The 144,179-nt window shown below is 35.1% G+C and overlaps 7 protein-coding genes across 10 annotated transcripts; 3 read left to right on the top strand and 4 right to left on the bottom strand.

Moving 5' to 3' along the window:
• Positions 1-3,164: 3,164 nt before the first annotated feature.
• On the bottom strand, positions 3,165-9,712 carry LOC140780007 (glutamate-1-semialdehyde 2,1-aminomutase, chloroplastic-like). Its single transcript, XM_073125348.1, has 3 exons — positions 9,447-9,712; positions 6,232-6,405; positions 3,165-4,412 (listed from the first exon to the last, which is right to left on the bottom strand). Exons 1-3 carry the CDS (start codon positions 9,612-9,614, stop codon positions 3,345-3,347), a joined length of 1,410 nt encoding a protein of 469 aa, XP_072981449.1. The 5' UTR covers positions 9,615-9,712; the 3' UTR covers positions 3,165-3,344.
• Positions 9,713-15,971: 6,259 nt separating this feature from the next.
• On the bottom strand, positions 15,972-16,485 carry LOC140780023 (agamous-like MADS-box protein AGL61). Its single transcript, XM_073125349.1, has one exon. The coding sequence runs from the start codon at positions 16,467-16,469 to the stop codon at positions 15,972-15,974; it is 498 nt and encodes a 165-aa protein (XP_072981450.1). The 5' UTR covers positions 16,470-16,485.
• Positions 16,486-29,078: 12,593 nt separating this feature from the next.
• Positions 29,079-50,902, top strand: LOC140758037 (serine carboxypeptidase 1-like). Its single transcript, XM_073094013.1, has 14 exons — positions 29,079-29,270; positions 29,387-29,532; positions 29,810-29,886; positions 29,966-30,088; positions 30,306-30,408; positions 30,488-30,525; positions 30,644-30,745; positions 30,990-31,070; positions 31,152-31,400; positions 38,554-38,619; positions 38,719-38,837; positions 42,696-42,809; positions 43,139-43,184; positions 50,593-50,902. The coding sequence occupies exons 1-14, from the start codon at positions 29,143-29,145 to the stop codon at positions 50,674-50,676; spliced, it is 1,476 nt and encodes a 491-aa protein (XP_072950114.1). The 5' UTR covers positions 29,079-29,142; the 3' UTR covers positions 50,677-50,902.
• An 8,357-nt stretch (positions 50,903-59,259) lies between these two features.
• Positions 59,260-71,180, top strand: LOC140780248 (serine carboxypeptidase 1-like). The gene is made up of 14 exons (XM_073125664.1): positions 59,260-59,475; positions 59,562-59,707; positions 59,972-60,048; positions 60,142-60,264; positions 60,449-60,551; positions 60,631-60,668; positions 60,781-60,882; positions 61,155-61,235; positions 61,320-61,568; positions 65,495-65,560; positions 65,660-65,778; positions 69,881-69,994; positions 70,172-70,217; positions 70,866-71,180. The coding sequence occupies exons 1-14, from the start codon at positions 59,345-59,347 to the stop codon at positions 70,947-70,949; spliced, it is 1,479 nt and encodes a 492-aa protein (XP_072981765.1). The 5' UTR covers positions 59,260-59,344; the 3' UTR covers positions 70,950-71,180.
• A 2,057-nt stretch (positions 71,181-73,237) lies between these two features.
• Positions 73,238-84,394, bottom strand: LOC140778948 (probable protein phosphatase 2C 33). Its single transcript, XM_073123863.1, has 5 exons — positions 83,448-84,394; positions 81,467-81,832; positions 81,215-81,332; positions 74,215-74,438; positions 73,238-74,032 (listed from the first exon to the last, which is right to left on the bottom strand). The coding sequence occupies exons 1-5, from the start codon at positions 83,700-83,702 to the stop codon at positions 73,547-73,549; spliced, it is 1,449 nt and encodes a 482-aa protein (XP_072979964.1). The 5' UTR covers positions 83,703-84,394; the 3' UTR covers positions 73,238-73,546.
• A 22,680-nt stretch (positions 84,395-107,074) lies between these two features.
• Positions 107,075-116,322, top strand: LOC140779134 (uncharacterized). The gene is made up of 8 exons (XM_073124119.1): positions 107,075-107,256; positions 107,741-107,764; positions 110,338-110,443; positions 110,818-110,886; positions 111,234-111,727; positions 112,089-112,350; positions 114,057-114,265; positions 115,974-116,322. Exons 1-8 carry the CDS (start codon positions 107,252-107,254, stop codon positions 116,038-116,040), a joined length of 1,236 nt encoding a protein of 411 aa, XP_072980220.1. The 5' UTR covers positions 107,075-107,251; the 3' UTR covers positions 116,041-116,322.
• A 2,038-nt stretch (positions 116,323-118,360) lies between these two features.
• On the bottom strand, positions 118,361-131,557 carry LOC140780209 (monocopper oxidase-like protein SKU5). 4 transcript variants are annotated; one of them, XM_073125619.1, is made up of 10 exons: positions 131,189-131,328; positions 129,281-129,390; positions 129,134-129,204; positions 128,934-129,056; positions 128,715-128,850; positions 127,230-127,593; positions 126,698-127,063; positions 126,538-126,616; positions 119,079-119,278; positions 118,361-118,952 (listed from the first exon to the last, which is right to left on the bottom strand). In XM_073125619.1, exons 2-10 carry the CDS (start codon positions 129,300-129,302, stop codon positions 118,847-118,849), a joined length of 1,467 nt encoding a protein of 488 aa, XP_072981720.1. In that variant the 5' UTR covers positions 129,303-129,390; positions 131,189-131,328; the 3' UTR covers positions 118,361-118,846. The 4 variants fall into 4 exon arrangements, with proteins under 4 accessions (XP_072981720.1, XP_072981721.1, XP_072981718.1 ...); XM_073125620.1 differs by having other exon boundaries at positions 129,281-129,395; positions 131,189-131,322; XM_073125617.1 differs by having other exon boundaries at positions 128,934-129,204; positions 131,189-131,553.
• Between the last annotated feature and the right edge of the window lie 12,622 nt (positions 131,558-144,179).

Here is a 144,179-nt window from a genome sequence, read left to right as displayed (position 1 = left end):
TTCATTTCCACCTCATTTCTGAGGCATAATAATATTACCCTAGAGCCTCTTGATGAACCTCTGCTTATAGCTACCCAATGGGTTATTCTTTGGAAATTTTCTGAGTTTATAGAATGAAATGTACTATTGTTATATTTACATTATCTTTAGACTATTGTAGATTGCACTTGCTGGGCGTTTACTTTTCACCTTTTGGTAGAATATATTGCAATTCTAGATAAGGGCCGCAAATTTATCTTGGAGTAGTTGTTGTAGTTTAATTCTTAGTTGTTTATGTTTACAATATTAGTATTCTTGCACCATGTACTTACCATTTGTAAGTCTATTTAGCTTGACTGGATGCAATTTGTTGAAAAGATATACACAATTGAAACATATATGAATGCATGGGGACCTGAGCTTACACCATTTAGCGATCAAGGTTATTGGCTCAAGTTGTGTCTAGAGCTATCACTGGTAGCACAGATTATAGATGGCCAGAGTTGTGTCTAGAGCTTTTAACAGTTACGCCACTTCAAACTGCTAAGCGAAGTTCATCGATCCAGATGCAGATGCAGTGGTTACATGACACATTTGTTACGCTACCCACAGATGCTAATGATCAAACTGTATAGAGATGCTCGGGCTTATATTTTATCACTTTTGGATGACTAGATTTTGGTTGACAAGTCAGGAGCTCTGGTGTAGTTGATTTATTTACCTCTACTATGGGACTTGTAGTACACCAGTACCATTAGCTGCGACAATGCAGTAGTAGCAGTACTTTATCGAGAGTTATGTTGAGCTTCTCACCTCAATACGTCAAAGATAGCTGGGCACCTCATTTTATTACATGTATAATCTCTTCTATTTGTTTTATCTGCTCTATATATATTGGTAAATTTGGTTTGGGCATAGGAACGTCTACACGTTGGACAATCAAATAGGCTCCCATCTCCTATCGAAGCAGTTGGTGATCATATTGAACAGCATGAGACCCAGGGTGACCAGCCATCCATAGTACCACCCCCACCTATAGAACCACTTGGTACAAAATGGCGGTGCCGCTGACTTTTCAGCACAATCCGGCACCATATGCATTGCGATACTATAGAGATCAGTTAGATCAATAGAGAGATGATCAGGTAGTAAATAGTTAATGATATAAAGTACACCTCCTTTTTTTTACAATTGGACACCACATGTATTTTTCACTAATTATTTTGCTATAATGCAAATGATATGAGAGCCATAAACTGAGGATGTTATGGCTACTTTATCTACCATATGTACATCATATAATCACATATGGAGGACTAAAGCTCCACTAATATGCTTTGATGTCGTGGAATGGCATTTTCTTGATCGTGTTATGCGATACTTTGGTCGCATACAACAGATCCTAATAGCAAGTAATACAGATGATACAGTTTATGAGGTCAATAAGCATGGAAAAAGCAGTTATCACTGGCAGACGCATCATACAACATACTGGATTTATGAGATTTGCACACCCCTATATGGAGTGGTATCGAACAATCACCCGACAACTTATTTCTCATTTATCTTATCGACCCCCCCATGCGATTTCATCTATGTGGTAGCACCATCGAGACTATGGTATGCAGTTTTATAAAAATAAATTTATTATTTGTATTATAATGTATATTTGACTTGCAATTTTCTCATAGGTTCATATTTTGACGGATATTCATACTAGAGATACGAATGCACTATAGATATGGAGTAGTAATAGGGGTATCTTATGATGACAAAGATGTGTGAGATATGTGTTACAACATTAAATAAGATTGATGAGTCATGACGTCTTGCTGCACATTTAGCTCACGAGGGCGTTGTAGTTCTAGCTCATGAGGACTTTGTAGCTCTAGCTCATAAGGATTCTATAGCTCTAGCTCACGAGGACATTACACCACCTGAGAGCTAACGCAAGGGTCATCTACATGAGAGAGAGAATGTGGTAGACGAGGATGGGGACGAGAATGGGGATGTAGAGAAAGAGAAACGAATGGAGTCTTCTAGACCAGTAGACGAGGGATTAGAGGTCCCTTCTAGATTGAGGTCCCCCGACAGGTAGAGGCTCCTGAGATAGAGGTCCCCACATCCCAGTTGACGCAAGAGCCATCTACATGAAGAATTATTGTTTACAAGAGAAATAAATCATCACACCTTAATTTCTATGTACTAGGAGGATGGTCGATACTTATTTTTAGTTTTTAGTTTTATTCTATTCTTGTAAATATTTGGGGAGTTATGATATATTCTGATTTTTAAATTGTTTTGCTATATATTATTTGGGTTTTATGGCAAGTTTTATATATTGTTAAGTTCTGAATTTTTATTGGTAGGTGTGTTGTTAGTTGACTCACATTGTGAAGTTGCAAATTGACTCATTTTGTTTGAATTCAAATTTAATTTTTAAGTTATAATTTTTGGTATGTGACTCAATTTTTTGTACAAGTTTCATTGCAAGTTTTGGCGTGCATTATTCATCAGGAACACTTTCTAAGAAGGCGATTATTAAGTTGCTTTCCTTACACGACTCATGTTGCTCAGAGCACAATGATTATTAAGTTACTTTCTCAATTACTTAGATATGGGACTTAGCTGATTACAAGAATGATAATCGCCGTCCGAGAACAGTATTCTAGTTTGGGAAATAAATTTTACTGTAACAATATTTTGATTAAAAACTCGTTAATGGAGCACATCCTCTTTAAATGCAACTGCACTATCTCCATATCTCTTCAAAGTTGTCGATCCAATTTGGGCCGGCTTCATGGGTTCTTTTTTAATTTAGCTAGCGAGATGCATTCCGCCCAGATCGCACAAAGTTGTGGGTATGCTCCCCGCCATCTCCAGGTAGAAAATTTAGTGGGAGCACAATACCAGAAATTTTCACTTCAAGACCCAATCCACATAAGTTTTCTCTGGGATCTTTCTACCCTTCGGCAAAAATGGGAGTATTTCTACCCGAGAAATTGTAGCCTTCTTTGTTGTAGAGTTCTCGGCCAGTCATGCAATTTAATCAATTTGTTAGTAACAATAAATTCTTTTGATACATAGCATATATATTTATTTATATTCTATCACTCAGAACAACAGCAACAATCAAACACCTACAACAAAACCCTTCAAATTACACATTTGAAGGGGCTAAGGAATATGTGAATCATAGACCATTTTATTGCTTCATAAAACCTGACAAAGGATACAAAAGTCTCCTACACAAAATCAAGCAACTCTCATGCATACAAAATCAGCTACAGGAATCGAAAAATAAATTACAAGGGATTAAACAGAAGAAAAAGGACCTGGAACACTCAGCAGCTAGGTAATCTATCCTATATCCGGCGAAGTACCTTCTCAGCCGCCGCAACAGTTTGCTCAATATCTTTAGAAGTATGTGCTAAGCTAGTGAACCCTGCTTCATACTGCGAGGGAGCTAGATACACACCTTCCTCCAACATTCCCCTATGAAATTTTGCAAATTTGGAAGTATCACTCTTCTTTGCATCCTCAAAATTATTAACTGGGCCATTGGTGAAGAAGAACCCAAACATTCCACGAATGTGCCCACCACAAATTTCATGCCCTGATCTCTTACCAGCATCTAAGATTCCATGAATAAGCTCACCTGTGATTTTGTCCAAGTAGTCATAAGAACCAGGTTCCATCAAACGTCTAAGAGTGTGGATTCCTGCCGTCATCGCTAGTGGATTGCCACTAAGGGTTCCTGCTTGGTACATTGGCCCAGCTGGAGCTACCATTTCCATGATCTCCCTCCTCCCACCATAAGCACCTACAGGAAGGCCACCACCTATAATCTTTCCCAATGTCGTCAGATCAGGGGTCATGCCAAAGTACTCTTGTGCCCCACCATAAGCCAGACGAAACCCAGTCATCACCTCGTCAAAAATTAAGAGAGCACCATTTTGTTTAGTTATCTCTCGAACTGCAGTTAGGAACTCAGGTTTTGGTATGATGAATCCTGAATTTCCAACAACTGGTTCAAGAATGATAGCAGCAATCTCGCCTTTGTGGGCATCAAACAAATTCTTCACAGTTTCAATGTCATTATACGGTGATGTTAGAGTATCAGAAGTAGCTGCTTTAGGCACACCAGGGGAATCAGGAAGGCCTAGGGTGGCAACACCACTGCCAGCTTTAACAAGGAAGGAATCAGCATGCCCATGGTAACAGCCTTCAAATTTGATGATCTTTTGCCGGCCAGTGAAGGCACGGGCGAGTCGGAGTGCTCCCATGCATGCCTCGGTTCCTGAATTAACAAAGCGGACCATCTCAATACTTGGCACAGCTGAGATCACCATCTCAGCCAGTACATTCTCCAGCAAACATGGAGCACCAAAACTAGTGCCTTTCTTCAGTGTTTCAATCAAGGCAGCATTCACCTGCAATCAATAGAAAAGTAATATTATTCGCAGGAAGCAAATTACTGTACCTTTGTGTAAATACATACTATGACTAATAGGAAGTAATTGGTGCATATCCTAAACAAATATATATTGCTCTCATGCACGAGCACATATGTGCATTCCATAATGTAATATTGTTGTTCAAAGTTCATTTTAAAAGGTAGGTTTCAATGACTTACATAAGTAATATGCAGCTAGGTAGTTGTTCATATTGCACATATGTAAATTCCATATTGTAATATTGTTGTTCAAAGTTCATTTTAAAAGGTAGGTTTCAATGACTTACATAAGTAATATGCAAATAGGTAGTTGTTCATATTCCCATATAAACATTTTGAAACAATCGAATAAAAGCAATGATTTTCTCTTACACCTTAGATAGTGTTTATGTTATAGTATGCTTTTTTTTTATGGTGTCTTTCATTTGAGTTGCATGGCCATTATATTATTATCATTTGTCAAGAAGTTCTTGACACAGTCCGTGCAAACAAGCTGCCAGCATGGGCTGTACCTGCGGCATTTGAATCCTTGGAAAAACTTGTAATAAAAAACGTTAGTAAAAAAGAGGGGGATCTACAATACATGGTGTTGGCTCCTTTTTCCATCAATATAGTATTTTATATCAATTGATAGTGGAACTTTTTATGTGAGCCCTAAGTGGCGAACATTTCATCTCTTCTGAGATTTAGCAAATAAAAAAAAAGTAAAGTACACGTGAATCACTGGGGATAATTCATTAAGTTTCGATTAGCATTTTGGAATCATAATCTTTCTATAGTTAGTATATTACCTGGTATTTATTTGTTTGGTACAGAAGATTCTTTGGATAAGTCAAGATTCTCCATGATCAAGAATTATCAGATGATTAAGATCCTCAAAGGTTCAAGTTTTGATTTCTGAAGTTCATTTGTTTGACATCTCTGAATTTTAAAATATTTTCTGCACTTCTAGTTTGAAACCTACCTTTTCGTTATTTCAAAATTGAACCCTATGTTACCCTAAAAATTGTTCAAACAACACCCTGGCTTGTTTATTTAAACTGTAACTTTAACCCTTGGTTAACTTTACTCTACCTTCGAAACTACAAAAATATCCAACTTAATTTGATAGGAATCAAATATATATGGACCCAACAGAACTCGGCTAATTTAAATCAACCTTGACAAAAGCCAAACATGCAATAATCATTTGAAGGAAAAAGATGACGTAATGGCTCAATTTCAGAGAAGAAGAAAAGGGAAATTTTGACCTACAAACTTTTCAATTCAAAATAAATGGAATATTCCCTTTTCAGTACACTTCCCTTAGGACACGTTATGTTAAAGTTGACACACGGAGTTAATTTAACATTTATAGAGAAATACAGGGTCTCATTTAGCTAAAGTGAAAAAGGCAGGTTTGAATCATATCAATTCAATACAAAAGGGCAAACTTTTCTAAAATCAATTATAACATGAATCTCAATGGCAACAAGAGAAGGAAATATCTGTTTGTCTAGTATTTAACATTTTCCTATTCCAAAATCTTATAATGATGTCTTTAATGAAGTTCATTTAACTTGTCTCAATAACATAGGATATTTCTGAAGTTCAGAAATTTTTATTCCAAGATGCTTGATTTAAAGAACCGTGCAGGTGATCTTGTTCAGCACATTATATGAGGAAACTAACCAACATCTTAGTTTTATAAGTAAATTGCCATTTAACAGAGTGCCATAAGCACTGTCAATAGTGCAATTTCAATAAGAAATTTCTGCAACCTGTCAAAATTGTGAAATAAAACAAGGAAGGTTCACCTTATCATCAGCATGACCAATAATAGCAGGTCCCCATGAACCAACATAATCAATGTACTCATTACCATCAACATCCCACATCCGAGATCCCTTTACAGAATCAAAAACTATAGGCTGTCCACCAACTGATTTGAAGGCACGAACAGGCGAATTAACACCACCAGGCATCAGTTCCTAAACCAACAAGTGCTTCGATCAGCAAAAGTATGAGAAACATATTTGACAGTCAATATTTCAAAAAGAACTCATTATATCTCTAAGAATGGTACATGTATCATTAACATCAGACTGAAGCTTTAACAAGACAAAACAAGACAGTATTACAAACTAACTTTATAATAAATAGACTGAACAAATTGAATGACTTGTTTCTCAAGAACTGATTTAAATCTTCTGCTTCTGCCAACTAATTGGTGAAAGTGGTAGTTACTGCATAATTTATGGATGTCGTGTTAGCCACTAAACTCTAAAGGTACTCTCTTTCAAAACAAGAAATCTCCAAATATAGTCAGAAATCCTGTTATTTATCACCATCAGCAGGTACCACTATAAACTTGTTATGGTTTACAGAAGATTAATGTTTTTTCTTGGAGAACTGACTGAATTTACTTCTTGTGAAAACTGATTGGTGAAAGTACTAGCTAGTCCGTAATTGTTGAATTTCTTCAAGCTTCTAAAGGATCTCATATTATCAAATTATAATGTTCAAATATGATCAAAGTTCTTATTTATCACTAATCAGTATGGGTGTAATCGAATCGAGCTTGACCAAGCCTAGCTCTGATCAAGCTTGAATTGAAATTACTTCAATTCGGGCCAATTTCGAGCTTGAGCCTAAAGGAACAGATCAATAAGCAATTTCAAGCATTAATCAATTCAAGCCAAATTCAAGCCTGTTCAAGCTTGATTTAGAGTTGAATCAAGCTTAAAATAAGTCTTAATTCAAAAATATAAATTTAATAGAATTATCTGTGTACTTAGAAAAGATATAATAGGATCAGAATTCAGAACTAAACTCTATAAGATTAGAATACATAAAAATCTACTTAAGTAAATTTTAAAATATAACATAAGTATAGTATAGTATAGAAAGTATTATGTATATATATTTCAAGCCTTATCGAGTTTACTTGATCGAGTCGGCTCATGATCAAGCTTGCTCGTAATTATTTTCAAGCCTATTTTGAAGATCAGGTACCACTATAAATTTGTTATTGTTGACAAAATATTATATCTATTTAGTTTTCATCTAAAATAAGGAGCGAATGTTGAAATAGTCTCAGATAGACAAGCACCCAAAAATGTAAGCAAATGAAGTAAATAAAACATGCTATGAAACCCTAAAGAAACAATGGCACACCAATACACAAAATGCAAGTTAGCATACATCCACTACGAGAGGGTGTAAGGTTGAAGGACTAATTAGTAGGATGCAGAGCTCTCTTATGAAAATATCTCATTCTCATAGAAATTTATTCTGGAGAAAGTGAAAAAAAACACAAAAGCTGAAATCTGACGTCCTATTATATTCTTTCTTCAAACCATAATAAATAGTAAAAGGTGCACATTGGAGTCCGATGCCAAAATTTTTGCAAACAGATAAACAAACACAAGCCATGATGCTTTGTACTCATGGTTTAGTGATAAAAGTCCACAAAGGCTCTACTGAAGTTGTATGGTGAATAAAGATCTGAATTATCTAATCTATTTCATGCTATGAAATAATCACGCACGAAGACCACAAATAACATTACTGTAGAGAAGATGTTTTACAATTAGTATGAAGATAGACATGAATGATAGGATTGGACAATTGGTTTAGGGTCTTTGGGCTTCACTGGAGGATCTATGCTTGATAACTTAGAAGAAGAAAACCAGTTGACGATGTGGGAAGTTTGTGTTGGAAGAAGGATAAATAGAGTCTCCCAGAAAGCAAAACAAATTGGCAAAGTTTAAGGCCTTTAGGCTGTTGAGATTAACTATATAGTAGTAGTGAAATAGATGAAAGAAAGAAATAAAGAAAGGAAGGTTCATAGAGGGAGTTTAAAGATACACCAATCCAGAATAAAAAGAATATGAAAACATCCAGCTAAACATTGTTCTAAGGAAATTACTTTAGATGCCTCACAAGTCACACCTTCGTCCTGTGTAAGATGAGAAAAAGAAAAGATCAAGAAAGGGTTTGATTAGACAAAAGTATATCAAAATAGGCCATCTGTCCAAGGGGAGTACCAAGTACTAACACCACCCAAATAGTTTCTTCAATCTCTCCCTTTCCCTACCTTTTTACCACATATCAACCATGTTTACTTCCACAATGTAAACCCTTCCATCCTTCCTGTCTTATCCCCTTACATCTCGCCTGCAACCTCCATCTGAACCATACCTCCCTCTCCCGAAATTTGTCTTATATATCCTACATTCCAGAAAACTAGACAATAGGTGATCCCTTCTCTTTACAAATTATTTATATTTCCCAAGCAATAGACCCTTTGGATGCTTTCAGTGGAATTGTCAGGTATCCTTGCTTTTCTGCCAAATGTCGCTAAGTTAGAACAGAGATGACAAAAAAATTAATACAACCTCATCTCAGAATAATAGTTCCACCAAATGCTGGAACTGGGTTACTCCTGCAGCCATCTCATTGTATCGAGAAAAAGTAAATAATATCATCATTTTATCTGTTCACAAAAGCTATTGATGTATTGATGTGCAAAATGAAGCTTTTTCAAGTTATTAACCTGGATTTTGAACTTTATGGTCAATTGGTAGCTCCTTAACCTAAAAATAAATGTCTCGAGCAAGGGAAATATAGATCTGACTCATGACATCCAATTTCAATTAACCAACTGCAATCCCAAAGAATCACCAGACATTATATCCAAAAATACCATACTACAAAACTATACTGCCGAATGAACAACGAAAAATGATACTTTCTTTGATTTATTCCAACCATGTAGAACTCCAAGAAACTGAAGAAGACTAATACGAACATCCGCATAGAAAGATGAAACATTTGAGCCAAACCAGAAAGACCGACATCTTAATTCAGCTTAAAAATCTTATTTTACAAAAACCCGACGAAATTATGATCAAACAAAAGCAATTTCCCAACAAAAGAGCTGATCAGGAAGAGAACCCCACAAAAGAAGAAGCTAAGAAATGATAGATAATAACAAATAACTAATATCAGAGTCAGACGGTATTGGGACCTTAGCGGCGTTGAAGATTTCTTCAGACTTCTCCAACGTGAAGGCCTTCTTCTCCACGGAAATCGCATTCCTCACCATGGTGGAGACGCGGCGTGTCGAGAGGCGAGATGGTTTCGAGGAGAAGGAGAGGAGAGAGAGGCTCGAACTAACGCCGGAGATGCTCGCCATATCTCTTTGGTTTCTCTCAGGAGAAGGTTTTGGTGACGAGATATAGAAGAGATAAGAGATCGCTTGGTCTTATTAGGATTGTAGATTTCTCTGTCGGAAGAAAGATGACTCCCACTTACCACCCTACCCCTATTTGGACTTTTGGGATGTGGAAATGGGTCGGATTTGGGCCACTAAACGGGTTAAAAGTTGAAACCCAACTGATCCGCTAACCCAACGGATCATCCGAAACTGGATTACCGGATTAGATATTTGATCCGCTAGTTCATTAATCGGTGATGGTGGTAATTTGAAGGGGCTTGGACTTAATATGACTGGTTCCGGTCATAAACCGGGTTCACATGTCAATTCCGAGTACCTATTTATAATATAAATAAATTGATTTATAATTTAGATAAATCAGTTTATCAATTTAGATAAATTAGTTTATAACTTTAAAAACTTATTTAAATTTGAATAAGTTTCAAATTATAATTTCGAGACATTAAAATTATAATGTAGGAATCTAATCATAACTATTTATATAATGGAATGTAAATGATAATGAAAATAAAATGTAGGTTTTTCTGACAGAATTTTGGGCAATTTGCATGAAAGAACTTTTTATTTATGGTAGTGGCAGTTTTGGGCTCTTCAATTTTCAAATAATATTTTCGGACCATTTTACTCATTTAGTCCTAACAAAATAAAACTAAAAATGATGGTCTGGATCCTAAAACTATATACAAAGATTATATATAAAAAAAACACTTCAATTTTACTAAGTATGCATCCAAATCTAGTTAAAAAAAAAGATATGTATTAACTATGCAAATTATAACACCTCTTAAAAAAAAGAATTTAGCGCACATGACTAGCACGTGCACTATGGCTTAGGGCATGCACGTGCAACGTGTGCCTCTTTTCTCTTTCCTTCCCTCTCTCTTTTGTTCTTCTCTCTCCTTTGTTTTTCTTTTTGTCTTTCCTTCTCCCTGCTCACAACTCATTTTTCCCCCTTCTTCTTCCCACCGTGCTGAAGTGCCACCAGAATCGCTGACCTCTTGGATCAAAGCGTCGGAGCTCCCTTATTCTCCAAGTAAGTCTAATTTACAATTCGTTAATTATTTGAGTTTTCCTCCAGTTTTTCCTTCTCTCGGTTTCATCGAAAATTCAGCTAGCTGGCAGCCTCGTGCCTCGCCGTGCAAGACCCATAGCTCCCCCTCACCCTCTTCTTTTTGGTGGCTCCTTTTGTGGGCCATTCCGGCCCCCGGTGGAGGCTACACATGGTAGCCTCCCCTCATCGAGTTTTAGGCGATTTTCGACCACTGTTGCGATCGGTGAGGCTACCCAACCAGCCGGTTAGCTTCTTCTTTGGGAGGAGATGCTATTGATCTCGACATTTGAGCCCTCATGGTCGGATCTGCCAAGCAACCCCTCGCCTTGGTCGCCAACCTTAGCAGGGATGATCCTCAATGTCGATTGCCTTTGGAGGTTAGGTTTCCCCTCGACTAGCTTAATAAAGGAGGTATGAGATGATACTACTTAAAACTTAAAATACATGAGACATTTATCTAAACAATCGAGGAAAGAGGAGCAGGAATTAGTGTCATTGATTGAGACTAGTGGTATTCAGGTGTCCAACGAGATTGATACTTTGAAGTGATGGTTTACTAGCAATGGCATATACACTATCAAATTTCTATATCGATTTTCAGATAATGGGGGAGTTATTCCTAGAAGATTAATCAATGATTTGGAGGTTAAAGATACCTCTAAAAGTCAGAGTTTTTCTGTAGCTAATGTGTTATAATAGAATTCTGACTAAGGATAATCTACAAAGACCAAGCTAGACTAGTGAAAAGGATTTTTTTAAGGGATCAGAAAGGTCACTATAACAAACAATCCTAAACATGTGATAAATTGGTTTTGGGAGAAGAAATTTCTTAAAAACAAGGATGATACTAAGTGGTTCTTAATTTGGATTGCAGCTTTTTATTATTATTTTTTAAGATAATATTTGGTTGAAGCTTTGATTTGGAGTATATGGTTTGAAAAAAATAACAAAAATTATTAATAATTGCTCAAAGTCGTAGGTGGCCTTCCATCACAGAATAACATCCTTGTTCTTATGCTAGGCAAAAGAATAGGGAGAAAAAGCTTCTAAAAGGGCAAAGCAATCAACTATCAAGGTGATGGTGAACCTAGAAAATTAAGATTGAGAAGATGGCAGCAATGGTTCCTAGTCAAGCAATGGCTATTGCACTGGACTTATAAATTTACTTGGTTGGTGATGTTAAAACTGATGGTGGTATTAAAATTTTTCTTAGTGGTCTTAAAACTTATATTGTTGGTGTGTTTGTTTTGTAGTAATGTTTCAAAATTACCCTTGGTTTTTTTATTTTGGCAATTATGTTTATTGTTTCAATGAAATATGACTTGGCCTTTTGTCAAAAATAAATTATTACTTTAAATTAGATTGTTCAAATTATTACATGCATAAATATAATTTTACCCTTGATTTTAATTGAAGTTATTTTAAAAATCGTCCCTCCTCTCTCTTTTAGTATTCAATAATCTCATCTCACAAACCAAAATTTATCTCTCCATTTTTTTCACCCAATTTTACAACAATTTATCTTCTCTCCTATCACCGATCTATCTCGTTACAAATATGTATTATATACCTACAGTAAATGAAAACATTTTAACTTATATAGAATACTTAAATCAAAGCTATTTGGGTCAATTTTCACTTCTCATTTTTATGTTACATGAAAAATAATTATTATATCACTATTCTAATTTACAAAAAATTTACCATACTCTAGACTAGAGGTATCATTTTATGAGTAAGAATCTAAACTAGATATCCTAGATTTTTCCCTTAATCTCAAGCAAACGAAGCAGTGTTAAGCTATCACTATAGTTTAATTACTTGGTCATACAATTTTATGATGAGCGTCAATAAGTTCTATATAAGTGTAATTTGGACTCGTTTTGTTCCGTTCTTAAGAGGGTTAAGTTCACTTAGACTTTTTAAACTATTGTTTATTTTTATATACACCCAATTAAATTTGTTTTTTGGTAAATAAACTATTGGAAACTTCTGACTCTCTAACACTATTAGCAAAATAAACGGAGAGAAAGAAATACCCCTCTACTTATTTATATAAAATATAATTTGTTTTGTTAATTTCCTATTAGCTCCTCTCCTCACAACAGAGTAAAACAAAGCCGACCATCTTGGGTTTCACCACCATTCTTTTAATTTTTTCTGTCCTCTCGTCACCTTCCCCATTTGTCTTTCCAAGCTCTCAACTTAGGAGTTGGGTGCTTAATTCCAGGGGATTTACCAAGTCTGTTGTTTACTTGGTCATGCATCTCAGTTTTGTTCAAATAAATCCTTGATCTCTAGAAATTAATTTAGCAACTGTTTTCAATTCAAATGCACACACTATGTGCTATTTTTTAGATTGTATATTTTGTATGGCTATTTAACGCCAAACTATTTCGATAATGGATAAGTCATTGAAGCAAAAAAAAAATGTTACTTCTATATTCATTCTTAGATTCTACACTTGGTATCAGAACTAGATTAGGCCTGAGAAAAAGAAAGTTATAGCTTTCTTGAGTGATGCACAAAGAGATATGTGAAGAGAAGATGAAGCTTCCTCACTTTGATGGTCATTATGACCACCGGAGTGAACTAGTGGAGAACCTTCCGAGAGCAAAAGGATTGTGGAGCCTGATACACAGAGGACACAATTTGAAGATGCAAGGATTAAATATCACAAAGTAAAACATTATTTTTATCTAGTAATTGATAGGGTGACATTTGAGCAAATCTTAGGTGCACGACAAAAATTGTGTGAGATTCCATGAAAAAGAAATTTGGAGGAAATGATCATGTCAAAAGGTCACTCCTAAAAAACTAAGGAGAGATTTTGAAGTACCGAAAATGAAGGAGAATGAGAATGTCTTTGAGTACTTTGTCAAAGTCATGTCAATAACCAATCAGATGAGAAACGATGGAGAGGAAATGCTAGATTTTCAAAGGTGGTTGAAAAGATTCTAAGAACCCTCACAGGAAGGTTCACTTATGTTGTGATATTTATAGAAGAATCCAATTGTGACAATCTCAATTGATGAACTGCAAAGCTCCCTTATAGTTCATGAGCATAAATTTAAAGACATGATCAAGAAGAAGATCAAGCTCTAAAAGTGAGCCATATGAAGAATTCTATGAGATTGCAGAAAGACAATTATGATAGGAAGATGATCAGGTTGGGATAGAAGCTTCTTCAATAAGGCAACCATAAAATGTTATAGTGTCAAAGTTTGGACATTTTCAATATGAATGCCCAAAGTGGAACAAGGAAGTCAACTAAGTTTGATAAAGATGAAGAGCTTTTTTTAATGAAATTGGTGGAGGAATGATGTCTGGTTCTTGGATTTTGGTTACTCTAATCACATGTGTGGAGATAAAGGTATGTTCTCAAGCTTAAATGAAAATGTCAAATATTCAATTAAGCTTGAAAATAACACTAGAATGGAAGTGGCTGGAAAAGGGAATGTCAAATTGGTATTCAATATGATGCTTATGTGATTAGTGATGTGTATGATATTTTCGAGCTCAAGAGCAACCTCTTAAGTGTAGGACAACTCCAAGAGAAAAAATTAACAGTCCTGATTCAAAAAGAAATATGTCAAATCTTTCATCCAATAATAGGGTTAACTGTTCAAACAAAATGAGTTCAAATAGGATGTTCATGGTGGTAGCTCAAGCTCATTCATCTCCAAAAGCACAATCTGTAAACTATTTGCACACAAGCTCTATGGATCTATCTCAACTTTGACATGAAATATATGGTCACCTAAGTTATAAAGGTCTGAAGACATTGCAAGACAAGAAAATAGTACGAGGTTTGCCAAAGTTTGAAGCATCAAATAACATCCTCATAAATTGCATGGCTAACAAGCAACATAGGAATGCGATTCCCAAGCAAAGTACTTGGAGAGCAAAAGAAGCCTTGGATCTCATACACTATAACATCTATTATCGAATTAGTCCTACATCCAATAGAGGTAAAAGGTACACTCTATGCTTTATAGATGATTTTAGTCATAAGACATGGGTGGATTTGTTTGTTACAAAATCTGCGTCCTTTAACTGCTTCAAGTTGTTTAAAAAATTAGTCGAGAAAGAAATAGGAAAGTTGATCAAGAGCTTAAGGGCAGATCGAGGAGATGAATTCACTTCCCATGAATTCAATGACTATTTCAAGGAGCTTGGAGTTTAGAAACAATTAACAACTTCCTATATGCCATAACAAAATGATGTAGCTAAGCACAAGGATAGGACTGTAATGAACATGGATGGTGAGATCCATGCTATCTGCAAAGAAGATTCCAAAGACCTTTTGGCTAGAAGATGTAATATGGACCTTCTATGTCCTCAACAAATGCCTTACACCGGCAATCAAGAATATCACACCACAAGAGGCTTGGAGTGGAGTTAAGCCCTCGGTGGAATATTTTTGAGTTTGGCAATGCAGTGCTCATGTGTTGAGATAATTAGGATTAGTGTCTTACTTTATCATAATTATCTCTCCACTATTTCTAATTAATTTATTATTTTATTAATTAAAAAGTGAATAAATAGACTTATATAGAAAAGAAAAAGAATGATTAAAGGATAGAAGAAGTAAAAGAAGCATAAACAAAAAAATAAAAATAAGAATAAGAAAATATGTTAAACAACTTTCACACATATAATAACAACTTTCATTATTTTTTCTATACACTTTCCGTACACTACAGAATTTATAAATTTTACCATTAATATTTACATAAAAATAATAATAATCACGTAGAGTTTATGTTTTTAGTTATTTAACTAATTCTAATTATATTATAACTATCTCTAATTAATATATTATTTTTATTAATTAAAAAGCGATTAGAGAAACTTGTATAGAAAAAAAGTATTAAGAGATGGAAAAAGGATAAGCGGAAGAAGAAGAATTACTAGGAACATATGAAGTAGAATAAGAAAAGCAAAAAGAAGAAGAAGAAAAAGAAAAGAAAAAGACGATGATAATGATGAAAAATACGGGATCATTTCTCTTTCTTATAGTGTCCCGTAAATATTTAATGAAGCAAGAGAAATCGAAAAAGTTCTTGCCTCGCCAAATTGAAAACCAAGTGGATTTTCGGTGCAAAGAATCCATAGAAAAATAATTTAGAGTATGAAATTATTTCTTAACAGAAATATTAACAAATGTTTGAAAATTCACAAGAAATTTAATTTAATTATTCCAAACTATAAGGATAATATTTATTTATTTATTTATTTTTGTTGAAAGAAGAAAATACATCTCACTCACACACTCTACTAACTAAATTGGCCTTGAGCTCTTCGAGCGCTCTCTCCAATTCCATCAGCTCGTCCATCCCTAGACCGTCCAAATCCGCCTCCCACCAAAACTTCTCCTCCACCGCATCTCTTTTCTCCCTCTCCTCATCCTCTGCCTTCATCTCCGCTACCGCGCCGTCGTCGTCGTGCACTTCACCACCGCCCTCACCGCCGCCGAGGAACCGGTCGATGACGGCGCCGACGGAGGGAACTCCGAAGAAGGAGGGTTTCCCGGACGGGGTGAAGACCACGACGCAGACGTCGACGCCGCAGAGCGTACTGATCTCGCTCGCCTTCCTAAAGAGACCCTTGCGGCGTTTGGAGAAACACACGTGTCGGGAGCCGTAGTCTTCTATCCGCTTCATCTCAATCTTCCGACGACCCTTCGTCTTCTTCACCATAGTCGTTGCCATCGCAGAGGATTCGACAGTCGAGAGTCGTACCAAGGAGGAGCGGGTCATCTTGTTAATGTAAGAGTGGCGGTGAGAAATCCTAATTCCAATTCTAATTCTTGCTCTAATTCAAGTCGGAGGACGATTTATTTAGCCTCCAATCCGGTCTTAGGTTGAAATCGATTTTGACTTCTTTATGATTGCGCAGGGTCGGCGAGGAGGATTCGCCTAAGGAAAGGCAATCTAAGAGTCATCGTCTACGGCGACTTGGTAAGATTACATCCATTATTAGTAGCCTAATTGAAGTGCGAATCTTTTTTATTAGTGCTTATGGTTTTGAATATTTTGGTTAGTATACAACCTGGATATTTAAATCATCCTTTTTGCACAAGATTATGTTTGATTGACTGAGCTTGTATTCGTTTTGACATTTGGAGCTTAGCATAATAATTTGGAAAGTGGATTTGGAAAAAATAAATTTGATGGCTATTGCTTCTGATAATTCTTTTGGATCTTAGAAGAAAGTTAGATCTGACTTCAGAGGGAGCATATAACTTCCTTATACAGCTTAACTGAGTGTATCGAGTGAAATTCTTGAACATTGAGTAATCATAATGGTAAGAAATTATGTAAAAAAATTCAAATCCCAAAGGGACTAGTTATCCTCCTTGCTCCTTTTGTGCTGGCCTCCAATTAGGCAAGCGCTCTTGATCTTTGTGTTTTAAATAAGGTGCCTGAGGTATTACTCTCCAAATACGTATGTATGTACATACTTTTATATTTTAATTTTGTTAATAAATTTTTTACAAAGGCTTTAAAGGGGTTTGCGTTTAATATAATTGGGTTCTGGTCATAAATGAGAAATCTTATTTTATTTCCTTGTAGTTTTTCCAAAATTTAAGTGCCCCCTACTCATTCATTTGCGGCACTTTGATCTTTGTAGTTTTGACTTATATAAACCCACTAGTTTGCCCGTCTAACTATAATGGTATGATTAATCTTCTGTTAAAATTATCAAGTATTTGACATTTTTGTTACTTATTTTTTTCTTCACCTTTTGTGATGTTTGTAATCTCCCAAATTTAGAAATAAGTGATATTTTAGGGTGACAGAAGTGTAAAATGCATAGATTTTTTATAATAACATGTGTGTTTGAAATTATAAGCATACGTACATGAGCATTGGGACCAATAACAAGTATGACTAGCTAGTTAAACCAATTCACCCCTAATTGTGCTCTAGATAATATATTTCAATGAAAAGTGTTATCATTTGGTATAGGATTCGTCATTTTATGACTCTCTGCTTACCTTGAAATGCTTTAAATGATTTAAAGATAGACTCTTTAAAATTGGTATTCAGTGGACTACAGATGTAACATGTGTGTTTTGGATACGGAAATTGTTGAGCATATTTTTATTGATTGTGAGATTACACGACATTTTTGGGATCTCTCTATGATTCTCTTGGGATTTTGGTTCTCCTTTAATGGGGATTGGCTTATAAGATATATGATTAAGGAAAAAGATACTCAAGATAGCACGTAAAATGATTTTATTTTTGCTACCATTGCAAATTTCCCATGACAATTATGAAAAATCCATAATGCTTATTTGTTTAAAGAATTAAATCATTTTTTTAATCAGTTTTGGAGAAATATATTAATGATGACAGTTGATTATTTTCATAATCTGGATAAAACAAAGTCTATGTCTGCTAATAGTTCTAACGAAAGTAGATGGCACTCTGATCAATTACGATTAATATTGATGGTGCTTTTGATCTTAGAACCAAGAAAAGTGGTAGGGGCTGGATTATCAGAGATTCTAATACTTATGTTTTGACTGTAGATGGAGGACCTTGTGCTGGCACTGAAGCACTATTTCAAAACCTTGGGCGGCTGAGAGAAACCATGGTAAGAGCTAAGGAGATTGGTTTACAAGATGTAGTGTTCAAAACTGACTCTCAGATGTTGGTTTATCTGTTTAAACAGAAGATTTGTTCATGGAGACTTAAAAGTGTTATGGATGATTGTTACAAACTGAGCTTTACCTTCATAAAATTTAAAATTCATCATCTCTATCGGGCTGCAAACAATGCACCTCATTAGTTAGCATGCTTTCGTAAATGTATAGATTTTACATTTTGTTGGGACGGCTAAGGGATGCTTGAGTTCTACGACATTTTGAATAGTGACGCACTTGTGATGGGTATTTTCCGGTGCTATTATGGTGTATTTTGAGCCTCTCGTTTTCCTAATGAAATCTCTCTTTTTTCAAAAATAAAAGGTGACCAATCTAAAGAACATCATCTGAAAGGGTCAAACCCTATTAGAACACTAATCGAAATTCTCTTTTTCTGACCCTTCTATAGTTTCTCTAGCAAATGATATCAATCCACACTTGATTATCAGTAGCCAGCAGTTTCCACCACCATTGGGGATTTGGGAAAGCACTCTTCTAAAAATATCGACTTCTCAACTAGCTATACTTTTAAACCTCAGGTGTCGCAAAAATGGACAGATAATGCATTGGAATGGAGCTGAAGTTAATCACCCTCCCAAAGAAAGAAGCTTTCTTTTCCACTCAGCTAGCTTCTTATTACCTTTTCTATAACAGGAAGCCAGTCCTATTTTCTACGGGAGCTGTTATGTAAAGGTAAGGTAAGATAAGATATTTCACTAGCAATTTCTCCAATTCCCAAATAAATCAAGGACTTCCCAAATAAATGAAGGAGCTTTTACTGAAATCTATCTTTAACCCTAAAATATTTTCAAAACAATAAATGGGAAAAATTCAAAATAGCCGCTTCCTTATCACCAACTTTAAGAAAAACCAATGTATCATTAGCATATTGCATGTTAATTGCAAATTAATGATCCGTCCATTAATGATATTGATCCTTATACCAAATATCAAACTATTTAGTTTTGCCTGCTGTAATATTCACGCCCTCTGCAATAATGAACTATCAACTTCAAAATACACTTGTTCCTCATGTGGGAAGTACCCATGTGGTGCTCATTCGACTTAGTGGTTAATATTTCCACAAAGTATTAAAGTTATAAATGTTTTACCAAAATATAAGTTTAATAACCAACACAAAATATATACCACAGCAAGCATCTAGAACTATACATCCATACAACCAAAAATATTAAGCCCACGCAAGCAATTATTCATCTAAACAAAGTAAATATAAACAACTAATAATTAAAATACAGTAGCTATTCCATGATAAACTTGTGATCCTCCTTTATTTGTAATATATTTCATCAAAATATGGTGAGTGTAATGCCTATCAAGTGTTATCTTTAATTGCCTAAAGATAATATAAACATAGTAATATTACATTTCATGCTAAAGAAATATGACAGTAAAGTATAATCTAACTAAATGGTAGCCAAACTTCATATATCATTTATTGATGATTTATCAGATATGCAATAATCATATCACATTCTACTATACAATTATATGTCATAATATAGGCTCACACAAAGCCTAAACCACTTCTTATCCATCATATCATAAGCTCACAAAGAACGATCATATAACATATCACAAGCTTACACAGAAACAAACACACAACAAGGAGAAAAGAATATAGTGATGACATCATACCTAGCAACACTATATATAATTGGTTGTTTGTGGCTATTAGACAGAGAACCGTAGTCATAACCTATAAACCCGATATCAATTATCATCGTACACAGCGAAATCAACGCAACTCAATATTATTACATGCAACGAAATAAGGCGCATATAGCTCAAATTATCGCACGTAGTGAAATAAAGAGCACATAACTCAAAATGACACCCTAATTCTACATTATCAAATACTGGTATGTCTATAATCTCATCGTCACATACATAAATTCATCATCTTTGTCATGCCATGTATATGGTAATTATTAGGACACATCATTTATAATAATATGGATCTAACTCATTAATTTATAGCAAGCACATAAAGTAAAAACATATGAATTTAAGTAATAATATACAAGCCACAAAATATAGCACTATAATAATATTCATAATATCATGCTAAAGTTTATATTATTCCTAGATTATATAAAATTCACTTGCTCGGAAAATATATCAAAACTACGATACGCTCTCCTCAAATGTTAATATCTTCCTATGTCTCGAGATTCTTCTATGGTAATAGATGTACCACGTAATAAATATAATTGAACATAAGCGGAAAAAGCAGCAATCAATAGGATTTCCCTAATCCTCCCTTTCCGAAAACATATCTACCAACATTGAACTAATTGTTTAGGCTACGAGTTGCCACTAATAGTTTGGTAGGTCCAATTGAGTTTTTTTTTATATAGTTATTTGTTTGTCTTAATAAATAATACTATTCCGCATCATTATCATGGGTAATAGTTAAAATATAGTTTCTTTAATAGTTATATTAATTAAAGTGTCACTGTAATAATTTTTGTAAATAACATACACTACAATTTCCTAGTAATTAATAATTAGAGATTCCTTTTTCCCTGAATAATTACTATTTTTCATAATGACTTTCTAAACTATTTTTTATTACACAATAACACTCTGAACTATGAAATACCTCATCTCTTTACGTGGTAGGCAAAATTGAAGAATTGATCAAATTGCCCCTCTACTTATAATGGCTAGATAGTTGTGACTTAGTAAATATAAATATTTTGATTTTTTTAGAAATTCCTTCATTGCCCTCTTGCCCTAATTTCCCTTTCTTATTTATTGATTTGACATCTCCTCTCTTCCTCTTCTCTCTCTCCCGAGCACATGCCACCTTGAGCTCTCCTCCTCTCTCATCTCCGTTATTCTGAAAAACATTCCCATCCCATGCTGTCCTCGATCCTCTCCTCTTCTCCTCCTCTCTCCTCTCTTTTTTTTTTTTTATCCCGAGCACATCCCCACCCTTACCTCTCCTCCTCTCTTGTCTCCACTACTCGAGCAACATCCCTACCCCCACGCTGTCCTCTTCTTCTCTCTTCTCTCTCTACCCCAAACTCTAATCCTCTCTCGTGTACATCTCCACCCAAGCCACTCTCGGGATAGTAAGGACATAGTTGCTCCTGACTATTTGTAGGGGATATTAAGGAGAATAGACAATAAAGGGTGTCAGGTAGATGTTATCTTGCTTGAAACCCTTACTTTCTTTTATATTCTTTCTAGGGCATGAGTTTTTTTTGTCATGGTGCCCAACTATGCACAAGTGTGTAACTTTAAATTTGTGTTAGGGATCCGTTGCCCTCAAACTAGGGGTGTTAATCGGATCAGGTCAAAGTAGTACTGACATGAACACGACCTGTTTAATAAATAGGTCAATTTTTCTAAACACAAACACGACCCATTCAATAAACGAATTATATTTTATACAACCCGTTTAATAAACACATTATATTTTCAACCCGTTTAACCCATCTATACAACCCGTTTAACTAATTTACATCCATTTAACACAACACTCATTTAACAAAAATATCACATATTTACACAAATCTATTAGATTTGCAATATTATGGGAATCTTTAGTAAAAATAAATTCAAATAGGCTTAGCAGCTTCCGACGGGGGAGGCATCATTGGAGTTGGCAAAGTGGAGGCGGTGGAGGTAAGGCTCCAAGAGTTGGTCCCATGACGACGAGCTTCGGACCCGCTGAGGAAGACAATGTGGGAGAGGTGAGAGACAGCCGGTGCGGCCGGAGATGGAGAGGTGGTTGATGCAATCAGAGACGGAGAGGCGATGGCAGGCGGAGACAAGGACGGAGGCACTGTGGCAGACAGTCATGACAAGCGGAGACGGGGAGTGGAGATAAGGCAGTAGGTGGAGACAAAGACGTGGTGGAAGGTGGAGATGGAGACGTGATGGTAGGCGAAGATGGAGACGTGCAAGGCGGTAGACGGAGATGCCTGAGGTGATAGGTGGAGACACGGTGGTAGGCGCAGGAGGCGGTAGGTGCGGTGACACTGGAGAGAGACGAGGCAAATTTTTTTCTTTTGAAATGCTGAGGCAGCTAGAAATAAGGAAGTGGAGAGATTGAGATTTGAGAGAGAGGGTTAGGTTAGGGTTTATATATATATAAACGGGTTGGCGGGTTGACCTGACCTGACCCATATACTTAAACGAGTCAAATGGGTCAAAACGAGTCAATTGTGCAAACCCGAACACGACCCGTTTATTAAATAGGTTAGGCGGGTTGACCCGTTTACGATTCGAACTCGATTATATTAAACCCAAACCCAATTATATAATGCTCCCCCCCAGCATGGGCACGTGCACGCCCACACGCCCACATGGCATGTGCAATGCACGCGAGAGGACAGGTGAGGCCCGCCACACACAAATACACCCCTGTGCTTATATAATCCATTACAAAATAAATCATACTATCAACTAAATAAACTTATTAACATATGAATATTTAAGTCTACAATAATATACATTAGACCACTAAATAATCTAGTAGAACCCACATAGGTCATGACAAACCATCAATATACAACTTATAACTAATAAAATATGAGTATAATATAATCGACATTTATTTATACAACGTCTAATATAATGGAGTATAAATATCAAATAATAGTACAACTTAATTTCTATATAAACTATTATCTATACTGTCTCGCATTTATAGCTCACCTCATCATTGCTCTAAATATCTTCTTAGGATATCTTAAGTCATTATCACGTATCACATATCTAAGTGAGGGTTAGAAATGAAATAAAGATAGTCATAAACTAAATACTTAGTAAATAGACTTTACCCTGAATTAGTGATATCAAATAAAGAGTAAATCATGTACTGAATAATATGAATCATATAGGAGCATTATGTCATGAATAAGTATAAAAATGTATCCTCAATAATATATAAATAGATGGTAGATATCATGTCATAACTGATCAAAGTATATAATCCTCGACAATGTATAAACAAATCTCTATGTCATATTATTATGATATTTTCTCTTAAATATGATACATATGAGGCATGTCGATTATAACCATGCTATGATATCAAATGCAACCACATATGATGCATATTGATCACTCGATAATCAAGTATATCAGATGATAATAAAATTATATGTATTTCTTATGACAATCATCATCGGTATCTCGGTATAATATCATCATACTAGACCACTATGCATAGTCAAGACTCGGTACTCGATCTCAACATTATGCACGAAGGCCTAGAGCATACTTTGTTATGCACAAAGAGTATCTCAAACATAATCATACCCCGCCATACACTAAGGGTATCAACATCCATCTAGATTAGACACCCTTCTAGCTGATATAAATGTGTGAGAATAACTCGCCACATATGTCTTGACGAACAACATGTGTTTGAATGTTTGCTACGCATTGAAATTAATAATCTTAGACATAAGGCCATAGGATTGCGACTATGTCGAGCGATCAATCATCCACCAAGCGCGTCCTAACCCTTACGCCCATTCGGGTATTCTCATGCTTTCTATCAACTATTATGTTAATCAAATTTCATACTTTTCTTCTAAATGATAGATTATATGTATTTTATTTAATATTATAACAAGTCATGCATATCAAGAATTTAGGTGGAAGAGAAGTTAAAAGAAATATATGATACGATGAAATGTCCAATGGTATATGTATCACATACCTATTCATACTAGTCTATCACATATATATTCATGCTATAGATCATCTCGACATAAAGTCATAATAGTATAGTCATCTCTAACCATCTCTATATATCATCTGCATACTCATATCCAAGATCAGTCTAATCACATGAATGATAAAATATGCTCGATTGAAATCATATTTAGATAAGATCATATAATCATGTTGGAGGCCAAAAAATATATATATAATTATATAATATATCCTAATTTGATAAAGACGTCTAGGGGATAAGACTACTCACTATTTAATCAGAAGACCCAAAACATGTATCCTTCATGTCTATCAATCAACCACCGTTCATCGTTAGTAAGGTCCCCAAGATCTCAAATAAGAGGTTTGGGATATTGAAATATTTAAGTAGTACAACATTAGTTATTTATTCGATCATAATTTATTCGAGTAAAAATATGATAATTTATTAGGTTTAAAAATTAATTAGATTCATAGGATAAATTTAATTGTGATAATATTAATATGCTAATACCATAATTTATATTTATTATTAAGAATTCTAATTTACTAAATATAGAGTAAGTAATATAGTAATTTATCTCTTTTTGTATATAATTAATGACAACCATATATATGATTTATAAAATTATAATTATAAATATACTCCTATTAATAATTGTCTTCTGATACTTACTCTTATTTAATTAATCATAAATTATATGGCAAATAGCCATTATCCTATTATACAAAAAATAATATGCAAAGCTTATTATTTCATTTTATACAAAGTAGTAGGCAATAATAAGATGCTAAAAATAGTTATATAAAATATAAATACAAATATAATAATATTATTAATAAGGCTAAATGTGTTAATCTAATAAATAATAACTAAACCATAAATAAAATTTATATGCAAATATTTATAATTATAATTAATAAATTAATTATACTAAAAATACTTAGCTAAAAATTATACTAGTGAGTGTAAATTACCAAAATAATTAATTATCTAAATAAAACTAATTTACCTAACATTAGAAAATAAGTTATATAATTAACAGAAGCAAACATCCTCTTTGCTATAGTGCTACGTCGAGCCCAGCATTGTTGCTGCAAGAAGAGGAGGAATCGAGAAGGAAGAAGAAGAAAGGAAGAAGAAAAAGAAAGAAAGAAGAGAGAAAGGAAGGAAGAAGAAAAAAAGAAGAGAGAGAAGAGGGGAGGGAGGGAAAGCTGGGCCGGCGAGGAGGGGCTCAGTAGCTGCTGGCTGGCCTCTCATCGGCGGCTTGGGTTCAGCGGACCGGAGACCACTAGAGAGAGTGATAGAGAGAGAGAGGAAGAGAAAAGAAACAAGGAGAGGGGCTCACCTTGGTGACGACGACCGCGGTAGGCTGATGTCGGCAAGAAGGGGAAAGAGAGAGAGAGAGTGAGAGAGGGAGAGAGCGACAGGAGAGCATTTTAGAGAGAGAGAGAAATAAAAAGGAAGGAAGAAAGAGAGGCGGGGGGGGGGGGGGGGGGGGGGGAGGTCAGTGGTGGAGGTAGGGTGGGGCCTACCATGACTAGCTGGCCAGGCTTGTGACACATGGCGCCCCCATGCAGCGTCAAGCTTCTTGGGTGTCCCTACATGGGCACGAGGCTGGCCACATTGTGGCCAACCATGTCATGCCCAAATTTTAATTTTTAATTTTTTTGGGTTATTATAGATTAAGAGCCAGTTATCATGTCAGATTATTGGGTTCGGTCAAATTTTGCCACCGCTACCGCAAACCCTAGCATTGTGGTCCTTTACAGCAATGTATCCCATGTTATACTATAGCTTTAGTTTATGCTCCTGTTTGGCTGATAGATGTTCTAATCCATATGTTATATGGTTACATGTAATGTAACCACCGCTACCACAAACCTTGGCATTGTGGTCCTTTATAGCAATGTATCCCATGTAATACTATAGCTTTAGTTTATGCTCCATTTTGGTTGATAGATGTTCTAATCCATATGTTATATGGTTACATGTAATGTAATTCAGATAGTTTATTTTGTTATTATTTGCATGGTAGATGGCTAATTGTAGGCGGGGGGACTTGAGATTATTTTATGGGGTATAAGATGTTGCATGATCCTAAGAAATACTACTTGGGTGGGGAGATATCTTATTCTTCTGTGGACCTAGATAAAATGTATGTTATTGAATTTTTAGATATAGCATATCAATTTAGTTGGCCATTTATTTGTAGAATATATTATCTAATGCTTTGGACATCATTGGATGAAGGTTTAGTGAATAAAGATGTTCTTCATATGTTAGTACAACTACAGATTCACAAACTATTGATATATACTTTGTTAATAGTGCTATTAACATAGAAGAGCCCTTAACTCGAACTATTACAACTTTAGTTGCTCGTGATGAAGAAGATATTCATGCCACTATATATGATGAGTCTTTTAACTTAAGAATTATAATGTCATAATTACTTGGCTTTCAAATAGATATTTGGACAAATTAACTCGGGATGAAATGCTAGGTCTATTAAGAGGACAATTATTAGGGATTGGATGTTGGATCTTTATGCTAAACATGCATGTAGGGCTAGTAGAAAGGCATTAAAGTTATTGAAAGAGATCATTCTATAAATATATGAGATTGAGATATTATTGTGAAATAATAAGATCAAAGAATCTAGGGAGTGTTGCTATATTGAAGGTTGAAGGTGTATCTTGAAAAATATCACTATGTTCTAGAGATTGTTTGTATTATTTGTTGCACAAATAAATAATTTTATTAATGGTTGTAGGCCCATAATAGGTATTAATGCATGTCATGTAAAAGAACCTTATGATAGTCCATCTTCTTTATGCAGTTGGTGGAGATGGAAATAATATTTCTTATTACAGTGTAGTCATTGAGGCAGACTATTAAGATAATTAGACTTGATTTTTAGAGAATCTAATCTCGCTAATCGAAAAATCTAAAAAGAAAGGGTGGTGTTTTATTAGTGATAGACAAAAGCTATATATTCACTCTTTATTATTCACTATTATAAGTTTACTATTGTAAGTACTTTGTTTAGAACTATGATATATAGTTTGCTGTTATGGTTTGTTTAGGTTACAAGTTTATTATTTGTGTTTACTATTTATGTTTATGTTATATTTTTAGGTGTATGTTATTGTATAGGTGTTACGGACTAGATCTGGAATGATTCGTCCATAGAATGATTATGAAAATTTAAGTGGAGGTAGCCTGAGCTAGGGTTTTAATGGCCCTAGTTTCACATAAATCGGAGGTTGGGATGAAAAGATAAAAATAAAATAATGGAGATATGTTAGGGAGGGCAGAACGATAATTTCTAATGTTGTGGCGGTCGTTGGAAGGTGATGGACGGCTAAGGGTGGTAATTAACGACCGTGTAGTAGGGTGGCTGCTGGAGGTAGGAGGTGGCTAGGGTTTGGATGCTTATAAGGGATCTACGGTTATGATCTACTCCTATGAAAATAAAGATAATATAATGACTACGATAAAAATATAAAGACAAAAATAATAACTGGCTAAACTTAGATTTCTCTCAATGATTGAATGCTTGGATTATTTGATTCTTGGATTCTTTGATGAATAACAAATAAGCCTACAATGAGTCCTACTCGGACTTAGCCCTAAAGGCTAACCCGACTCAAATTATAACTTGCCTTAAAGGCTTACATGACTTAATTGGACTTGCCTTAAAGGCTTACTTGACTTAATTAGACTTGCCTTAAGGGCTATCTTGACTTATTTGGACTTACCTTAACTAGACTTGCCTTAAGGGCTATCATAACTTATTTCGACTTGCCTTAATGGCTCACATAACTAAATTAGACTTGCCTAAAAAGCTTACATCCTGAAATAATTAAAAAATAAATAGATTCAACTCGACTCGACTTAACCCACGTGGTCGGATCGTAACAATAGGTGAAGGTTCAAGTTATTGTTTATCGTTAGGGTTAGGTTTTAGGTTACAAGCAATCTGAAAAATACAATTACATGTTTACTTTATGTCAAATGTTTATCTTTAGGTTTATGTTATTATTTAAGTTGAAGGTTTAGATTACTATTATATTTATGTTTAGGTTTATATTACTAGTTAGGTTTACTATTACTGTTTAGGTTAGATGCAAGTTTATTCCGAAACTTAAATATAAAGTTAGGTGTGTTTGGAAACGATTAACCTAGTCAACGACTTCAAATATAAGTCGTTGGTTGGTTGGGTCAGCAACTTAAATAGAAATTTTAAATTTTATAAACACATTGCCTAGATGTGTAAGAGAAATTTCTACATAAGTAGTTGATCTAACAAGTAACTTATATTTGAAAGTCACCGTATCGAAAAGATATTTATATATAAATTTCTCTTTAAAGTTAATATTTTAAAGGATTTAAAATTTTCATACAAGTTCTTGAATATTTGGAAGTCATGGACTAAATCAATAGTTTAAAAACACAAACAGTTTCATATATAAAATTAAAAATATATTAAACATGTGAATAAAAATATTTAGGAGCAATAGTTTGATCGAAAAAAAGAAGTTAAATATATTTTACTCTCATTTACCTCAAAAAGTCTCAAACTAGACAACTAAAGTGATACTATTAGATTTTCTGTCTAAATTAATATGGTGCACTCAAATAATTTCAAAAATTGAACGGCGGGCTCACTTCTCTCATTTTCTAATTTTTTATCAACAAAAATGCCCTTCGCATCTTATATAATCCTTTCTTTTTATTTTTTTGATACCTAATTCTTTTCTCTTACTTTCTTTTCTATATATCTCTCTTCCCATTCTCAAAAACTCTAAGTTAGGGAGACGATAAAGTTGCCTAAAAATTAAAACCCTATTAATTTTGAGTAACAAATCGGACAGAGTATTTTAATTATTTGGCTGCACGTCGTTAATTTAGACGGAGAATCAAAACGGTATCGTGACTGATTTGAAAATTTTAAAATTACATTGTGAAAATGATTTCAGGCATAAACTAATTAAAATAGTCAAAAGCTCTGCTTTCTGCCTGCTGTCCTGTCTCCAACTCTCCGCTCGAGACTTCAATTCCAAACCCAACAATGGCCAGTCTCATCATCGTCTCTCTACTTCTCTTCACTGTTCCGGCAACCTTAGCTGCTCCCCAGGATGCTTTAGTCACCCATCTTCCTGGGTTTGATGGGATATTCCCATCCAAGCACTATGCTGGGTAAAGATCTCTTTTTTTTTTCCCCCCAACTATGTTGCTTTTGCTCATCTTTTGATCTTGGTAAGTATGTTCTTTTGATATTGGTAAGTATTCTTTTTGCGGTTTTGTTGGTACAGGTACATTACGGTGGATGAGGACCGTGGGAGAAATCTCTTCTACTACTTCGTGGAATCGGAGACTAACCCAGAAACAGACCCTGTTGTCCTTTGGTTGAATGGGGGCCCTGGCTGTTCAAGCTTTGATGGCTTTGTTTACGAGCATGGTAATGGTTGAGGATAGATTTTCTGAATTGGGTTTTCATTGGAACATTTTGGCTTTAATTTTTAGAAAGGTAAAATTTTGGCTTTTACCACCATTTATTAGTTGTTTGGATGTATGTATTTGATCCTGTTCTGGTGTTTTCCTTTCCACATTCTATATTCTAACGATATGAACTTACAAATATAGTTACCTAATTTTAAGCTTAATATTGACAAAATCTAGTACTGAAGAACGTGAATCTCACGAATTTCTGAGCGTTTGTTTATACCATATACTAGGTCCATTCAATTTTGAATCTGGAGGAAAACCTGGAAGCCTACCACTGCTGCATCTCAATCCATATAGCTGGTCTAAGGTAATCTTTCTCGCAGTGTTTACCGCTAGCTACTGATTGCATTTGCATACCAAGTACATTGACAATCACACCAATTCAGGTTTCTAATATGATCTATTTGGATTCTCCCGCTGGTGTTGGATTATCATACTCAGATAATGTATCAGATTACAAGACTGGAGATTTCAAGACTGCCTCTGATTCACATACCTTTCTTCTGAAGGTATTTCCTCAAAATTTATAAGTGGTTTGAGACAAGTAAAATGCCAATCTTGTACAAGCTAGTTTGTTTTGTTTGTTTTGCTTATTTTACCAGTAATTTATTATGTAAATGATCTGCGTTTTTTACTTTGATTGCTATATTATTGTCTCTCTCTTTTTTTGTCTTTTGCTTTTTTGTTTTGTTTTTTTGTTTTTTTGTTTTTTTTTTGCTTAAGCAGTGGTTTGAGCAGTACCCAGAATTCCTTAGGAACCCCTTTTATATTTCTGGGGAGTCATATGCTGGCATATATATTCCAACCCTTGCATATGCAGTTGTTGAAGGTATGAACATCCGAATAATATATACCTAGCCTTCATCTGTGTGTTATTCAGATATTTGTTCATTAATTATGTTCTACAGGGATCCAAGGTGGAACGAAACCTACTCTTAATTTCAAGGTTACATTCTATTGATACATATTTTTATTTCCAAATTTTGATGGACATGGAATAGTTATACTATTCATAGGGAATTTATTTTTCTAATGTGTTGTTTACAATTTTTCATCCTAATCAGGGCTATATGGTTGGAAATGGAGCCACAGATATAGGGTTCGACGGTGGTTCATATGTGCCATTTGCTCATGGAATGGGTCTAATATCAAATGATTTGTTTCAGGTATGATATGTGATTGAGCAGTCATATGAATTCTGCAAATGCATGAGTTAATTTGTTTGCTGTCGTAGAAATAGTAGAAACAACATTCAGCAATACCATCTTAGCATCTGTCTAGTGATTTAGAGTTGCCTGATTCTCTCCTTGCTACAGTAATGCAATATTCCTTTTGAAAGCAATTAATGGATTGAAAAAGTCTGGGATCTTCTCAGCCCTTTCTGACATGAATCTATGCTATCAATTTTAGGAGGTTAACACTGCCTGCCAAGGAAGCTTCTGGAATCCAGTAAATGATAGCTGTCTTATGATGCTAAACAAAGTTGACTGGGTAAGATTTTCTTTTTATCCCATCATATTCTATTAACGAGTAAACTTTTTCTTTGATATCTGAAGTTTTATGCATATTCAGGCACTTGATAATCTAAATATTTATGACATCCTCGAGCCCTGCTACCATAGTCCAAAGGTCAGAGAAGTTGTGTCTGATGACTCTGATAATAGTAGGTTACCTTCAAGCTTCAGAAGACTAGGTGAAACTGACAGGCCTCTACCTGTCCGGAAAAGAATGTTTGGGCATTCTTGGCCTTTGAGGGCTCCAGTAAGAGATGGACGGGTACCAACATGGCCAGAACTTGGTAGTAGTGGACTTCCATGTATGGTATGTACATAATTCTCTCCTTATTTTCTTCTTTAGTTTTTACTTTTTAACGGAGTTCGTATTTACAATTTAGTTAAAAGTGCAGAGAGTTATAGTGATACAAAATAAAGTTCAGGAGGACAAAGTGATTTTGGTCTAATGTATAGCGGGTATATCTATTTAACCCTTTATAATTTGTCCATTGAGATGCATGAATCCTCAAAAGTATAACTAAATAGACAAGGCATACAAAGATAGGGTATAGACATGCTAGAAATTAGATTAGATAGGGTAAAAGTTGTTGCAGAACAAATGAAACTAGGTGACAGATCATTTGTCCTTTTGCGTTAATTATGCCTCAAACATGAAGGACGATTCCCTAAAATCAAAATTTCTCATTTTCTCTGACATCTAACTTCTTGACCATCAAATGGCCTTGATTTATGGCAAATTCTTCTGAGGTCTAATTATGCTTTGGCTGGTAATTTGGCATGATTTTGAGAGGGTTGATAATTGATATTAACTTTGTAGTCAGTTGTAAAATTGTCGATTCTTTTGAAGCTTTCTCATCTTTTAGCTGTCCTCTACTTCTATTGAGCTCATACAGCTAGAAAACGGGTTAGATGATAAGTCAAGAAAGTATAAAGACAACAAGGATGCTTGATAACTGTAGAAATATTTCAAACCATTATATCGAAAAAAAAGATGGATATGTAAAGTTGCATAAGTTAGCAAGGCAACGGACTTACTACTTTACATGCTTTACAATGAAAGAAAACAATTGAATTAAGGTGAGACTCTAAAATAGTTGTATCTGAAAATCAATTTGGTAGAATCATAATAATCCACCATGCTTTCGATACCTTGTCCTCAAGGTGACTAGTACGCGAGTTGCATATTCTGGCTCTGTTGTACTTGTAGGCCGACCGGTCTATATGTAGGTCCGGCTCAGTCAGTTGATGTGGATCCACCGGATTGTTTCACTAGTCATCCTTAGGCTCGCACTCAGGCCACAAGTCATGCGTATTGGTTCCCAACTAGTTCGCACAAGTTAGTCAAATTGAATTGCAAAAATTCAGCACGCCTTAAGATACGTGCACTTCATCTTCTACTCAATATCTAAAAACCCCAACCCTTAGGGCTGAAATTATTTTTCAGCCTGGGGGCTTCGCTGTGGGTTGCATGGGCGTCGGAGGTTGCTGGGTTAGGTAGTGGGCCACAGGCAATCGACCTTTAGGTGGTCCTTGCTGTGGTGGACCGGCGGTGGAAGCCAATTATCGAGCTCGGGCTCAAGTTGCAGTAGTGGCGGCCATTATGGCTTCGTCGGCGGGCCTAGTGGCCCTCGGTGGCGGTGGTTGGTAGTCGTGGCCCAACTGCAGTGGAGTAGAGACGGTGAAGACCCCCGACGAAGCCACCCCGACGCAGCTTGGCTCGAGCGATATCGCCAGAAGTGTAGTCATCGGGTTAGGCCATGGGGCGGTCTCCAACGGCTGCGGTGGCCATCATGAGCTTGTAGTCGGCTAGTGGAAGCTGATCATGGCCGTTGGTGGTCATTGGAATGTCGGACCTGTGGCCACGAGCTGCGGTTTCATTGCAGCAAGAATGGACATAGACGATGATCTTCTAGTTGTTTTGTGCTTGTCATCGACTTGGCTCAGGTGCGAGGGTCCTATGGAAGGGATTGGACGTGGCCGTTTGGGCTGGGAGCGTCTAGATTGCCACTGGTAGAAAGCTAGGATTTTTGACCCTAGCTTCCACCACGGGTGGGGAAGACGACGTCATGGCCATTGTTGGGGGCTTTTCTAGCTTCGCGTCGGTGGCTAGGAGGGTTTGCAAAGGTGGATGAAGCTCCATAGCGGCCAGTGGAAGTTTGGTTATGGCGGTCTGAAGCTCTTCTCCATCTCCTTCACGGGTAGAACCATCTAGTCATGGCTGGGCTGATTGAAGGGCGACTAGTAGGACCTTAGTCAAGGCCTAGATCGAGTCCTTGATGGTGGTTGGATCTTCTTCAAGTTCTTCTTCAATTCGGTCAAAGATTCTTTAAATATTACCTTTGCCCATGCCAATGACATGTCATCAATCGTGGTTGTTGCTGGTGGAGTTAGAGAAGACCCAGTTGATATGAAGATGAGTTCTTAGTCTTTTTAAGCAGCGATCTCCATTGGATTTGTCTTGGATTGTGTCTTCACCAATGGTCAAGGAACGATGGCTCTAATACCAATATTATATTTGGACTGATCTAAAAGTAAGAAATTTGTGATATTTTGATGGGTGGTAGCATCGTGAATTAGGGTCCTAATGGCTCTGATTTCACGTGAATTAGTGATTGTGATGAAAAGTTAAAAATAAAATTGTGGAGGAAGGTCGAAACATGGTAGAATAGTAATTATTTAACGTTGCGGGGGTCGTTGGAGGGTGGTGGACGGCCAAAGGGTAGTGGTGGATGGCCGTATAGTAGGGTGGCTTGTGGTTGAAGATGGTGACTAGAGTTTGGAAACTTATACGATTGAGATATATTCCTATGAAGATAAAGGCAATTTGTCATGATCCGAAATCAAAATCATGATCGGCCATGCACCTCAATACGCTTGAGATACACGAAGCCTTACTAATACTTCCTAAGTGTATAATGACAGGAATAAATAAACAAAGAGAATTTGATTTATTAAATTTAAACTAATTGCAATGAAAATAAACAATGTTATTATTATTGTGTCTTTAAACAGAATTAAATTAACAATTAATCTAAAACATAAGATCAAAAGAGTGAAAAGGTAAATAGGCAGGTCCTAAGTGGAGGAGGGTTCCGGTGCATCTCACTCAATCGCCACACTGACTATTACCTGAGATAATAAAAAAGAGAAAAAGAAATCCATGAGTCAGCAACTATAACTCAGTGAGTGGAATCCATTCGAAAACTAAATAAATTCTAAAATTTTATAGTTTTAAATAAAATCGAAGTTCCACAATATAAATAATAATAATTTTTTAACAGACATGCTCTTAAAATAATGACAATGATAACAATAGAGAGTCATGACCTGTAGCCTTGCTCAGTTTCAACATATTAATATTTTTTTAATGTTTATAATATCGTTTGTTTTAGTTGGTTTATAGTGGGATCCACATCAACTAAAAGTCACCTCGAGATGACGCTCAGGATTTTTCCTTATAGTTGATCCGGTTATGGTCATCAGATGGTGTCACTATGTGATCAATACATCTTGTCTTTTCTACTAACCATTGAGTGGCTAGAGTCACCTTAGGAAATTTCTGATTCATCCTAGGATTGTTTCTTAACTCCGTCAAAGTCACCTAAGAAAGTCACCACAGTGATTTGAAATAGGATTTTACCTTGGACTTCTATATAGACTTGAGTCACTACGGAAAGCAGTAAGTGATCTATACCAGGACTATTCTCTAAGTCATACCAATACTAGTTTTATTTTTCTTTTTACTAAAATTTGTAATTTGCACAAGGTATGACGATATACGAAGTATAATGATTAAATACACACAAAAATGTAACAAATAAATTTGCACATAAGAATGAAATAAATAAATTTGCACACAATAAATTACATGGTCTGGCAAAGGTACAAAGTATAATATAAATAAATATGTGAGTGAATCCACTCGCCTAAGTCTAGGCAAGACAACTGAAATCTCTAATCTTTAGCTCACGTGCTAAAAATCACCACCTTTAATAATAAATAAGAAGAAAATTTTTAAATTAAATAATATTAAGATTTTCTATAATTTAACTAAAAAAGTCAATTTGGGCCAAAACAAGCCCAATCGGTTGGGCTGGGCTGCAGTTGGCCCGCAGCCCACCTAACCATATACTTAAATGGATTGGGCCTTTAATTAAGTTAATGGAACTGGGTTGGGTCCCTTGGATTCTGATCCAACTCGACCCAAATCCAACACTTCAGGGAAGAAGGCCAGACTCGGGTTGCTCGAGTTTGGCTTCTTCAACTTGAAGGGAGATCGACGAGGGCGAGAGAGAAAAAGAGAAGAAGAGAGAGACGTCGGTGACCACTGTTGGCGACGGTCCGTCGGCCGCGCCCTAAGCTCCTCGACATCCTTGTGATGCTGTCATTCTCACGAGGTGGAGAAACCATAGAAGACAATCGACTCTATGGCTGATGGCGACAGGAGCCACGAGGGCTCCAAAGGCGAATGTCCACAGTACGAGGCCAACGACAAGAGGCTTTTAGTGGTGGAACGGCAGCGACCCGAAGCCGTCAACCGGCGTGATTTGCTAAGGAAGCCAAAATCTCACAAATTAGGTATTTCTATTTTAACCTATTAAACTGAAATTAAACTTGAGGAACGGGAGAGGGCTTACCGAGGAGGAGCGTGATGGTCCCTTATTACTCCGCGATGCTCCGGCGGTCCGAACCCATGTGACTCCGACGGCAAGAAAAAGGAAAATGAAGGAGAAGAAGAAGAAGAGGGAAAGGAGGCTGGTAAAGAAGAGAGAGAATTAGGGTTTAATTTATAGGGTTAAAATCTAAATCTAAATTAGATTTGGATTTCGCGAGATCTCTGCGGCTGCTTCGTTGCATGCTGGAGAGGGAGAGGGGAGGGGGTTGCACGTGCACACTCTTCTCTCTCAAAATTTTTTTTTTCAGTTCTTACAACTACCAACAAAAAGAAATTTCATTCTCGAAGTTAAAATTAGTGTAATAAAAGGATAAAGCAATACTGTAATAGTCACTATGAAGACTAAGGAAATAGCTCAAGATGCTTCTTCCTCATTTTATCTTCACGCTTCCAAGTTGCTTCTTCCGTCTTGTGGTTTTGCCATAAAATCTTCACGAAAGAGATCACTATATTGCAAAGAGTTCTTTGCTAAGTCTCTAGAATTTCTACAAGTTGCTTTTCATAAGATAGATTTTCTTGGATCTTCAAAGGCTCAAAATCGATCATATGGTCTGCACTAGGCACATACTTTTTCAACATAGACACAAAAAAGAAGAAAATGAAGGATAAGAAGAAGAAAATAGAAAGGAGGCTGGGTAAATAATAGAGAGAAAGAATTAGGGTTTAATTTATAGGGTAAAAACCAAATCTAAATTAGATTTGGACTTGGTATGATCTCTGCGGCTGCCTCGTCGCATGCCGAAGAGGGAGAGGGGAGGGGGTTGCATGTGCAGCGCACGTCCACCCTCGTCTCTCTTAATATTTTTTCTCAGTTCTTACACAATCTAACGACTACGATAAAAAATAAAAACGAGATAATTAAAATAACTTACTCAAATAATCATTCCATGATAATAATCAACTCCTATTTATAGAAGTAAAGTACTAGGAGTCGAATCCACATGTGGATTATTCATTTTATTTGAAATTTAAAACAATAAAATAAAACTAATTAACTAACTTAATTTGACTCGACTTGACTAACTTGATCCCCTATGGTTGGATCATAACAATTTAATGGTCTGAATATCTTAAAATCATATTGTGATATGCTAGAGGAATTATTATGTTGCTATCGTAGGGTGTATTGGAGGTTGTGCAGGATGATGTGCTGAGGAGCATCAAACAGTTGAAGGGATGGACCATGGTGGGGTGTGGTGGGATTGGGGGATTGGAGAGGTGGTAGAAGCGAAGTTGGTGGAGGGTGGCTGGTGAGAGTGGGGCTAACTATTAGGCAGATAGGAGGAGAAACTTAAGTTGAAAAAGATCTCGTTTGAGTTAAGATCTGATTGGTTTCTGGAATCTGGATCTAAACCAAACCTTAAGTCCCTTTGACTTAGATTAATAGACTCTTGGGCTGGATTTCGGTTTTGTTGTATAACTTGTTTACTTCGTCACTAAGTTGTATGTTCTCTCCAGCTACAATAATCATACTACCACTAATCTAACTCAATAACTCATATTTTTTGGGTGTTCATCATAGGCGGATTAGCAGGGAACCTCAAACCTTATGTATATGTAGTAGTCATTGTTATTGACTACATTGCTATACCTGTGAGGTACACAAGAAATACATGCACTAGAATTATTTTCGAATGTTTTTGACCTGCACAGGTGAATTATATTTCTTGTGTAGAGGAAACAGAAAATCTGGTGTAGAGGAAATATAAAATCTGAAGTTATCTCTTCACCTCCATGTTTGAGCTTTCGTCCTAAAAATTTTGACCCATAACTAATTGCCACAAGGAATATTCTATCAGAATTATTGCCATAGATAGTATCATTTGTAGCAAGTACATTTAACACTTATTACTTCCTTGCTTCCTTCAAGAGCTTCAGTAAGCTGATAGCATGGATTCCCATGGCAAATGCGCAAGAAGTTCTGGCTTGCAAGAAGCAGCAGATCCCATGACAAATAATGTGTGCCCGATCAGCTCGCAGTCAGCGTGAATTGGCACAAGTTCGCACATTGTGGCATGAGCCAGTATTAGGGTCAGCACGGGTTGGCAGTAGGAGTATTTCCATACTCCCCTTGTATCAATACCAGTAAGTCACTGGCTTGGTGTATGTGCACCATTGCTAATCAACACAACATTAGAGTCCAAGTGTTTACTATATATTGCTTCCTTGCCTCAAGGTTCAGTGGGGCTAATGAGCAGTGGTTGATTTAGACTTATATACATTGCAAAGTAGCTAATATTTTGTCTACTAATGGTTTGTTTGTTGATTCCTAACTTCATGCTCCCGACTAATAATTTTTTCATTTTGACTAGATATTCTCTATCTTAACTAGCTATAATAGTCTACATTGTACCTACTTAAGCTCGTCATTGTTACCTATTATTTCTTTAAATAAATAATTGTCCAGTCCAGTGTTAGAAGAGTCAAAATGATTACACATTTTATGCCCTTTGTGATAGTTGGTTGTTAGTGCAGTTAGTAACTTAGTATGCAGATAATTTGTTCACTGAGGTTATGTCTACTGGAATCATATGCTAGGATATTTACTGCTCAGACTTGACATAAAATGTCGTCCTAGTTATTACAATCTTATGATTTGGCTGACAGATGATTCCTCCTGCCAAGCCAGTTTAGCATTAGATCGAATCATTAGATATTAGTAATTACAATATCTTATATAAACTCAGGACTTATGAATCTCATACAATTCAATCACACATATCATATGCATTGCATAGATCTGTTCTCCCTGCACTTGACATTTTCTAGCTTGATCTTTCTCCAGAACGATGAGGTTGCAACTTCTTGGCTGAACAATGAGGCAGTAAGATCTGCAATTCATGCACAACCGGTACAAGGGTGATTAAATAGCAGTACTACTTTGGAAGCTTTTACTTTCTACAGCAATTTATTTTCCTTTCTTCATCTCTTTTTTGCAACCTCATCTCAGGAAAACTTGGTGGGCTGGGAGTTGTGCACTTCTAGAATAGACTTCGAACATGATGCTGGCAGCATGATCAAGTATCACAAGAACCTCACCGCTCAAGGTTACCGTGCACTGATATATAGGTACACCATCCATTATCAATGTCAGATCAAACACATTGTAAAATAGTTTATGATCTTTCATACACAAGTATATCAGCTGAGCAGCATGCGTGAAGTTCAAGAAATTTGAAATTTTTTTATTTATGAAGAACTAGGATGGGTTGTTGTGCTATATTCTTGATATTTTAATACTTCACAATTTAAATTATCATTGGAAGATCATAGTTAAGATCATAAATTCAAGTTTCGGCCGATCCCGAGTAGGATCGGTCAAATCAGCCGATCCCGATTTGGGCTGGTTTCGGTACTATAGTAGTGCTGCAGCTGCAGCAGCAGCCTGCACCTGCTGCAGAGGTCTGCTGGAGAGAGAGAGAGAAAGAGAGAGAGTAAAAGAGATTTTTAGGCTTTATATATATAAGTAATTATTTTTTTCTTATTTTCTTGTAATTTTTCCTAAATTTTTAGAAATTTTCTCAATATTTTTAAATAATATTTAGAATTTTATTTAATTAAAATAGTCCGATCCAATACAGACGGCCGATACGTATCGTTTTTCCGGACGGCCGATTCTGATCCTGATATTGATTTTTGGAACCTTGGTTAAGATCAATAGTGGCCTTGCCAATCAGCACGAGGTGTGTTGGTCGACACTTATCTTTTCGACGTATATTGGCATGTAGCACGAGGGGTGCCATATGACACCACTTCTAGCAGCTTCGCCGCTCGACATCGATCTCACTGTAGCTGTTCAATCTCGTCATCACCGTTGCCATCACTGCTCAACCTCGCCATCATCGTCGTCATCGCCACTCGGTCATTGTATCTACAACTTAAGTTTTTATTCAACCCAACTCGACACGTTGCCCCTTTCCTCGGGTTAGGGTACGGTTGTGAGCAATGAGAGACGAGATCGACGACAGCGAGTGGCGAAGAGTGAAGGTGAGTAGTTTCCTTCATCTTTTTATCTCCCTCTCTTGTGGCACAGTCGGCAAGTGGCGTGGCACGTGCCATGCTGACTAGTATTTGGCACTGGCATGGCATGGGCTATGTCTATGGCACGGCTATCCTTGTTTTAAGATCATACTAATCTCTAAAGCACGAACATGAGCATACCAATCTTAGACTTGTAACGTGCAGTAGTGGTCCATAAACAAGGAACTTACAGTCTTTAGGTTATCAGATCTAACAAGCTAAACTTGGGATGAAACATAAAAAAGGATTTAGACTAGAGGGAATTTAGGTTAGTATAAGATTTAAGATTTTTTTAGGCATAGGATTGTATGAAAATATGATAAATTCTTATCCCAAGTTATAAAATCCAAGATAATCTTTTAGCACTTAAAATAAACTCCACCAATAGAGTAACTATAGTGTTGATGCTATGCCATCAGCAGGAACCTACCTGGTAGACTATTAATTAGATTTTTTCTTTAATCAAAGAAGATTGTTTGTATAAAGCAAAGTGGGAAGGTCAAGCACTATTTATAATCATATTTTCCTAGATCACTTTCATCCGGAGAGCATCTTCTTGCATAGTAATCTAACTTTTCTATTTTGAACTGTAGTTAATGGTCCAAAATTTCTACTATAGTATGCTTTGTCCTGGATATTCTTGTATACATTGTCAGGATTATTTATGCAATGAAATGGTTATGACTAGTGGTGGTTGTGGTGTCGAACAGAAGAATGACAATACTAAGATAGCACTTGCTGTGGCATGCGCTTTGCCTCGGCATGGTCATTCAAAGGCATGTTGTTAGTTCAATTGGCATGTCTTGACATGCTCCAGGCTTTCTCCCAATTTGACTGAATAATTAAGCTAATGTAAATGAAACACTCAAACCTCCAAATACACGTGTAAACCACGTGGGTAAATCCCCCACGCGGTGTATCACATGACCTGTCAGTAATAGGCACATACCAGCACAAGTTCATACCATAAATAAACTCAACCATAAGAATCCGGATACAAGTTCCACATGCCACAACAAGCCTTCAAGATACACATCCAAAATACAACTTTAAAGTCCAAAATACAACGTCAATCATAATGTCCTCGTAGGGGCTCAATACAACTAATAGGCATACTGAAATAAAATGGCCGCTACTCCTCGCTACCCGCACCTGTGTCCCCTAGCTCTTAAATAATGCCACCAGGAGGGGTGAGCTTACAGCCCAGTGAGTAGGATCCATACAATCTAAAACAATGAAATCACATGTGCATATCAAATGCATACCTATAGTTGCTAGCAATAACAATATGCTTGTTGAAATGACTTATTATGAGTTACTAAATTAATGCAATCAATAAAAATTACACTTCACTATTCTGGAACATGCTAGTTCCTAAACGTATCAGGATAAGTCTACACAGATATAAAACTTTATACAATCTCTAATTCATACAAATCTCAATCATAGTGTTTACATGTTATGCATAGCAATAAAAGAGTAGTTTTGTCATCTCATGCCCACCAAAGCATTAATTATGTTTATCATAGCTCACTGAGTCATTCACCACACTGGGTAGATACTTTCTAGAAAATCATCCATCATATAACCATCCATTATCTTATACATCGAGGGGGATATATACACATCTAGCGGTAATATCACCTACATATGCATGGTGACACTGCATGTGACCGATTATCTGTAGCTATCAGACTAAGGACTCCGGTCGTAAGCCTATATCTCACTCTCTCTAAATCATCACCACCTTCAGCGGGAGAATGGGGAGCCCTCGGCTTATCAACGGACGCCCTAATCGTGCGTCGTCGGGTACCGCTAGAGATATATTCTCGCCTCACAATCATGTTTTTCTATCATCATAATCTAGCCTTGACTATGTAGTATAATTACCTGAATGTTACACAGGCTCCCGACCTAAGGTGTAGGCTGCTAATAGTAGTCATATAAGATACACTCTACCCTTAACCCTGGGCTGAGTGAGTAGGGGCACTGTCTAGTCAGAACCCGACTACTAATGATAGGTGGAAGTGGTGTAGTGTCTGTGAGTGTATAAGGCATGTTATAGTTATCATAATCGTTACATTCTATATTCACAATAGATATTTATGCAAGGGTATATCATACAGGATATATATAGAGCATCGTTACACTAATGCATATGCTAGCATTCTCATAGTATCATGATGAGTAATCTATCAATAATTGCACATGTCAAGATACATCTATTCATGTGCATTATATAGAGGCCACTCGTGAAGGGGCATTTTAAAGATATGATATATATTATTAATTCATTATTTAACAGCTTCAGTTTTGAGTCAGCTAATTATCTATCATGATATCTTAAAACAATGGACCGTACATTCTAGTTCTAGCTTAATTCACTAATATTTGCTCATAAAGTAATATATTGGTTGCACCCCCTCATAGAAATTTCTGGCTCTGCCACTGAATTCGGCGGTCTTATTAGTTTAATTTTAGTGTTCTTAGTAGCAGTTACTTGTTTTTGATCTTTCACAAACTTGATGTACAGCTATTGCTGCCCATCGTTGGGCCATGGTAGTCTAAATTTGCAAACCAAAGTATATTTTGAGGCTTGGATTTGTTCATGGTTTCTTAAGCATAGTTCTAGTACATTTTCTTGAAAAAATTCTAGTTTGGCTACAAGTCGTCATTAGATTCATAGATTCAAGAGTATTAATGCTAAGCCAAGAATGAAACTTGTTCCAATGAGTAATACAATGTATGTCATTCTATTGAATAATGAAAAGTTTTTAAATTTCTTAAAGGTAACTTTTCTTGCATTTAGTCATGATTCAAAATTAATCCTTTTCTGTCACAAGTTCATTAATGCCTTTAACTAGGGTGTGCATATCCAGATGTGATTTCTTTTTCATTTCTTTGCAGTGGTGATCATGACATGTGTATTCCTTTCACCGGAAGTGAAGCATGGACTAGATCATTGGGGTATGAAGTAATTGATGCTTGGAGGCCCTGGTACTTCAATGAACAAGTTGCAGGGTATATATAGAGAAAGCTCTTATTAATATCTGTAATACAAAACAAACTTATTTGATCATTAAATTTGCAGTTGGCAACATTATACCAGTTTTGCATGCAGCTCTTAAACAAATTGGAAATTTCATAAAAAACAGATCTTTTCCTATTCTTGGAAAGAAGTTTTACTATCAATTGATTACACCTATTCATCTAATAGTTTTTTCTTGGATATTACCTCTAAAATTTAAATAACTAACTACATATGCCACTGCCAGTTACTGCACAAGCAAAGAGATGTGTAGTAATTGAACTTCAGATCTCCTTTCTTATGTCATTCTTAATTACTGCAGATACACTCAAGGTTATGACCATGATCTCATCTTTCTCACTATTAAGGTATGGAAAATGCTTTTCCTTGGTTATTTTCAAGACATTGTGTTATTGCTTTTTGCATTGTATCAAATTCAGCATTGTAAATGGCATCAATATGTTGTTCCTCTAGAAGGAGCAGAACAAGAGTTATCTTCTCAAGGAAAGCAAGAGCCTCTGTAGGCATCCACATCTCCCTTTCAGAGATTTGGAGGGTATGGAGGAGCCTTTTTTAACACCCTAAAAATTAATTAAAAAAAAAGAAAGAGGGGAATAGGGGGGGAGGACCCGCGCACATGCCGAGCGCGTACGTGCATACCAGCGCCCCTGCCACCCCTCTGTTCGGCCCGTCCGCCTCTTCTTCTTCTTCTTCTCTTGCCGTGCACGCCACCCAGCCCTTCCCTATTTCTTCTCCACCCCGCTATCTCTCTCTGTCAGAATCGAAAAAAAAGGGGTTGAGAGAGGAGGGTGCACGTGGTCATTCACCGTTGAAGCCCTCGTGCCTCCGGTCGCCATCGGTCATGGAATCGACCGCCGTTCGCGGGTTCTCCCCCACCTCGCGAGGACAGCGACACCGTATGGGTGTTAGGGAGCTGAGGGTGCGGCCGGCGAACCGTCGCAGCGGTGGCCGTCAGCGTCTTCTTCTTTCTCTCTTCCTTTCTCTCTTTTCCTCTCTCTCTCTCTTCGGCTTGGAGAAGACAGACTCGGGCAACCCGAGTCTGGCTTTCTCCTATTAGGTTGTTGGATTCGGGTCGGGTTGGATCTAAATCCAAGGAATCCGACCCGAACCAATTTAAATTGGATGGGCTGCGGACTAACCCGTAGCCCAATCCATTTTCTTGGCTGGGCCTTGGCCCAGCTCGATTAGCTTCATTTTTGGAATGGGCCGAGCCAGCAGTAGCCCAGCCCAATCCAATGGGTAAATTAAACCCATTTTAATTCTTTTTGGTTTTAAATTTTAGAAATATTGATATTATTCAAATTAAAATTTTGATTATTATTCATTATTTAAGGTGGTGATTTTTAGTACGTGAGCTAGAGATTTGAGATTTCGGTTGCCTTGCCTAGACTCAGATGAGTGGGTTCACTCACATATTTATTTTATTATATTTCGTATCTTTGTCATACCATGTAAATTTTCTGTGTGCAAATTATTTATTTCACCATTACGTGTAAAAATTTAATTGTTATATTTTCTGTGTGCATTTAATTATTATACTCAGTGCATCACCATACTTCGTGCAAATATTGAAAGTTATGAAAAGAAAAATAAGACTAATATTGGTACGACTTAGAGAACGGTCCCGATATAAATCGTTTGCGATTTTCTGTGGTGACTTTAGTCTATCTAGAAGTCCAGGGGAAGTCCTAAATTAGATCACTGCGGTGACTTTCTTAGGTGATTCTAGCGGGGTTAGGGAACAGTCCTAGGATGAATGAGAAAACATTAACATTGTTTTATCTTTATTACAATTAGTTTTAAAATTTAATAAAGCACACTTTCATTTTATTTATTTATTTTGCCATCATATACGTAGAGAGTATTAATAAGGCTTCGTGTCAGAACCAGAAAATAAAATAAAAATAAAAATAGGGGTTGAGAGAGGAGGGTGCACGTGCAGCCCCTCCCCTCTCCCTCTCCGGCACGCGACAAGGCGCAAGGCAAAATCGCGCCTAATCCGGATTGACGTAGATTAGGATTTTTTTTCCTTAACCTATAAATTAAAAACCCCTAATCTCCTCTCTCTGCTAAACCATCTCAGCCCCCCCTTCTCTCTCTTCTTCCTCCCCTCTTTCGCTTTCTTCTTCCTTACCGTCGGAGTCACGCCGTGGAATTGGCCTACCGGAGCGCCGCCGGAGCCATCGGAGACCACCACGTGACTCCTTGGTAAGCATTCTCCCACCTCTCAAGTTTAATTAAAGATTAATAGGGTTTAGCGAAAATACCTAATTTGGGGGTTCTCTGGCTTCATCGGCAAATCTGGCCGGCCAACGGCTTCGGGTCGCAGCCGCTTCGTCTGGAAGCATCTTGTCGTTGGCCTCGTGTCGTGGGCATTCACCGTTGGAGCCCTCGTGGCTCCGGTCGCCGTCAGTCATGGGATCGACCGCCGTTCACGGGTTCTCCCCTACCTCGCGAAGATGGCGGCACCGTATGGGTGTTGGGGAGCTAAGGTTAGAGGTAGAGTGTATCATATATGAATATATTATTAGCGGCCTACACCTGAGGTTAGGAGCCTGTGTAACATTCAGGTAATTATACTACACAGTCAAAACTAGATTATGATGATAGAAGAACATGATTGTGAGGCGGAGATATATCTCTAGTGGTACCCGACGACGCAGAGTTAGGGCGTCCATTGATGAGTTGATGGCTGCTGAAACAGGAGCCTGTGTAACATTCAGGTAATTATACTACATAGTCAAAACTAGATTATGATGATAGAAGAACATGATTGTGAGGCGGAGATATATCTCTAGTGGTACCCGACGACGCAGAGTTAGGGCGTCCATTGATGAGTTGATGGCTGCTGATTCTCCCGCTAAAGGCGGTAATGATTTAGACTTAGTGAGATATGGGCCCACGACCGGGGTCCTTAGTCTGATGGCCACACACAACCGGTCACATGCAGTATCACCATGCATGTTTGGGTGGCATTATTGCTAGATGCAGGTGCGGGTAGCGAGGAGTAACTACCTTTATTTTTAGTTATGACTATTTCTATTAGTTGTATTGATCCCCTATTAGGGTATTATAATTGGCGTTGTATTTTGGTCATTAGAGTTGTATTTTGGATGTGTATTTTGATGGCTTGTTGTGGTCTGTGGAATTTATATCCAGACTTATAATTGTTTGAGATTATTTATGGTGTGAACCTATATTTTTATGTGCTTTGTGGAAACCTTTTACTGATAGTTCACGTGATGCACCGCGTAGGAGGAATTATCCACACAGTATACACGTGTATTTGGAGGTTTTGGTGTTTTGACTTGGTATTAGAGCCTAGATTCATTATAAATTTGGCAAGTCTTTCTAGATACTATCTAAATACATAGGAAAGTGATAATAATAATGAATAACTAGGAATAATAAACATTAGAGTCACGAATGACTTTTGGCATACTTGTGAATTGAGAACTAAACTGCGTTGAACTTACCAGGAATGCCGCGTAAATGTGCTCGGTCTGTGCGTGCGACTATTCGTGGACGGGCTTCAGCCCTCGTTGACGAACCGGTTGTCGGTATTTCAGCCAGCATTGAGGCCCTTGGACAACTTGTCAGACAGCAGGAGAGGTTCATTGAAGAATTGGTTCAGGAGTGCACGGCAGCTATGTCTAGGATGCACATATCGAGGGAGCCGTCAGAGCAAGTTACTCAAGCCGAGCAGATTGGAGGTGGGTCCACCTGGTCACTGAACCATTTCATGCAACTCAACCCTCGTTTGTTCAGCGGCACGACAGACCCTATGGAGGCAAATAGGTGGATAATGGATGTGAGGAAGATCCTGACTGCCTTTGAGTGCCCAAAGAGTCGTCAGGTGACTTTTGCCACCTTCCTTCTCCGTGGAAAGGTAGAAGAGTAGCGGAGGGCCACTGAGCGTATGATGCTGGATTGCTTTACTAGGGAGTACATCACTTGGAAGGCGTTTTTGGATTTTTTTGATCAAAAATATTTCCCTGCATCCCTGCATTTCAAACTAACGAGCGAATTTACCCAATTGAGATAGGAAAATATGACAGTGGCGTAGTATGAGGACATGTTTAATGCCTTATCCCCTTTTTACCCCAAAGTCATACCTGATGATGCTGCTAGAGCTGACCAGTTCAAGATGGGCCTCCGAATCGAGATCCGCAAGCAGTTGAATATGGTGAAGAATCTGACCTATGCGGAGCTGGTGGAGAATGCGGGGATAGCTGAGAGGGACTTACTGGAGGAGCGCTCGTAGTGTCAGAAGTAAGTAGCAGGACGTATTGGTTGCTTTGATGGGAGACGCGTGGTCATCCTGGTGGGACCTTCCTACGACCGAGGTGTCATCAACGGGGACTGAATCTCGTCCACAAACAGTTGTACGCACAGACTGAGCACGTCTAGACGACATTCCTGGTAAGTCAACGCAGTTTAGTTCTCAATTCACAAGTAAGTCAAAAGTCATACATGACTCTAATGTTCATTATTCTTAGTTATTCATTATTATTATTACTTTCTTATGTATTTGGATAGTATCTAGGAAGATTTGTCGGATTTATGGTGAACCTAGGCTCTGATATCAAGTTGAAACACCCAAACCTCCAAATACACGTGTATACCGTGTAGGTAAATCCCCCCACTCGGTGCATCACGTGACCTGTCGGTAATAGGTTTCCACAAGGCACATAAAAATATAGGTTCATACCATAAATAATCTTAAACAATTATAAGTCCGGATACAAGTTCCATAGGCCACAACAAGCCATCAAGATATACATCCAAAATACAACTCTAATGTCCAAAATACAACGCCAATCATAACACTCTCGTAGGGCTCAATACAACTAAAAGAAATAGTCATAACTAAAATAAAGACAGCTACTCCTCGCTACCCGCACCTGCTTTCCCTAGCTCTGAAATGATGCCACCAAGAGGTGGTGAGCACACAACTAGCAAGTAGTATCCATACAATCTATAACAATAAAACCACAGGTGCATATCCAATGCATGCCTATAGTTGCTAGCAATAAAATATGCTTATTTAAATGACTTACCATGAGTTACTAAATCAATGCAATCAATAAAGACTACACGTCACTATTCTAAAACATGCCAACTCCTAATCATATCAGGATAAATTCACACAGGTATAAAGCTTGATACAATCTTTTACTCATACAAATCTCAATCATAGTATTTATATGTTATGCTTAGAAGTAAAAGAGTAGTTTAGTCATTTCATGCTCACCAAGGCATTAATCATGTTTATCATAGCTCACCGAGCCATTCACCACATAATGTAGATATTCTCAAGCAAATCATCCATCATATAACCATCCATTATCTCATACATCGAGGAGGGATATATACACATCTAGCAGTAATGCCACCCAAACATGCATGGCGACACTGCATGTGACCGGTTGTTTGTGGCCATCAGACTAAGGATCCCGGTTGTGGGCCTATATCTTACTATTTCTAAATCATCACCGCCCTCAGTAGGAGAATCAAGAGCCCTTAACTCATTCATGGACGCCCTAATCTTGTGTCGTCGGGTACCGCTAGAGATATATCTCCGCCTCACAATCATGTTCTTCTATCATTATAATCTAGTCCTGACTATGTAATATAATTACCTGAATGCCACACAGACTTCCGACTTCAAGTGTAGGCCGATAATAATATAGTCATATATGATACACTCTACCCTTAACCCCGGACTGAGTGAGCAGGGGCATTGCCTAGTCTGAACTTGACTACTAATGATAGGTGGAACTAGTGCAGCATCTATGAGTGTATAAGTCATGTCATAGTAATCATGATCATTCCATTCTATATTCACAGCAGATATTTATGCAAAGATTTATCATACAGGATACATATAGATCATTGTTACACTAATGCATATGCTAACATTAACATTCCCATAACATCGTGCTGAGTAAACTATCAATAATTGCACATGTCAAAATATATCATGGTACACTAGATGCATGTATTAATGCTAACATTACCTACAGTGTTATGGAAGGTATAATAGCTACAACTATATTATTCTAGACTTGTATAAACTCTACTCGTCTGAGGGTCTCCACAGTACTCTAGTTCTCTTCAGCTAGCCAGCTCCTCCGGAATCTCAAAATCCTCCTCACGTAGTGTCGATCCTATTAATTCACGCAAATAAAGCCACATGTAAGGTTAGCGAATTAATTACCTTGTTAGAGAATTTAGATTTAGGCATATACATGAGTCAAGGGTGAGTTCCATGTCATCCTAAAATTCACACTATTTAGGTTATAATAATTTGTCTTAAAGGTAGTGGTTAGGCTAATTAATTAGGTAGAATGGAGAAATTGGGCTATAGGGTCTAAATAGGCCTAGGCTGGGGTGTTGGGTTGGCTCGAGCCCAACCCAATATGATAAGAGAGGCCTTGGTGGGCTTGCAACCCACAAGGTTAGCTGTGGTAGGCTAGGGGTCCAACCACAGCCGACCAACGATTTGATTGGTGGGCAGCAGCCCAGCCAAATCTTTGGTTTAGTGAGCTGCAATCTGCAGCCCACCCAAAGTCTGGGTTGGTGGGCTACGGCCTGCAACCCACCAAATGCTTATCTCCCTCACCATCTCCTTTGAGGAAAGGAGACAGAGGGGGAGAGAGAAGGGGCCCGGTGCTGCCGATGGCCCTAACCGTCGACAACCCGCCCTCGAGGTCGGCGGCCTGCGACCCTCACGGGTGAGGGGGGGGGGGGATGGGGATTGCTAGTCGAAGGGAAGGGGAAAGAGGAGGAGGAGGGCTTGGCTTGACGACGGCAGGCATAATCCAATCCCCGGTGGAGTCGTCGCCCGTCCTCCTTGCCTACGAGGGTGGGTAGCACGCTCCATGGCCGGCAGCCATGGAGGTCCCTCCTCCCAACGCTAAGGGCTCGAAGCCCGACTAGAGAGCCCTCCCTTCCATCGGAGCTCTCGGACTGGCGGCTAGACACGAAGTCGTTGGCCGCCGGGAACTCCGACGACAGTGAGGGGGAGGGGTTAATCTACTAAATTAGAGGGGTTTAGGGGCTTACCGCGGGTTTGTACGCTTGGCTTCGTTGGCTCCAGGGCTTCGTTGGCAACCTGAGAAAGAGGAGAGGGAGAGAGAGATAGCGGGGTGGAGAAGAAATAGGGAAGGGTTGGGTGGCATGCACGACAAGAGAAGAAGTAGAAGAAGAAGACGGGCCGGATGGGGGAGGGGGGTGGCAAGGGTGCTGCCGCTTAATTTTTTTAATAATTTTTAGGGTGTTACACTTTTTCTACCCTCCTCCCCTGCCTCCTCCGTTTCTCTCTCTGTTATTCTCCTTTTTATCATTTTTGTTTTTGGTATCTTTGTAATCTTTTTCAATAAAACATAATTGGACCTCGCCCGCTTTCCTAAAATTAAATACTAGGAAAGAAAGAAAAAGAAAAAAAATGGCATCAATATGTGAATTGTTCCTGTTTATTTGTAATATAACCAAAAATTACCTAATTGGAGATACATAGTTGATATCTCTATCTGTAATCAAGTGAGCTTGGTAGGAAATTGCTACATCTGGCTATTGACACTCTTGCTAGTCTTCTAAGACTACACGATTGAATTATGTCAAGCGGATAGCTTAAGAGTTTCAGTTCTGTTTACTTTTGTTCTAATTAGACTTGCCGTTTGGTTTACATGATTATGCATTTTGATTCTATTTGACGTACTCTTCCCCATCCTGTGGTTGTTTTTTGTGCAGGGAGCAGGGCATACTGTTCCTGAATACAAGCCGCAGGAAGCACTAGCTTTTTATAGCCGCTGGCTCGCAGGCGCAAAGCTGTAGAACACTAATGATGGATCACAAGTTCACAACCAAAGCATTCTCCTGCAAGTAATGAATGTACTGCTTAACACATAGTATGAATAAATTTTTTCGTTGCCTCTAACCCATTGCAGAAGCAAAGCTGAGACTGTCATTTATTAGATCAGAAAATATTTATTAGCTCTTCAGTTGATCTTGGCTCATTTCCACAGACAACTAAAATCAGCATCTCCTAATTTTTGTTTCATATTTTTTTTACCGAACTATCTAAATCCTTTTTACGATCTATGAAATCTGGGGATGATAAATCCAGAATTCTTACGTTCAGCAATACTAGTATATGTCACTCATTTGGTTGCGGAAAAACAAGGATAGAGATAAATTGTGAATTATGCTGGGGATAAACTATATAGTGATACTCTAATTTTGTTTTGCTATTTGGTTGAAAAAAGAAGAATAAAATGTAATATTTATCTTGGATAAAAATAAACAAATTGTATAAGAACAAGGTGTTTGATTTTGATAGTTATGGTAAGGGATAAGAAGGATCAAATTTACCTTATTGTCATTTTGTTGGTTTGTTGTATAGTAGATGTTAGTGCAATTTTTTGTAATAGTAAGTTCGTGGACATAAAATACTTTAAAATATGTTATGCTATCCAGATTAAGAAAATCATAACAAATCACAATACTCTATGTTAGGTTTGTAGCTGACTTATTAAAAATAGACTAAGTTTAGAATGCGAAGACCTACGTGTGCCGCGGCACACAAGATGTATGTGGTTAACTTGATAAGTGTTGAAAGTTGGCCCCAAAAGGCCCAAGGAAGGCAATGGCCAACCCAAGATATTGATTCCAAAGGGGTTGCACTAACATAGCATAACCAGAACATGATGTAGGATGATTAAAGCTAATCATCTCACTGGAATCCACCCCAACTCTCAAGCTGAAATTGAAAGCATACAACAATGATGGAGTGAGCCATAAGCTAAGCAAGTAAAAAACATAAAGTACATGAGAAAATGACCAAGTGATGCAAGGGTATGACCAATAGCATGATTATGGCAATAGTAATGAAATATATGGAGTAGTTATATATTATCATGGTCCATATCTCTACACATTGTTGTGAATATATGAAACATCCCTTATTGAGCACCTTATGGCATCATGCCACCTACCAGTAAGCATACACAATGAAGAGGTGTCATAATCATCATGTCGTTCTTGTATATAATTATCACTTTAGTAGCTTTATATTTTAGTCATATTAAATACATTAAAGTATCGCACGAATGATTTGCCTTGATGATCTTATCTCATCTTACCACCGCCATCCCCCCCCCAACCCCCCATTATCACTATAACCAACATGTCATCACATCTCACTTGCCTATGACTTTCACCTACTTAGCACTCACCACATATATATATCAATCAAGTGCCTTCTCCATGTATTGATCGGGCTATGCGAGTCGATTTCAACCTATCTAATTATCTGTGGATCTATAATGCCAAGATCTTAGGCTTGAGCCCTATATATAAGTTTATACATAATGCCATCACTCAGCGGCATTGTGCCACCTATGCTTTATCCTCACTCTCACCTTAGCGGCTATCAGGTATCGTCAGACTCAGCTTTCGATTAATTAGAAGAGGATCCATACACCTCATCACCACTACATCACAATTAGCATCACCAATCATTTAGCATAGGAAATACATGGAATATTCCTAAATATACTTTGTGTGGACCATGAATAGACATACATATGGATATTTAAACATAGAACTAGCACTAATAGTGCAACATGGTAAAGCATACATTATTCTATAAATGCATTACTACGTGAGAAAAGGATGTCCACTTGCTCCTCTCTCTCTCTCTCTCTCTCTATATATATATATATATATAGAATCACCCTTTTTTCACAAAGCGTCTCTCCACTCGATATATGAGATCCCCTATCATCTCTTTTTTTTTAAGAAAAAGAATTTATAAGAAAGCGACCATTTTAATTAAGATTCATAGGGAACCATGATACCCATGGTGTTTGAGTACAAAAGTCATACCAAAGGGTTTGAGAAAGCCCCTTGCTAGGTACATCCAAATCGTGCTTGTCTACTCAAGTTAGCAAGCTAGTATGTTAATTTGTTTGTGGCTCGATAAATATACTTTATAGTTTAATAGGGGATACAAAGAAGGAAGATAAAGTCATCGATTAGAGTAGATAGCATCCAAGGGGTCGAAAGAACCTCGCTATGGATATTGACAAGCACTTGAGAGTCTAATCTATTTCTAGGTGTGATATACCTAGGTTTTGAATAGCAATTAGCTCATCTTTGACCAGAACCGAGGAGCTCGATGAGGAACGTAAGATGAAGACTGCTCCATCAAGCTCATTGGGAACCCAGCTAGAGGTGGCATCGAAATGGGTAGAGTGGGTAAAATTATGGGCTTTTGCTAAAGGAAGAGACAAAATATAGTGACATTCGTACACAAGGGCCAAGGGTCTTTCCAAATAATATTAGGATGTTCCTTAATATTATTAAAAGAGATGTTTCTATTTTTCCAAGTGTGTCAAAGTAGCACAACCATGACCGAGAGCATGGTAAATCTGTTTTTGCTGGGGAATAGACTGTCCATCATCATCTAAGAGCTCTCAGCCCACTAACGAGTTAGGCGGTCTAATAGACTAAGACTTATTGAATTCTTGCCACATATTACAAGCAAAAAAAAAAAAAAACAGGAAAAGAAAAGACGATTAATCGTTTCATTGAAGAGGCCACATGCATGGCAAGTTCTTGAGAAGCTTAGCCTCAGCTCGGAAAGCATGGCTGCAGTAGACAAACAGTTCCAAGGTAACTTCCACTAAATCAATCTCAATGATAATATTATAAACTGACTTAGATGTAGCTTGGCTTGTGAGATTCCAGCGCTAGATCCATTAATCTGGTCCTTCACTAAGTGGGAGGTAGATGGCGAAGACCTTCTCACTTAGTTTAGGCTCAAATAGGTCTAACATGCTATCCTCAAGCTAGGACTTATATCCAATCAACTCTAAAACTTTATGAATCATGTTGACTAGGTTCATATTAACAAAAGTAAGCCACTTAATTAGAGGGATCTCGTGCAGCCAAAGATCCTTCCAAAGAGAGGTAGTATTTCCATTTTTGAGAAGCCTAAAATAACTCGAACGGGTATACAGCAAGGCCTTTTTTAGGAGCCTCCAGCACTAATCCACTTTGTAATCTTCTTGATATGCCAAGGGTGGACATTTCCATATTTGACCAAACCAGTTGAGTCCAAGTACCATTGGAGTTGTTTAACATGTCAAGAACCTATTTCACTGCTAGATGAAGACCCCCATAGAGTTTGTGTTTGGATATAAGGTTTCATCCGATGAGGACCCCCATAGATGGATGCCCCTCGTACCCTTACTCTTATCCTAGAAGAATTGTTGAGCTCTCTTCTCAATTCAATCCATGATAGCCAGCGGGGTCCAAGTGAACGAAAGTAAGTGAACCAATATGACTGAGTTTATAAGCATAAGGTAACGGCCTGGGTAAGGTTGGATCTTTTCCACCCAGCTAGCTTACCATCAATCTTATTGACGACAAGCTCATGGTCTCTGATTTTCAGTCTATTAGACAAGATAAGGGTCTCTAAGTAAGGAAAAAGATAGTTCCCTCTCAATCTAGAGGAGCTTATAAATATTATTTGCCACATCATCAAACACAAAGGATAAAAAGAACACTTCAGATTTATCATAAATTATTTTTAAATTTGTAATGCAATAGAACGTTTCAAAGACTTCTAGTAGATTCATCACAGAATGTTCATCAGTATTAATATCCTAATAGTGATAAGTAAGTTGTCCGCATCTAAGAGATGACTAATTTTAAAAGCATGGTTGATGCAAAAAAGATCTATCTTACCATAATTTACTGATTCATTTAGCATGAAAGTAAGAATTTGCACGACCAAAATAAAAAGATATAGAGATAATGGGTTTTCTTGGCGTAAGCCTTTGAAAATCGATAACCATTTTGAAATAAAATTGTTTATTAATGGCCCAAAAACCACAAATAAAATATAAGCATTAATCCGAACAATAAATTCAAAGAGAAATTTTATTTTTGCCATAGCCATTGTGACTGCTGCCCAAAATACTCTATCATAAGCTTTTTCAAGGTCAATCTTAATCACACAGTGAGGATTTGCATATTTTGTGTTATAAATATTGTGTATGATTTTTCGAGTGATCAAAATATTATCATAGATGTGCCTCCCCACCATGAAGGCAAATTGCTCAAACTTAATAAGCCCAAACAATCTAGGTTTATCCTATCTATTAGGAGTTTGGCCAAAACGCGATATACCACATTGCAAACGAAGATCATTCATTAATCCACAATTTCACAATCTTGATAGGGTTGAATTCCTTGGAATAGATATTAATAAGGTTTGATTCCACGAAGGAGGAATGTAGCTATTATATTGAAAAGAGGCCAGAGCTCTAACAAGATCACTACTTATGATATTCCAATACTTCCTAAAAAAATTGGTCTGAAAACTATCCATGCCAGGAGCTTTGCCTATCGGCATGGACCACACAGCCGACCTTATCTCATTTTTAGGAAAAGGCAGGATAAAGTCATTATAGCTAGAGGCATTGATAACAGGTAACCCAGGCAACGAATCATAATCAACATGCGATTGAACAACTCCCCCCTAATGGCCCTATAGATTGGAGTAAAAACCAACAAATTCATCGACAATCTCTACGGGATTTGGTAGTATCATTATCTAAAATTAGAGAGTGAATAAGGTACTTTTGATTTCTATTTTTTGTAGAAATTTGAAAGATCTTAGCCAATTAAGTTTAATTAACACAACGCAACACTATGATGCTACAGAATAGCCAAGAACCGACCATCTATCCACCTTCGAGAGGAGGTGGAGAGACTCCTTGGATTCGAGATTTATAATATCAGCTCTTACCTTAGCCAAATTAACCTTAAGACGACCAAGACTACGGCGGTTCCAGTGAGAGACATCTTTAGCACTTGACCTAAGTTTGAGGGCTATGCCCCTCGCTCGGAGAGACCCAAACCTTTCGAACAATTTTCTCAACTTCAAGATATTCATATTAAAACCACTCAAAATGGAACAAGCATTTTTTTTCGTTTTATCATGAATACCAAAATTTATAACCAAAGGGCAATGATTAGAAGTTATTTTTAGGCAAATGAAAAATAGAGTATTGAGTAAATAACTCTAACATAGTAGCATTTAAAAAGACTATGTTCAAGCAAACCAAAACCCTCCCATCCCCATGTCGATTATTGTACCAAGTAAAGCCATCATCTATTAAACCCACCAAAGAGATGAAATTACAGAGAGTAGAGATAAAAAAAAGTAGTACTAAAAGGAAAATTCTCGAGTTTGTTTTTAGGAGCCAAAGTACAGTTGAAATCGCCCAACACCATTTAAGGAATAATAGGGTCCTTAAAATGGCTTAGCTCATGGAACAGCTAGTTCTTGTCCATACTAACTATGATAGCATAATTAGCTATTAATAGGAAGGAGGATGTCCCTTTAGTCATGATCACCGCATGGAAGGCCTGAGTTGATGAATGTGCCTCCCTCTATGACCTCAAGCAGTCGAGTTCTTCCACTTATAATGATCTTGCTGTCCGCTCCGATCCCTAGTACCCTAGTGCTCCTCCAGTCTAGAGACAACTTATGAAGAAAATTATCTGCTTTGTATTTCTTAAGGTGGGTTTCAGTTAAGAAGAAAATACCTAGGTTATGCATATTTATGAGAGTAAGGAAGGAAGACTGCCTTTCTTTCCTGGCGAGCTCACAATAGTTCCAAAGGAGAGCTCTCATTGGATAACCCAATAGGAATTTGGGGTCACTAGAGATGTTATCTCCTTTTCTGCCACAACATCGACCATATGAGAGTCCTTTTTGGTATACCTACTCTTGGATTTGAAAGGACTGCAACCTTGACCGATGACGAAGGAGTGATCTTTCTTTGTTTAAACGAGGTCTCTGTAATCACAAGGACTAGATCTAGGTTGTAGGCCTTCTCGGGGATGTAATCACAAGGACTAGATCTAGGTTGTAGGCCTTCTCGGGGATGTCCATAGCATCATCGGTCGCTTTAACATTTGCATACTCTAGAATCGCAAGCGTTCGATTAGCGAGCACGGGGTGGAGGTAGAAGCATTACTAAGTCTGTAGTTGCATTATTGAGCCATTATTCTTTTATTTCTTTTTTAGGCTTGTGTATTATAATAGTGGCATACAATTTTATTTTCTTTAGCATATCTTTAACTCTTCTCAATTTCATACCAAATTTCTACGACAAATTTTAAGATAGTGATTTTCCCACTATAGATGCAAATAAACTTGTGAAAATTCTATCTCTAGGATTCGAAACTCAATGCGTTCAAGGTTTTTAATAAATGTATTTTCAAAGGGTCTTGAGAAGGTCTCTCAACCCACAATAGAAATCAACAGAAATTAAAATTATTCCCTACATTTTTTTTTTATATCTAGTTTAATTATGACAATTTTTTTTATAGATGACGGAGAGCCACGTAAGCATCCTTAGAATAAAGGATGCATATCGTCAAATATACCCCTTTTTTTTTTTGTTCTTTCTTTTAAAACACTCTTAACTTAATAGAAATGTGTCTATGTTGCCGCCTGGGGAAAATCTTATTGATCCTAAGAATCCCATCAATAAATAGGACTTCCCAAGTGTAGCGGTCCAAAGCTATAAATATAAGGGTTTTTGCATACATACCCTTTAAAATCCCTTATTTACTTATATGCCTCACTAAATCTGAAATTTGTATTTAAACCCTTTAAAATATGTAGGAATAAGGTCAATTCTATAATAGATTTTTCTTTTCTGTTATTCTCAAAATGAGTTCTTTATTCCAGAAATAACTGTATATATATTTACTTGTATTGTAGAATAATAGTGTAATAATTATCTTTGATGCAATATAAAATAAATACAAAATTTAAAAAAAAAAGTGTTTTATTTTTTATAAAATTATTATAAATAATTTTTGATTTAATATAAAGTAGGTTGATGGGATGGATATCAGAGGTAAATTAGTAATGGATTAGTGGGTGGTATAAGATATAATTTTGATAAATAATATTTGTATTCTAAAACCAGATTATTATAATATTTAACTATTATTTTAGAACTAACAAAAAGTTATTCTTAAAGTGAACTCGGAGTTAGTTTTTACACGGAGAATTTGAACAATTTAGACGCAAAAATGTAACTATTCTTTATTTAGTTTTCATAAATTTTTCTTAGGTAAAGATAGTTTTATCTTTTTTTTTATTAAAATTTTGAGACTTAAAAGGTAATTGGGTGGATATCTATGCAAATAACATATACTTTGATATATATATATTATATAACTTTAGAAAGACAAACAAGAAAATAAAAAAAAATTAAAATAGTATACATGCCAAAATAACATCCTAATATATATATATATATATCCACCCAACTTGTTAAGACTTCATAGCATTCTAATATTTAATGATATTTTACTTCCGGTTTATGTGCCGCAAAAATGTCACGCCCGCAATATATATATATATATATATATATAACGCCCGCTTAAAAAGGACGAATCCCACTATGCTACCAACCTCAGACAACGGCATCGGATCGCCTGCAAGGCACAACTGCATCACAGTTTACTACATTTCCGACTACCTGGCTGCTAGTAATTTCATTTGTCAAACTAAAAGTTTTTTAATTTGATTAATGGCCAATTAAATCATGCCAAGCATTCAGTTGCACTAGATTCCTGCGATGGAGGATGCAGGTGGTCCACTCAGGTGGGGCCCGGCTGATCCCTTGTCGATCCAGCGACGAGTTGGTTTGCTTCCAAGATTTGCAAATATAGCAATGATTCCATACTAACCAATTAATTATTAAAACTAATTTTATTTATCGATAAATTAAAAGGTATATAAGATATTTTATATATGACTAGATTAATTTCTATCATTTTATTATTATTTTTATTTTTTATAAAAAAATAGAAAACTAAGAGAGAGAAATAAAAATAACTAATTTATGCTAATAATTTAGAAAAGTGATTGATACTTCTGGTTAGTTTTATTTAGTATTATTTATTTTTTTCTTTGAGTTTTTGACCAAATGATCCTATCTAAATTTTTTTTACCAAATAGATCGTCACTCAAACTTATTATTAAATGATATCTAATTCAATATAGTCATAATAAAAAATGCTAAATTGATTAGGGTTTTATCCGTAGGAAGTTTTCGTCTTGATCTTAAAATACTAAAATCCTTTAATTTAGTCTTTTAGTAGTTAAGAAAAAAAAATTATAGACGATCGGTTCAGCGATTTTATTAGTGCTAAGTAAATTATAACCAATTTGATAATTAATTTAAGGAAAAATAGAAAATGGGTCAAAGTTGGTCAAAGCCTATTTATTTTTGTAAGAGAGGTCGTAACCTAGTATTCCTAAAGTTATAGGGTGTGCAATGTAATTTTCGTCCTTTTATTCTTCTTCTTCCACTCAGCTTCTAGCTACTGTGACGTCGTCAGTTAGTCTCCCACCTCCCCGCTTTCTTTGGAGAAGACTCCTCCTTCCAATCCAAACGCCACAATGGCCGGTCTCACCATCGTCTCTCTACTTCTCCTCCTCGCTGTTCCATCAACCTTAGCTGCTCCGCAGGATGGTTTGATCACTCGCCTTCCTGGGTTCGATGGGACATTCCCATCCAAGCACTACGCCGGGTAAAGATCCTCCCTTTTTCTTTTTCATGTTTCTTTTGATCTCTCTTTTTTTTTTTTAATCTTGGTAAGTATTCTTGTTGGTAAAGGTATATTACGGTGGATGAGGATCGTGGGAGGAATCTCTTCTACTACTTTGTGGAATCGGAGACTAACCCAGAAACAGACCCTGTTGTCCTGTGGTTGAACGGGGGTCCGGGTTGTTCAAGCTTTGACGGGTTTATTTACGAACATGGTAATGGTTTGAGGATGGATTTCTGAATTGGGTTCTCGTTTTATTTGAATTTTTTTGGCTTTAATATCTAGAAAGATAAAGTTGTTGGCTTTCACCACCATTTATTACTTGTTTGAGATGTATGTTACCTAATTTTAAGCTAATAGAGAACTATTAGAGAACGGAGAAATCTTTTACAGTCTAATTATATGAAGTTACATATATAGTTACCTAATTTTAAGTTTACTGTTTGCAAAAAAATGATACTGAAGAATGTGAATCTAGGTCCATTCAATTTTGAATCTGGAGGAAAACCTGGAAGCCTACCACGGCTGCATCTCAATCCATATAGCTGGTCTAAGGTAATCCTTTTTGCAGTTGGAAGTGTTTACTGCTAGCTACTGATCGACATTGGCATATTGTATACTAAATATATTGACGGTCACTAAATTCAGGTTTCTAATATGATCTATTTGGACTCTCCTGCTGGTGTTGGATTGTCATACTCAAATAATATATCAGATTACAAGACTGGAGATCTCAAGACTGCCTCCGATTCGCATACCTTTCTTTTGAAGGTACTTCCTCAAAATTTATTAGTGGTTTGAGACAACTAAAATGGCAATCTTGTATAAGCTTGTTGGTTTTATTTCTCTTGCTTATTTTACCATAATTTATATTTTATTATGTCAACGATCTGTGGTTTACTTTGATTATTACATTATTTTCTCCATTTTTTTCTTTTTCTTTTGGCTTAAGCAGTGGTTTGAGCAGTACCCAGAGTTCCTTACGAATCCATTTTATATTTCTGGGGAGTCATATGCTGGCGTATATGTTCCAACCCTTGCACATGAAGTTGTGAAAGGTTTGAATATCAGCTAATATATTACCTGGCCTTGATCTGTGCGCCATTCAGATATTTGTTCATTAATTATGTTCTACAGGGATCCATGGTGGAGCAAAACCTACTCTTAATTTCAAGGTTAGATTTCATCAATATATATTTTTATTTCCAAAATCTGGTAGGCATGGAATAGTGACACTATTCATAAGGATTTCTTTAATGTGTTGTTTAACTTTTGCATCCCAACCAGGGCTATATGGTTGGAAATGGAGTCGCAGATACAGTGTTCGATGGTGATGCACTTGTGCCATTTGCTCATGGAATGGGTCTAATATCAAATGATTTGTTTCAGGTATGATATGTGATGTGGCAGTTGTATAAATTCTGCAAATGTTTGAGTTAATGTAGTCTCTAGCATTTGGTCTTTGTTTTCTGTAGTAAAAAACTAAAAATAGTTGAAACAGTGGTCAACAGTACTATCTTTACATCTATCTAGTGGTTGACAGCTGTCTAATTCTCTTCATGCAACAGTAGTGTAATATTATTTTTGAAAGCAATTAATTGATTGAAAAAGTATGAGATCTGCTCAGCCCTTGGTGGCATGACTCTATGCAATCAATCCAGGAGGTTAACACTGCCTGCCAAGGAAGCTACTGGAATCCAGTAAATGATAGCTGTCTAAAAACACTAAACAAAGTCGACTGGGTAAGTTTTTTTTTTAATCCTGTCGTATTCTATTGTTGAGGAAACTTTTGCTTCAATATCTGAAGTCTTCGTATACATATTCAGGAACTTGATAATCTAAATATTTATGACATCCTCGAGCCCTGCTACCATAGTCCAGAAGTCAAAGAAGTTGTGTCTGATGACTCCAATAATAGTAGGTTGCCTTCAAGCTTCAGAACACTAGGTGAAACTGACAGGCCTCTACCTGTCAGGAAAAGAATGTTTGGGCGTTCTTGGCCTTTGAGGGCCCCAGTAAGAGATGGACGGGTTCCAACATGGCCAGAACTTGGTAGTAGTGGAGTTCCATGCATGGTATATACAAAATTCTTTCCTTATTTTCTTCTTTAATATTTCCTTTTGCTAAGTTGGAGTTTGATTACTTTTCAGTGTATCCTTTCCTTTATATACTTAGGACTTTCCTTTATATACTTAGGAAGTGTCTTAATACCTGTTACGATAATAAGGAATACTTTATTTAGTGTTTTGCATTTATTTTAGGATAAATTATACGTAGGCCTGCCCCCTAAACTATTGTCTATTTCACATACATCTCATTTTTTTTTTGCTGCAGTTTGACCCCCTTCTCTGAAATCTCACAAATATCTCTTTCCTAAGTTGTGTGTTGTACAATTAAAGAAAGCTAGAAAAGGAAAGAGGTGGAACCTAAGCAATGTACAATGGATGCCAAAAAACTTTCCTAAAGAAATAAACTATTAATAAATGACAATTATTTTACAGTTTGCCCATTGATATGCATGAATCCTAAAAAGTATAATTAAATAGACAAGGCATATAGAAGATAGGGTACGTACTATGGATCCCAAAATCAGTCATAATCGATCCCAATTAGACTAGTTTTGGTCCAATTTCAGCCAATATCGGTCGATCCGTCTCGACCAAAATTCGGTCATATTGGCTTTTTTTTTTTAAGATTCAGGTTGAATCTAAAATGTATCTAACCTAGGAGATACTAATAATTGATGTCATCAATTGTTTTCTTTTTAAATTTTCAGTTTTTACCCTCTATCTCTCACACACACTTCTTTGTCACCCTCACGATTCACTTAGTTAATTTGGTAGTCGTTCTAGTGAGTCCCTCTGACCAGTTCACACTTTGGTAAACTCAGATGAATTTTTTTTCTCATTTTTTTTCTTTTTTTCTCACCCATTTTTTAACTCTTCTTTTCTTACTATTATAGAACAATAATGAAGAGAGATCTCTCTTTTCATGTTATTCTGCAGTAATAATTTACGAGTATAAAAATTTATTTAATTTAAGTCGAAATTCATTATAGTTGTGAGTAAGTCTTTTCTTTAGTTTTTAAAGTTTATATGTGACTAATTTTTATTTCTTATTTTTTATTATTTTTTTAACTTTTTTGAAAATTTTCTGTATTTTAAATAATATTTAGAATTTTATGAATTTATAAATAATCCGATCTGATACAGGCGGCCGATACATATCGTTTTTTCTAACTACCGAACCTGATACCGTGTTTCAGAACCTTAGTACTACATGCTAGAAATTGGGTTAATCAGGAAAAAAAAAATGTTATCGAACAAATGAAACATGGCGACAAATCATTTGTCCTTTTGCCTTAACTCTATGTCAAACATGAAGACAATTCCCTGATCAGAAGTTTCTATTTTCTCTGACACATTGACTTCTTGACCATCAAATGACCTTGATTAATACCAAATTCTTCTAAGGCCTAACTATGCTTTGGCTTTGGCACCAATTTTGAGAGGGTTAATGTTAACTGGACAGTTGGTTGTAAAATATTTTAAAGCGTTTGAATTTTGAAGCTTTCACTGATACAGCTTTATGGTCTTTACAGTGAAAGAAAACAGTTGAATGGATGTTAGACTGTAAAATAGTTGTATCTGAAAATCAATTTGATTTTATGTCGTAGGTTCACTTCAAATTACCTACTTAAATTACAGTTTAAGACAGCTGATAGAGAACAGCAATCAAAAGTAAGGAGACTGCTTATGCTACTTATTTATTTAGGGGAGATTTGAGAGGCATCTCTGTCAAATTAAATTGCTATGAGAGGTTTTTCGCAAGAAAGGAGTTTGTGGGAGCAACTCTGGAAGGAGAGACGATTTAATTTCCTAAAATAATATAGGTATACCAGAGTTCAATATTATCCTTTCTTGTTTCCACTGGTTTACACATAAATCAACCAAAGATATTTACGATGAATTTGCATAGCATATGCAGCCTTTTGATGATGTTGTTTTAATTGATAAATCTAGGATAAATACTGAAAAGTATGCTGGAATCTTTATAAATGAAACATTTTGAAATAAGTAGGTCTCAGTGAGGAACATTGTACAATCTAAAAATCTACTGAGCAAGATGCTAGAATGCAATTTTGAAAGTCACTGATAGTTCGTTTTGTTGAAGAAGATGCCATCTCATAAAATTCAGTTTCTAATTTAAAAAAATTCCAAAGTAATTGTGAATTGTGATCATGTCTTAGATGTTCTTCTAAAAGGTTAGGTCAGTAGTATTACTTGTGGATACTTATTTCACTTCTATGCAATTGGGCTTTATTGAACAATGTTGAAGTGATGATATTGATATTTGTCTATTTAATGGTTTGAAATGTCTTGAAATCATATTGTGATATGTTAAGAGTATTTATTATGTTGCTACCATAGGGTGTATTGAAGGTTGTGCAGGACAACATGTGCTGGAAGGCAACAAACAATCGGAGAGGGGGGACTACGGTGGGGTGAAGTGGAATGGGGAGTGGAGGGATGGCAGAAGTGGGTTTAGAGGAGGGTGGCTGGTGAACTATATTAGGCAGGTAGAGGGAGAAACTTAAGTTGAAAAGGATTTCGTTTGAGTTCAGAATCTTCACATTTGATTGGTGTGTGGATCTATACCCAACCTTGAACCCCTTTGATTTGCGTTAATGGACTCTTGGGTTGGATTTAGGTTGTGTTGTATAACTTGATTACATCATCACTATGTTGTATGTTCTCTCCAGCTACAATAATCTAAGCACCACTAGTGTAACACAATTCAGCGTCGTGAAGTGAGGGACTGTAACACATTTTTTGGGTGTTCATCATAGGCGGATCAGGAGGAAACCTCAAACCTTATGTATATGTAGTAGTAATTGTTACTGATCTCATTGCTATATCTATGAGGTGCACAAGAAATATGCACTAGAATTATTTTCCAATGTTTCCAAGTCATCGACCTGCATAAGTGAATTATATTTCTTGTCAAGAGGAAAAAAATTAATCTGAGGTTATCTCTTCACCTCCATATCTCAGGTTTGGTCCTAAAAGTTTTGACCCATAATTAATCATGGGAAGCAATATTCTGTTGGAACTATTGCCATAGATAGTATCATTTGTAACAAGTACAATTAGCACTTATTGCTACCTTGCTTCCTTCAAGAGCTTCATAAGCTGATAGCATGGATTGCCATGCCAAAATAATGTGTGCTCGATCAGTTTATGGTCATCATGAATTGGCACAATTCCACACATGACAGCATGAGTCAGCATGGGATCAGCACGGGTTGGCAGTAGGAGTATTTCCATACTCCCCTTGTATCAATACCATTAAGTCACTGGCTTGGGTGCATCAGCATCATTGCCAATTTGACACAACATGACGGTCTATGTGTTTACTATATATTGCTTGCTTGCCTCAAGAAGTTCACTGGGGCTAATGAGCAGTTGTTGATTTGGACTTATATAAATTGCAAAGTAGCTAGCAGTTTATTCCTAACTTTATGCTCCAAACTAATATGTTTTCCCTTTTAACTATATATTCTCTATCCTATCTATAATACCCTACATTCTACCTACTTAAGCTCGTCATTATTATCTATTATTTCTTTAAAAAGGTCCAGTCCACTGTTAGAAGAGACAAAATGATTACATACTTTATGTCCTTTGTGATGGTTGGTTGTTGGCGCAGTTAGTACTTAGTATGCAGATAATTTGTTCACTGAAGTCATGTCTACTGAAATCTTATGCTAGAATATTTACTGCTGAGACTTAACATAAAATGTTGTTCTAGTTTTACAATCTTATGAGTTGTCTGACAGATGATTCTTTATGCCAAGCCAGTTTAGCATTAGATCAAATCATTAGATACTAGTATATTACAATATCTTATAGTATATTCAGGACTGACGTATCTCATACAATTCAATCACACATATCATATGCATTGCTAAGTGACATTTTCTAGCTTGATCGACCTGCAGAACGATGAGGTTGCAACTTCTTGGCTGAACAATGAGGCAGTAAGATCTGCAATTCATGCACAACCGGTACAAGGGTGATCAAATAGCAATACTACTTTTGAAGCTTTCACTTTTTATAGCAATTTATTTGCCTTTCTTGGTCTCTTTTTTGCAACCTCATCTTAGGAAAACTTGGTGGACTGGGAGTTGTGCACTTCCAGAATAGATTTTGAACATGATGCTGGCAGCATGATCAAGTATCACAAGAACCTCACTGCTCAAGGTTATCGTGCACTGATATTCAGGTACACCATCAATTATCAATGTCGAATCAAACAGTGTAAAATAGTTTTATGATCTATCATACACAATTATCAGTTGAGCAGCATGCGTGAAGTTCAAGTAATTTGTTAGTTTATGAAGAACTAGGATGGGTTGTTGTGCTATATTCTTGATATTTTAATGTTACACAATTGCATAAATTACCATTGAAAGATCATAGTTAGGATCATTGCTAATCTCTGAAAAACATGCACATGAGCACGCCACTCTTGGATTTGTGATGTGCGGTACTGGTCCATAAACGAGGAAATAACAATCTTAGTTACCAGATATAACTAGCTAACTTGGGGTAAAATATAAAATTTAAAAAAAAAAAGTCTGAGTTAGACTAGAGGGAGTTTAGGTTAGTATAAGATTTAGGAGTTTTGTAGCCATAGGTTTGTGTCAAAATATGATAAATTCTTATCCCAAGGTAAAAAATCCAAGATAATCTTTCAGCACTTAAATAAACTCCACCAATAGAGTAACTATAGTGCTGATGCTATGTCATTAGCAGGAACCCCCTGGTAGACTATTAATTAGATTGTTGTATCAAAGGAGAATGTTTGTACTTTGTACAAAGCAAACTGGGAAGGTTAAACACTTTTTATCCAGTGAATCATATTTTTCCTAGATCACTTTCAGCCAGAGAGCATCTTCTTGTATAGTAATCCAACTTTTCTATTTTGAACAGTAGTTAAGGGTCCAAAATTTTCTACTATAGTATGTTTTGTCCTGAATATTCTCTGTATGCTTTGTAAGGATTGTAGGTTTATTTATGCAATGAAATGGTTATGGCTAGTGGTTGTTGTGGTGTGGCACAGAAGAATGACAATACTGAAATAGCACTTGCTGTGGCATGTGCTTTGCCTTCACTTGGCATAGTCATTCAAAAGCATGATGTTAGTTCAATTGGCATAGCTTGACATGCTCCAGGCTTTCCCCCAATTTGACTGAATAATCAAGCTAATGTAAATTTCCTACAATAACACATTACCCAAAATTATGTTTTTTCTTCATTTACACCATTTCTTTCTTACAAACTTTAGAATAATTTGAACTGGAAATCAGAGAAATTACCTTAGATGAACAATTGAGGGATAGATTTACTCAATCTCCCTTCAATTGTTTATTAATCACTTAATATTTTTCAAATGTTCTGTATTTTCTTGGTTTTCTAGTTATGAGCTTGAAAAGGGAAATATCCAAATATTTCCAGTTTTAGCTGAAATAGGAATCCAAAGTTGGGAAGTGATATAAACTACGAAGGTTAGATATACTAGAATTTTCCTTCACTTGGTAACTAGTTTCAAAAGCTTGCACCATTTCCAAGGCTTGCCACTACAATGGCTTACCGTCAACTGGCATACTCCCCTGTGCCTATTTGTGTCGAGCCCTATATCTATTAAATTATGCTTCTACTTAACTATTGCTATATTTTTTAAAAAGTAGATCATTTACAGCATTATCTAGAGATAGAAGACTTTAACATGAGTGTTAATACATATTATTAGAACCTAAAATATCTATTAAAATCTTTTAAAAAAATATTGAAGGCATACCAATAAGCGTGCCAATGGCACAATGGGGCATGCCGGCCAACACGTGCTAAAATTGGCATGGTAGATGCCACTAGCATGATAATCCTTAACAATTTTTTTCATTGATCATTTATTTTGGATTTAAAAGATTAGGAAAATCACTTTTTCTTAATCATACCAAAATTTTGAAATTGCTATCAAATCTTAGATCTAAGGATTGCCTTGCTGTTGGCATGTGTCACAGCATGAATAGAGAAGAGAAAGACAGAAGAAAGGGAAGAAGATGACGATCACCTCTCCCTCTCCTAGGTTTCCTCAGCTGTAGAGGAAAGAGAGAAAATGATGAGTTAAGTTTTCTTAGTTGATCCTAACTTTAATTGATAATGGATCCTAACTTAAGTGATATATTAGTGGATCTAACTTGAGTGATATATTTATGGATCCTAACCTACGTAATATATTAATAGTTAGTAACTTATATTAATGAACTATATCCCTTTCTACATCACACCCAGTGCCACATAGCAACACTACATTGGTGCGGTAAGTGTTGGGGAAAAATAATCCTTGCTTATATATATGAAGTTTTTAGAAGAAATCATTCACCTAGCTAAAATCATTTGAAAAAGATTGGTTAAATGTTTGAACTATATATTATATAACTTGCTTTCTATCATAGAAGATTCAAAACCATGGATTGTTGTGCTAGCCTCTAAAACAATGATTAATGGTACAAGGGTGCAATTACCCACGTCAGGTTTTCCCTAGAGTTGGTTCTACTTTCGCATCAGTGAGTTACCTTTAGAGGTGATCTTGGAAAGAGTTGTGCCTTGCGGCATGGCTAGTCATGGAGACAACTTGTTGGCAATGGTCGTACCCTTGGCACAGTGCCCTTGCTGAAATGAGTCTTCTTTATTTTTGTTTACTTCATTAACCACTTTATTGTGGAACTACATAAGACACATAAGAATAAATAGTATATCTATGTATGAATGACAAATATAATTGAATACACTGATAGTAAAGTGCAGCTTTTAATCTTTTATTTTGATTATACATTCTATTCTTGTTAGAACATAAAAATAGAAAATTCATCCTTTGCTAACGGCTTAAGTTTTTAGAGAAGTTTGTTAATTAACGTTGTATTAAAGAAAATGTTCTGAGTTTGAATCTCGCCAATTTTATTTGTTATTTAAAATATAAAACCTCTGTTCATTTTAAGTCAAGTCCATTCTTGGGCTCATCAAAATATTAAGGGGTATAGAGTGTAAAATATAAAAATAATCGTTTTCTAATAGCTTAAGTTTTAGAACAATTGGTGAGTTAATAGTGTCGTTAAACTGTAAACCTACTAAAGGACTCAATAAAGAAGCATCAAATCTATTAAATCAGTTGACTAATGTTTCTTCTCTTCAATATCATGTGTTATTTATGATACCCTAATTATACTAAAAATGAGATGTTCTATAGCAATGCAAACATTATAGGTTATGAAAATTGCTTACTTTTGAGCAAATTGGCATGCCAAAGAAAAATTGGAATTGGTATTTTTGTACTATATCATTGGACCAACATGATTTTCATACGAATATGATGTTTCAATATCTTCTGTGTGCAACAATATAAATGAGCATGTAGAAGTTACAATTTTTTCTCATTTTATGATATGTTAAATATATGATATATATTATTGGTCTATTTACTAACAGTTTAAGCTTTGGGGTCAACTGATTATCTAATATGATATCAAAGCTTAGTTTTCTAGAAGTTTAGAGTTTAACCTTGTTTAGCCTTATTTAAGCCCTACTTTCTATTATATTTTGTGGTATGGAGGGTAGCGCTCTATTATCTTTCATCTATCTACATGCATTGTAGAGAGGCTTGACGTAAAGATGACATGTTAAAGGTATGATATATATTGTTGGTCTATTATCTAACAAATTTAGCTTTCTAGGTCAATTAATTTATCATAATATCTTAAAACAATGAACTGCAAAACTGTACTTTCTAGCTTAACTACTAATATTTGCTCATAACGTAATATATTGGTTGCACCCCCTCATGGAAGTTTCTAGCTATGCAACTGACTTCATCAATCTTTTTAGTTTAATTATAGTGTTCTTAGTAGTAGTTACTTGTTTATGATCTTTCACAAACTCACTGTACAGCTATAGCTAGTCTATGCCCTCGTGGGCCATGTTAGTCTAAATTTAGAAACCAAAGTATATTTTGAGTCTTGGATTATAACATTTGTTCATGGCCATTATCTTAAGCCTAGTACATTTTCTTGAAAAAATTTCTAGCTTGGCTACAAGTTGTCAATTAGACCAAGAGTATTAATGCTAAGCCAAAAATAAAACTTGTTCCATTGAGTATCACAAGATCTCGCTCGTGTATGTCACATTCTATTGAATAACTAAAAAAATTTCTTAAGGGAACTTTTCTTGTATTTAGTCACAATTCAAAAGTAATGCCTTCCTGTCATAAGTTCATTAACACTTTAAGTAGGGCATCTGGATGTGATTTCTTTTTTATTTCTTTGCAGTGGTGATCATGACATGTGTATTCCTTTTACGGGAACTGAAGCATGGACTAGATCATTGGGGTATGAAGTAAATGATGCTTGGAGGCCTTGGTACTTCAACGAACAAGTTGCAGGGTATATTTGATTTCATCCATTCATCTAGTATCTTTTTCTTGGATATTATGTTTACTTCTAAAAATTAAACAAGTGACTAACTGACTACATTTGCCACTACCATTACTGCACAAGCAAAAAGATGTGCAGTCATTGAACTTCAGATCTCCTTGCTTATGCCATTCTTAATTGCTGCAGATACACTCAAGGTTATGACCATGGTCTCATCTTTCTCACTATTAAGGTATGGAAAATGTTTTTCCCTGGCTGTTTTCAAGACTTTGTTATTGTTTTTTGCATTTTATCAAGTTCAGTATTGTAAATGGCATCACTATCCTCCTCTGGAAGGAGTGGAACAAGAGGATCTTCTCACGGAAAGCAGGAACTTCCACTGGCAACCACATCTCCCTCTTAGATCTGGAGGCTATGGAGGAGCCCTTTTTCTGCCCTTCTCCCTTGTCTCCTTTGTTGACTTCTCCTCTCTCTGCTGGTCTCCTTTTATCATTCTTTGAATCTTTGTAATCTTTTTCAATAAAATATAACCAGGCCTCTCCCACTTTCCTCAAAATAGAAAAGAAAAGAAAAGAAATGAGCATCAATATGTGAACTGTTCCATTTTATTAGTAATCTAACCAATTACCTAATCAGAGATACATAGTTGATATTTTCATCAGTAATCTAGTGAGCTTGTTAGGAAAATGTTTCAACTGGCTATTGACACTTTCGGTAGTCTTCTAAGACTACATTATTGAATTATGACAAGCAGATAGCTGAGGAGTATCATTTCTGTTTACTTTTCTTCTAATTAGACTTGCCATTTGGTTTACATGATTGCATTTTGATTCTATTTGACATACTCTTCTCCCATCCTCTTGTGGTTGCTTTTGTGCAGGGAGCAGGGCATACTGTTCCCGAATACAAGCCGCAGGAAGCACTAGCTTTCTATAGCCGCTGGCTCGCAGGCGCAAAGCTGTAGAACACGAATGATGGATCACAAGTTCACAACACCAATAATCAAAACATTCTTAATGCTAGTAATTGATGCACTGCTTAACTTACAGAACAAATCATTTTTCAATGTCTGGCCCATTGCAGAAGCAAATGCTAATGCAGCTGTCATGTATCCCTAATGATATTTGCATCTGTGCCTGGGAACAGAACTAATACATATTCTATCAGAAAATATTTGTGAGCTCTTCGGTCTGTTTTTCTTTTTCTTTTCCTTTAATCTTGGGTCATTTACGCAGAAAGAACTAAAATCATTTTGGGCTTTCTTTCATTTTACAGAACTATCTAAATCCTTTCTACTATGTATGGAATCTGTAGATGATAGATAAATCAGGAATTTATACATACAGCAATGCTGATCCTATGTAGCCCATTTGGTTGTAGGATTGGGAAAAATAAGGATAGGAATAAAATAGAGAATCACCAGGTGATGAAGTACAGTGATATTCTCTTCTTTTTATTGGGTTGGAAAAAGAAGGATAAGATGTTATATTATTATAATTATGATAGGATAACAATGATTAAATTAATTTTATTGGCCTTTCCATGATTTGAAATATAATAGATTGTTGTAATTTCATTTTACATAGAGAAAAATATTAATAAAACTTTCTACTGTCTACTCTTGTTTAGCTTTGGAATTGGTCAGAGAAATCATGTCAAATTATTTTCATTGCATAAATATTATAAAATATTATCAAGTACATTGTAGTCTTATAGTGTTATAATATTCAACATTGGTTGTACTTTCTAAATGCAACACAATATATCACTAATGTTATTTGAGTGGGGTTTGAGAGCAAAATATATCATTTATTAAAAGTAGATTAATTTCACTCAGACCCAATATATCATTATTTTCTATGTCCTTTTGAACTCTTTGTGTTATCTAGATAAACCATCCTTAACTAAGAAGAAAAAAAAAATTACATGGACTCCCTAAACTCTAAATGAAATTATCAAATTATCTTCTCTATTTGTCCCAGTTTTCTTATCTCATATTAGAGACAATTTACAGTAAACAGTCTTTCAGTTTTCTAATCGGTAGAAATAGACCTCCTATTTATCAAATTAAAATTTTAAATCATTTTTACTGATTTAATTCTAACAAATCTCAAAAAGATGTCATGTCCTAAAAACGTCACCTATCACCTATATAACAACTTTTTTTTAAAAATATGTATTTAATTCAGAAAAAAAAAGTCACGCGTCACCTACATAATATATACATGAGTCTATGCAAAATATACACTGTAATTTTCAACGATGTGCGCATTGAGATTTTTAAAAAAAAATGTCATGCATTATCTATATAATTTATAAGCATCGTTTATACAGAATGTACGTTTTAATTTTTAACAATATGTAGATTAAAATTAAAAGAATAAATTAATCTAAATTAGTAAAAAAAAATATATGAATTTACAATTCAATAAATATGAAGGCCTATTTATGACAATTAGAAAACTAAAAGATTTTTTCTGCAAATTACCCCTCAAACCCCTCAAACTTAGAACTGGGATAAAAAAAAAAACCATGATAAACCAATTTATTATAGTGTCTTATCCCATCCCTTAATATGATGAATAGCTGGTGGTCCTTGCAAAAATTAAAACAATTTTGGATTTTTTTTTTAAAAAAAAAAATTGCATCTACAAATAAAATATAATACAAAATTCTCACAAAGTATATATCCCATAAGATATCCTCTCCAAAGTGCAACATCTTGACATGTACTTTAACTAAATGAATATTAAAACACATTCTCTCAATGATTAATAGAAAGAAGAAAAGGAAGATAAAATATTTTTTGTTTATATTAATTTCTCATTTAATATTTGAATCAGGAAACCAAATGATTATTCTTCAATTCTACCATCATTTACACCATATACTAACGCCTACAGTGATACAGATTGAAACTAAACAAGCCAACCTTGATCAATTCTAGGCCTACATTAGTGGGGAAATAAAACCAATCTTATGTAATTAAACCCCTGTGCAGTAATTAAAAAATAAGATACGTTTGAGAGAATAGAAGAATTTTGTTTAATTATGAACTGCATTATTCTGATAATGGGTTAATTAGTAGCTCAAGAAAGGAGATTCAATGAGGTCCTAAAGGTTACAGATTCTATTATCATCTATAGAATTTTAAAAAAAAAAGATCAGAATTTACATTCAGAATAACTAACTTAGAGAGTAACAGATCTTATCCTGTTGAATAAATAAACCAAGAAATGAATAAAAATCACATACAGATAAAATCAGTAATCCTAATAAAGAGATAATAAAAGAATACAGGTCAATAATGCTCCATGCAACATAGATCCCCTTAATAACAAAATCAAAACGAATCGCAATACTTATGACAATCACACTAAACTGAGTTGGGATTTGAAAAGAAAAAAATAAATCCTACTCATCCTTGCATATTGAAGATGACAGAAGAGAACCGTCCGGCATGCTAATAGAGCCGGCAATTCTCTAATAACAATAGATAAATGTCCACTGCAGACAAATTCAATCAGCCCACAGAGACTAACTCAGCAGCAGTGATGAAGCTCATTTTTTGGTGCTTGCAGTCTGTTTGCCTGCAGGTACTAACCTTGGCAATGTCAACAGTGTGTTCACTCGGGAGACGCCCTCGAGAGCAGACCACTCTTCTTCTACAACAGTGATATTTGATCGTTGACGCGACTGAGACCTAGACAGCTGCCTCCTTGGAGCTTGCTTAACATCAGGACTGATTTCAGGACTGCACTGGAAGGTGCCAGGCCGGTCTACGGTAGTTGGGCCAGATGGATGGCCATTACCTGCTTCACTAGCATCCAATGATCCATCAATGTCATTCTTCTTCAAATTGGAGGTATCGTCTGCATCTGGTTTGAGGAAGAGACACACTACAGCACAGTCATCGATTTTGGAGGTTGGATATTTGATCCTCCAGGCCCGAACTGCTGAGTCAATAAGGGTACGAGCTGCCATGGACCGAGTAGGGACTGCGGCAACAATGTCAACTACTTCTTTGTTGGACAAGACATCCCACACCTGTGAGAATCAGGCAGTGGAAGACAAAGTTATGTTGCATATTAAAATCTTAAATGGCAACAAAGATTACCAATTTTTCAAGTAGAGACAGATTCCTTTGGCATGACAACAAGAAATTAATTATGCTAGTGTTGAAGGAGATACAAATGGATGCCAGTACTAAATAAGATTCTTCAGCTCACCCCATCAGTTGCCAGCACAATGAACTCATCCCTCTCAGTGATGCGTCTGTAGGAGACGTCAGGCACAGAAATAAGACCAAAATCCTTGAGACAAAAATCTCCAAAAGCTCTTGCCATTGCCAAGCCTGGGGAGTCATTATTTGGAAGCCACATGCGAGCCACCTCTGGCTCATCCTGAAGAGCAAAAACTCTGCCCTTACATCGCTTGATTCTTTCTAATTCCACTGTTAAAAGAAACACATTTTCTCAGACTGAACTCTGCCGAAATGACTTTAATTCAATAACATAAAAATGATGATGCAAACATTGAATATCCTTACATAACAGTAAATAAAACTAGCAGTAAGTGGTGAACTAGCTTTTCTTTCTCCAATTATCAGCATGCAATAAATTAAGAGAAAATAACAGTTCAGGTACAACAGTAGCAACTGCAACGAGAAGAAGCTACTAATCAGAAATTTCCAACTAGGAAATGGTTTTGAGTAAGTTCATTAACAGCATGAAAGCTGCCCACAGTTCTTTCCTACCAAGGAAACATAGAATTTAAAGCAAATACAGGAAAAGGTGAGCAACGCAGTTCACTAGAATATGACATAAATAACAGAACAGGCAGCTGCCCAAATGGACATTTTACGACAAAATTTGGTATGTTATTTTATAAAATTTAGAAAAACCAAAAACCAGTTGAATTTGGTTTGTGATATCCAGGTGAATATCAATGATTTGGACTCTGAAATTAAAATATGTAAAAGAGATAAGGGTTACAATAATAAGTCACCCAAAATGGTGACCCATAACTTGTTTCTATATTTACACCAGCAATCTATCTGTTTACAATGAAAGCAAGAATAACAAATCAAGACAGTGATTCTTTGTTCTTAGGCAACTTATGTTATGTATATCATGCACTGAATATAAAACTTCACCTCATCCTTCATTCAAACATCGTTTAGCCCCATTTTTATGACATGGTTTGAAGTTTCTGTTTTGGTTAGTTTTGGTTTCAATCCCTAGAAAAGAATGAATATTTTAGACTGAAATAGAATGGTTTTAGCTTATTGTGGTTCAAAATAAATGTCAAAAGTAGAAATTTTGATAGTTTCGTCCTTAGCCAATGAGTTTTTGGCTTTAGTTTTCATCAAGTTTCAGCAATTATTGTTCCATATTGGGTGAAATTTCAAGCCATAGTTTTACCTATTCTTGTACAGTGGAGGGTCACACACTCTATCTTTTATCTATCTAAATATTTGGCGTATAGGGCACACGAGTAGTAGTGTTGAACATATGATATACATTATTAATCCGTTATCTAATAACTTAAGTTTTTGGATCAAATAATTATGCAATATGCACGTAGTGTCTCTTTACACTGCCATGACATCTGAAAAATTATTCTACCTTGGATAGGACAGACAACCATATTTTATTTTACACAATAAAATATGAGTTTCATTGTGTAAAACCTCTTTCACCTGCCAAAACCACTCGAGTATAAACAAGTAAAAGAGCCAAATGGTCTGACGGCACAGGAGTAAAGATTTTAGAATATGAAAAATTAGATACGAGATTGATCTCGAGAACTAAAATTATTTTAATTCATAACTGAGTTTGAAATTTCGAGGTATTTCAAAGCTACAAATATTTAGCAAATATTCGTTGGAAAATTGCATATTTCAAGACATTGAATATTCACAATATTTCATAACACTTTCCACCAACAGTTAAATCATCAAATGAATTTTACTGAGTTAAGAATGAGGCCAATCACAAGGCGAAAAGGACTAGTGACACTTTGGATGAGAGAGAAATTATTAGATGCACAACAAGAATGAGAAACATACCAATTTGTGCATCAGTTGAGTTAATCTGCAGAGTAATACAATATCAATTGCAATATTCGATCTAGATTCAAAATCATCAATAAGAGGTTAAATTACTCAAGGAATAACTATATCAAGCACACAAACCATAACAACTGAGCCAAGCCTTCATGTGGCAACATAGAGAATCAGATAAATTATTGTCTTGACACTCTAATCTCTCGTAATTTGGACAACGCATAAACACAAAAGTTCTCACCCAACTTAATGCAACAAAAATCTGACACATGGAATTATAGAACTCAAAGATAGGGTAGCTCCCAGTGAAATAGAGAAATAAAGTGAACCAAAGCTGGAGCAAGCTAAGATGGGCTCAGCGAGGGTTGACAACACAACAGTGCTAATATGCAGAATTTGAGCAAGCTAAGCTGGCCTCAGCAAAGGTTGAAATAGGAAAAATCAGAGCTAGAGCTTGAGTACAGCTTGACTAAGTAGGGCTCAAACTCAGGTTGGCAATAATATCAAACCTGAGAAGCAAGTAATAAGAAAGGTCTACCTTAAGAAGATAATTTAAGATACAAGACTAATGGACAAAACTAACAAAAATGGGGAAGATGAGAGTAAATATTGAAGATAGATTTGAGGAGCTTGGATCATTTACTAGGATGATAAACTCAAACAAAGTTACAGAAGAGCCAAGCGAGAGCATCTCATGAGGCATGAGACAATGAGATTACTTGACACCCATGAAGCAAGGCAAGGACAAGGAACAAAGGACCTATTTGAAACCTATAAGGGCACCCAATTATTTGATATGGGACAAAGGACCTATTTGGAACCTATTTTGTCAAAAACTATCTACTATACGATACATTTTGCTAAGGAAAGGGCAATAAGGTCAATTTGATTATTCCTATTCCTTATTCTAACTATCACAACCAAACATCTTATGTTAATCCAACATAATTATTACATCATATCCTTCATTTTAACCAAACACCATAACAAAGAATAGGAGCAACATCCTTTATCTATAAGTTCCTATCCTATCTTTGTTTTATAACCAAACACCATAAAGAAGATTAGGATAGCAACATCCTTTATCCATAAGTTCCCTATCTTTGTTTTTTCTTATCCCACAACTAAACGGATGAGTAAATTTAAGTTACATTACTTAGAAAAAGTGAAATGACTTACCAATGAAACATAGAAACGTATCACCACCACTTACACAGTTCCAATGTAATTTTTATGATTCTGGACTATGGCATGCCAAAACATGTTACATTTAGTCAATACGATAAATTGTGAAAAGGAAGTAATGTCTCAATATATATTCGACCTGTATATGTCTACACCTTAGCTCATACAGTGTAGTCATCACAAGTCTATGTTGGTATATAGGAGCACAAACTATGGCAGCATCCTAAATTAGGATGAACCCTCCTAAATGCTCCACGAATTGCATAAAGCATCAAAACCATGATAGTTAAAATAAAAAGATAGATTACATCATATAACATTATGAGGGCACCTATCGAAGTACTTCCCAAGTGATCTGTTTCAATGCGGAACTTTATTCACGTAAACCAATAAATCAGATTTTTTGTTAATTTTAGTTACAAAGATGAGTAAGACATTTGTAATTTGTTTTCCATATTTTTATACTTAAAATAGTAAAGCATTAGATAGATCAGATCACTAAAGGCCACAGATACATGTGGTTGAAGACTGTAGATCTAATGCGTTTAAATTGGTTGTAGGTTTGGGGGCATGATTAATAGTTGGAAATGGTTGGATGGTCTTTGGAATGTCTAGGTAAAGTATAAATGAGAGACACTGCAGATAAGATGATATCTTGGTTGGTTCAAAAAGGGCTGTCAAAAAAAAAACCCATAGGCTCATAAGGCTCGTGGGTTTGGTTCAAGCTCTAAATAAGTCAAGCTAAGCCGAGCTAGAGCTAGTCGCTTGAGCTCGGCTCGATTAGGCTTAATACTATAGAAAATATATATATAATCAAATGCTCTCTCTCTCTCAATTTTATTTCGTAACCATAGAAGACCGCGTCCTCAATAGAGTCGAGCGTCTTTTCCTTTTCCTTCACGAGAGCCACTCCCGTCCTTACCAAGCATTGTCTCCTCTCACCCTTCGTGCCTAAGACTGGACCGATACCGGGCCAATTAGGCTTGATATTGTAGCAAATATATATAATCTCTCTCTCTCTCAATTCTTATTTCAAAATCCTAGAAAATCGCATCCTCCTCGGAGTCGCTCTCGTTCTTATTGAGTGTCTTCTCCTCTTCCTTCACCAAAGCCGCTCTTGTCCTCACCAAGCATTGTCTCCCCTCTCCCTCCATGCCTAAGCCTGAAGCAATATCGGGGCTAGGGTTAGGGTTTCGACAAAAGGCCTTTGCAAGGCTGCAGTGAAAGCAAGCGAATGTGACCGGTGCGGTCAAGGATAGAAACGCCTTGGTTTCTGGCGGTGTTGATGTTGGTGGTGTGAGAGCTCTACTCTAGCCGGTGTGAGAGACCTGCGAAAACTCCTCTACTTGAACCCTCAGTCGATTCACCCTCTAGCAAGCTCTCCCCACCACTGGCCAGGGCTTCTACTGCCGAGGCCGAAATAAAGACAATGTCAACACTGAGGCCCTCTCTCTCTGCCACCGCCTCGTCAATGCCCGACCCCCAAATCCTCCCATCGAGCTGGAGATGAGCCGACCCGAGCTCAAGTTTTCCAACTTGAATCGAGCTCAAGCTTGAGCCAAGCTAAGCTTTTTCACCTCCCAAGCCGAGTTGAGTTGGGCCCAGCTCCCTCAAGCACGACTTATTTACACCCCGTGGGTTCAGAGAAATAGGGGGATCGAGAATGAGGAGCATCTTGGACTCACTTATGTTGCCTAGACTTACTCTGAAGGGAAATGTCTTAGTTAAATTATAAGAGTGCAAAATAAATCCTTCTTCATTGGTTCAAGCTTTGGACTGCACTCTTCATCCCTAATTAGAAAGGAACTACATCTTGGAGTTGTTTTATTCATAGATTGAAGTTTCAACTGATGTCGATCCATGTCAAAACAAATATGTGTGGGAATCGACCTTATCAGGCTGAAATGGGCCGAAACTTAATAATTAAATAAGTTGGATCCAACCCGGATTTGAAATCCATACAATATTTTTTTTCCCTTTTCTCCCTGACGCTCTTAATTTTCTATCCTTCGGTCTCTTTCTCTCCCAATGCATCTCCTTTGTCCCGATCCGACAAATGGCAAGCAACGGTGAGTGATGGCAAGTAAAAATTCTACAACGAGATCGACCTCTGGTAAGTAGTTCTTTGGCAAGGTGAGGAGCTCTCTCTCTCTCCTTCCTTGATTAGGGGTTTTTTCCATCTCTCCTTTTCTTTCCTCCCTTCCTCTCGTGAGTGATGGCAAGTAATAATTCTACAACGAGATCGACCTCTGGTAAGTAGTTCTTTGGCAAGGTGAGGAGCTCTCTCTCTCTCTCCTTCCTTGATTAGGGGTTTTTTCCATCTCTCCTTTTCTTTCCTCCCTTCCTCTCATTTATATCCCCCTCTCCTCCCTACTGCAGCAACTCTCTCTGATTACTTTTAGTATTCTTCATACAATTTGTAACAATTTTAAAATTTTATGTAATTAAAAAAATATTCTAATACTAAATGGTCAATAAGGCATTTATACATCATTTTCTTAGGTCGATCCAGATCCTAATGCTCGGAATCTTGATATCAAATACTGACATGACCAAACTTTTCTATGAAGCACAAATACTTTGTTTTCCCCTCCGTATCGATATCCAATATGTATCGGATACTGATATGGCACCAACAGCTTGATATGTGTCGAGTACGGCTGAAGGAGCATTCAAATTAAAAAAAATTAATATTAATTTTCGAATACGGCTCGAATACAGTGAGATACGGCTCTAATACGGCGAGATATGGCTCTGATACAGTGAGATACGGCGAGATACAGCTCCGATACTGCTTTGATACGGCGGGATACAGCTCAAATACATTTCTTGATCATCTTTCTTTCTATACTAAAAAGCTGATATAAAACATATACTTTATATGTATATGCAATTATCTAATCCTTTATAATACTTTAAGGCTTTGTTTATTTGATAAATAATTAAATATATAACTTAAAAGCCATTTAAAGATCCAAATTAATTACAGATTAATAGTTAAATTAGGTTTCAATATTTTACTAATATTTTGAGTTTCATATCAGTTTCTATTAGAATATTATTCTAAGGTTCTGAGCATGTAGATACTAAATCTATAACTTTCTTTTCTTTTATCTTATCATTTTCGGAATAATTATTTTTTACCATATGTTATGTTTGGTTGACAACAAATTGAAATTATATTATTTATTTATTTATTGGCGCATCCGTACGATATCCGTATCCTACTTTTGAGAATTTATCATCCTCATTCGTATCTTCATATCCCTGTATCCCATATTCGTGCTTCACAGATCCTTCTTCATGCCTTATTAAGTAAACATCACAATCACCATTACATCCGTCACTCATGTATCCAGGAAGTATAATAGATGTGAGGAAGCCTTTGACTTTTAGAAAAGTTTCAAAGCCTTAGAATTTTTTACAGTCATGTCTAATGGAACTTTAGTTTACTTCAAACATTCTCAACTTCATCTAGTTTAATGAGATAGGCCAAGCAACTAATGAATGTTACATTTTTTAAAGAAACACTAAAAAGGACATCAGCCAGTCAAAATTTAAAAAGCATATTGATATAGCAAAACCAAAGGACTCGTTAGAAATTAGAATTGCTCTCAAGATTCCTGCTCATTAATATCCTCAAATTATAAGAAACTCAAGTACCCTTCAAGAAAAATTTACAATCCATGAAGAAATGAAAGAACATGTCCTTAGAAGCTCATCTTCTATCAAGAGTTTTGCAATATAATCAAAAGTTTGTAGGCCAGCCTTTATAACTACCTTGATATATGACCAGATAACAGGATTAATATAGAAGGAAAAAAAAAAGTTTTCTCTAACCAACATAATAGATCCAAATAGCAAAGCCACATCTATAGTAACATTGAATTGATGAACAATAAACATCACCAAAAGTAGCTAGTGTTGGAATTCACTAGATGAGCAGAAAATGGGAAAACAGTAACCAAAAAACTTACTTGGAAGATTTGGTTTAAGGTCCACCGTCAACTGATCTGCAACAAAGTAACCACATTCATTTCTGGTTCCCAGTACAGCTCTGGAGTCGCCCACATTCCCAATTACAAGATCTTGACCCTAAAGAGGCAGAATCATGTTTAAGTCAGGAAACATATATAAATTGCTTACTGTATCATTCCTGAAATGTCCATATGAATCAGCCTTCGCAATCATATGATAAACTATAAGAAGGTAATTGACTCCATTTGTACCTGCTTGACCAGGGTAACCGCTGTGGTCCCACTGCAAAAGCAATCAATACTTTGATGTAGTCTTAATTCTTTATCCATAAGTTTGAAAGCCTTCAAGAATGACTCTTTCAGTGTCTTGAAGATCTCGGGAATTTTCTCTCTCTCTTCAGATTCAATGGAAACACTGGGCTCCTCATCTAAAAAAGAAGTTACTTCTGACATGCTACCTGAGTAGCTCATGTTGTTCTCTCTACAATCATCACTTCGTATGTTGTCACGCAGTTTTAGAGGAAGAGTATCTCTTACTTTCCTTGCAACCATATGGCCATATGGTCCATGACCATCAAAAACCCCACAAAAGACTGTATCTGTTCTTGAATTAAAGTTCTGTAAAATGAACATGAAAAGTTTGAGAATCAGAATTCTTCATAAGTACTTGCTTAAAAGTTGTATCAAGTCAAAAAGAGTGGTAAGAAATTTGACATGGTCATTTTCATTCACATCAACAGCATGAAGTGCTGTAAGATAAAGGAAAAACCGTCCATTCTGAAATCAGACAAGACTACAGGGGAAGGGGTCAAAGAAGAATATGTTTACGTGCAAAGATGGCAAGCTCACTCCATCAGAACAGAATCACAGAAGAAGTTCTGTCTATATAAACATGCCTCTAGAAAGAAGAAATCTGGGTTGCAAAGTTGGTAGATCTAGAATATATCCCCAGACAGCAACCTAACATGATAGAAGACTGGATCACTATTCATTAGACAAAGGCAGATTGAGAGTAATGTTCTGACCAAGAGGAAATTGACAAGATCTTCTGCTATATAAGTAAACAAAATCACAAATAAACATAAAAAAACAATATGTGAAACCCAATAATCTACTTTCACACAAAGCACAAAAGACTATCTGTTCTTGAACTAGAGTTCTGCAAAATGAATATGAAAAGTTAGAGAATCAGACCTTGTACTTACTTAAAATTTAATAAAGTAAAAGAGAATGATGAGAAAATTGACAACTGTCATTTTCATTCGCATCAACAGCATGAGTGTTTTAACAGATGAAAAACCATCCACTCCAAAATAAGACAAGGCTATGGAGGACAACTGGGAAAGGCTATGTGGGACAACTAGACAAGGCTATGGGGGAAGGGTTCAGAAAAGAATATGTTCAAGTGAAAATATGGCACCTTACTCCATTACAACATAATTATAAAAGAATTTGTCCATATAAACATGCTTCTATAAAGGAAAAAAAGAAGTGTTGCAAAGTTGGTAGATCTGGAATAGTCATCCCCAACCAGCAGCCTAACCTGACTGAAGACTGGATCACTATTCACTAGACAAAGGCAGGTCGAGAGCAACTTTCTGATGAGAAGGAAATCGAGAAGATCTTATGCTATATAAGGAAACAAAAATCACATGAAAATAAAACTCACGATATATGGAACACAATGACTATTTGCACACAAAGCACAAACGGAAGCATAAGAAAAATAAAAGCAAAGCATCGAGTAATGAAGAATGAGAGAGGGTGATATCCACCATTTCTCAGAAGAAAAAAAACGGAAGAAAAGAAAAGGTGGAAGAAGATTTAAAGGGGTATCTTCTTAATAATAATCTCTATTTTATCTGAGAACTAAATGCACATCTATGAATTTCTTTTTGATGAACAAAAGAAAAGTCACAAAACAAAAGGTAGAACCTGAACAAATCTGTGACATACCAATGTTAGAAAACAGAGAAAAGAAAAAAAAAACAAATAAATAAATATCTTTAATCATAATTGAGCCACTGTCTACTTTTCACCCAAAACATCCTTCTGCTCCAAGAACATCCCAAATTATCCCAAAAGACATTAACCAAAAGATGAAATAGGTTGCCATTCATCAGATATCATCAAGTCTCTTAAAAGTACCATCTTTAAATCCTCCCGACCAGATGCAAAATCTCAACGTTACAATGAACAAACAATAGAAAGAAGAATGTCTTTAAAACCATACCTCCCAAACAAGCATTGCATCTTGATTTGTTCCCTTCTTCCCCTGCTGCGTAAACATCGAGGCCACGCTGCTCGCGCCATTGGCCGCCATCCTCCCGGGGATCTTAAGCAACTCTTCCTCCGAACTCCGCAACCCCGACCTCCTCCTCCCCTTCTTCCGGTGACGTCTCCCGGCATCCGACGACGGGGAAGCCGGCCCAGACCAAGACGAGTCGCTCCTCCCGTCCGACGCCGACGACGACAAACAGGACCCCATCCTCAGGGCCCTGATGATCTCAATGATGCACTCCAGAGCAGCCGAGCAGCCGAACCCACCGCTTCCTCTTGACGTCTCCGTTGATCTCCTCACAATTCCACACAAAATGCAATCTTGATCCAATGAACCGAAAAAAGATCCCAGCTTCTTACTGCCACAAAGATGCTTGATGGATATATAACCCAATCCCCCCTCTCTTCTCTCAAATTTATGTCCACAAAAAGCTACAAATCTCGGGAAAAAGATGAGCCCACAGACAAATTAAATAATCACAAATATCTCAACCTCTCGCATGCAACCAATGAAGCCTTTAGAACAAATCCGTCACAAAAGAGTACGCAAACATATTTATAATAACAACCTTTAGAAGAACTCGGACCGAAAGCAAAGAGAGAATAAAAGGACGGATTGGAAGAGAAAGGTAGCGAATCTTAGATGGAAGATTGGAAGCAATGAAAGGAAGGAACTGGGAGAAAAGGGAACCAAAAAGGAAGATTTGGGTTCGTTTAATCGAGTCCTTCGCCGCTACTTGGACGGATCGCTAACGAGATTCCATTCCTCTCTTCTCGCTTTCTTCTGCTTCCAATTCCGTGGCGCCCTTTCCCTCCTCCCGTTTCTCTCGCTCGCTTCTTACTATTTCCACATTTTTCCTTTTCCACGCATTTGGCATCAAGAAAAGAAGAAAATTTCCTCCTGGGCCCAATGTCGCCCGTTTAATTTGTCTATGTTCCTACGTATCTTATTTGATGGCTATTTTTGCATGTCACCACCTATGTTTTACTCTTATTGCAAAACTTTTGAAGTATTTGCAGATCACCACCATACATTTTTCAATTATATTTGCAAAACACTAGTTTTTCCTAGAAGAAGCTGCTTGATTGAATGTTTTGGAATCAAATATATTTTTGGCTTAATTACACTTTACCTCCAATAATTTGACCTAATATCACTTTGCCCCTGTAGCATACAAATATTCTTTAGACTTTTAAAAAACTACAATTAGGAGAAACTCATCTTCATCCCTTCTCATTTTATCTTCTTTCCATTGTTTTCTCTTTAGTCCGCCACTCTTATTTCCATATAGAAGTTTCCTCTTTAACTTTAAAGGATGCCAATGTATAACTTACTCATTAAAGTAGACCTAGGATGCTAAGACACGTGGGAATTTACTGTTGTTGCAGTTTGTGCTGGAGGCCATGTGGGAAAGATATAGAAAGATGGGTTGGGAAAGAAGAGTATAAGGTTTTTTGTAGTTGAAAAAAATATGAGGGTAAAATTATCAAAAAAAAAATTTCTGATCTTCACGAGAGTAATTTTGTCTATCTAAAAATAATGTATTGTTCACATGTTTGTCGTGTGAGTCTTAGTTCATAAAAGGCTAACAGATGAGTTTAGTCGTAGCTTTTAAAAAGTCTAAGAAGATAACGGAGGGTAAAGTAATACCGGGTTAAAATAAAGAGAGTCAAAGTATAATTAAGTCTATATCTTTTTGAACTATCTTGCTAAATATAAAGAAGCTTTTAAGGGTCATTTAGTTTTCAGACATAATGTCGTCAAAAGTCATTCACTCACTTTCACAGTTAATATTATTTCTTTTGCACTCTAGAGGTCACTCTCGAGTTTTTTTACCAAACTAGGATTCTTTCATAATTTTATTTACCAAAATAGATCGTATTTCAAACTTAACACCCAAAAAAAAAATTCTATTTAGTTTAAGTAATTTACTTTTAGATAAGTTTACTAATCTTATCAGCGTTTTTATTAAAAAATAATGCTAAAAAGTTTCATCCCTCTACTCGAAAAAGATGATTCTATATTTTCTACATAAAATATTGATTGTTCTAATTTGAAAGTTATAATTTTCTATCGGATAGTCTATTTTTTGACGTATGATCACCGTTACGAAGATAAAAAAGAAATGAATATAATCATTTTGATCAAAATTTAAGACATCGGATGAGAAAGTATAGGTAAACGTATATAAAAAAGTTAAAATAACTTAGCGATTCCTTGTGCTAACTGCATTCAGAATCATAAATAAATATATATATATATATCCAATAATTTTTAATTTAATCTTCTCTTCCATTTTTTGCTAATAAAATGTTGAATTGTACTTAATCTTTTAGAACATGAGATCTCATGTTGAATAGTTAAGTGTTTTCTAAATAAATATATAAAAATTATGGAAGGGCTAGTTTGGTCAAAAGAACAAGTCACTCTCAATGATAGTGTTTCTTTTCAAGGTATCAAAGTCTCAAAGAAAATCTAATCTCTAAGTCAGTTTGAAAGCACACCCAATGAGTCTGAAAAGTATACCTACCTAGCCAAAATTAAAAAAAAAGTCAAAGGTGCTCTCCAAACAAAGAAATTCAATGTCCTTATCAGCAATTCCCTAAAAAGTAGGGTGTTATGTGCTAACTTTCTATGCCACTTCCAACACTCAACCCAGGCAAAAATTTATTACCAAAGGTCTTGCTTATCTGAAGCTGGATTGTCCAAATTACGGTTTTGCCCTCCTCATGTTACCTTATTATATACCAAAAGTCCTTGGATAACTAAGTGGATTGTAGTTTGGATATAGATAAAAAGCTGGACCTTCATGACATTATCCATCCTTATATAATTTATTGTGTTTCCATTTTGGATTGTATTATTTTATAGCATAGAAGACTTACAGGGTGTGGATAAATGGATATAATCCCTGTGGATGAGGGAATATTTATGACCCACCATAAGGATAACCATAGGGGGCTCACCACATTTACTGCTACAATTATTTTATGTGTAGGAGTGTCCATGAAGAGGCTTTGAATTGAAATCTTTATCCACTTCTCTTTTCTTTTCTTTTTTTCTAATTAGGAATGTAGACATAGATAATATTAATAATTTAATAGGATACCAATATGATCAAACTGTAGTACATGAATGTAGTAGTATTAACTTTATGGGATATTTAAGAAATTTTGATGCAAAAATAAAAAAGATTTGTCAAAAATCGTAATATAGGACGTAACGTAAATTGTAGAACTCAACTTAATCCAAAAGTTTAAAGGATTAGGTGAATGCTAAAAAATCTATATAAATTCTTTCACTCTTTTTTCCTCTTTTCTTAATTTTTCATAATCACTATAACTACTACTGCTAATTGACACGTACCAGGGCTATGGCCACCGAATTTTTGCCCTTATAATTAAGTCCACTAAATACTGGATTAAGAATAAGAATTCTTCAAGATGGGGTTAGAAAGATATTACTTTATGCCAATCTGTTACTCATAATGTCTTTCAAATATTATTTAGCACTATACTAATAATATGTTTTAATATTTTGACTTGATAATAAATAACCATACCTCCGCCATTGTTTATTTTCTTTCTACTATAAACCAACTCTCTGCTATGTAGCATGACCTTCTATCTCACATGCAATAAGTTATTTCTTTCATCTATGGTGAAAATCTATCAAAATAATATTCAATCAAATTTAATATCATAGTTGAGATGTTTTAGATATCAGCTATAGTTTTTCTATTTGTCTTCATTTCTGAATTGTGTGTGCATTCAAATGGCCCTATTTTAGATGAAAATATAAGTTACATTACATACCCAAAATATTTATCTATAAAATTACCAAGAGAGATTAGTTTTGCCTCATGTTGTAATAATAATATAGAGGGTAGCAATCACCGTAAGTATATTACACAAATTTTAAAGAAATAATAAAGCATATTTTTGTATTAACTTCATAGTTGAAGATTCTTCAATTGTGTTCCTTCCATAAAAACGACAAGAAAATACAAATGAATACATCTTAGGCTGGTTGAACTATAGGATTGATGTTTATGTTTTTCCAAAATTCTTGATAGCTAGTTAGGAATGCTAGATTAAAATGTATGTAAAGCAAGACTATAACCGATCAATTATTTTTTTAGCAAAAGCACAATCTAAAAAAATATGTTATGTTAATTCATTATGAGAATAATTGAAGTAATATTTCTTTGGATAGCAGAGTGTATCTTATATATGTTGATATCACATATGAGAGTTTAGTTCCATATTAGAAAGAAAGAAAGAAAGAAAAAAGTGAAGGATTTATATAGATTCTTAGGCCTTCACCTAATAGCTTAAAAGCTTTAAGATTGAATTGGGTTTTAAAATTTGTGCCAAACCTTAACTAGCTGATACAATTTAATGCATTCAACTTGGTGACTCTAATAGACATGTAAGATTTTGTGGATGAATTATAATAATTCAGTTTCTATATGTGGTTCAATTGATCGAGAGTTAAAGTCTTAAGATTGAGCATAGGCACACGAGATTGGTATGCAATCTCTATTATAATCTATGGAGCAAAGGTTCTAGTTTAGGATAATAATGTGTGGAATTGACACATGGGCTCATACAAGTAACTTTGTAGACTTGTAGTCCTCATGAAAAGTAGTTGATGATATTGAAGAATTGCATTCGAGTCGATGAAAAATTGGCCATAAGTCTTAATTAAAAATAGTAAATTTGAGAGAGAGAAATTGATACGGAGCATTCTTATAAAGGAACAGACTGTTGAGTATCATAATCAAGATCTAATAATACAATATTAGACCATGCATATGCTTTTAGGGATGTTGAAAATATTATAATTTGAACATAAAGTTTATACAAACTTTAAATCCAAATTTAAATAGAGCTTACACATTATTTATGATGGATTATTGGTGAATACAAAAAGCTTAAAAAATATTTCAATATCATATATTCATCTATCCAAATTAATAAGGAGAATTGAATAGAAATTAGTTTTAAAAGTGGCTATCATGATAATGAAAAATAAAGAAAAGTGAGTTTAAACCATTGAATTTTTATGAAATATTAGTAAGATATATAATGTACCAAGTTTCACTCAAGTTTTGGTAAGATGTACATATTTTTATGCGTAAAAAATCTATGTAATTTAATTCACACACACGCACCGCTCAACCCAAATTGACTCAAGATCCAAATTTATTTATTTTTTTGTTTGATTTCAATTTTGGTACAGTTAATTTCAAATGCACCTAGAATGTGCTTTGATTATTCACGAGTTGGTTTAGAAAGTAAATTTCAGTTGTTTCTAAACAAATTTATCTATCCAAACCTAATAGCGACATGATACTTCCTTTCAGCAATAAGTAATTTTTTCTACTAAAATTGTGTACCCCTTCATTATGGCTGTTTATTTTCACAAATAGGACAAAAGTCTACATAAGAGTTCATTTAATTTACTTATATATTTTTTAATCTTCTACTATTATATTAAAAGATGGTTCTAAGTTGACAAAACTTGAATTTTAACTTTCTTCCATGTACAAGATAGATAGTCGTAACAAAATATTATATTTTATAATCCAAAATTTATTTACTAATTTCATTATTATTATTAGTAAATCATATTTTATGGCTATTTGAATTAGATTATTATCATCACTAATAAGGGATACCAAGATTAACTTCTAAATTATCTAAAAATGCCCTCGTATTTCTTTGCCTTCTTTCCTTAACTTCTAAAATGTCATTCTTAAAGTCATTTTTTAAAATATTTTTCTCAAAGATATTTTATAAATGCGATTTGCACTAAAAAACATTACTTTTTTTCCTTTTTACCCTTGTACCTATTTTTAATTTAGCTTTACATCTTTACCCAATTTTCTTTTTTGGATATTAATATTGCCCTTGCGCCTAATTTGAAAATATCTTCATGCATTAAATATCTCATAAAACCTGAATGAGATAAAAATAAAAGCTATTGTTTTTAGTGCTCTTGCAAAAAATTTAAAAAAAAATTTTTTAAATTCTTTTTCAACCCATCCTCCTCTTGCACTAATTGTTGACTTCGTTGTTACTCTAACTATTTTCCTCCTTTCTTGTCATAATTATCTTATTCTCTCTTTTGGCACTAACTCTCGTCTCTCTTGCCCTAATAATCTTATTCTTTTTTGTGTTAACGGTCATCTCTATTTTTACTTCTGTTGTTAAATTCTAATGCTATGAAATCAACCTCCTCATTTTTCCTTAATTTAGTAAACCCATATTGCTAAATAATTTGTCTTTCTTTTTTATCATTCGTCAAATCTTTCAATTCCCATTAAACTCAAAAAATAATTTATGCAACTTATTGTTTATTTGTTTTTTGTTGGTTTATCTATGGATTATGTAATCAATTTATCTATGTAATTAAAATAAATGAACCTCCATAGGTTTTTTATTAATTATTTATGCATCTATTAAAACTTATCTCTTATCTAAGCAATCGTGATCTATTGATTTTTATAGGTTTAATGAGTTTATATACGGATTCAATTATTAATTTCATATTATTATGATTTATAAAATCACGTAGGTTTTGAGCAATTTGTAAATAGAATCTTATACTACTATTCTTAAATTTTATTTTAATCTTAGTATTTATGGAATCCGGAATTAGTATCAATTGAATTAAGAACTATTATGTATAAAATCAGGAGATAATATATATTATAATCCTAAATTAATATTTGCAAATTTGGTGGTAATTAAATTATATCTTTTTTATTATTAACTGATGGATAATATTTGAGCAAATATTATCTTCTTTTTTGTGGTCCATATATAAAAGAAGTGAGGACTCGAAGAAAGAAAGGCAAACAAAAACATGAAAATTTATGTTATAGTTTTATAAATTTGAAACATTAAATATATAATTCAGTTGTCAAATTTCTTTGTACAATATTAGTATTAACAGCACCTAAAGGTTTATTATTTATGTATCAAAGTGTACATCAATTTATTTATAATATATATATATATATATATATATATATATATATATATATTGATAATATTATTTATGAAATTCATATATGTATTTTCAAATTCTATAAATATATTTATGAAATCGCTAGATGTATGTATAGAATCCTATTCTTATATGTATAACTAGTTGAATGTTAGTTTCATTATTTATGAATTCTATAATTATATTCATAGAATCCATTAATATTATTTTTCAAAATTCATAGATAATGATATTGTAATATGTATATATAGTTTTAGAATCATAAATAATGGATCTTGTCAAATTACATTACAAATTTATAGATACAAAAATGAGAATTCATATACTCGAGATATAAATCTATAGATACAAGATGGGAATCTATAAAATACAATAGAGGATCCAAAATTACTAACTAGAAATCTTTATATACAAGTAGACTAGAAAAAAATTCCTAAAAAATTAGAAGAAATTAAAATTTACCTCCCTATGGTTAGATCTAAATTTATTTCACCCTCTATAGTTTTATTTGTGACAATTTATCTTTTACAATTATATTTAAATTACAATTATTATTTTTTATGTTATATTTGAACAGTTTATTGATCAATTTTGATTTTGAAGATACTCATTAGAGATAAAGCTACACATAAATATATAAGCTTTCTGATGTATCTAAAATAATATCAATTGAATTTTAGATAAGAAAAATATGATAACTTTATCTCAATAGGTATCAGTATTTTGTTATCTGAAATTTGATCGGTATTATTATAGATGCATCAGAAAGCTTATCGAATTATCTACAACTTTATCTCTAATTTGGCATGTAGATTAGTTAAATATGATAAAAAAAATAATAATTTTAGTTTGATTAATAATCAATGATGGTAAAATGACATAGATAAAATTATTGAGAGTAAAGTAAATTTAAGCATAACCATATTTGGGTAAAATATTTCTTAGAAAATTAAATATCATGACAAGCGGAGTTGTACACTTAATTATTTATATCATGCGAAGGTACGATGCAAGCCCTTACATTTTGCTTTAGTATTTTTGCATTTTGAGCACCTCTTCTTTTTAACCTTTGTATTCTTAGTTTTGGGATAATATATATTTTTTCTATTGTCGCCCTAATTTGACTTTCACTAGTGCAGTTAGCAGCCTAATATCCGAAAAATATATCAACAAAATTTAAAAATATATTTTACTTTAGTTTATTTCCATGTTTGTATATCTTAATACCGAATAAATAAATAGTTTTTTAAATATAATGGGTATACTTTAAATATTAAAAAGAAATCTTCATTCATAATAATGTTGACTTCAAATCTAGCATGTTGGAATACTCTCTAATATCCATCTAATACTATATAATCCTCTATATGGATAATGTCAACAAAATTTCATTTCTCTTTAAAAAATGTATATATATCCTCTTATTCATGTTTGCATTCAAACCAATGATACCTTTGAGTGAAGGCTATTTATGTCTTTTTATTTACTAAATTACTAAAAATTGAACTCAGTAAAGTTAGAAAGTGAGCATAAAATACTAACCTTTGATATATAATAAAGAAATTTTAGAGGGGGTATCCTGTAAAAAAAACAAAGGTAAAATTGACTCCACTCTGTAGGTAAATGTCAACTTTTCCTTTTGGCAGTTGGAACAACCCTTTGACGTCATTGAACATATATTAGGTTAAACTTGAGGTTTTTTACCAAACTAACCCTTCTCAAATTATTTTTTAAGAAATGGATCCCTCTCTAAAAATTAATACAAAATGACATTTGGTTAGTTATAGTTGTATAAAATCAGTATATAAATTAACGAAATATAACGGTAATCTTATCGACGGTAATCTTATCGGCGATCTATTTGAAATTCTTTAAGGTGAAATGCTGATAGATTTAGTTCAGTCTGCTTTTAAGTTTTTTCTATTGTGATATATAACATGCTGATTAGATCAATATATTGTATATAAGAAGAAGACGTTAGCTAAACTTTTTAGCATTTACTCTTCTCAAATAAAACACTGATAAATTTAATGTATTATTAATAATTATAATCGAATAAACTCTTTTTAGTATTAAATTTATCGGAGGAGAGCTAATAGGATGTTTGATTGTTACATTCTACTTTCTCTGTGTTATTATTGATCATTATTAGTGTAACATCGTATGCGAGTTTAAAAACCCCCAAATCTTGGAAACTTAACAATTTGATCATCAAATGGAGTTAATAAGCACAATAATCATTCAAATTCACAATAGAAACTATTACTAAGATTTATATTCTATGTTTATTTAGGAGACTAGATAATTTCTAGTGCATATGTGTGCCATAGAAGTAAGCCAAGAAAAATTACTTTCTAAAATATTGATTGTAATTAATAAAAATCCCTAATCGATAAGCAGTTTGATATTAGTAGCAAATTAAAGCGATTTATATTAAATAGAATTATTAACTCAGACAATAATCCTTACATTCTTGTATAAATTATTTTAGAAAGCAGTCATTTGGGCTAGAATTCATCTAATCTCAGTAAATAAATTTATAATTCATCTATTTTGGTACATAATTTGGTGTGCAAATTTAAAATACTTTAATCCAAATACCAGGGGTGTGATATGAACTTTTCTGTGTGCTATTATTATTATTATTATTATTATTATTATATGCTCATCTCGTGGATAAGAATAAGTTTATTATAGAATAAACCTTTTTATTACGGTGTTATAACTAATAATATTTTACCTTATTTTAATATAGTAATTTATTATTCTCTCTCATCTTATTTCATACAACTTTTAAAAAATAATTTAATAATAATATATAATTACTATTTTTCTCCTAGATTAGACAATATTTGTAAAAATAAAAAATATTAACCCCACGTTACATCACAGTACTGGTTTATAACCTTGTATGAACCCGTAATGTCTTTTTTTTTAATATATGGTTGTTTTACATTGAGTGCGGGCTTATACCTCGCATTATACCATAGTGCGGGCTTACAACCTTGTGTTACACCGTAGTGCTAACTTATAACATTATATTATCCTGCAATGCCTCTTTATCTAGTACATAACCATTTTATATAAAGAGTACGAATTTACTTTCCCGTAGTGTGGACTTATGACCCTGCATTACCTCGTAGTGCATAATTATTAGGTATATAAAGAATTTTAAGTCCATAGTTTAAATAAAAGATAATATTATTTTATAAAAGTATTATTTACTATTACTACCACTTTAATATATACTCAAGGATATTTTCGTTATATGGTATAAAGACATTACCAATTATCAGTACAAATTTATTATTTTTTAATACTTTAATATCAACTTTATGTTATATCAAGTGTAATAAACATTATAATAGCTTATACTATTATGTCATATCAAATATAATTATTACTCATTATACTAATATTAAAATAAATATTATAATAACTTATACTTTATTTTCTGATATTAAAAATTAAAATATATATATGCCTGTTTCACTTAACCATTTTAGATACATTATATCTATTCCAAACTTATTTATAATACTAGATGACTTCAAACCTACATGAGTGCCATATAAGTACATAGCAATATTTTTAAAATAAAAGTGGCTCAGTCAAATTATCTTATATATCATTCACTCAGACTATAAATCATCTAATCTTATAAATAAATAGGATAATTCTCTTCTCGCTCTCTGAATTATTATCATTTTCTACCGATGACTCTCTGAACTTTATTTTATACATAATAACTCCATAATAGAAAGGATCAAGTGAAATATTTCTGATAGTTTAAACTTATGTACTAAACTTTTTTTAAAGATAATAGCTCAAAAGGTCAAAATAGAATTATCCGTAAGTAAATTTATAACTCATCTATTTTGGTACAAATAGTAAAAAACTTGGGACCCAAATATCATGGGTGTGAAATGAACTTTCATGAGTGCCATTATTGATCATTATTATTCTGACACTATGTTTATATTATTAAAAATATCTCACTTGAGCTCTTCCATCTGAAGGATTATCGATAAAAAATGATAATAATTTAGGGGGTGAAAAGGTAATTATCTCCGTATATTATACTCAAAGTTGAAACTATTATTAGTATAATAATGGACATGCAAATCACGCAGAGGGCCCTAAAAGCACTTCATTCTTGCACGTTTTCTTTCTAAGAAAAGCTTTCATTGTACATTAGTCCAACGTCCACCAAATGAGATGTGACCCTTTGAATTATTTTAGCTCTTATACATAATAATAGATAAGACCCAATTTATATTCTTGAATATAATATATATGTATATAATAAATAAGATTCAATTTGGTTCTATGTTTACATAACATTGCCTCTGTTAAGTAAATATATATATATGAAGAGAAAGTTTAGTAGTAAAAAGAATTCTAAAATAAAAGGTAATGGAAACTCCTCTTTATTGTATTATATTCTAGTGAGATATTAACCCTAAAATGAGTTTGATAAGTTAAACAGAGAAGTTATGGTCCCCTAGCTAAAGGGCTATGACTGAGTCCTTAGGGTCTAGGCAATGGCCCATGCAATGACAAAGACATCAACATAGCAAGAATAGGTAGGATACTCTATTCTTATGAGCATGAGGCATGAGGCATGAGGCATGAGGCATGATCTAATTATTTATTCTTTCACATTTCACATCAAAGTTTGGCAGCATTTAAGAACATATATTGGAGGTGTTGTGACATCAACATAATTGAGTTCAAACAAATCCATATATTAATATTGCTCAATTTTTCATAAATAATAGCTCTATATATGTACTTGATTTCAGTTATTACAATGAAACTTAGATCAATTTTTTTCCTTACCTTTGCTCATTAAAGTGTAGTTTTTAAGGTTGCCTCTTGTATTGATCTAAAATGAGAGTAAACTGTGTATATCTTTTCAACTCGGACCTCACATAGCTAGGAGCTTCGTGCACTGGAATATCTTTTTTTTTTGGTTGGCTTAATAATTGATGAGCGAGAAAGTTAGGGCAAAAATAAAAATGGTTAAAGTATGAACGGGATACTAGTTTTCTTGAAATGTATTGGTCCCGAATGCTATAAAAAAAACTCACTCGCAAACCATGCGCTCTTTATTATATTCATAATTGAAAGCAACAATGTATGAGAGTATAATCTTCATATGGACTCACCCTAAACATTACAATCATAAGAAAACTTGCAATCAAGCCATAAGGAAATAGGTCAAGAAGCAAAGAATTATCCTGAGAAAGAGCCAATGTACCTAATTAGCTTGTGTGAGTCCTTATGTCATTGGAGAAGAGAAATTAAGCTTAATAATCTAGGTTTGTCTCACTAAAGTACTAATCACACATGTTAGGTCATGCATTAATATCAATTCACACATGATATGCTTTGTGCCATCATATGGACTGCATACTTGAAGTAGGTTTGCATCAAGAGGTGTACATCAGAGAAGAGTATGATTGTGACCACTAACATCACAACTCCTCTAATAAGAAATAACTTGGTGCACTTAATTAATTAGTGGCCTAATTGGTCATGTCCTAATTAATGCACATGTGAAAGCATGACTCTTTCATAGGGGCCTCAATCTTTAGCTTTCAAGAATCCTTTAATTTTCTTCATCTCTGTCATGTAGCATGGAATGCATGTGTGTTTAAATTAATAACAATCATAGATAGAGAATTTTTTACAATTGTTTTGAAGCATGGCATGCAATTCATAAAGGATTGATAGATTAAGAAGAATAGTTGGGGGTTACAAACTTGTTAATATAAAAGTTTAATTTCTCCAAGTACAAGCAATTTTAAAGTAGAGAAATGCTACACTTGTGCTCTAATATTATGACTGAAAAAGATAAGGACAGTAAGAGATTGGAAACATAGAGATGGCATATAGTGACTTTTCTCTTTACATACATTATTAAGGCATGCATACTAGAACATATATGTAACATATCTTTCTTTACTTGATCATTGTGGTCTTCTTTATGCTCTCTAAAACTTAATGATTTATATATAATTTGTAACTATATTCCTCGATAAATCATGGTACTTATTAAATAGTAATATTTTATCTAATCTTCTATCGTATATCAGTATATCAGAGATAAAAGAAGGACAACGACAACAATAATGACGACGATAACAACAACATGCAACAACAACCAAGCAAAGTGGGGGCCAAAATAGATACTATTTTGTCAGATTAGAAATTGAGGTCATGCATGCATTAGGACTATTCTTTCAATTTGGACAACAAAAATCTTCACAACCATGTAGAAAAATACACTAAAAAGATATGGCAGGCATAGATCTACACTCATAATTGAAACTTGAAAGGATCCTTTATGCACTAGAGAATATTCTTGCTGCATTCACTCAAGAAATCAGACATCAAAAGAACAAAAAAATTAAGAAGCAAGTTAGTAGCTGCTAACTTTATTGACTTTGTGTGTTAGTTGATGTAAAGATTGAAAACTATTTGATAACCAACCTGGGATTGTTGTATGTGCTCCTTGGTTGGGCCGGGCTTGGGCCGGGCTTTATGTGTGGTTCATAATTGTAGACCGAGATCGATTCGATCGGATTCGATAAGCGCCTTATTTTTATTATAATATTTTATTGAGAAATTTGCATATAACACATTGTCTTTAAATGGAATTGCATTTTACATCTTACATTTTTGTTATTTACAAATTGAACCCTATGATTTAGTGAATATGTGCGAAAAACACCCTACTGTTAGATCAGTTAGTTAAACTTAACTAAACCTCTGGATTAAGTTAAATATACTAAAAAATTATGAAAATATCCTCAACTGGGTCATACTAAGGACATTTTAGTTATTTTAGAAATAAATATATTTTAGTCATTATAGAAATAAAATATCTATACTTAATAGAATATTCTCATGGTGTTAATCCAAATTTAACTTAAGGTATTTTTTTTACATATTCACTAAATTATATGGCTCGATTTATAAATAGTAAAAATGTATGGCATAAATTACAATTACATTAAAAAGCAGGGTGTTATATGCAGATTTTCTATTTTTTATTAGTACGCAAATTTATCAAAAGCACACTAATTTTTTTATTATTTACCATACTTTATATGTATATTTATTATTTGGCTTTTGAAGGATATTCGTAATGCTTTAAAAATAACCCGAATAAATTTTATCCTAAATATAATATCTAATGCAATAAATAAAATGTTAAAATACACCTCCTTCCACTTTATAATATAGTTTTCCATTTATATGTCGAGTATTGAGATAATTATATATCTATAGTTATTTTAACTTATTTATATGATAATTGAACGAAAAGAAAACTAACGGAGAGGTATTTTTGAAGTACTTTAAACAAAATATAAGAGTCGAATAATAAATATCCATAAAATAGAATGTGAATAATAATAAAGACAAAATATACAGTGTTTTTGATAAAAAATTTCTTATTGTATTTCATTTGTCTTTTAGTTTTCATTATTTAGATTTTTTTTAAGAAAGAAATGAGTATCAATTACAAGTTAATTATGTTCCGATAGTTTCTCAAAATTTGGAATGTTTACTCGTTTGGTGTGAATTGTATCATAATTTTTATTATTTAATATACTACACTAATAAAAAAAATAATTATAATTTTAGTTAAAAAATAAAGTTTGCAGTATTCTATAGCTATTTATTTTCTTTCTTTATCATTTCTATTATTTTTCATCCTTTCTAGTTTATTGGGAGACATAATTTTCTACTAAAACTTATAGTTCAACTGTACCGACATTTCATAAATGATATCGTATTTGTACGTATATGTATATATAGAACAAAAATACTTAACAATCACTATTTATTTAATATATATTCTCATCTCTTATATAGTTAATCATAAGTAAGCTAAAAATTTCTAGTATAATGATGATTACTTTACAACTTGTATTGAAAAATAAAAATATCAGATTTATATTGTATTTTAATTATAAGCAAATTTTTTTTAGAGTTGCAAATAGCTAATCCGAAGTCAAATTGATAAGCTCAATTAATACAAGTAAGCCCTACTTGATATATTAAAATATCAAGGTTATAGTTTAAACACTATCTCTCTTATGGCTATCCAATTAATGCCTAATAATTAAGAAAATTAAGTACCCTCAAAATATTGGCGTAACCTAATAGTGATGAAGTTATTTTTATATCATTAATGAGACAGATATAGTGAAAAAGATAGAGTTAAGATTCAGTGTGGACTAACTTTGTACGTGTCAGTCTAAATGCACTGTTGAATGTGTGTTAACGTATCGATCACACATATTCAATGACTCTAATTATATCCACTCAAAGCTTACGATGACAATATCTTTTCTTTTGAGCACGATTAGAATCGTCGGATGCATGTGATTGATACACTAACATGTATCCAACAGTACACTTAAATCAATCTATATGAATTGATCTATACTAAATCCGTACTCAAGAGAGTTGAGCCAGACCATTTCAAGTCCTAAGAATCATAATTTTGAAAAATAATATAAATTATCTTGTGTATGTATTATATATCCTTATATACAATTAGACAATATATAAACTTATATTTAAACCATATGTCAATGTGCATTAATATATTGATAATTTATATTTCACATATTCATGGGCCTATTTGCGTATATATAATTACTATCAAATCTATTTTAATATATTTAGCTTAATTAAGTTTCTTAAATGTTAGTATTTTTACTATTTTATTTGTGGACTTTGGCTAATAATATGTAATCAAAATATTTATTTATTAACTTAAGCAATCTTACGATTATTATCAATAATCAAAATACACATACTACTCACGTGGGTGAAATCTACATGACTCTCACGGAATCTCTTGGTCAATGTTTTTATGTAGTATGAATCTAATTGAGACATTGTCTTTATTTTCTCTAAAAAGAATTATTTCTACTTAGTATTAGAAAATATAAGTAAAAAAGCAATAAATAATTTAAAATATTCACAGTGTATAACAAGCCCCAAAATACATATTTATACATTTATCGACTCTCACAAGGTAAGAATAACAATGCTCATATTAAAAAATAAAATAATTAAAGTCTAATTATCCTTATCTCTTCTTCACAATCTCAACGATGTCCTTTTAATTTTAAAATTATTTTACCAAAAGGCGGTGAGCATGAACCAACAAATATAATCCACAAATAATCTAAAAGTATTGTAATGCTTAATAAAACAAAATAAAACCTATTTGACTAAATAATGCACCAATAATCTAAAGACACTATTTGTAAGCACATAGTCAAGTCATAACCATCATCATACACTTTACAGGATTATGAGCCCCATCTTAAACAATGCTCTAACCCCGTATCAATGAAGATTACTTAAGATATACCTCCAACCTCACATATAAGGAATATCACTAAAGTTACGCGTCCAACCTTAGAATCATAAGATATCTCTAGAGTAGGGGTGGCAAAAATTGACCCGACCCGATAACCCGACACGACAACCCGACTGTTAATCGGGTTTGGGTTTAGTCTAATCGGGTTCGGGTCATAAACGGGTCAACCCGCCTAACCCGATTATTAATCGGGTCGTGTTCGGGTTTATACCACTGACCCGCTTGACCCGTTTAACCTGTTTAAGTAAACGGGTCGGGTCGGGTCGGGTCGACCCGCAAACCCGCTATATATATATATATAAGTTTTTAACCATAACCCTAATACTCAACACTAGTTGAGTGAGTCCCCAAATCGGCCAAATCCCGATCCCGCAGCCGTCGCACCTCGGCCTTTACCCATGCCCGCAACCATCGCCCCTTGGCCCTTACCCATGCCCGTAACCGTCGCCCCTTGGCCCTTACCCATGCTCGCAGTCGTCGCCCCTTGGCCCTTACCCATGCTCGCAGCCGTCTCCTCGTCGTCTTCTTCCATTAGATCGGCTTAATGGTGCACCGACCGAGAGGGCAATGATGGCCGCGGCGGTGGTGGAGAGTGGAGACAACGGTAAGCTCTTGCTTCCATTAGATTAGCTTAATGGTCTTCTTCCATTAGATCCCTTCTTCTTCGAAATCTCATCATCTCTTCCCCTCCTCCCTCTCACCTCCACCGCCGCCAATGGCAAGCTCTCGTCGCCACCGCAGCCTTCTCTCCTCATCTCCGACGGGCCTCCCACTCTTTTGCAGCCTTGCCTCTCCTCAGACTTCCGACGGAAATCTTAAGGCTCGATCTTCTCTGATCCTCCCTCTCGAGGCCTCGCCTCCACCGCCACCCTTCTCTCCTTAGATCTCCGACGGATCACCATCCTTCTTGCACGCCTGCCTGCCCGCCCCATCGTCGTCGCTGTCGGTCGATCGATCTACCACGCCATCGCCGTCAGTCTCCGATCTCTATCATTAAGGAGTTGGATTTGTTACCGACTTATAGTTGTAATTAAGGATTTGTGTTAGGATTTGTGGGTTAATGGCTTGTATAACTGAGAGTTTATTGTATAAAAGATTCTATTTGTGTTAGCCCAGTCAATTGTATAATAAATTCTGTTTGAATGCAGGGTTAATGGCTTAATACTTATAATTATTATTTTTATGTTGTATAAATTTTGAGTTGAAAAGATATTATTGTATAATGTATTATTTATATAGTGTAAATTAGTAAATATTAATTTTTATATGGGGTTAAATAGTAAATAATTAAATATTATTGTATTATTCGGGTCGTGTTAATACGACCCATTTTTTAAACGGGTTACACGGGTTGTGCTGTTTTAACCCGACCCATTTAATAAACGGGTTACACGGGTTGTCGTGTTACCCGTTTAATAAACGGGTCGTATTCGTGTTTACTAAATACAACCCGTTTAATAATCGGGTCGTGTTCGTGTTAGGGAGATGTTGACCCGACCCGAATCTGACCCGACCCGAACCCGCTTAACCCGACCCGATTGCCACCCCTACTCTAGAGCTATGCCTCCAATGATACAAATCGGGTCAGGTCATCATATCAAGGGGACATTGGGCTCAATAGGTTGAGTCTATTTATCTTATCTATTTTTATACTTTAGTTAACTAAATTTTAACTTTGTACAGTTACAAAAAAATATTTGTAAGATATTCAGAAGAAGTCCAAATAATATGAAACTAGTAGAATAAGATCGGGAACATCCTGATCTAGAACTTTTGTATTTAGAACTTTCTCAGATTTTGATTCTATCTATAATAAAATGAAGAACTAAATTGAGATAGATAAGAAAAACTAGTTTAGTTAAGTTTGTTTAAGACTCTTATATTTTATTTCTATAAATAATATCTTATGGCTTGTATGGTAGGTATTCTTGGAATAAAAGATTAATTGGTTTTTGCCTTTGCATCTCTAATATCTCCCCCCTTAACTTAGCTGCCAGCTTCAATCTCCCTTCTCCATCTTTATCAATCAATACCGCCTTTTCTCTCGGAACAGTATCGTTTTGCTTCTAAACCCCCTTGTGTGCAAATCCCCCAAGTCTTATAATGTATGCCTACTTCCCTCTTCTTCTCTTTCATAGTATCAATCTACCTATTTATCCACCATCCACGACATCTCCACTTCTAAATCATAATCAGACAACACCCGCCACCAACACCACAAGTGTACACTGCCCCTAATCTTAGTTCAAAGAGTAAATGAGCACTGCTGAGATTTAATAACTTAATGATTCGTGCATGTGGTGCGGTGTTTATTATCATATAACATGATATGATCAGCATAATCAATAACTAAATTATACATGTAAAGCATAAATTTCTATCATGAATGAGTAGATATTGTATGAAAAAATACATATCATAATATAACCATTAATATAATAATCATAAGAGAAATTTGTATATAACGCTCTGCTTTATAACGTAATTATGATTTACATCCTATATTTTCACTATTTGCAAATCAAGCCATAAGTTAGCGAATATGTGCAAAACACCTTGGGTTAGATTGAACTAACATCGTAAGAATATTCTATTAAGTAGAGACATTTTAGTTCTAAAATAACTAAAAGCCTTTATTTCTAAAATGACTAAAATGCCCTTAGTATGACTTGGGGTTGAGGATATTTTTATAATTTTTTAGTATAGTTAACTTAACTCAGAGATTTGGTTAAGTTTAACTAATTGATTTAACGTCATGGTATTTTCTACACATATTCGCTAAATCATAGGATTCGATTTGCAAATATGGTGTAAACCACAATTTCGTTAAAAGATACGATGTTATATGCAAAATTTTCTAATTATAATATTATTCTCTATAAAGTATTATACTATTTTTAGATTACAATAGATTCATTTGCTTGAAGTGTATCTAATTTGTTACAAGTGCCCTTCATTTATTAAGCTTCTCATTATTCTCAAACTATAATAGATCATTTCTCTCTTCTTCGTTCATCTTGCTCCTATTTTCCTATTTTGTTGTCATAATCAGAAACACATTTCAAAAGTTTTTGTATGTATTAAGGCATGTATAAACAACTTTAAAAAATGGTGCATATCCTATTTGGGATTAGATAAATGCTTTTCGAAAGATAAATTTTTTAGTGGTTAATGTGATGACTACTTTAGAATATATTCTATGATATACATAGATGATACGGAAGTTGCTAAAACTAGAAATGGTTCTAAAAATATTTGAAAAAGGGCATCAAACATGTTGATAGTTTGACCTTTATGTCTACTAGATAAAAAAGACTCATAATGTCATTAGTGAGATTTTCCAAGAAGAGTAATAGATATGTCTAAAACACTTTTTTAAAATTTTATATAAAATATTTCCTATGAGAGTTTAGAAGAAATTCATGTGGAAAAAAAAACTAATGTACACGTAATTAGTTAATGAGAAGATGAAATGAAAGCCATGAAAGATCTATCAAATCTGTAAGAGAATGAATTAGAGCGAGAAATAAAAAGTTAAATATCTATATTTGTTTAACTTAAATTAATCTATTTTTTTGTAGACAATACTATTAAAATACTTTCACCCTAGCTTCTCCAACGCTTGGTATTACTCTTAATGACATTTTGCAAATGACCGTTTCTTATCCATTAATACGCTTTTTTTCTTTTTCTTTATTTTTTCATTTTTTTTATTTTCCCTTCGACTTTACATGACACTTCAAAAATAATGATTCTATAAGAATTTTAATTCTCGCATAAACATCACTGATATCCTTAACCATCACTTTTAACCGAGCATGTTTTATGTTAATTTTTTTAATAGTATTCTGATCCACCATAGTGAAAAACTCAAAAGAGTTCATAATTTTTAAGAAGTGAATATAATTCGAACATTACATGAGAACATCTAAGAGGCTAAGATGCATATTTTTATTAGTTCTCTCTTAAAAATCATCTTTGAATCTTTCCTCCAGGGTTTGTAGTTGATGATCATCACTTCTAGATCAATATCTCTTAATTAAACGACCTCCATTCTTTGTGTGGATGAAAAATACACCAAATACTTCACTTCTAATCAAGCACGCCAAACATGCTCCCATGACCACATGACATTCATTATCAACTCAAGTTGTTTGTTGAAATTCAATATTGCTTTATTGTCACCACTATATAAAGTTTCAATTTGAATTCATTTTGTTGCAAATCTTCTGATGCATAGCATCACCACTGGAGACCATCTCCGGACATATTTTTCCTTCTAGTTTATCCTCTTGACAAATTTTGCCTGATGTCCAAACTTGTAACACTTATAGTAAATAACACTATTCTGCAACTCATCGGCTAATGATCCCTTTCTCCGCACCAAAAGTACTATGCCGAATGTCGATTGTTCACTTTAGCCTATGAAACCCTAGCGAAAACTTCTCTGCTGACTCAAGAATCTATTTTTGGCTAAACTGTAAGAGTATTTCTTTGTATAATGGCTTGCTACTCTTCCGTTCCTCCCAAATTTTAGGTCCCTCAAACTAATGGAGTATAGCACTCTATCAAGGTTAAGAATACTCGATACCTTTTTTGAGGATTTCCAACTATCGTCGAACTCGTTACAACACCTTATGGGTTTTCCCGATGAGCCCAAACCTAAATCATTGGAGCTTTAGGACAAAAGATAAGCCGAATCCTAGCTATCGAAGCCTACTCTTCTTTCTTGATCGCCAGAGCTCATTATTTCTTTCAATTCTAACTGAGGCAATATTTATATCAAAGGAGCTTTATTAGTTATCAGTTCAAAAGTCTTTTCCATTATCGTAGCAAAAAGTTAGTATTATAAAAATAATTTTGTCAAATAAGTAATTACTAGCCATAATGAAAATTACTAAAAAAATAAATCGTGATAAAAGGTTATTACACTTCCATGCTAGATAATGTAACATAAAGTTTTAGGTTAATACAAGATGACTACAAAATACAAGATGATATTATAGAAAGTTATGCATATCATTGAGATATATCATAACTATAAATAAAAGAAATATAAGCATCATAACTATACCAATAGTTAACGAAGTAGCTAATTGGTCTATCTTCTTCTCCAATATTTTTTTAGTTCAAACTTACAAAGTTAATACTTGATGTCAATGAGTTTGAAGTTGATATTATCGCACTACGCAAGAAACCATAACGATCCTTGATTTGAAGTAATCATGTGCTACTTATTATTATTATCAAAATTTAGTATAATCTATAGAAAATTTGCACTGACATTCTTGACATTCCTAACCTTTAATCTTAGGATAATAATATAATATCTTATTATTATTATTATTATTATTATCTTTTGTTATCGAAGTTCGTATTTTACATTGTTCGCTATCTTATAAGTAATTGATCTTTTTCTCACTAAGATCATATGGAGAATCTTTTTAAGTTTATTATATTTCAATATTTAAAAAAAACTACATTACTTTAGTTGAATAAAACTAAACATAATTATACTTTTATGTATTTCTAAGGAGTTTAAGCATTTACTATTGAATTTGTAATTGACTTTTTAGTTTATAAAATCTACAACACCATGAATGAGGTATAATACCACGAGAACAAATAATTTTGATAGAACACTAATGTTGGAACCAAGATTCTTGGTCTCTAAAGATGAATTTATAAAGAAAAATGCAATGTTTAAATACAAGTTTTATTCTTACAAGATAGAGAATGATCTTATTATTCTTCTTTATTATATTTTTCGTGTTAGTCTTATGAACATTTTAAACAAACTCTAATAACAATATTGAAAGGACATATAGGCTCAAAACTCATATAAACTCAACCTCATTAATTTTTTGAGTAAAATCTTAATCTGAGCTTAGACTAACTCAACTCAACCACCTCAGCTTGGTAGCAATTTGGTCGAAACGTAGATTCCTAGGTTTTAAGCTCGGTAGCCAAGCCTAAAGCTCGAAGGTTTGCTAACTAGACTACGTCCTCTCTCCCACAATCCGATATTGTCTTACCTTCTTCCTCCTCTCTCTATTTTTTGCCATCTTCCTACTTCCCATTGCCACCCTCTTTCCTCCTCCTCTTATGAAGACCTCCTTTTCTCTAGTCTCATTTTTGTATCACTCTAAGTTACCAATTTTTTCTCTCCTCATAGTTTCTCTTCTAATTCTTTTTTTTAGAGATATTTACACTTAGACCTATAAATTATTGCCCATATATATATATATACCCTCTCATTATTTTTTGTGACAGAATTAACTTGCTTGACTATACACCAATATGCCATCAATTTAAGACATATATTTTAGAAATAAAAGAGATAAATTGAGGGTCTGATGATCATTTGATATTTCAGAAGGAGAAAAATATTAGAGAGTTGAAGGGACCAAATATCAACAAAAAAAATAGAGGGTCTACATAAAAATTAGCTAGACTGGGGTCTAAGTATAATTAAGGTTTAATTATACTTTACTCCCTTTGGATTTTGACTCAATACTACTTACTGTGCTCCCCTTAACTATAAAAGCATACAAATTATTCTCTCCTAGTATCTAAAAGTATTACATCAGCAATCCTTTATAAGGCTGGATATTATAATGTTTTTAAATAATTAAAAGAGAAAATTGTACACCTTCATAATTAAGGGAGCAAAATAATACTGAGTTAAATTTCAGATTAGCAAAGTATAATTAAGCCACTAATTAACCTATTTTTACTAGTCTCTCAAGCTATATGAGATATTTGTTGACCCAATCCAAGGTTAAATCTTAAACTCGATATAAATATATTATTACTCAGCTTAAAACTTAAGCAGTTTGACTTGCTCCAACCTAATGCGCACTCCGAAGGCCCTAACCTTTTGTAAGGGTACTATCGTAATTTTATCTATAGATATTAAATGCTTTAATTTTTTTTTCCTTTCTAGAAAATACTATTATGTTAATATCACCTTTTGTAAGGGCACTATTGTAATTTTATCTAGATATAATTTCTTTTTTCCTTCTAGAAAGTACTATTATGTTAATATCATCATAATTTTAATCATAATTTAATTACTAATTATTGTCTTATTATTCCTCCATTTATCAAAATTAGCGGATTTATCCACGTGGATGCCGCAACTTCCACATCCGGCCCTCCACTTGCTCGAAGGCCATTTAACACCGAAGCCTTCGCAGGATTTATCTTCCCCGATAACTCTCCCTTTCCCTCTCTCACTCTTCCCCTTCCAATCTCCCATTTCCTCTCCTGCGCCGCTCTTGGATCTCTCTTGCTCGGTCCTTCAGATCCCTCTCGGTCTTGGTTTATGAGGTAAGAATTCGATCTCATCGACTCAATACCAAACCGATCTTTCTTTTCTTTTCTTTTTTGGCTTACCTAAGCCGATCTGGTGGGGATCGTGTTCTCCGATCTTTCTCTCTTTGGCTCTGTTTTGTTCGATCTTTTGATCTCTTGGTAACAGAGATGGATTTTGGGCGTCTTGAGGGGGAGATCTGATGGTGTGTTCTTTGGCTGTCGTTGTTTCCTTTCTTCTGTGAAATTAAATTATTGAATGACTTTAAATCATGGGGCTTTTGTCCAGGAGAACATGTAGATCTACTTCTGATAAAAAGTTGATTTTAAGAATCTTTGCGTATACGTTTCCTGATATTAGGGTTAGAGTAATATTCTTATGATTTCTCTTTATCTCGTGGATTTGGATTTTACTGGGATAATATGTTCTTCTCTTATGCGATCTTCTTTGCACTTCCGATAGTAGTTTGACCAAACTTTCTTCTTGTTCCCTCTTTGGCAGCTCGAAGGAGAAACCCACTCTCGGGTAAGATGTGCTGTTCCACTTTTAGTTCTATGCTTGGTGCTTCGATCAGTACTTATGTTTTTTTCAGAAAAATTAACTTATAATTGTTAGGAAAGAGGAAAAATTGTTGTGTATTGCTTGATCTGGAGTAATATTTTTTATTTTGCATTATTGCTCGACATATGAATGATGCCTTAAAAAGGAGGGGCGAGACCTTACACTGTATTTTCCGTTGCTTTTGTGGACATGTATTTTTGCTAATTATAAGCTTTTTCAAGTTGTTGGATTGTTTCTATATATTCTTTTTCCTTCTTTTTTTTTGTCTGCAATGAGTATAACTATTTACCTGGCCTTTTGTAAGTTAGCAGTAGCAACCTTGCCATTGAGTGGGCCTTTTTGGAGGATAGCTTGAGATTTACAAAATGAGGTTCTTCAGCTGCTGTAAGCATATCTTAGTATATCAGTTTTAGAAAAAATGAAGCTGAGGAAAGTTACTTCGGGTGGCCATCTTATTAACACACTCGTTCAACTGTAGTAACGTGAAGTAGTGATTGCGATTGCATGCTAGGGAGGAAGGTCTATACTTGATCATAGGTAGGGAACTTAGAGAGCTTTCATCCTCTCGTACAGGTTTGATGTGAAATCTCTTGTATGTTTTCTTTAGGTGAGCTGATTTTCAGTTAAGTTCTTGCTAGGACTCTCATCAGTAGCCTAGACACCCAAGTGATATGGAAGATAAACTTGATTGTGTACATACCTGAAATCTCTTGTATGTTTTCTTTAGGTGAGCTGATTTTCTTCCTAGTCAGTTAAGTTCTTGCTAGGACTCTCATCAGTAGCCTAGACACCCAAGTGCTATGGAGCATAAACTTGATTGCGTACATAGTGTAGTGGACATTTCTCCCTTTTGTTTGAGTAGGCATGTGATTTCTCTTGGGCCTTGGCATAGCTGTTACTGTGTTCTCCAAATACCTTTCCATGGTTCATCAAGAATTCACAAGAAAAGCACTTCGATTTGTTGATCCCTCTGAAAATTGGTATCTAATCTATGTTCGATTCATACAATTACTTCATTTCCTTTATCCTGTTAGTTGTCCATTTTGTTTATCTTATGCTATTGAGTGGTTATGATGCTACTATGCTCTATGATAAAGGACGTAATGAACAGAAATTGATGGATGATTGATCTTGGTTGTAAGGATGCAGAAACTGACAGGAAGGAGATAAACTCAAAATCTGTCTAAAGGCTGATGTCTTTGATCACATTTATACTGTTTCTGATCAGATATTTCATCAATACATTAAGATGCAGTTATTATTGGACATGTTAAAGATGCTTTAAAGAGCTGATGATGTAATCTAATGAACTTCTATTGTTCGATCTGTTCTTTAAAAGGCTGAATCATCTATAAATATTATTTAATTTGCTTGAACAGCTGCCCACAAAAGTTCTTTGATTTCTACTGTCAAATATGAAACACACTTTTATAATCTGTCTCAATCAACTGAAGTTGCATTGTGTCAACTGGTTCATCAAATTCTGCTCTGGTTCCCCAATTCTCTCCATCCATATAGGATGTTATTTTTTTTTGTAGTGCACTTATTAAAATTAGTCCCACCTGATTCTTCTACTTATTGTAGAGTATTAATGAACCTTATCCGGATTTATTTTAGTAGTAGCAGTCTGCACAAAGCATTGCAAAAACCTATATTAAACACTACTGCAATCTATATCATCATTGTAAAATTCCTTTTTGAGACTAGTAAGTATAGATAAGTGCTCATCTGCTAAGAGTGGACTTGGCCTACTGTAATTAGTTGTTTAAAAGAGGTCCAGATGTATGCTCTTTATCCCTTTTCAGGAAGGAATATTATGAGAACTTGATTTAGTTATCTCAGAGTCTCTGGGGTAAAGATAAAGAGGACCCTAGTTTGCGGAAATATTTGTATGTATAGATTTTACGAATGGGAGGAAATTTTTCTTGGGCCAGGTGTGGATGTCTATCCTTCTGCCTGTCCTCTTTTTCTCTGAATTTGATCCTCTCATCACCTTTTCACTTCTCCCTTAGTCATTTTCTTGTTCTAAATCAGATACTCTCTCATCTGGAAGAGACAATTGGTATGTTGAACCTTGTTTTGCAAACACAGAAGTTCATTCTGTTATAGAACCATTTCGTTTGGGTTTTACAATTTTTTAGCCAAATTTAGGTTCTTGTGACATTTTGGCCTAAAACCTGTAGAAGGAACAAGTGATACCTGTCGCTAGGATTAATTGTTCTTTTGAAATGATCATTCACTGTTAAATTGAATTTAAGGTTATTAATATTCATAGTATTGAAAACCTTCACAGATGATGTTGAATCCTCTGGCTGATCTTTTCATGATTATATTGAGAAAGGCTTTTAGTTGTCCTGAATAATTTGATCTCTGAGAGTTGTATCCTTTTTGTGACATTAATATGTTGAAACTGTAATTCTATTTTTGCTAGAGAAGGTCTTGTAATGATGTCTTTCATCTATCTATAGCCATTATAGATATTTGGTTTTACTAACTGCAGTGAAGTCTTATTCATCTTTATTTCCCTACAAATGCAGTGGTACGCGGATTAAGACCCGCAAACGAAATATAGCAGCTCCTTTGGACCCTGCAGCTTTTGCGGATGCAGTGCTCCAGATTTATCTGGACAATGCTGGTGATCTGGTAAGGCTTAACTGTCAGATTTCATTATTTCTGTTTATTCGTAAGGCAAATGAGTGGAGAAGGTTGGACATTTTTTGTCATACTTTTGAGAGTTTAGCAAGTTTCTATTTGATTTTATATTTTCCAGAGTTATATTGTTGTTGGTAGACTAGCAGAAAACTTTCTTTGGCAACTGTATTTTCCTTTCTTTCTAGATATGCCATTGATCAGTCGAGTTTGTTCTTTCCCTTCATAGCTGTTCTTGTATGAAGGTTATAGTGAGTTTATGAACGTATTGATTAAGCTTTTTGTGGAAGTTAAGTTATACTTATATGTCCAGTTCTTTTTTTTTGGTCTTGTACCTTTTCTTTTAACAAGGTGGCTATTGTTGGCAGGAACTTGTTGCCAGAAGTATTGAATCTTCAGATCTTAACTTCTCACGCTACGGTGACACCTTTTTTGAGGTACTTATCCTTCATACTGTGATAATCTGTTTGTTTTCTTATTTACTCTGTTCCATTCTAGATGTGTTTACCTCCAAACCCTTACTGGGCTTGTTGACATTTATATTTAGGAAGTATCTCTAGACATTTTCTACGTCTTGTCCTCTTCATTCATTAAAAACTATTTGTCAAATATTCGTTTGTTGAGATGGCAAACAACTCTTCTTTGTTGAGACGGAAAGATGACACCAAGAAAGTGAAAAAAGGGTTTTGCTGATCCCAAAGATATATCAAAATAGTAGTCTTGCATATTCCTTATTCTAGAAATGAGTTTCAGTAGTATAATAACAATTATTTAATTACTACAGGTTGTCTTCACTGGAGGCCGCACTCAACCTGGCACAATAAAGCCTGATGAAGGAGAGAGGCACTCCTATTCTGTACTAGATTGTGAAGCACAACGTGAAACTATCTTGCCATCTGTTCTCTACATACAGAAAATCTTACGCAGGAGGCCGTTCTTGATAAAGAACCTTGAAAATGTTATGCGTAGATTTCTTCAGTCTTTGGAGCTTTTTGAGGAAAATGAGAGGAAGAAGCTTGCCATTTTTACAGCCCTTACATTTTCTCAGAAGTTATCGGGTCTGCCACCTGAGACTGTCTTCCAACCATTGTTCAAGGACAACCTTGTTGCCAAGGGGATAGTACTTTCATTCATAACAGATTTTTTCAAGGAATACTTGAAGGACAACAGTTTAGATGATCTTATATCACTTCTCAAGAGAGGTAAAATGGAGGATAATCTACTTGAATTTTTTCCAACTGCAAAGCGCTCCTCTGAAGCTTTCTCAGAGCATTTCACGTAAGTTCTTTTTCCAACTATTTTCCCCTTAACATTTTAAAGTTTATAGAAGTTTTATTGAGATCTCTATGTGACACATTTTTGAATAATAATTTACACGTGTATCAGAAGATATCTTATATAGAAACGTAAGGGCATTTAAATAAGCTCCATATGTTAGTGCTGTATGATTATGTTTTTAGTACTCTCTTAGTTGAGTTTATGTCTTTAGTACAGTTAGAATCTGAAGAATGCAACAAATAAAATATTTGCATGTTCTTTGAATCATTCCCTGTACATTGTAGATCTCTTTCCTTGCAGTGTAAAACTGAAATTAGTTTACTTATGTGGTATATATATTTATGTATATGCTTTTATTCAGCAAAGAAGGATTGACAGCTCTTGTTGAGTACAATGAGAAGAAAATGTTTGAGGTCAAATTGAAGGATATGAAATCATCAATGACAACCCTAATTGTAGAAGAGACTGATATATCTGAAGTCATAGAGACTGTGAAGCAGCAGGTTAAAGATGCCAAGTTTCCTGATATAGAGGTTGTTCGGATGCTGTGGGATGTGTTGATGGATGCTGTTCAGTGGTCTGGAAAGAACCAGCAGCAGAACTCTAATTCTGCACTTCGTCAGGTAATCAATGAGGTTCTTTACTGCTGTGAAATGTGTTAAAAGTGTGGTTTGGTGGAGAATACTTTTGTCATTTAAAATATTTAAATTGAAAATATTCAATATGTACTTTTATCATTTAAAAATTTAGATATAAAAATATTTTTAATATGTACGTTTGTCATTTATGTGAATAACTTTTTTAAGTGTAACTTGGTGTTAAGCATGCCGAATCTTTTGCAAATTGCAACTACCAGCATTTGTGACATATGGGTACACTATCAGCTATTTAATTAGTGGAATGTCCTTCTCGATCACTTTATTTTTGTCTTATCATGGTGAGATAATCAGTTTGTCACACTAATTACAGTTCTAGTTTTTTTTTTTAAAAAAAATTTGATTAATCTTGTACTTGGTTAACATGGTAACTTATGGTATTTAACATATTGTAACTCTTATTTATGCACACCAGAAATGTGTATTATCAGTTGAAATTTGTGTTTGATGTTTGTGTTTCTTTTTGCACTTTTATAAGATCTAGGAAGATTAAATTCTAGAATTTCATGAAACCCTTTATGAACTTAAAAATATGGCTTCTTGGAAAAAATAATCTTAACCTCAGATATTCAGTTCTATATTCTAAAACTTTGTGAACATTTTGTTAAGACTATCAAGATAATTTATTGAAGATCAGAAATTTCCAGTAGGAGCATCATTATTTTAACCTAACCATAGAATATCAAATGACATAAATAAGCATGCATTATCTAGGGTTTTAGTTAAAAGTCTTTTAACATCAATAGAGTAGTAGTATATTTGGTGTTTTAGCCTTTTCTCTTTTCAAAAAGAAAATGGAATATTCTGTCTTATGCTATTTTACTGCTAGTATTAGGTTAACTTTATTATTTTTTGGATCATCAAAAACCTGAAGGTTTGATATGGACATGATAAATGGTTAATCCTCTCTAGATACAGGGGTATTCTACCAAGTTTTAGCCAAAATACTAAGCGGCTTAGTCTAGGCTTCAAACCTTGTGTATTGTTGAGTTATTGCTTTGAGCTAAATATTATTGAGACATCGCTTCGAGTCGTGTTATTGAGCTGCTTATTTAAGTCACCGTACCATTGAGTCGAGCTGAGCCATTGAATCAAGCCACTAAATCCCAAATAATTTTCTCAATAATAGCTTTTAGGCTAACTTTAGCTTATGATGTTTTTAGGGCAATAGAGGGAAAATGCAAGGGGTCAAATGGATCATGTTAAAAAATGTAGGGTGTAATCAATAGTAAACCCAAAGGGAGGGTATAAAACCTTTTTTTTTCTTTCAGATAAGATGTTTAGTTAGTACTTGCTCTCCTTTAGCTAGTACACTTTCTCTGTGTTCTATATGATTGCATATAACCATATGCCCAAGTTGGCTGGTTGATGTCAAGTACAATGTAATTGGGAAGAAATTTGTGAGATTGTTGATCTAGTTTTTAGACAGACATATATCCATATATGTAAAATATGTAATTTCTGAAATCAATTTGATTAAATCTGATTTATGTTAGAGTGTGCCTTTATTAGGCTAACTTATGAACTGTTCTTTCCCATGCATAGTTGAATGCAATGTTCCACTACTTACAATGCAATTAAAAAGAATAGTGTTTTTGTTCTTTCTTGCACATAACCTCTTTATTACTTTTATCTCTCTCTTTCTTTTTTTAATCTTTTCCTTGCATATACAGGTGAAAACATGGGCTAAACTTCTGAATGCTTTTTGTACAAATGGCAAACTAGAATTGGAACTCATGTACAAAGTTCAGATCCAGTGCTATGAAGATGCTAAATTGATGAAGCTGTTTCCTGAAATTGTGAGGTCTCTTTATGACCAAGATGTACTGGCTGAAGATACCATTCTTTTTTGGTTTCGGAAGGGTGCGAACCCAAAGGGGAGGTAAGTCATTTCCTTTGATAATTTGAGTATGCAGGCTTTGCAAAGTATAGAATGGTGTCTAGGTTTACACTTTCAATTGCCACCACTTGTATTTTAACTTAACTTTGCCTAGGAATTAATCTAAATGTTTTATATTTGCCTTAATAGAAAGAAATTAGGGTACTATATATATGTTTGTGGTCAGGATTTGTTGACAAGTAATTGACATAACCAGGTTTGCACTGAAGTCCAATATTAACTTCTCAATATTGTATTGGTTATGAATGAGTAGAGCACAGATCTTTAAGATGATATTTCATGGTTTATGTCAATCATATCATTTCGGCTGTTGAACCTAAGCTAGGGTTGAACATTTAATAATGAGAAAAGAAATAAAGTCTATTTTTTTAAATAAGTAGATAAATAATGAGCATATGAAGTGATATTTTACACAATCAATGCATCAAACTTGTGAAGATACTTAATTGATAGACAAGGAGGACCTAAAGGGAGCATCTTCATTACCTTGCATCTATAGTTCAACAAGGTTTTTGAAGATATTACACATAAAGTCAGAGCAGAATAATAAAATGAATTAGAATCTTGAGCAATTGGAAAGCAACATATTGAAAAGTTGAGGCTAGTGAGTGGAGTTACTAGAAAAGATGGAATAAGAAGTGCAGACGAGAAGTTAAGAGTAAGACCTATTAACCGAAATTTGCATCAAAATTGAACTGCTTGTCTTTAGAAAGAACAAAATGATGCTGGGGATGCATGAAAAGACATGATAATGCTTTTTGTGTACTTAGGTGGGTGGACGAAAAAGGTCCCAGGTACCCAACTCCAAATAGTTGGGTCCAATTACTTTGGTCATGACGAATTCTTTATAGAGATCATGGTCACCCTACAAGTTGTATTGTCCTTTTCATGCTGATTTGTGGTGAGTTTAGTACGGGCGCGTCAAGTTTCGGTCACAATGGATTGGCGTTGGTTTGGGCTTATCCAAAATGAGTCCCTATGCTAGAAAAAACAACTATCTCAGCCTGTAACAGTGGTTTTTAGCCAGTACAAAATCCCCCCCCTCCCCCCCCCCCCCTAGAACCCTGCATTTGCAAGAGCATCATGCATGGTTCACGTGAATCATAACCGACCATATATATAATATTATATTTTGGTGTTATCATGATGAGCCTGAGTGAGCTAGCTTTGGCTCAAGCTTGGCTCAAAATTAATTTTGAGCTTAAATTGACAGCTCAAGCTTGGTTCACTCAGTTCGAGTGAATTTATTTTGACCGCACTAGGTGGTTCTGCTACTTTCTGTACTTCCATGCTATTTAAAGGAAAGAAGATATTGTTCATAGTAGAGAAAAGGCAGGGTTAGATGAGATCGAAAGATCCCATGCTTTCACCTTTAGTATGGAAGTTTTCTAATGTTTTCCTTCTCTTTAGTTGGTTACTCTTCTTCTGTGACATGAACATGTAGTTAAATTGAGTTGTGTTGTCTGAAAGTTTGGGATATATAGAGAGATACACATGTTCGAAGCACGACCAAGCTTTTGATGAGATAACTTCGTTGGTACTGAGTCAATCTGTCTACCATAGGTCCATAGTTTTGTACTGTACTGTTACAAGTCTGTTAACTAATATCTGCTGTCTCAGTCTAGTTACTGTTTTTTTCAAGGTTTCACTGGCCTTTTCTAATGTTGTGATGATGAAACACAAATTGCAGGCAGACTTTCGTAAAAGCCCTGGAGCCATTTGTTAATTGGCTTGAGGAAGCTGAAGAGGAAGAGTGAAACCAACCAAAGTGCAAGAGATGGTGACTGATGTTCCAAGAATGAAACTGATTAGTAATTATGTTTTTTCCTTACACGCCCGAGAGGGAAGCATTAAAGCCATTTGCCGGCCATCAGTCTCGGAATTCTTGCTTTATCAACTTGTGGTATAAGCTACTAAGTGGGCACCTATTTCTCTTTTGAAGATTACATCAGTAATATTATCCTTATCTACTTCAGGATAAATGCATATTGATCTTTGCATGAACAAAGTTATCTATGTTCATCATCTTTCTACTCTTATCCCCCCATGGGAGCTGCTTTTTTTATTTCTCTTATATTTTGCATCAAAGTGAACATTTGAGTCTTCTATTACTTTCCTCTGCTCCCCCAAAGATTCGTGATTTATTTTTCCGCAGTATTACCACTTACGATAATAACAGCGGGAATGTGTTGAACCAGAAAACACGCGCTTCTCTCTCTCTCATAGGCAGACACGTCAGAGATTATCTTTTTCGGCAGATGGTTTTCAAATATTTTACTGTTATCAATCAATTATCTGGATATTATGCTTTGAAAGCAAGAAGGAAATAATAGTAGTTATCCCTCTCTCGTGGAAATTGAAAAATAACTAGAAGGAAATGGTTTTCTAGTCAAAACGATTTATTAAGTATACACATGTACTATATCCTAGAGTTGTTTATTTTAATGAAAAGAAAGCTTGTATTAAGATAGATTAGCTCATAAAAAGCCTCAGCAAGTTCGAAGGAAAAAAAATTGACGAACCCTTGATTCTTCTCAAGTTTGCTACCTAATTTTGCAGCTCTATTGGCTTTACGTAGGGTAATTTTGTTTGAATGATTATTTTTTTGGAAGGAGCTCTTAGGGGAGTTGTTGAGCAAAATTTATTTTATAATTCATTTATCTGAAAAGATCACTTCTAAATTTAAATACCTGGGTTTATCAAAACGTTTTACTAAAAACTCTTTATCAGATCAATAATTTTTTTTAAATAAAACACTAATCTTATTAGTAGAACACTTTAGTATTATATCCTTCAGTTTAGAAAGCTCTTTACTTTAAAAAAACATAACACTTAATAATTAAGTGTTTTATTAGAACTACAGTAAAATAGATTAATTTTGGTATTTAAGTTTGGGGGCAGATAAGTTTTAAAACAAATCTAGTTTAGTCAAAAACTCCTTTTAGGGCATCTTTCACGACAGACGCATCAACAGCAAAAGCGTGAAGCAATACAATACCTGTGACATCAACCACCAAAGATGCCATCGAACCATGCCAACAACGACCATAACGCTTTTAATAAACCCACTTAGAATTTAAATACGTCATCTTCCAACGATTGTTAGGCCCAACGAGTATAGGATCTAATAAGCTTTTTGATGCATCTAAAATATTACCAATCAAAGTGCAGATTATTCTTTTCTATTTTCTAAGCTGTCATCTCTCAATGAATTGTTATCCCCTGACAAGATCTAATTTGAAGATCAACATGAGAAACAAAATTGTAGAGAGTTAAAGTAAGCTTTTTAATGATTTTAAAATAATATTGATCGGAATTTAAATGATAAAAGATATGACTAAAACATTCAACATATGTATATTTTAAAAAAAAAATTTAAGCAGATTCATATTTATAGAAAATATATTTAAATCTTCCAACAAATTATTAGCCTTCGACAAGGTTGAATAAGATTATTTCCTTAAAAGATAAAATTATAGAAAATTGAATAAATTTTTCAACGTACCTAAAATAATACCAATTAAAAATATAGATAATAAATATATGTCCAAAACACTTAAAACATATTTTCTTTTTTGTAATGGATTACGATGTTTAGAAGCGAAATTTAACAATGAACTATGACATTTATTAGAATTACAATAATTGGCAGCGGAATATGATCTCTATTAGTGGATTATATTTAGCAGCAGATTATTTAGAGCATTTCCTACTAATTCTGTTAGTTCAAATTTGAGTCTTAGATAAATATTTGAATAACAAATTACATCAAATAAAAAACAAACAAGATTAATAGGCAAAGGAACTCGTATATGGTTCGTAAAGCCGATATAGAAAATTTATTTAAATATAACATTGATAGGAGAATGAAGGAAAAGAAAACAAAAACAAAATGAGTAACCTTTCTCTTCACACCAAAAATTAAAATAGGGTTTTTTCGTGCAAAAAATAGTAGGATGAATTTTGCAATAGAAAATAAAAATAGGGTGAATTTAAATGCTCTTTGGGCTTTAAGAAGAAAAAAATGTCACTACTAAGAACTGTTAATCTTCATGAAAGGATTGATCTCAACACAGTAAGCCATTTAGTCTTGTCCCCAACAAATGATCAATCTAATAATTTATGCAGGTGGTCCAACCTGTGAAGGGATTTTATACTTTTGATCAACAAAAATATCCTATGGACCTACAAGTCCACAAAGGAAACAATAAATATTCCACATGAAATGTAGTTACCAGATGACTACCATCAGGTAGTAAGCTTAGACATACTTGCGAACATAAGAGGGCTATGATAGGCTTCTTTTCCTAATATAAAACTATACAACAAAAAGGTTTGTCCATTGTCTTGATATATTCAATCAACCGTATTGCCATATAATGAAAAAACAAGCTCACCTGCAGTTCCTTGCGGAAAGAAGCAGTGAGGAGAAATTCGAAGAAACCTGATTTGTGGTAGTCTGGATGGACAATGCTTGCACTGAATGTCTCACCAAAATGAACAACTTTTGCCGAGCTGGACTCCTCAGTAGAACAATGACAAATGACAAACCTCTCTAGGATCTTATGACCAGATACCAAACCAAGCTAGGAGGAGCCAGAACAAAATCATTTTGCTTGAGCAGGTCATTGATGGTGCTTTAGAGAATCTAAATTTATGGGATTGCTCTCTGCAAGGGAGAAACAACAAATATGTTATCATGTGGGGAGTAATCTAGTCAGGTCTCACTTTCTTACAATTTTCATTTAGTTAAGATTAAATACAAAGATCTAGAAAGAGTAGATAAGAATCTCACTTCTGTAGACTGGAGAGTGCACCGCAGAAAATAGCATTATCAGGCACAGGAAGCTCAGTCTTGTTGCTGTCTTCTGGGTTGACAACGCTTATATATACTTCTTGCCCCAAGTACCAACTGTCAAGGTTCCCGGCACGCAAATTCCATATGCCCACATTGTCAAGGTAAACTAGGATGGCCGTCCATGCTCCAGGAAATACCTGCACTTGAATATGTCCAGATACATTACATTCACATTAGTTATAGGTAGTTCTACTAGTCCTATCAGTGGACACGGAAAAAAAGAAGTATATCTTTGTCATAATTTTATATCTAATTATTTCCAACAAAAATCAACTTGTCTTAGCAATGAAGCAATTAAATCTAAAAGCAGCATGGATACTGCTAAACCAAAACCTAGTATACGATACGGCATAAGCAACACATAGAGACAGAGTAGCAACTCCATAGGTGAAAGCAAGCTTGATAATCTATGTTGGCCACTAATGGCATTTCAAACACTAGGTGGCCATTCTTTATATTCTTGTAATTTCTTTCCTCGCATCTTTCCGGGTGAAAAATGGCTGTTCATTAATCTGCAAATGCTAAATAGTCCACTGATCACCTAAACCACACTAACATAGGGTTTCCAGATTTTGGAACAATCAAGCCACATAACTTGTACATGGCTTAGCTATCCTGTAGTCATACATGCAAGTACATATAAGAAGGTCAAGCATGAAATGAAGACTATTTCCATAACCTGGATATCAAATTATATACATTGCTATTTCAAGTTCTAGTTTATACTTGTTATTCATCATAGGGGTGAAAACGGATCAGATACGGACCGGATAGTTTATACTTGTTATTCATAGACTATTTCCATATCCTATAGTTTATACTTGTTATTCATCATATGTCTCTCGCATGAGCTTCTTTGAAACTTCCGTCTGTGTTATGTCACATTGCTAGGGGTGAAAACAGATCAGATGCTAACCGGATAGTACTCAACCCATATGCAGATTCATATTTTTCTAGTCCAGATACAGATTCAGATACGGATATTAGACAGATAGCAAAATTTAAAACCATATCCTAACTAAACAAATACGGATAATTTTCAAATAGAGGATCGGATTTTAAATGGATGCTGATTGAATTTTAAACGAATTATGATATTTTAATTAGAGATAATTAACATAAAAATATTAAGAGTTTAAAAAAAAAATTTGTATGTCAAATACATATGACTTAAAAAAAAAATTAATCTGTACAAATAATATATAACACATCATTAGTAATAATATCAATATTCACTATTTAAATAAGTAAATTAAAAATCGTAATTATTCAAAAAAAATGAGAGTAAACGGATATCCAAATCCAAATCTAAAAATTATATCTAACTCGTATCCGAATCCATATCCAAGTTTTTTTTTTCAAAATTCTATCCGTATTTGAATCGGATAGGAATTTTTTATCTGAATTGGGTCGGATAGCAGGTTGGGTCGGAATTCATTTGACCCATTTTCACCCCTATACATTGCCTTAATATTAAGTTAATTATATAGAGGTTTTCCATCTTTCTTTTCTTTTTGATTCTTTTATTGTTTATATCTTTAGACATGTTTACTCACACAGCAACAAGAAGGTAGCTCACCTAGTGACCTCTTGCTGGGTGACAGGTCAGGATTTTTATGTTGACGGCATTTTAGTCTTTTTATGTTAGGGCATTATAGTCTATTTTTCTTTTTAACTTTTTCGCCGATGTAAAGGTTTGAAATATTATTGTTGAAGATTAATAATAATTTGATATTTTGAGGTTGCTAGTCTTTCTTGTTGGTGGATTCCGCGAGTTTTGTTACTTCCTTATTTGTTTGGTACTCTCGTTATGAATCATTTTTTGTATCAAAACTGAGGTTCTTATATTCACCTTTGGTCATCCATCCTCGCCTCGTCGAAGGTCCCATTATATAGACGATTGACCTCTCGATTTCTACAAAACTCTATTTGTTCTTCGCTCGATGACTCGCGCCATGAAAGCCAAATCATCCCAAACTCCGTCACACATTGAGCGTAATTAGTTCTCACTCGCATGAAGATATTGTCATCATCAAAGAACAAGAAGAATTCGTCATCATGTAGAACCACGAAGTGGGACTCAATGATCACCAAAATAGTTATTCATGATATCCAATAGCCAACCACCAACAAATTGATCATTTCCTTGTCATTGACAACAAAAAAACAAAAAAATAGCACCCAAGAAAAAATGTCTAGTAGATATCTATTTCCTTAAATCTTCACACAGGTCTTTCCTTGCCCAATCCTTTCCTTTTCTTCCGTCCATTCCTCCCACTATGCAAAGAAATGGAAATTAAATCTTTGACAAATTCCTTAATCCTCCATTTCTTCGACTGACTCGCAAAACATCTATGATGTTTACAATTTTCATCGACTTGCTACATTTTATTGACTTTTTATTTATGAATTTAATGTGATTCGGACCACACTGAGTCATCACGTGCATGAATACAACCTATGGATCCTATTTCTTATTTTGATTTATTTGTTTTCTTAAGAAAATAAGAACTAGTAGTCACGTTCGAACGCATTCGGCAAAAATACATTGTTTCTAAGTTTATTAATTGTTAGTTTGACTTGTTAGGTTAGCCTCTTAATATGTGGATGGCAACATAATTGAATGAATTAATGAGTATAGAGTTTGCTTACCTTCTCTCTCTACCCTAGCTCTTCTCCTTCCTCGCTCAAGCCATAGCTATGTGTCATCTTGATGTCGATTACCCCTAATCTCCTTCGATTGTCGGGTCTTCCCTCCTCCTTGGGATCTCGACCAATTTCTCCGCTCTCATCCTTATCCCTTTAGCACTTTGTGATATTAAATCCATCACCATTACCACCACCTTCATCATCATCATCACCATCACCTGCCATCTCCACCTTCACCGCAATATTGTTTATTTTTGCCCTTAGAGCAATCAAAATCTGCCAAGGGCTAACCACTTACCTTCCGGAAGCACGACTCTTCTTCTTATGTTGCCTAATTCTAGAATCTTTGAGTTTACAGAAGAATTTGCACATTGTATTCATTCATTTCATCAAGAGATCAACAAACAATCAGTATTAGTAATCTTCAATATAACCTATAGGCCGATTTACATATATGTATTGAAAAACTTTATGTTAAGAGATTATGTATACTTCATTCTAGACCCAAACAGTTTCCATCTGAAACTGCAAGAAAGTTGCAAATCATAGTGCTAGACCTATTCAAACATTGAAATGTGTAAGACCTAAGGGTGAAAACATATCGGATTAAGTCCGACCCGACCAACTGATATAGATAGTTATTTAGAAAAAAAATCGGATTCGAATACAAATACATGTATAAGTAGTTTTGTCAGATTCCTATTCAGATATCGGATATCCGTTTAACTGCAGAATATAAATAACTAAGTTAACACATAAATACCCAACCCAGCAATCCTACCCGCTAAAACGCTACCCAACCTGCTAACACCCACACTTAAGTCACTAACCCTATCATCCCTTTCAGTCTTTCTTTCCCTGTCTCAATCCACCACCATCACCTCTTTGGCTCTCCATCACCGTTGCTTCTACATCTTCACCTAGCTCAAACCGCCATCATTACTTTGTCCCTTCACCAAGCTTTGCTTCCTCCCTCCTCGAGCTCGCCGTCACCAAGCCTCGGCCCGCACGCCTACACAACCTAGAAGCACGAGCTGGTAGGGCTGACCAAGAACGCCACGTGCAAGCTCAGGAAACACGGGATATGGGTCAATTGAATCTTTACCTTCAGCATGGCCACATCGATGCTAGTTAATGCATGGAGGGAGGAGGACGAGCAAGATATGGAGATGTCCCCACTTGGGATCCCAACGTTGGAGGAGATAGAGAAAAGGGAGGTGGTGAGGGAATTGGGGACGCTAAAAGGAGCAAATTTGAGGGCTAGAGATGTGGCCGAGGCCATGGTTTACTTGGTCAGTGACAAGGCCAAGTATGCGAGTGGCCATAACTTGGTTGACAGGGTTACCATCTCAAGAAACCTCATTGGCCTGTGAAATCACTTGCTATTGCTTTTTATTTTTATTTTATTTTCTCTCTTTTTTACTTTTTCTTCCCATTGGATTATAATTTATGAGCAATTCTTGGTATATATAATTCTTTAATCTATTTGTATGCTAATGCTCAATTAAAGTGATTTATTGTTTATTGTGTGTTGTAATTTTATTAATAATGTTATGTTATGTAGAATATGTTATTTTTTTATTGTTAATAATGTGTTCTATATTGTTTGTAGAGATTGATTTTGCTAACTTTATGTATTTCACATACAAGAAATTATTTTTGTGAAACTTTTAGTTTTTTTTGCTAATTGTGTCTAAATGAAATACCATAATCCATTAAAGATCCGATCCGTATTAGAAAATTATCTGATCCGTATCCGTTTAGTTAGGATATGATTTTAAATTTTGTTGCCCATCATATTTTTATTTATGAATTAAAAATATAGATCCAGATGTGGATTGAGCACTATATGATCCTTTTGCACCCATAGTAATACTTATTGACCTAATGCTTGTCATTGATATCCCTCTAATTATAGCGTTAGTTCTACTTTTAATGTTGAGAACTTAATTGCTTATAAATCTCCGTTGACTATCCTAAATAATCCTTATGATACACCTATTTTCACCCCTCCAGATATACTTCATTTTGACCCATCACTTCTAATACTAAAGGAAAAGTCCACCCCGAGAGAGTTGGTATGAACATCACCTTTAGACATGTACTCATGCAGGTGCAAGAGAGTAGGCTACTCGATGACACTTGGGCTGGGTAAGAGGTCATAAGGAAGATACTTTTATGTTGAGATAATTTTGATCTTTTTATGTTAGGGTATTTTAGTCCATTTCTTTTTTGTTCTTTTTGCCTAAATTTAAGACTTGAGATGTCCTTATTGAAGATTAATGAATAATTTGATATTTTAAGGTTGCTACTCTTTCTCATTAGTGGATTCCAACACCACATTGGAGGATTTTGCGGGTTTTTGTTACTTCATTCTTTGCTCAGCACTCGTTCTACATCAACATCATACTTGTTTTCCATCATCCCTCACATGGATGAGAGTTTCATTGAGGCCACTCACAACCTATCATACTTTTGACTTCTGCCTAATATCAATATGGACTTAGATTTTGTTAGGAAAGAAATAATCTACAATTGGAAAGAACATTGATTCAAGAAATCAAATCCTCCATGGATAGAATGTCTATCAGCTCTATTGGGAAGATGCTAATCATCAGGATTTATTTCACCATGTATAACATAATCAGTAGCTGTATTATAGATAGCTGCATTATAAGTAGACTTTCCTTATAGAAGAAATACCTGCGTGTATAAATAGTGGCAATGCCACTATGTAATGCAAGCCTCTTGGCATATACTTCTCCATTCTCCTCCTTGCTTTTCAGATTTCTATATTCGTCTTAAATTCATATCAATATCTATATCTAGACAGTCTTATCATGATATAAGCATGGTTTGATTCGCTTGAAGAATTCTTTTCTAAATCTACTTTTATACATCCGCATAGTTTAGTTACAAAATATATAGTGAATAAGAACATAATAGACTTTTTTTACTTCCACATAAGTTCTTGATTTGCTTTCTGTGTAGATATTCCTATATATGCCATAGATTAGAAAAACACGACATTGTCATATGCAATATGGCTTTAAAAGATCAAGGGAATATCTAATAAGGATAATTTCATTTTCACTCTCTGAACTATCATCGTTTTTCGCAATGACTCCCTAAACTTTTTTTTTAATACACACTAACCCCCTGAACTATCAAATTTAACTCACCCCCTAACGCATTGACGAAATTGATGAATTGACCAAATTGCTTTTTCACTTATAATGGCAGAATAATTAAGTAGCTTAGTTAATATTAAAAAAATTAAAATTTCTTCGTTGCCCTCGTCTCTAACCCCTTCCTCCTAAAATTCTTTTATTCTTCTCACCTTAACCTTGGTTCCTTTCCATTTAGATTCTCGTCTCTTCTACTTATTTAGGAAATGGGTCATGGATTTCTTGCTTGGCAACCCGGGGAGACATGAGCCGAATGGGAATTCTCGGAAAAAGAGGAGCGAGAAGCGGCAACATTGGGGCGATAGGCCGGAACGAGGACAATAATGGGAGCAACAACCACGACAGCATCTCAGAGGACGATTCGGAGCAAGAGAACCCTCCGAAGAAGAAGAGATACCATCGGCACACCTCAACAAATCTAAGAACTCGAAGCTTTGAATCGAGAACGTGCACTTTAAGGACAAGCTCGACCGAGTCTGCACCCTCATTGGGAAGTTCTCCAGTTGCTCTCCTCCCTGGCCTCCCTGATCACATTCATGTTGAGCGCCTCGCTAGAGCTTGACGTCGGGACCAATGACTTCGACTAGCTACCCAACTCCTCGTCCATCCTTGACTTCGTGAATGCGAGTGCCACCAATAAGAAGCAGGACGACCCGCTCGAGCGAACAACGCTGCTCGAGCGAACAACGCTGCTCGAGCTCGCCTTGGCGGCAATGGAGGAGCTTGTGAAGATGGCCTAGATGGAGGAGCCGTCGTGGATCCTAAGTTTGGACCACGGTAATGAAGGGGAACGATTGAACTTGATGGTGTTGGAGCTTAAAGAACAAAAAAAAAAAGCTTTTTAATAGAGGTGAGAGGTTGGAAAGGTAAAGAAGGGGGTGGGATGCAGATAGGGTTCAGCTAGCATTGAAGAAGGGGAGAAGATTTTAATTGACTATTTAAGGGTATTTTGCTCATCATAAAAGTTTATTTTAAGTTGTCACGTGTATATAAGAGTATTCTCGTCATATTGTTGTCACGTGATCATCACACGACAACTTATAGATAAATATAGATAGCGAAACTCTAACTGAAAGTGTCAAATAAGATATTTTTAATAGTTCAAAGGGTCAAAGTGTACCAAAAAACAGTTTAAGAGATCATTATAAAAAAGGGTAATAGTTCAGAGGCTGAAAAAGAAATTATCCTTATCCAATATAAGAGTTGTATCAGCAACAAAGGGTTCTTGGCACTGCAATTGGTAAGTGATGGTTCAACTACAGGTCTACATAATGGTTTCCCAAAACCTTTCAACTAAACAAATCCCATGCCCGTTAGAGTTCACACTTCAGCAAGTGGACGGAAGAAATCATATGTCATGATGGCATTCAACTATATTGGCTCACAGAGCCCATGCTTAACTGAATCCATGATGTTGAACCATATATACTCCAGGTCCAAAGACAGGCACAACGAAAAAAGTAACAAGACAAAGTCCAATCAACTTATATTATTTCTTGAGCTACTGATCAAAAGTTATCTTTTAAGAAATAGGACTGACAAATAACAGTAATGAATACCTGTACTGTGCTGCGAGCAACTCCATCCCATTTATTATAGATTCCCCGGCTATTCTCTGTCCAGGTTCCAAAATCCATACTGAAATCAAACCAAATCAAATAAGATGGCCAAACTCCAGAGAAATATAACAAAACATGTACTGAGATTGTCGAGCATTACCCCACGACAAAGAAAGAATAGCCATCCAGGTGGTAGCTTTGAACAGTAGTGTCATTGTTCTGGAATATAATTTCCATGAAACCTTTGTAAGTGCCATTTATGATGGACGTGTCAACTTTAGCAGGTCTATTCATCATATGATTTGGGAAGTCCAACTTATATACTCCTGGCACATTAAATAACTGTGCTAGCTTTAATGGTGTTGAAGGAGCAATATATGAAATACCGTTCAAAGTAGTACGCAACTGCCCATTTATAAGTTCTGCAGGCCTATTCAGTAGGACATATACATCAGTTACCGTAATCTGACCATACCGAAAGGATCCCTGTGGATTGGGTCGAGCAGCACTGGCTGAAACATTCCATCTGAAATTGATCAAGACAAAGAATTACAAGCTGGCACTAACTTTACTGAAGAGGTAGAAATACAATAAGACTCGTGAAAGAAATCTAACCAAGATTTACAAATCATATGGATAAATGTACACAAAATTGTATTGTGCATAAATGCATGTGGAATTGTCCAGGATACCTGATAGACCTTGCTTGGTTCATTGAAAAATAGGTATCACCCTCATCTGGACCATCAGGAAGTGGACCTGAAGCAGGTCCCTGGGAATTAGAATAGTGTAAGATAGCAACCCCAATTAGTCTCTCCCTGGTACTTGCATCAGCAAAACGAGCACTTGCCACAATATAGTAATCGGTGCTAGCATTTTGATCCATTGTGACCAAGAATGAATATGATTGTCCCACATGAAGATCCATGTTTGTGTAGTTTTGTTGAACCGTGTAAGAACCTTCCGTTTCTACAAGCAGTAGGTTATGATTTTGAATCCTGAAATTTAGACTAGTTGAGATTCCTACATTGTGCACACGGAATCGATATGTTCTTCCTGGCATGAGAAAAGAAGTTCAACTATTATGCAAACATAGTAACTTTTACTCTCCTAATAGCAAGAAATTGCCAAAGAAAAAATTATTCCTTCAAGATGACTAGTTAGCAAAGGTCAGTAACTCTCAATGAGTACGATATTCGCAGCTGACATGGTCAGATGAATAGGTTGGAGCAAGGTTTAAGATAGGAAGAGATGGTGGCGAGGCAGAAATATACATGCTTGTGGTGGTCTGGAGGATAACTATTAGCTAAAGTGGCCCAAAGATATCTCTTATAATTTCTCAATAAAGATATCTAGATGTAGGAGTGGCTAATATTGGGCATTCAATAATGCGAGGTAAGTGCATCAAATGGATCATACTAATAGTCTAATATTATGCTTTTCACTGCTAAATAAGTATACTTTATGTAATAACATCACAATCCCATTTTCTAAAGCCAACTTGAGCTGGCATTAGATACAAAATAAAAGGAAAAGATATTCTCATATACTCACTAATTGACCAAGGTTTCAACTACCTTTGTGAGTTTTCCAAGGAATCCTGTGTCTAGATTGTGGACATATCAACTCTCAAGTATTCCATTTCCAATGAGTCTATATTGATTAGTCTAGCTTAGCGAAGAGCAGAGGTGTGTGAGGAGAGGTGAGATAATATTGATGATTCGATATAAAAGAAGGGATGTCAGTTGGTGAAAGCATTGATGATGATTGATGCACATGTTAAACTTCTTCCTTAAAATTTCCTCCTTTGAATTAATTCGAGCACAAAACTTCAATTGCCCCTATCCCGAGGAACATTGTTCTCAGGATTACACTACCACAATAAGTTTTTCGAAAGATACTCCAACATAAGTAGTGTTTGGAACTTGGAAAGATAATTGGGATCAATAGTCCACCTTTCTTCCCTATTCAAACACAGCCAAAAAGGAAAACACTCTTAAGTAGAAAACTAATAATGACACTTGGTCACCATATCTTCCATCTCATTATTACTTTCTCATGATTAGAATTGTTGTATTAAATTGATGAAATTAATTCAATACCTTATCTAGCATAAGAGTAACCGCACCAAAATGCTATGCGTTGAGAAACTTACTAAAATTTCAGAAGATGCTTACCAGGCTCCACATTTATTCTCTCATAAATGATGCCATCTGGGATTGAATCATTGTACCGATATGGACCTAAACCATTAAAAAGGATGCCATCAGGATTTCCAAGATCATTTCCATCTTCAAGCGTTTTTTTCAGGTCCTGTTAATCAATCTTGTAAATAAAACTCAATATGATTCAAGAAAATTATATCTATTACTATTCCAAAGAAAATTCACTTTAACCTTGTAGTCCTTAATGTACCAGTCACTGATAAAGATTGTGATATCCCCATCTGGTGTCCCAAAGGGCAAAGGAATCACATCTCTGTTGTTTATAACAATTCCACCATAACCACCAGCAGCTCTCTGAAAACCAACAGAAGGTAAATAAAAGAAACTCCCAATCTGATCTTTGACTTGAAACTCATATGTCCAGTTCCAACCAGCAGGAATAGGACAGTTTGTCCCCAGAACACCATCCTGCCAAGAGTTCTTCCTTTGCTGTAAACCGCTCCTGCATCACAATGGTCTATTCAGCTAATCACTCAATAACACTAAGTTAAGCACAAAAGCAATAGAATGACACATACCATGTGATGAGAAAAGGCTCATCTAGGTTGTTTCGGATATTCACAACAACATTCCAGTTTGTTGTCACATTCAGAATTGGTCCTGGGAACTGCCTGTTGATGCCAATGACCTGGACTTCAAAAGTAAAGATATTTTGATAATATGACATGTGAGTTAAAGGAGTTCCAAGCAAGTGCAATAGAAAAGCAACATAAAATATAATCTTTTAGAATATAAACAAGGATACTACATATTAATGATGCCAGGCTTATAACTTCTATGGTACCATTCCTAGGCACATTTATCCTAAAGACAGCAAGTGAGAGAACTGCCAAGACGAACCCTCAAGCATTCAAGCACAAAACTCATCATAACAAAGAAAGCTTAAAGAAAACAAGAACATATTTACGCATGTCTGCAGTAAAGATCTAATGGTTTTATTAATTTAATAATTTATAGTCACAAGTGTTTGACATGATTAGGTAGTAATGACTCCAACAAGCAATCTTTAGACCAAGCCTGATTGGTCAACCAATTCTTCTTTAACATTTTTACGTCATCCAAAATCATTGTACAATTGAAGAATTCATCCCGAAATAAATAATTCAAACACAATAAAATCAGCTTAAGCGTCACATAAGCATAATTGCTGCTTATGATATGGCATTTTGGCAAAAAGATAGCTATTTCCTGATCAGGTTTTCATACATGGCAACTATATTATAAATACAATCTCCAAAAAGGGAAGTACAGTTTCTATCTGTTGCATCATGTTCCATGGAGAAAATGATGTAATATATGTATTTAGACTAAACTATGGGGGATTGTATTTAGCCTTACAGCCTCACTAACATGCTTAAGAGAGTGATCAGATAGAGGTCTCTTCAAATACCTAGAATCCTTCTTCAACATAAAAAATTGCATTTAGAATACATTTCTCAACATAACTGACTCAAATTAATACAAATTATATTTTGTCGATACAAATGATGCAAAAGTTCATAAGTGTAATACCCCTTAACCTAAGTAAATTTCTAAATGATCTCTAATGGCATTTACTCAGTTTCAAGAACGAAACCTTTTTTTTATGTTGGCAAAATGTGGTAACCTTTAACTCGGATAAATCTTTGTTTTGTGACTAATCACAATTAGTCAGTTCTGAGGACGAAACTTACTTTAACAGTTATAGAATATGGGAACCCTTAATTTTTGATGAATCCTAATAATATCTCTAGTGGCAACTATGAATTAGTTTTTCATTGTGCATGTTAGTTAGACATTAAAGAAGAGAATGCCTTATTCTTGTTGTAGTAATCTCGCTATACATATCCTAAAAGAAGCTAGTTAAGCAGTTAAGCATGACAAAATTTTTTTTTTTTTTTTGATAAAAAAATTAAGGGATGATATAGGTAGGGCTTTAGACTTTTAGCCTCCCTATAATAGGTACAAAAAGGACGATTTAATAGGCCAACTTCAGATTTACGGTAGAAAACTGGAAATCAAGAAAACACAGATCTTAAAAACTGTATATAATTAACTCAATTACAGAAACTAGAATTGTATGACAAAATAATGCAACCATAAAGAATTTAATATACTATAATTCAAGGTAAAAAGGACCCCCATAAAGAGAACAAATGAATGTATTGCACATACTTTTGCAGATTACATCAATGGACAATGAGTAATCTATCTTGACTGGAAAGACAAAGTGCATAGAAGCCTCTCTTTCCAAAGGCTAGTTCATAATAAAAGCATGTTACCACCAAATATGCATCTAGCTAGACCAACTCTAAAAAGTAACAAAATGCGGGCATTTCAAGAGTACGATCTAATAAATTAACTCGACAAAGACTGAAATGGAGCAACTTTCCAAAGCAAAGAAGAAACCGAAGCGCATAAAAGATGGCAAAAGCTCCAAGTCCAACCTTCTGCTTAACTCCCAGAGGAGAAGCGGAGACATAAGAGACCTCCCAGTCGAAGTAGGCAAAAGGATCTTCCCCGAGAGACCCATCAGGAAGCAGGAGTAAAAGACAAGAGAGGAGACATAGAAGCCTCAAATGGAAAGACGACGGGCGGCGCATTACTAGATCTGCAAATCTCTACTTGGTTTCTTCGTTTCCTTCTTTTTTGCTCGTGAACTATTTTTCTTCTACTTCTTTCGTTCTCTCTCTCTCTTTGGAGTGCGGGCAACAGCAGCAGCAGCGGCAGCAGTGCGGCATTGGCGACAAAGTTGAAAGAAATGTCTCTAAAAAATGGTTATGTGGTGGGGGAAAGGAAAAGAACAAAGGCATTGCTGAGTTGTGGTGTCTTCTTTTTTTGGCAGTGTGTTGTGATGGGTTGTTTATCGGTCTCCCAATTTAATTTAATTTTTTTCTAATTCATCTTGAAACTTAAATACAAACTATATTGAGTTCAAAAATTACTGATGGAGACAGTGATTTTCCTAGTTTAATGTAAATAGATACTTATTATTTCTTTTTTACTTGAGAAAGATAGGAAATAGGTTTAGTTAAATATAAATTATAATTGTTATTTCGCAACGATTATATTATCCTCTCATAGTTATCCCTAGACTCTTTAGGTTGTGAGGGTTACCATGAGTGACCCAACGCGTTTTTCTATTGCCCAAGCTACAAATTCCTCCTAAGCCGCCAAATGGTGTAAATGCAAGGATGCTCATTGCGACGATTGTTGTGGCTTCAATGGGAGCAGTAAATGCTAATATTGCGAGCCCTATCGTGGTGGTGGGTGAAGCTACAACTTGAAGTAGTTATTTTGGTCTCTCACGAGCATGGTAAAGAAGTTCATCCTTATGGTTCTGAGGGCAAAGCACCATGGCACCCAATGTCTTGGGCACAATTATTTAAAAGATCAAAGACCCCTGATGGGATATCAACATTCACATTCGCTCCATACTTCAAAGTTTAGAACTCTTCTTTGGGTTCGATTGACCCTAATCCTGGGAAGTTGCAAGTCAACTGTTAATGATAGAGACTTAGCCTTATTGGCAAATTTCTAAGATGCCCCCCACCTCTCACCTACATATTAAAGAGACTACTTGGCGATGGAAGTTGACTGGAAACTTCCAATGATCAATACAGTGGCAAGGTTTTTTACTTTCATATTCTCATTGGAGATGAATTGATAATTGTCCTCATTGGAAGGACATGAGCATTCACGGGTATGGTTCTCAACCTTATACCTTGGAGACCTAATTTCTAACATTTGGTTGATGAAATTAGCACTTCTCCAATTTGGGTTCAATTCATTGGCTTATCAAATGAATATTGGTCCCAAGATATTTTACGCAATATCATTTCCAAGATTGATAGACCGCTTAAGGTGGATTCCTCTATATTGGTAAGAACAAAAGGGTGTTTTGTCTGCGTTTGCATTGGATCAATCTCACCACCCCCATTGAAACCTTCAACCAGAGTTACTCCATCGGGGACAAGATCTTTAGGTGATCACCTATGAAAATTTACTAACAATTTGCTTCAATTATGCTCATATCATGCACAATCTAGTACTATGTACATGGCTCTTGTGGCTGGGGTTTTTTCCCCTTAGCCATCGTAGGTGGGGGGCCCATCGGCCGCAAACCCTATCGCTGGTGATTCGTCATCTCATGACATTTTTGTCTCTAGGCTACTAGAGTAGAATAACTTAGGGCATTGGATTCGAGTGTAGGAAAGGACCGCCATGACCACCCTATGGGTGGTGTGGTTAACAGCACTATCGTGGATGATGGTGTCTCCTATAACAGGGCAATCGATAATTAATTAATTAATTTTGAGGCATGATGCAACTGGCTATGTGCCCAAGCCAAGCACAGTAGGTAAGACACATGCTAACATGTCGTAGTAGGCCGCGAGTAGGGATGCTCAAAAAACCCATGAGCCCAAAGCCCGTCCATGTCCAATTCAATAAAATCGGATCATAATCCATCCCAAGCTCGCTTTGTATCCAACCTGACTCAACTTGAATGTAACACCCAAACCCTAAACACGTGCATGGCATGAGTCCACATTACACGTGCGTGGCACCTGACCGTTTGGTTAGTTACTGGCAATCAAATAAACCTATATCAACATCATAATTTTATTCACAACATCTAAAATAAGAATAACTCAAGTCTAGCTGTCAACAACATACAGATAATCCTACTTGGGCCTCACACAGGCCACAACACATCATCAAGAGCTTTTCACAACTACATATACACAATGGTGGTATATACATAATTATACAAGTAGAAAGTCACCTGCTAAAATATAAGACAAGGATATAGACACACTTTGAAGAATGTCCACAAATATATCAGATAAGATAACTCATCTAACATATAATACTAACCACACTCTACTCTTTACTCACTGGCAAGACCTCTAAGGGAATATCCTACTCCACTCATTCACCTGAGTTTTTGGAAAGGAGAAAACAAATAGAGTCATGAGCTAAAGGCTCAGTTAATAGACCTTATCCCAAATTAGTGAAGCTAAACAGAGAGTAAATCAAGTACTGGATAATATGAATTAGAAAGAGTATTATGTCATGAATGAGTGTATGAATGTTCCTCAATAATACATAATTGAAAAGTATATAATCCTCGACAATGAATAAATAGATCACCATGTCATACTATCATCATAACTTTCTCTAAAATATGACACATATGATGCATGCCGACTATGTCATGATGTCAAATGCAATGGTGTATAAATTATGATAATTACTCAATAATCATATGAAACTCTCCGTATCACAATCATCACCGACATCTCGGTACAACACCATCATACTAGACCACTGTGTCCAGTCAACACCCTGTATCCAGTCTCAACATTATGCCCGAATGCTCAGAGCATACTCTGCCATCTACAAAGAGTATCTCAAATATAATCATACCCTGCCATTCGCTAAGGGTATCAATATCTATCCAGACTAGGCACCCTTCTAGCTGATAGAAATCTTGTAAAAATAACTCGCCACATATGCCATAGCGAACGACATATGTCTGAATGTCTGCTGCGTACACAAATTAATGACCTCGGATGTAAGGTCAACAGGATCGCGACTATGTCAAGCGATCAATCATCCACCAAGCGCGTCCTAACCCTCGCACCCACTCGGGTATCCTCACGCTTTCTATCAACTATCCTATCAATCATATTTCATGCTTTCCTTTTAAATGACAGATCATATGCATATATCCATTACAATATCAATTCAATGCATAATAGAAATTTAGGTGGAACGGGAATCAAGAGAAAAATGATACAATGTAGTCTCCAACTATATAGTCAACACATGCATAACCATGCTAATCTATTACCTGCATACTCATGCTACCGATCAATTGGATATAAAATTATAACAGTACAATCATCTCTCATCATTTCTATTTATTATCATCATACTCATATATAAGATCAGTCTAACTATATGCATGATAAAAATATGCTCGACTGTAATCGTCTATAGATAAAGTCATATAATCATGCTGGAGGTCAAAACATGCACGTACATAATATATAATATAACATAATTTGAAAAAGGCGTCTAGGGGATAAGACTACTCACCACCACTGCATATACCAAAAAACCACTCATTCACGCTGTTACGACAACGATCAAGCCTTGATAGCTAAGTCCACAGGGTCTTGAACTAGGGGATCGGGATCTGAAATTATTTATAACAAATAATGTCAATCTTTTTATTAATTAAAATTAACCCGGCTAAAAGATAATTTCTTGTTGTAATCATGTACTCTTCATTTTTATATTTGTTTTGCTATTTATTAACCATAATTATATTATTTAATAATGTATTTAAAATATAATTATTTGTTTAGTATTCTATTTGATAATTGAGAAAATAAGAATTATGTTACTGCAAATAATTACGCAAGAATATACGTACATAACCCTAATAATTACTATTACCTACATAGGATTAAAATAGTAATTTATATTGCAGGTATTTTGCTAAATATGATATAATTAGATTTATTTACTAACTATGATATAATTATATTTAATTCATATAAATTAAATACATTAAATTAACTAAACTAATTGAATAATTAATAACATAATCAAATATAATTACAAATCAATAATATGCATATATATATATATATATATATATATATATATATATATATAATATATAAACTATATACGGTGCTGGGCTCCTAGCACCTTAACATAGGCCCAGCACCTCTTGCAGGGTGCAATCCAAGAAGAGGAAAGAAGGGAAGGAGAAGAAGAAGAAGAAGAAGAAGAAGAAGAAGAGAAAAAGGGAAGAGGGTTGGGCCGTAGGGGAGGGGTATGGCCGTTGGTGGCCACTCAGCGGCTGGCCTCTCGCCAGCGGCTCAAACCTCCGGTGGTTCCAAGAGGAAACTGAGAGAGAGAGATAGAGAGAGAGAGGGAGAGAGACTCACCGGTGGAGAGAAGGGCCGACGATGGCTCTTCCCGGCGGTTGGTGACTGCTTGTGAACTAGAGGGAGAGAGAGGGAGAGAGCTAGAGATAGAGAGAGATCGAGAGAATGCGGGGAAGAGAGAGAGAGAAAGAATATTAGAGAGAGAAAGAGTGGCTCGGTGGAGGTGCGTGGCACCCCCACCGCTGGCACGGCATACATTACATGCTGGGCACGAGGCTGGCCACAGTGTGGCTAGTTGCATCGTGCCCAGCAAACTTTAGTTCTTTTTTTTTTACCCTACTTGGGTTATTACATTGAAAGTCTATTGGGCTAGCTCAAGGTTAAGCCATGTCCAAGCCCAAGCTCGTAATGCCTAGCCCATCCATTAAGGCCTATAGATAATGACTCGTCTTTTGAGATATGCCTATCTGTAATTTATTTGATATGTGTTTATTAGATTTAAATTTAGATTCCTTAAATCATATTTAATTGTTTATATGTTAAATATTGTTTCTATTATTGTGCTCATTAGATAGCATTAGCAATAATTATAAATTTTAATTGTGACTAACTTGTCGAAATTTGAAACAATTATGGAAGTGAGAATATTTAGAAATTTTTGAATCATATAGAAACATTCTTTCCAAGCATTTAGAAAATATCCTACTGTATATAAACATTCTTTCCAAACACTTAGATTTAATTAGACATGGTACATCATCCATCCACTCACAATCCACCCAATAAAGAAAACTTGATCCAGACCCGAGCCCAGACTTGATCCAATATTAGTCTAGGAATGGACCTTGTCCAAGCCCGAGCCCGATTTTATTTTGTATGGACTAGGTTTGATTCGGTCCATGAGCACCCGTAGCTGCGAAGGTGCCACGCACCTCCATCTCTGCTACCACTACCAAGTCACCACCCTCCCTCCTCATTGCCTCCCTTTGTTGGCTTAAGTAAATATTTGAAAGGATTTGTTGTTTTGCGTCTTATATAAGTCAACCTGTCTTATCCTTGTAGTTTGCAGTAACGAGTGTAGGTATGCAGCTTTAACCCCGTAATGACTTTGTTGTAAGACCCTAAATGTAACACAATGCTTGGCTATTAAGCTCGCAAACTAAACACAATACTTGATTATTAAGCTTGCAAACGAACACAATGTTTGCAATTAAGCCCACAAAAAGAACACAATGCTTGTGATTAAGTTCGCAAACAGAACACAATACTTGACGGAATATAATGCTTGACTATTAAGCCCACAAACTGAACACAATTCTTAATCATTAAGCTCGCAAACAGAATACAATGCTTGCGATTAAGCTTACAAATAAAACACAATTCTTGCGACTAAGTCTGCAAACAAAATACATGCTTGACTATTAAGTCTGCAAACGGGACATAATTCTTACGATTAAGCCTACAAACGGAACATAATTGGTAGGTGTTTCACGATTAAGCCCGCAAATTGCCTAGTAAGCACACAAATATAACACAAGTAAAAGAGCATAAGCCCGAAAATAACGCTATTACACTACCTATCCATACATATAAACATCCAAAAACCACTAGAATTACTCAACTTTTCAACTTGCATATAACACCCCAGCTCCAATCAAACAAACTAAACTATAAAGTTAAAAAAAAAAATAGTTTCAATCTAATGTAATAAATTGAGAAGACAATGACAAATATTACAAATGCAAATCACAGGATCCTTTAATTGCACTTTCTCGTTTCTACATGTTAAAATTTCTATATATATAGAACTTTAACAATTTATCTAGACATGCCCTAATAAAAGTCAGCACAATTATTTAGAACAAAATTAATTTACTGCCAATAGAAATTAACTAAATGGTAAAGAAACCAATAAAAGCATCAATCCACTTAATAGTGTTTCTTACAAATAATTTACTGCCAATAGCACTACTGAGCTATACACTAAAATCCTCTAATTTATCCTGGTTTGTATATTCTAAAATATGTATGAACCAAACACTACTTCTATGTATCAAAAACATGAATCATACAATTTGATTTGGTCAAAACTTAAAACATAGGTCATAAGTCATATTATGATGTATATTAAAAATAGTTCTATCAAACATTTTTGTAATAAGTTTTGTAGAGAGTAATGTCGGGTTTTCCGGATTGACAATAAAATTTTATTAGTTTCTCTAGCATAAATTATATGTGTCAATACATCAATTAAGGAAGATAATGATCAAATATGCTTTCCTCTTTTTATTTCGTTTGAGGACATTTTTCTTTATTCACACTTCTCTTCATGCATCAAATATGTATCAGCTGGATTATTATACTTTCAAACTTGCTTAAAAGAAAGAAATACATAAATTTCTGTATGTCCATTTTTTATAATATCTGCATGTTTATTTGTACAATATCTAAACTAGATTATCAACAATATCTAAATCCGCTTAAAAATGAGAAATGCATAAATTCAAAATAATATACTTGTAATTGCATAGTTAATAAATAAATGCACATTCTATTACTTATCCTTAGAAAGTAACAAGACACTTGTGATACGTAAATGACACAATCAACACCTATCAATAAGTATTTTAACCTCATTTATCTTTTAGTTTACCATCTGTGATTATATCTAATGCATGCTTTCTTCATAACTGCATCATATCTTTTTATGCAAAGCCAGTCACGTTTTTCTACGTTGAATACGATCTTCATATTCTAGTACAAAAATGACATAATCTAAGCTACCTTCTTGTCCTAGTATGTATTTTATTGATTCCATTTTCAATGCTCATTTTTTACTTCATTGATATATATTTATATACCATATCTTTAATATATTGATGACATGAGCTAATATCTCTTCAAAATAAGGTCAATATCTTCAAATCAGCTCTCACGAAATTCCAGATTTTGTGAAGTTCCGCAATTGCGTTCGAACAGCCCAAAAGTACATTCGAACAGCCAAACGATGATCTCTGTATATGTAAACGCATAGTAAACGACTACAAGGTGCCTTCGAACGACCAAATCACCACTTTTGTATGTATAAACACCTGTAGGGTGCGATGCGTTCGAACAACCAATATAAGTTCTCTGTATGTGCGAATGCGATGTAAAAGCAATGACTTAAATGCTTCAAATCTTAAATTTTTTTAAACCAAATCTTATTAAAACTTATAGATATCCTCATATATATGTATAAAAATACTTTAAATATTTTGTACATATTTGCCAACACTAAATTCTAACAAATCATATATTGACCTACGTTAATAGATATACCATAGTTGGTGCTTAATATCATGCATCAAAGGATTAGTTCTAGATTTATGGATGAATTAGTTGTTTTTAACTTATATGATTTGAGTAAGGTATACATTACCATCAAAGGAGACCTTGCTGCCCACACCGACAGCTAGGAATCCCAAAGTGGTCGTCAGCTATCACCAATCGCCACCCGAGCCATTGATTGTGGGCATTGAAGCTTTGAAAAATATCGAGGATCCAATACCTCGATGAACCGATCCTATGGTCATAGCTGCCCATCAAGTTTCTTACCGATCTAAAGGACAACCTCCTCAGCCCATAAGTAATGTGCCAAAGCCTAAACAGATTAGCCCTTGCGCGAGATCTAGATTAGACTCGAGCATATATTGGATTGTGGGTGAGTTAAATCTTAGCCTTAGACTAATTGGTCGAACACAAATCAACGCGCTACATTGTGTTACACTTGGCCGAGCCATGGCCTCCTCCACATGTCTTGCGCTCTTGGACTCGGCTCGGATGTTGGTGGGAATGATTCGGCAAATACGGAAGGTTTGGGAACCACCATAGACACCTTGAAGATGAGGTGGTCGGAAGCGTGGTAGATTGATGTGAACTAGGCCAGATCGGATCACATCAAAGAGAGATTAGGCTCAATAGATTGAGTCTAGTTATCTTATTTGGTTATTTGGTTTAGTTAGAGTCTTAGTAAGTTAGGAATTAGCTAAATCCAACTCTACGCAATTTTGGAAAAATATTCATAGAATATTCTACACATATTCAAATAATATCAAACTAGTTGAATAAGGTCGCTAACCTCTATATCTATAACTTTGATATTTATGACTTCTCCAGATTCAAAATCTATCTATAACAAAATGAAAGCTTAATCCGAGAGTTAATTTGAAAAGATAAGGAAGACCGGTTTAGTTGGTTTATTAGGGTTTTAACTTAGTTATTGATTTGTTAGGATTTGTTGGAGTTATTTAATTTAGTTGATGAGTCTCTAGGATGAGCTTCTATATATATGTGGAGGAAACCCTAATTAGAGTATGATAATAATATTGGAATTGGCTTTGGGCTTTATCTCCTCCTCTACTTGTTGTTTCTGACCATTGGTGTCCTCTCCCACTTCCCTTCTTCCATCACCCAAGTTTTTGGTTGATCTTTTTCAGCTTCTAACATTCCTTTTCTACAACAACTTCTTCCCTTTCACACCAAGAACTAAAACTATCATCCATCTAGCCATTGGAGGGCTATTAATTTAGGATCTAATTAATCTCCGGCTACTATTTGATCGATATCTTGAGATCTAACCGTTCGAATTCTGTGATCTTGGATTCGTTGAAATGCTCTCTCTAAGAGAAATAACTTATCCAAAATTTAGGAGGATCCGTTGGTTAGCTTGTTTGCAGATTCTCTTAGAAGTTACATAATTCATTGAGTACAGAACCGTTGCAGATCAGATTAAGCTCGTTCGTAACAGAGTATAATATATTTTTTGTTTGAGTTTAAAAGGTTCATTGATCAAATTAGAAATGTATGTGATTGACAAAAGTTGCAGTCTTGAAATGTCGTATTAGATTTTTATTTCGTGATTCCCTTTGATACCTTGATTTATGTAATCTTGACTCGGGCTTTCCCATTGTTTTGACCATTGAAGTCTTGTCTTTTCAAGTGAGTTTCACATTTATTGTGTTTGGATTGATTAAAATTATTTAAACGACAAAATCTTCATTCTCTTGTGAGATCTTCTCACTTCAACTCGCTTTATCGTTATTTTGTTGCACTTATCAATTTGTGACGAATAGAGAAAGAATATAGTTTAGGAGAAGAATGGATAATATAGTATTTTATCTGGAGACTTAATATATGTCATATGTTTGAGCCTCATTATCATATATCATATTTGGATCATATGCTTGACTTGCTTACTTTTCACATGAGTCGTCATATTTGGGCTTTATTAAAAAATATATATTATCTAGAACTTGATCTTTAGTTGGATCTCATTGAAAATCTTACTTGACTACTATGAGATTTGTTAAATATCTTTGCCACTTAGTTCTGCTCATGTCTAAGGTGTTGAAAATTATGTGTGATACAACTTTACTTGAAAAAGTCAATTTAATAAATTAATTATTAATTATGTTTATATACACTTGAATTTCACAAGTATCTATTTATTTTTTATGTTTGCGTGAACTTTTTTAATTTGAGGGGAGAAGTGTATCTTGATCATAGAATGACTGTATTGAACAAATTTTTATTTAGGTAGTTTTTATTATGAAATTGTATTGGACTTAGATTTTCCTATTTTACAAATTCTAGTATGAACTATATTTTTTTTCCGAGGTTTATAGAAAAGTACTAGAGGTTTTGGGAATAGATGCAACTCAAGAGAACACAAGGTGATACGATTCGATCCATATTGGCTCCATGCTTGATATTGAGTTCATGGGAATGAGCCTATTTATCTAGTTGAGTAAGTAGAATCAATTAAATTTATTTTTGCCAGAGTGCGTTCGAACGCAAGGATCACATTCGAACGGGGTGGTTCAAACGCCTGCATCACGTTTGCATCGACAGAGAACGGAATTGGAACGTTCGAACGAAAACGGGCACATTTAAACGCTGCTGTTCGAACGCCTACATCACGCTCGCATCAATAGAGAACGAAGATTCCGTGTTCGAATGCACCATGGCGAAAGTGTGGGTTAAGTTAGGGATTGTTAGGGTTGTTTGAGGTGTTTTTATGTTAATTATGGAGTCATTAGGGTGAGCATCTATATATATATGTGGAGGAAACCCTAATTGAGATTCTTTTATCTGGATCGGAATTGGCTTTAGCCTCATCTCCTTCTCTCTTGATTCTAGTCATTGGCGCCCTCTCCCACCTCTCTTCTTCCACTGCCCAAGTCTTTGGTCGGTCTCTTCCAGCCTCTAACCTTCCTCTTCCATAGCAACTTCTCTTTATTCATACAACGAACTAACCCTAGCATTCATCTAGCCATTAGAGGGCTATCAAGTTAGGATCTAAGTTTCGGAACCGTTGCGGATCATATTAGGCTAGTTTGTAACACAAGGGAGATCAACAAGCTCTACATTTAGAGAGTTCTAGGTTTTCTAACGGAGTATATTTTTATAACTAGAGTAAAGAGAGGTACAGTCATTCATATGTCCAAGTATATTTTATAACCATCGAATGAGCAAAAGTGACATCATCAACAATGATACCAACCATCACGATGATTTGATGACCGATTTGTAGCGATGTACTATGAAACATGTTATAGTGTTGGCAAATATGTATAAAATAATTTGAGTGTGTTTATACATGTACATAATCATTTTTATAAGTTTTGAAAGTATTCGGATTGAAGATTTTTAAGTCCAAATGAAACAAGTCACTATATTTGCATCGCGTTCGAATGCATTCAGATCGAAGACTTAGATGATTGCACATATAGAGATGGTGTTTTGGCCGTTCGAACGCTAGCTCAGGCGTTTGCACATACAAAGATAGTGTATTGGTTGTTTAAATGCACCCTGCATATGTTCACAACACATTCGCACATACAGATGTGCTGTATTGGCCGCTTAAATGCACCTTGCATGCGTTCATAGTGTGTTCACACATATAGAGGGGTGTATTTGTGCGTTCGAACGCGCTTATGAAAAATAAGTTAACGTGTTCGAATGCATTAGGGTCGCATTCGAACACCCTTTTGTAACATGATAAGTTTGGATTTCTGTAAAACTTACTATCTTGGATTTGATTTTATCTTATTAACCTATATAAGGGTTGAGATGTCCTTATCTTATGAGAGAGTTGGTGATTACTTTTGAAAAAAATTCTTGGAGTCACAATGTTCTTATATCAATAAGGTTCATCTCTTTTTCAACACAGCAAGCTTTCATTTTTGTTAGGTTTTTTATTTGTTGGCAATTTTGTACAAAATATTCTAAGTGTATTTTTTTCATGTGTATGAGCTTTACACAAGTCTAAAATATCACTGGTGTGAAGAATTGCAAGATCATTGGAGAAAAGCCGTCGCGTTCTCACCGCGTTCACAAACGCGTTCGAACGCGAAATCTGCGTTCACACGGACAGAGAGCCGCGTTCACAAGCGCGTTTGAACGCGGGCACTGCGTTCACACAGACAGAGAGTTGCGTTCACAAGCGTGTTCGAACGCGGGCACTGCGTTCACACAGACAGAGAGTCGCGTTCACAAGCGCGTTCGAACGCGGGCACTGCGTTCACACAGACAGAGAGCCACGTTCACAAGCGCGTTCGAACGCGGGCACTGCGTTCACACAGACAGAGAGCCGCGTTCACAAATGCGTTCAAACGCGGGTACTGCGTTCACACAGACCGAGAGCAGTGTTCACAAACGCGTTTTAACGCAACCTAAAGAATTCAAGCTGTCGCGTTCGAACGCACTTGGGCCCGTTCGAACGCACTTGAGATTAAGTTAGGCCGTTCGAATGCACTCAGGCCGCGTTCGAACGCACCTATGAAGTTTGCAATTTATTGGATTTTCGTGAGTACGAATATGACTTGGATTTGACTCTATCTTGGAGATCATATATAAGGATAGTGTTGCCTTAACCTAGGGAGTTGAAGAAGATTATTCAAGGAGACTTTTTGGAGGCTACATCGGTTCTTCAACAAACAAGGCCCTTCGCATCTACAAGAATTTAATCTTTCGTCTTAAGGGCGATCTAAACGAAAGATCAATCTCGAGGACTACTAAGATTGGACTTCAATCACAAGAAGCAGTGAATCGTGGGTTCTAGCGATCAAGACTGAGAGGAACAAAGTCGTTTGGATCGATGGGTTATTTTGTGAGTCAGTCTTGTAACTGCTACTATCATAGTGATTGGTTTTGATCCGAGTTTGGATCCGTAGTTTTTTCCCGTTTGGGTTTTCCACGTTAAAATCTTGGCGTTCATCTTTGCTTTGCACTTTGATAATTATTCCGCATATCTATTTATACAAATGGTTAGAATAATTGCCTAGGGTTTAGATTCATAGAAGTGTCTAAATTTTGTTTTTTCAAACAAGATGCCGGGTAGTGCTAGCAAGAGATGAAGCTTGAACATTTAGATGATAGATTGTCCAAGGGGTTATGAGTCTTAGAGTACGATCCACTAATTTGTTAAAAATGTTCCAACTCCCACTCAATATTAATAATAACTCAGCTAGCAGATCTCCTATGAAGA

Source organism: Typha angustifolia, chromosome 3 (assembly GCF_048772165.1).
Source record: "Typha angustifolia cultivar Huaian chromosome 3, ASM4877216v1, whole genome shotgun sequence".
Lineage (NCBI taxonomy): Eukaryota > Viridiplantae > Streptophyta > Magnoliopsida > Poales > Typhaceae > Typha > Typha angustifolia.
Note: the sequence above shows the minus strand (reverse complement) of the source record. Positions and strands in the feature narration are given on the sequence as shown.

What these genes read in the sequence shown, in the direction of transcription:
- LOC140780007 (XM_073125348.1), bottom strand. Translation starts at nt 9,614, where the DNA reads ATGGCGAGCATCTCCGGCGTTAGTTCGAGCCTCTCTCTCCTCTCCTTC. An exon ending in AAATCTTCAACGCCGCTAAG is followed by an intron (nt 6,406 to 9,446) that starts GTCCCAATACCG and finishes TTGTTGGTTTAG; the next exon opens with GAACTGATGCCTGGTGGTGT. An exon ending in TTGGTCATGCTGATGATAAG is followed by an intron (nt 4,413 to 6,231) that starts GTGAACCTTCCT and finishes TATTGATTGCAG; the next exon opens with GTGAATGCTGCCTTGATTGA.
- LOC140758037 (XM_073094013.1), top strand. Translation starts at nt 29,143, where the DNA reads ATGGCCAGTCTCATCATCGTCTCTCTACTTCTCTTCACTGTTCCGGCA. An exon ending in TGGCTTTGTTTACGAGCATG is followed by an intron (nt 29,533 to 29,809) that starts GTAATGGTTGAG and finishes ACCATATACTAG; the next exon opens with GTCCATTCAATTTTGAATCT. An exon ending in TTCAATGAACAAGTTGCAGG is followed by an intron (nt 42,810 to 43,138) that starts GTATATATAGAG and finishes TAATTACTGCAG; the next exon opens with ATACACTCAAGGTTATGACC.
- LOC140780209 (XM_073125617.1), bottom strand. Translation starts at nt 131,344, where the DNA reads ATGCGCCGCCCGTCGTCTTTCCATTTGAGGCTTCTATGTCTCCTCTCT. An exon ending in TATTCTTTCTTTGTCGTGGG is followed by an intron (nt 126,617 to 126,697) that starts GTAATGCTCGAC and finishes GTTTGATTTCAG; the next exon opens with TATGGATTTTGGAACCTGGA. An exon ending in TTGCTCGCAGCACAGTACAG is followed by an intron (nt 119,279 to 126,537) that starts GTATTCATTACT and finishes ATTCAAGTGCAG; the next exon opens with GTATTTCCTGGAGCATGGAC.
- LOC140780023 (XM_073125349.1), bottom strand. Translation starts at nt 16,469, where the DNA reads ATGACCCGCTCCTCCTTGGTACGACTCTCGACTGTCGAATCCTCTGCG.
- LOC140780248 (XM_073125664.1), top strand. Translation starts at nt 59,345, where the DNA reads ATGGCCGGTCTCACCATCGTCTCTCTACTTCTCCTCCTCGCTGTTCCA. An exon ending in ATCCATATAGCTGGTCTAAG is followed by an intron (nt 60,049 to 60,141) that starts GTAATCCTTTTT and finishes CACTAAATTCAG; the next exon opens with GTTTCTAATATGATCTATTT. An exon ending in TTCAACGAACAAGTTGCAGG is followed by an intron (nt 69,995 to 70,171) that starts GTATATTTGATT and finishes TAATTGCTGCAG; the next exon opens with ATACACTCAAGGTTATGACC.
- LOC140779134 (XM_073124119.1), top strand. An exon ending in CTAATTCTGCACTTCGTCAG is followed by an intron (nt 112,351 to 114,056) that starts GTAATCAATGAG and finishes TTGCATATACAG; the next exon opens with GTGAAAACATGGGCTAAACT. An exon ending in GGTGCGAACCCAAAGGGGAG is followed by an intron (nt 114,266 to 115,973) that starts GTAAGTCATTTC and finishes CACAAATTGCAG; the next exon opens with GCAGACTTTCGTAAAAGCCC.
- LOC140778948 (XM_073123863.1), bottom strand. Translation starts at nt 83,702, where the DNA reads ATGGGGTCCTGTTTGTCGTCGTCGGCGTCGGACGGGAGGAGCGACTCG. An exon ending in CGGTTACCCTGGTCAAGCAG is followed by an intron (nt 81,333 to 81,466) that starts GTACAAATGGAG and finishes CTGCCTCTTTAG; the next exon opens with GGTCAAGATCTTGTAATTGG. An exon ending in TTGTGCTGGCAACTGATGGG is followed by an intron (nt 74,033 to 74,214) that starts GTGAGCTGAAGA and finishes TGATTCTCACAG; the next exon opens with GTGTGGGATGTCTTGTCCAA.